Genomic DNA, 142,592 nt, shown 5'->3' on the forward strand with positions numbered 1-142,592 from the left:
ACCAATCAACAAGCATTCATTAAGCACTGATTATTTGCAGGTCACTGTGCTAGGCATTAAAGAGAAGAAGACAAAAATGAAAACACCTACATTCAAGGAACTTACTTTCTATTGGGAGTGACACGTACAAATATAAATATATAGAAAATAAATGCAAGGTAATTTGGAGGGGAAACAGTAGAAGCCAAGAGGCTCAGGAAAGTCTTTATGTAGAAAATGTTGTCTGAGCTGAGTTGAGAAGGGATTGCAAGAGATGGAGGTGAAGAGTAAGTTCATTCCAGGCATGAGGGATAGTGATTGCAAAGGCATGAACATGGGAAATGAAATGTCATGAGTGAGGGGTAACAAGAAGAATATTATGGCTGGACCATAGAGAGCAGGGAGAGGAGGTGAAAAGGTAGGTTGGAGCTTACCATTTGCAAAGGATTTTAAAAGCCAGAGGAGTTCTATAATTCTAGAAGTAATAGTAAGTCATTGGAGGGGAGTCATTGAGTAGGGAAGTCACAAATTAACAGACCTGTCCTTTAGGCAAACCACTTTTGCAGCTGTCCAATGGATGGATGGAAGTGGAAGAAAACTTGAAGCAGAGAGACCAGTTAGAAGGCCAAGGTGAGGGGTGATAAAGGCCAACAGTAGGATGATGGCCATGTGAATGGAGAGAAGGGAAGAGATGAAAGAGAAGCATAGATGGCAAGATTTGGAAACTGATTGGATGGATGGAGAAAGGAAGAATGTGGAATCCAAGATAATGCTAGTGTGGAAAAGTACAGTGACTGGAAGGATGATCATGCCCTTGACAAAAAAAAGGAAAGTTCAGAGGAATGGTGGGTTTGGAGGGAAAGATAATGATTTCTGCTTTGGCAATGTTGAGTTTAAAATACCTTCAAGACATCCAGCTTGAAATGTCCAATAGAAAGTTAGAAGTACACAATTAGTCTTCCCCGCCAAGATAGCGCCAAAGAAAGCAGTTGCCATCCCCAAGACAGAAGCCAAGTGAAGGCTTTGAAGGCTAAGAAAGAAGTATTAAAGGCCACCAAAGAAAGGAAAGAAAAGAAAAGTAAATCCACACATCTTCCACCTTTTGTCTACCCAAGACATTTCAACTTCCCCAAAATTCCAAGTACCCTTAGAAAAGTGCCCCTAGGAGAAATAAGATAGATTACCACGCTATTGAGTTTCCCTTGAGTCTGCCCACCATGAAGAAGATTTGGGAAGCTAGCACCATCGTCTTTATTGTGGATATCAAGGCCAACAAACAGATCAAGTAGTCTGGAAGGAAGCTGTATGACATCCAACGTCAACATACTGATCAGGCTGAAGAGAAGGCCCATGTCCAACATGCCTGCTTGGATGTTGCCAACAAAACTGGAATTGTTCAAAGTGTGTCTAACTAGCTACTCTATATAGAATAACATTTTGCAATATACCTGTAAAAAAAAATGCAGACATGTTTGACTGGAGCTCAAGAGGGAGACTACAGCTAAATATATAGCTCTGGAAGTTGTTTGCATAGAGATGGTAATTGAATCTCAATGGGGCTTTGCATATCTCATCCAATATGGAGAACATCCATATGGGAGATCCCAGGGACCTGATTTCGGAAGAAGATATTATGTGTTGGCCTACCACTTGGTTGGGAACTGCCTCTATCCATTAATTGCATAGCCAAAACTGTGTGCATCTTTAAAAAGTTGACTGAGGAGCAGTCATTCTCTGTTTCCAGTGGCATCTAGGGGTGATGGACTATTCATGTGCTTTTGGTAGGCATACCATACAATAAACTGGGTAGGGAAGGGCTACCTTCTCCTCCTCTTAGGCTCTTTGGCCCCAGGAAATGGCCTTAGGGTTGTGGTCTTGTTTTGTTTGTCCTTTTGAGTTCTAGGTGCATCTAAGACCTATGAACTCAAAGTATGGAAACCTTGGAACCCAAGATTCCAGGCTGGATGTTGTAGCCAGCCCAAGAGGAAATGGGGGTAAAATTGGACTTGGACCTTGGTGGGACTAATGATATGTAGGAACTGAGTAAAATTGTCAACTTAATCCCCCTCCTATCCTAAGGGACTAAGGTGGCATAGGGGGGATTATGCCCCACCAGGTGTTGGGATCAGAGGAATGTTCATTTGTTCTTGCTATCTCTTTGAAGTAAATATCCTTTTATAAAAGCTAATTTGACTGTGAAGTGGGTATGTGGACCCCCTAAAACTGGGGAACACAACTGATAGGGGCTTGAGTCAAAGATAAGAAATTTCTGCAACTCCCAAAGGACACTGAAAAGCCAAAAAAAGAACTGAGGAAATCACCAAGTGAGATAGACTTGACAAAGAAGGGAAGGAAAAGTTGCCTAAGACAGAAGGCAGGCTTTAAATATTGAGAAGAATATAGTTGTGAGCAGAATTGGAAAAAAACAACAGTCACAAACCTAAGAGACTATCTAGAACAGTCCATGCCTAAACAAGAATCTGACAAATGGCCTTTGCTTGAATACCTCTAGTGAGGGGGAAGTTGCCATCCCCCAAAGCCACCATCTCCCAAAGCGGGCCCCCTTCACTTTTGGAGAGTTCTATTTTTTTTTCATATCAACCCTTTATCTCCTTCTTCAGCACTTCCACTAGCCACTCTTAATTCCATTTGAGAAGTCATACATTTATTAGGAGACAGAACCACAGTAATTACCGCTGCAGTTGGCAAACCCAAGGTGAGATCCCAAAAGTGAGCTTCAGAAAGGACTGCAGTCATGACTGGGTTCTTTTTTAGCAAAACCTACTGGTTTGGACAACAACTCCATCAGCAGTATTATCTTTGAACAAGGTAGATTGAGCTACAAATAAATTGATCCTGAAGAACTGCCCAAACAGAATGCTGAGAAACCAAAATAGCGTGGAGAACATTTCTGATGATTAACCTTTGAGATCAGGGACTTGTTCATTGCATCCTGGGCCTATAGCAAGGACATCTAGTTGAATAGCCTCTGAGTGGCTCTAACGTGCCCCTGGGTACTTATTCTTCAATATTTCCAGTCACTCACCTATCTAGGAAAAAATAGAGGGAAAGCTCAGAGCTGGAGTAGCATAAGAAAATGACATCTTCTGTCATACAAATAATAGTGTGTTTTAATATTCCAGATATTTAAGACTTTTCATTTTTAGATGAACCCAAATAACAATTCAAAAAAGCTAGACGCTGCAGAATAATGGGAAAATACAAAAAAGCCAAATAAAAAAATACCTGTATACAAAGCAAGAATGAACATGAAAAATCAATCTACTCCCACAGATTACACAGGAAATTCCCAAGGGGACTGGCAGATTTTGGAAGAGAAAAAGAGATTATATTTTATGGGAGTAGATACAATAACCATTCTCTTCCCATAAAGCAAGTGATGGAAGATTGTCTCTGCTCCATAGACACACACCGCACATTTTCAGGATAATGGTAACAGGAAATCAATAGGATCTTTTATATGTGGAAAGACATTATCTGTATGGACTCCCAGCACTAACAAATAGGGCCACAGAAGACCTTTACTAAAAAGTGCCGCTCACCATTAATCTTGGTGCAAGGACAGCAGGTAGCTTTTATGTCCAAATCTTTGCTTATTTTTGAATTATCATCAATATTTCATTTATTTAAAGAAATAAGCTTGTTCAAATCCCCATTTTCATTAGGGCCAAAGAGCTTCTAGGTAATTTTCCACTAGAAGTGTCACCACATTCAATCAGGCAGTCACCTAGGAACTTTTTCCTTTCTTTCTTTCTTGATTTTTTGGCTAATGTCTATCATCGCTGAGGACCTCAAGACTTATCAGATAGTAATTTAACTATTTAGACAAGCTCAGTGGGATTTATGAAATCTCCTGATTTTTCTGCCCATTGATTTGGAGTAGAAACAAAATTAAGATTAGCCAAAAAAAAAACAAAAACCAGAAGCAAAATGTTTGTGCTATGTAATTTTTGCACAGAGAGCTTTGGTGCCTCATGGCTTCAAAAATTCATTAGACAAAGGTTCTTGGCAGATTTGGGGTCATATCCAGAAGAACAATCACCCTGGTCTTCCAACCCTACTCTGCTTATTTAACAGAAAGAAGGTTGCTGGGTAGAATGAAAAGGAAAAGGAGATGAAGCTCTTTTATTTTGGATACAAATGGGACAGTTTATGGAGCCTATTAGAGTTTTACCATTGAGTATTGTGTTTGTATAGTACTGTAGTGGGAAGTTTGTCATAGACATTGATAGGATTAATAGGAATAGAAGATCTTAGATTTCATGTTGGAAGGGACTCAGAGGTCATCTAGTCCAACCTCCTGTGAATAGAGGGTATAGAGAGTGACTAATACTAAACATAAAGGGAAAAGCTTAGTATAGTTATCACAGAATGTATGTAGTTTTAGGGTCTATCATTAGATGAAGTAAAACTTCCTTAGAAGGGCTCTGAACAGAATCTTAAGAGACTGGATGAACCCACATCTCTATATTTAAAAGCTGAAAAAAATCCTGAAATGAAACCTGATATTGGACGATTCGGCGGCATCTCCGATAAGGTAATAACTCAAAAACAAAATCATAACTCAGACCACTCCCTTCCCAACATGGCATTCTTATCCATAACTGTGCCCTTGAAATTGCCAGGGAACACACTTATCATTTCTAAGCTTACTTTTCACATTGTAATAGGGATGAGAGGGCAGCCTTGGGCCTCTTCTGAACGTGGAGCCTTTCAAGTGAGCTGATAGACTGAGCCAATGATTGGTTCAGACTGATGTGCTCTTTCCCACTGGAAGTTCCTTCCCACCCACAGCCCAACCCCATGGGTGCCATCTGCTTATTTACAGCAAATCTCACCTCACCTGTTGACATTTACAAGCTTATGCCAAAACCAAGAAGCAGCCTGGAGAGTGAGGGAAGTGAAGACCCGAGGTATTTTCAAATCACTCAAACCTTCATTAGCTGAGCACGCAGAAAGGAAGCAGAAAATTGATGGTAGTGTCTTGCACATATGGCATTCTATAAATATTTGTTGAATTGGATGGAAATGAAGTTGGGGAACCATGTGTATACATATGAGTGTAGGTATAACCACCACCATCTGCCCCCCTCCCCCCACTAAAGCCTTCAGTGTAGGCAAAACTCCATGGCAGACTATAGCAATAGTATTCTTTTAATTATAAAGTTTCCATGCATTTTACAAACTGGCACCATAAGAGGCAAGCATCTCATTCCCATGGAAACCTGCTGTGATGCCACAAGGAGAGAATTTTGACCCAGGTGAGGATGGAATAGTTGCTGCAGCCAATGAATATGGAGAGGTGATCTGACTTTCAAGGAAGTTCCTCTAGGGCTAGAGAAGGATGGGAAAAGACAGCAAAGAGAGCTAGCTTTCTCAAAGAGTTATTGCTAGACAGAGGGGTTCTTGGTGAGACCCATGAAAACTCTGGGCTTATAAATCAAGTGAAGTGTGTACTGTTACATGCATGGAAAGAGACAACAGGGTCAGGAACCAACTATGAAGCAGCGGGCGTCTAAGCCCTTGAGAAAACAAGAATTAGTATCATAAGCATTTTGTGGACAACCCTGTGGGTCTGTGGCTTTGGCCAACTTAAGAGGCATGGCATGACCGTTACTATCACTACAAGACTAGGCATAGTGGGGAATCTGGGGCGTTGCCATGGCAATTCCAAACCTTGAAACTTTCATCCTTTTGTATTTTTTGCAAAGAGCCAGTCGCTCTAATAACACAGGAGAAAAATGAGCTCAATAGGTGGGCTGATTAGGGAGAAAGAGGCTGCTCAGAAGTGAGACCATTTCTCTTAATCTCCACTGAAGGAATGGAATGAATGTCATTCTTGGAGGTTTTCTCCACCTGCCTCTACACTAGACACCACTGCTACTTCTACTCTAGTGCCTTCCTGGGCAGTGCATGTGATAGAAGTGGAAGAGGGAAGAACATTTGGAGGGGAAGGAATTCTCTACCATTCTCCTCTTTCTTCTCATACCAACGCTGATCAAGTCTTTGGAGGGAGGGGGAGGAAACTTTCTTGATATTTTTATCATAACTAACTTTCCCCCCATTTACAACATTTTCGCTATACTGAACCAGATAAAAAGCTGGCCAAGGTCTATTTCTCTGGGTGACTAAATAAACTTAGAGGACTTTTTGCTTTTGTTTTCCTTTCCTAAGATCCTTGCATGTGGAAGCTTGTGAAAGTGACTGTTTGTTGTCCAATCTTTCATCCATGTCTGATTCTTCGTGATCCCTTTTGGGGTTTTCTTGGCAAAGATACTAGAGTGGTGTGCCATTTCCTTCCTTCTCCAGCTTATTTTACAGATAAGGAAAGGGAGGCAAACAAAGTTAAGTGACTTGCCCAGGATCATAGAGGTAGCAAGTGTCTGAGGTTAGATTTTTAACTCAGGTCTTCTTAACTCCAAGCCCAGTGTTCTATCCACTGTGCCACCTATAAATCAGAATTTCAGCTTAGGACTAGATTTCACTTTGGATGAAAATTGGATTGATATTTTTCATTCATTGCACAATAAATAGCTATGAAACTTTTCTCTCGTTAATGAGATTAAGCATCATGCTTCTAGATTCAGTATTGGCTCTAAATTCAGTATCATGCCTCATGCAACACATTGAGTCTTTTCATTAGTGCCTGGGCATTCTATATGACTTTATAGTTGCTGCATTAAATGTTTATGTGACACCAAAAATCAATTAAGAAAAGGATTTAAAAGAACACTACTTTCCTATTATATATGATGACAGAGGCCTCCTTCCCCTGATATCACTTATAGATGAGAAGCAGCTTATGGGAAGTGGGGTATAGAAAAGCCAAGCCCACCCAGCATATATTTCCTTTCAACTCGTGCTTCTTTTTATGGAAGGAAACTATCATGCATGTTACCATATGTCAAATAAAGTCAAATTAATTCTACCATCTATAAGGAACCACCTATTGCTGAGTGGCTGAGACAGGAACCATATTTATGAAGCTTTTACACCTATGTACTCTACATCTTGAAGTTTTCTTTGTCCATTTCTTTGTTGGTTGGGACCACATGCCTGCCCTCTGCTGGCTAATGGACAATCTGAGCTTTGTGTTTGCTGTTTATGGGTCTCGAGTATTGTGACCACTTAACCAGCTCACCTCTTCCCTGCGGATGAGGTACTTATCTATTCTCTACCTCATCAAGATTGTTTCATGCTGTGAGAGCTTTTGGTCAGACAGTATAACATTTTGAGCTCCCACAGGCCCCTGAAATTACCTTTGTAAACCACACATCCAAAGGAAGGAGAAACTGGGAATATCATACTCAGATTGTTGGCCTGAAAAACCATCACAGATGTAAGTCCAATATCCCAACATTACAAAGTCTCCGTTATCTCATCAATGGGAGTCCTCCTTCCAATGATTTCAAGTGGTCATCCAATAGAATAATAAAATAAATTGCTGGCTAACTTAAATGCTATCATTTGTCATCATTTTATCTAATGCCTATCATATGTAAGGAAGATACTGTACAAAGCTCTACAAGAACTAATCCCTCTTCCCAAGGAGTTTACAATCCAATGAAGGCTGGGTAAGACACATGAATTGCAATTTTATAAGACCAGTAGCACACGGGACTGTGATGGGGAAAGCAGGTGATAAAGGTGGCCCAGTTTGGAGAAGTGAGTAGGAAAGCTAAGCGAATAGTTGAGGGGTAGATGAATTCTAGAGGGCCATAGGAGTCAGTATTGAAATAGCCAACTATGGGTCTAACAGGGGAGAGGGGAAGGCAAGTGAAGGCCGAAGAAAACTCAGGGCCTTGAAGATTGGTGAAGATCAAAGAATTCAGAGTCAGGGGGAGATCAAAGTACAGTTTCTTGGTGTGAGGGAGAAAATTAGATGGGCAGGAGGTTGTGCTCAGAGAAAGTGCCTCCTAAAACCTTGTTGTTAGAGGAGTTCCGAGTAATGAAAAGACTTGAACCTATACTTGTGGCTGACTGAAATGAAACAAAGATGAAGGTCATAGGAGTTGAAGATGTTGAAGAACTTTGAGTTGGAATTAGTAAACATAAGGAGGAACTGGAGAGATACAATCAGGGTCAATAGAATGAGGGGTGGGGTTATTGTTGTTCAGTTGTTTCAGTCACGTCTGACTCTTCATGACCCTATTTGAGATTTTCTTGGCAAAGAAACTGGAGTGGTTTGCCATTTCCTTTTCCAGCTCATTTTACAGATTAGAAAACTGAAGCCAATAGGGTTAAGTGACTTGCACAGGGTCACATAACTAGTAAGTGGCTGATGCCAGATTTGAACTCAGCTCTTCCTGACTCCAGGCCTAGCTGCCCTGAGGGATAGGGAAGATATTCTATTTGTTTTTTTATCCTCCACAGGTTCCAGCAGAGTTGGTTTATTCCCCATAAGATCAAGAGTGGAACGATCATTGCTATTGTTTGTAAATCAGCATCCCCTAGACAGGAAAGTATGGCTACTCTTAAGAGATCCACCCTAGGCTAGGAGCCATGTACCATGGACAGATCTAGATATGTCAGAAGCCACTTCCGAAGAGTAAGAGCGGCTTTAGCACTCTATGTGACCCCAACTTAAATGGAAGTTCTCCATGAACATGAGGTCACAGAGAATTGCCTCTTCCTCTGAAAAATGAAGCCTTGAGAACCAGTAAATCTTGAGAACTTCTGAAGAAATCATATAAAAAACCCAAGATCTTCCCCAAGGAAATCAAGAATAGAGGCAAAGGTTCCTTATAGTTCAAAGGATTTTTAGCTCTGTGTGTGTGGGTGTGTGTGGGTGTGGGGGTGTGTGTGTGTGTGTGTGTGTGTGTATGTGTGTGTGTACTTGAGAGAAATAGGAAACAGATACCCATTCATGGGGGAATTCCAAAAAAAGAATTCCAGTGAATGGGATAGATTGTTGGGCCACCATGCCACAGCTGCCTCCTTACTGTGGGCCCATTTTTATTACTATTATTATTATTAATTTAGATATTTATTTTTAGTTTTCAACATTCACTTCCACAAAATTTTGAGTTCCAAATTTTCTCCCCATCTCACCACTCCCCCCATCCCAAGACAGCATGCATTCTGAATACCCCTTCCCCTAATCTGCCCTCCCTTCTATCACCCCCCTTTCTCTTATCCCCTTCCCCTTCTATTTTCCTATAGGGCAGGATAGATTTCTATACCCCATTACCTGTATATCTTATTTCCTAGTTGCATGTATAAACAACTTTTAACATTCGTTTTTAAAACTTTGGGTTCCAAATTCTCTCCCTTCCTCCCTCCCTATCCACCCTCATTGAGAAGGCAAGCAACTCCATACAGGTTATACATGTGTAGTCATGCAAAACACTTCCATAGTAGTCATGTTGCGGAAAAACTAACTACATTTTCCCTTCATCCTTTCACTGTGAGCCCATTTTCCCCAGAGCTTCCGTTTTGGGGAAGGGCCCATACCAACCAGATTTAGCCATTATGCCCCCTAGTAAGTACCTCCTCCCACCCCCTTTCAGATCCTCTTTTATATGTTGTCTTCTCCAATTGGAAGGTAAGCTCTTTAAGGGCAGAGACTGTCTTTCTTTTTCTGCTTGTGTTTGTATCTTTATCATTTTACCCAGTGCCTGACCCGTAGAAAAGGCTTCATGATTGCTTTTGGGCTGACTCACTCAAACAATGCGCATGAACAGTACAAAGAAACTTGATGCAAAAAAGAGGTGCTAAGAATCAAGAGAACAGTATGTTTGATGATCACAATTATATAAAGGAAAATAATAGTAGAAGGCATTAGGTCTCACAATGCTCCAATGACCCATTTTGACTTTAGACAACAGATGCTGAATCAGATGCCTCCCCTCCTGGTGGAGAGGCGGTAGATGATGGAGGTAGAATGAAGGACCTGCTGTCAGACATGGTCTGTGTCTCAGTCTGTTTTGCCTGACTCTATTTCTTTGTTACAAGAGAGGGTTCATTCTGTGGAGGCGGAGGGTGGTATTAGGAAATGACAGCAATGTAGATAAAAGCATCAATAAAACATTAAAAAAAAACACTTCAGTCTGAGAAATGCATGGCTGTTTATAAACCACATATATCCTCTGGCTTATTTTCAGTCTGAATCAGCCTTAGATAATGCTGTTGTCATCTGGATTAAACTTGCTAAAGATATGAAGAAAAAAGCCAAGAACAACCCAGAAATCTAAAGGTTCAGATAACTTAAGACAGAATTTAACACCAGGGTACCTATAGCTGAGGATTTCTTTTTCCCCTGAACCTTTCTTTAAAGGGTTATCATAGCTCATGAAGGGATGGAAGGAGACTATGCAGTGAATGGCAAGTGAGTACTAAATCCCATTCTGGACTCGGTGACAAGAGAATAATAAAAAGATTATAGGTAATTTCTGCTCTTGAATTATAGAGGAAGTGCATGGATTCAGTACTGACATAGAAAGGGCCTGCACAGGCTTCTCACCTCTCCTCTCAGTATTGCTGCTATCACTCAGAAGAAGGGAATGAAACGAATGACCTCCAGTGCAGTCACTGAGGGCACTAGAGCTGGACTGAGCCGTCATTAACTGCTGGCAGCTTCCTGAGTCACTGAACACAGTGGCTGTCCTGGGACCCAATGTTGGGGGGTCATTCTGAATATGAACAGTGGAGATAAATTTTGTTATATATACCGTTTAAAGATAAGCAAATTCCATAATAGATTTTTTTTTTTAGATTTAGCTTTACTACTAGGGTACAAATGACTTTTGTGACTTCACCCAATGGGAAGACAGCAAATCCTCAGGGCTGAGTTCTGTCAACACCTTTGCTGTGAGAGGTTTGTTGGGTGTGTGTGTGTATGTGTGTGTGTGTGTGTGTGTGTGTGTGTGTTTAACTTCTGTATTGTATTTCTCTTTTCTTTTCATTATTTCTCCCAATATAGAATAAAGTTCTTAGGAACACAGAACCGAAGAGCAAAGTGCATAAGAAACATATTTTCTATGATGTGTCTGTCATGTTTTCCACTCGCCACAACCATATTCCAAGTAGTCATAATACAAAATATTGTGGGCTCAAGAGAGGACAAATGCATGGAAAACCCTTAAGCTACTATTCACTTTATTCCAGTGACAATAAAAAATAGATCATTCTCAATTAAAGAAATTTAGTCCTAGGCTTACTGAAATAGGTTGTTTTATTAGGCAGTTAATACCTTACATTTGTACAGCACTTTAGTTTAGAAAGTATTTTCACACACATTATTTCATTTGATTCACCCAACACCCCTCCAAGGCAAATGTTACTACTTCTACTTAACTGATGAATAAACCAAGGTTGTAATTTGATCAAGGTCACAAAGTATAGGTGAGACTAGAATCCAAGTCTTTCTGACTCCATTCAGCAATTCCCAGAGTCAGCTTGGTCCAAAAGAGAGAAAGAGATTGTAAAGCATTTCCTTATACAAGCAGGTTGTTGAGTTGTGGCTGACTCTTCATGACCACGTGGACCATAGCACACCAATGGGCTTTCCTTGGCAAAGATAGTGGAGGACTTTGCCATTTCCTTCTCCAGGTGGATTGAGGCAAAGAGAGGTTAAGTGCCTTGCCTGGGGTCACACGGCTAGTAAATGTCTGAGGTCGGATTTGAACTCAGGTCTTCCTGATTGCAGGCCCAGTGCTCTCTCCACTGAGCCATTTAAACTGCCTCTGACTGAACATATGCTATAGGCTAATTAGTATTCTTAAATCCAAGGAAAAAAGGAATCCATTTCAACATTGTGGATTTATTTACATAAAAATTTTTTCATTATAAAAAAGATGCACAAAAAAGTAGAGAATTCCATCATGTAGTTCGGCCCTTTGAATCTAATATCATTTTTGAGGAGGAGAAAAGAGAAAATCACTCTAAGTGACTGGATGGCTGATAGTAGTTATGACAGCTAATGGGGAATGTTGGGGGAGGGGTGCTCTCCTATCTAAAGAAACTAGCATTTAATTCATTAGATTAGAATGGTGGGGGCAGCTAGGTGGCGCAATGGATAGAACACCGGCCCTGGAGTCAGGAGGACCTGAGTTCAAATCCGGCCTCAGACCAAACACTTGACACTTACTAGCTGTGTGACCCTGGGCAAGCCACTTAACCCCAATTGCCTAAAAAAAAAAGATTAGAATGGTGGTCTGTTCAGAATTGACTTAATACTTCTAGACACCCTGTCCCAAATGTACTCAAATGTCTCATGCTAAAGGATCCTAAGAGGGCTGGACTCCTGGAAGGGATGTCACATGGGTCCATATGGTGCACATCTGGACAAAAATTAGGAAGTGAAAGAAATCAACTTCTCAAATCTGTAGGCAGGTGGTTGAAGATCCCCAGGAGGCCTACTTGTGAAGGGCAACTAGGATAGTTGGGAAGTAATGGTTAGTTAGGAACAACAAACATTCTTGCAAAATGATAAGGTGCTAGAACAGGTCAGCATGTACCAAACGGGTGTCAAGAGCAGGGCATCAGGACCTGCCCACCTTTCTCTTGATAATTGTATAATTTCTAAGACACTTAAATCAGATTATTGTAACCAAGACATTTTTAATAATTCACCAAAACGACAGGCAACAGGCTTAAATTAATTAGGCTCCTCAGCCAAATTATGAGGAAGAAATTTACATGAAAATGACTCTTTGGGCTGTAGGTAGGGAAAGGCTGCCAAGGACAATTATGCTGGGGAACCAAATGGGCACCACCTCAGCACGCGGGCAGCAAGATAATGACAAGGTGTTCATAAAATATATGGCAGCAATGAAAAACCAAGGCGAGGAGGTCCTTCCTGCCCATCCATGCCCAAGCCTAGATTAAGGTGCCAAGAGATACAGGGGAAAGGAGAAGCCTGCCAGGCAGGCTGGGGCCAAAGGCTGGAGCATCTCTGGTGGTTTCCAGCAGAGCAGTCAGATGAAAGCAGCAGCCCAGGGAAGTCAGCAGGTGGGGACCACAGAAGCCTCTTGGGGGGGGGGGGGGAAGAGGGGGGGGGTGGATAATTTGGGGCTTCGGATGTGTCCCACAGAAGGTGGGGGCGGCTCTGCCTGTTTGGAATATCTCCCTGCTTCAGAGGTAGGGGAGGGAAGGGGCTCACTTTTCTCCTTCGGGCCGGTATGAATCAGGCAGCTCTGCCCTGGGGGCAAAGCAGGACAGAAAGGGGAGGACCGGCAGAGGATTTGTAAGGGTCCATTCTCCAGGAGGGTCCTGGGGAGTTAAAAATCAGGGCACTGGGTTCAAATTCCTGTTCCCTGTGTGACCTTGGGCCAGTCCTTTTCTCCTCTCTGGGCCTCAATTTCCTCCTCTGTGAATTGAAAGGAGTGGGCTGACCTTGGAAGCCCCTTCCGGCTCTAGAGCTGGGGCCATATGACTTCCTCGATCCTCAGTTTCCTCTCTGTAAAATGGGGGGGCGGGGGCAGAAGGGGGTAGATGACTTTTGCTGTCCCTTCCTTCGTTAGATCTGGGCCTCCGTCTCTTCCACTGTAAAAGGGGGAGGGGACATTGGAAGGCCTTCGAGGCTCCAGACCATCCAGGATGCTCGGACGCTGCCCGGGGCATCTCGGTCCCCGGGGCTGGTAGAAGGACGTCCAATCCTGGGTCTGGAGGTTTTGCTTATTAAGTTCCGGGGTGGGGTGAGGGTAACTGCTGATGGTTAAGAGAGCAAAGACCGTCAGTTCGTGGGTCGCAGGTCATCAGCCCGCCCTCATCCCCGCGGCTCCTCCTCCCTTCCCCACTTCCAGACGCGAGGGCGATGACGCATGCGCGCCTCTGGGTTTGGTTCGGCAGGTGGGGCGGGGTTTGGAAGAGAAGGCCGAGAGGTCCTCGCGCCTGCGCCTGCGCCGCGGCTCCGAGCCGCCAGGGGCCGCTGTGGCTAGTCTCGCGCTGTGCCTCCCTGTGGCCCGGCCCCTCAGGTTCCGGGGCGGGAGGAAGAGGAGGTGTCACGCCTCCCTCTGGTGAGCGGACCTTCCCGTCCGCCGGGGTGAAAGGTCGGGAAGATGGCGACGGCCTTGATAGAGGAGGAGCTGGACAACGAAGACTATTACTCGCTGCTGAACGTGCGCCGGGAGGTGAGGCCCGCGGACCGCCGAGCCTTCCAGGGGGGCGAGCAGGGGGCGCCGCTCCGGCCGAGGCCGCCGCCGCCGCCGGGCGCCTGGGGGCGGCGTGGACGGGGAGGCCGCGTGCGGGGCCCCGCCACCCCACGCCGGCCCTGCCCCGAGACTCAGCGCAGGCTGCCCGTGGTCAAGCGCCCCTGGCCCGGCCGCCCGAGGAGAGCCTTGGGGAGGGGCCTGAGAGCCCCGAATGTCACACCTGGGGAGCGACCTGAGGGCCTTGAATGTCTCACCTGGGGAGGGACCTGAGAACCTTGAATGTCACATCTGGGGATGGGCCTGAGAGCCCCGAATGTCACACCTGGGGAGGGGTCTGAGATCCCCGAATGTCACACCTGGGGAGCGACCTGAGGGCCTTGAATGTCACACTTGGGGAGGGACTTGAGAGCTTTGAATGTCACACCTGGGGCATTGAATGTCTCATCTGTGGAGTGGCATGAAAGCCATTAATGTCTCATCTGGAGAGGTACCTCAGAATATTGAATGGCACATGTGGGGAGGGACTTGAAAGCCATAAGTGTCACACCTGAGGAGGGACGTGACAGCATTGAATGTCACACCTGAGGAGGGACATGACAGCATTGAATGTCACACCTGAGGAGGGACATGGGAGTATTGAATGTCACAGCTGGAGAGGGACCTAAGAGCATTATATATCTCAGACCTGGAAGGGGTCTTAGAACCTTGGCTTCCAGAACTGAGAATATAGAACTGTCAGAACTGAAGGTGCTTTAGAGACCCTCTAGACTAATACTCTTGTTTTTAAAGAGGAGGGACACCAAAAGATATGCACAGGATCACACTAATAGTAAGTGCCAGAGCAGGGACGAGGGAGGAAGTACAAATGTGATTATCCCCATTTTAGAAATGAGAAAATTGATGCTCAAAAATTACTTACCAAGGTCACATAAGGAGTAAATGTTGGAACAGGGAAATTGAACCCTGGTGTTATGACTTTAAGATCAGTGGGTTTCCCCTCCCTTAAAGGCTATTAATAAGCATTTTTAAAAAGGACTAGATTGGGAGTCTGAGGACCTTTGTTTGAATCTGGTTGTCTCTTCCATTTGCTTTACCACCTGTTTGACCTTGGACAAGTCACTTCTCTGGGCCTCAGTTTCCTAATTTGTCATAGGGTCTGGACAAATCTAGAGCCAGAAGGGACCTCAGAGGCCATCTTCTAGTCTGACCCTCTCATTTTTCAGATGAGGAAACTGAGGCCCAGGGAGATGAGTCAACTTGCCCAAGGTCACTCAGGTAGTAGGCATCAGAAGAGGAATCTGAATCCAGGTCTACTGACTTTGGAGCCAGTGTTGTTACCTCTGTCCCCGACTCTTTATAGGATCCTTCCAGATCTGCCTCCACGATCCTATGTCAGTCTTGGTACATTAGGTATCCTTTTGTACTGATCAGGGAAAAGGGCATGAGGGGGAACAAAGGGCTGTGACTTCTTCTCATTTTGTCGTGCATTGCTTAGCCTTGCTTCTGCAGTCATCTTAGTTCTGTACCCCATGTTTTCTGGCAGCGAAACAAAATCTTGCCAGTGTTGGGCAGTATGCACATTGGGTAGTATGACCCTGCTGAACCACAGATTGAAGCTGGTGGCTTATATGTCCTGATTCTGACATTTAAACTCTGACCTTGGGCAAGTCAGTTTCCTCATTTGTGAAGGGAGAGCGCTGGACTAGGCTCTAGTCTTTAAGTTGATAGTGTCTAAGGCTATTTCAGCTGTGACACTCTCTGATTCTCATTTACTGAAAATGTCCTCACCACTAAAACATTTTCTCAGCAACTCTTCATTTTAGTAAGCACGCAACTGGTGAAATAAATGGAATCAGTCAATTACTTCTCACTGGAAAAAAATCTGTACTTGTTCAGGATGAGTAGCTATTTGTAAGGCTGATGATGGCAAAAACAAGTAGCTAAATAGTCATGATTAAATAGTTTACAAATGCACACGTTTAGAGTCTGAAGGAGCCTTAGAGGTCATGTGGTCTCAATCCATCATGGTACAGTTGAGGAAACCGAGGCCTAGAGAGGTACATTCAGACCCAGGCCCTCTGGCTACAAATCCATCACTCTTCTCACTGTACCATCAACAAAGTTATTAGCATTTGGTTAACCTTCCAAGAAGACGTCCTGGTTTCAAAGAAAGCATGTCTGCAGGGTGTTGCCAATGTATTTAAGCTAGCTAAGCTTAAACCTGCACTGAGACTTTCGAGACCCCTCCTCTGTTTTTGCTTTAGCTGAGATTATCTTGTCTTAACATAGGAGAGAAGTTGGGAAGCTAACACTTAGATTTTTGGGGTCCAGATCTTTTCTAGAGGTCATTTCTGAGGTCAGTGAGTAAACATTCATAAAGCACCTACAATGTAGCAGGTACTGTGCTAAGCACTGGAGTTGGTGAGGATCCAGACCTAACACTGGTTAGGTTTAGTGGTTTGGTTGTGATCAGGTTTAGTTTAGAAACCTGGGTTAGTTGACAGAAAAGTAGTATTGACGTCTCTGGCTCTCTGGGCTGTTCAGTCTTGTGTTCTCCAGTCTAATTGGGTAGAACTGTGGGAGAAGGCACTCATTCATATCAATGCTGTTCATTTATATAGTTTCAGAGTTCCAGAGCCAAGTGTGTTCACCAGGTCTTTTTGAAACATGTCATGTGGAAGCAGTTTGAGAGATGAAATGTACAGAAATAACATTTCATTGTAAGCCATTTTTCACATTAAAGATATTATCCCAAGTTTATAGTCCAGTGAATTAAACAGGAGACTAGTCAGACAACCAGCCAAACTGTATTTTGAACATTAGCTGCTTATCCTATAGTCTATAATAAACCTTGGTTTCTTTACCTCTTAGATGAGCATAAGACCCATAGCCTCTGACCCACAGGGTTGTTGTGAGACTCAGATGAGAAAATGTGTGGAAAGCACTTTGTAAATTCTAAAGCGTGACAAGCATGTCCGTTATTATTAACGACTCACTTTCTCTGTGTATCTTAGACTTCCCCTTTTCAGAGTGGAGCCCTCGTCAGCCCATCTCCCACTGGGAATGTGATTTATGACTCCCTGGGCATTTCTCATTGAGTGTGTCAGACACTTAGAGAGAGGTGCTCAAGATCTGACTGATCTCAGGAGGTGATTCTGTGCCTGTAATTTGGCGAAAGAATTCTTTCATAGTGAATCACTATGTTGTTGATCTGTATAGTTTTACAGAAATAAAAATAGATTTCCATCCTAATTCTTTGCTTCTATAAAAATTCGCTAGTATTCTCAATGTCTGAAAATGTCTGAAAGTCATTTAGCATAAACTGGAAAGAACAAACTGGATTTCTTGTTTTATGTCATACTTATATATTACAAATGCTAAATTTTTTGAAAGAAAATTCAGTACATCATAGGAAGTTTGGATTTGCCATTAGTTTATCATGGTTTTGTTCAATGTAATTCTTTTTCTTCTGGGCAAAAAGAAGTTGCCAATCAAAGTGAATGGGTATGATTTCATTTTTCCAAATTAGTACAAGAACAGAGCATATACTAATGACTACAATATAACAGGAAGAATGAATGGATAAAGAATCATGATGAAGATTTAGAGTGATATACATGTAGATATGGCTCTGTTTAGTACTGGAAGGGGCCTCAGGCCAGCTAATTCAGCCCCCTCATTTTACAGATGAGTAAATTCAAGAGCAGAGAAGGGAAGGAACTTGCCCTGGGTTGTGCAGCTAGTAAGTGTTCTGAAACAGGATTAAAAAACTTGGGTCTTCTGACCTCCAGTCCAGCACTCTGTCCACTATGCCATCAAGCTGCCTCTTGTTAAAACACTTCATGGTTGTTGTTGTTTGGTCATTCAATCATGTCTGACTTTTCTCGACCTATGGACCGTAGCATGCCAGGTCCTTCTGTTCTCCACTATCTCCTGAAGTCTGTCCAAGCTCATGTTTGTTGCTTCCATGACACTGTCTATCCATCTCATCCTCTTCCGTCCCCTTTTCCTTTTGCCTTCAGTCTTTCCTACCATCAAAGTCTCCTCCAGAGATTCTCATTATGTGGACAAAATATTTAAGCTTCAGCTTCAGTATCTGACCTTCCACTTAGTAGCTTGAATTAATTTCTTTATTGATTGATTTGATCTCTGTCCAAGGGACTCTCAAAAGTGTTCTCCAGCACCACAGTTCGAAAGCATTGATTCTGTGATGCTCAGCTTTCCTTATAGTCCAACTCTCAAATCCATACATTGCTACTGGAAAAATCGTAGCTTTGACTATATGGATCTTTGTTGGCATAGTGATGTCTCTGTTTTCAGTATGCTGTCCATATTTGCCAGAACTTTCCTTCTAATAAGCAAGCATCTTCTAATTTCATGGCTGCAGTCACCATTTGCAGTGATCTTTGAGCCCAAGAATATAAAATCTGACACTGCTTCCATTTCTTCTCCCTCTTTTCACCAGGAAGTGATGGGACCAATTGCCAAGATCTTAGGTTGTTTGTTTTTTTTATATTAAGCTTCAAGCCAGCTTTCACACTCTCCTTTTTCACCTTCATCAAGAGACTTCTTAATTCTTCTTCACTTTCTGCCATCAGACTGGTATTGTCTGTATATCTGAGATTGTTGATATTCCTCCCAACAACCTTAATTCTGGCTTTTGATTCTTTCAGCTTGGCATTTCACATGATATACTCTGATGTAAGTTAAATAAAGTGACAATATACAGCCCTGTTGTACTCCTTTTCTAATCTTAATCCAATCCATTTTTTCATGTTTGGTTCTAACTGTTGCTTCTTGGCCTATATACAGGTTCCTTAGGAGACAAGTAAAGTGATCTGGTATTCTTATCTCTTTAAGGACTTGCCACGTTTTCTTGTGATCTACACAGTCAGAGGCTTTAGTGTAGTCAATGAAGCAGAAGTAGATATTTTTCTGGAACTCCCTTGCTTTCCCCATATTTGGTCTCTGTTTTCCTCTGCCTCTGGTAATTCTCAGTTCACATATTGCTGAAGCCTCGCTTGCAGAATCTTAAGCATAAATTTGCCTTCCTGTGAAATGAACACAATTTTTTTTGTAATTTAAACATTCTTTGGCATTGCCCTTCTTTTGGATTGGAATATAAACTATTTTTTTCCAATTCAGTGGCCACTGTTGGGTTTTCCAAATTTGCTGGCATATTGAGTGCAGCACTTGAACAGCATCATCTTTTAGGATTTTAAATAGCTCAGCTGGAATTCCCTCATCCCCATTAGCCCTATTGTTAGCAATGCTTCCTAGGACCCACTTGACTTCTTCTCCAGGGACCACACCATCATGGTCATTGGTGATGTGATGTTAAATTCTTCTGTGTGTTCTTGTAACCCCTTCTTAATCTCTTTTGCTTCTGTTAAATCCCTACCATTTTTGTCTTCTATTATGCCCATTTTGGGAGAATGAAACCTTCCTTTGCTATCTCTGATTTTCTTGAAGAGACCTGGTCTTTCCTGTTCTATTGTTTTCTTTATTTCTTTGCATTGTTGATTTAAGAAAACCTTATTACTCCTTGCTATTCTCTAGAATTCTGCATTCAGTAGACTATGTATTTCCCTTTCTCCTTTCCCTTTCCTTTTTTCTTCAGCTATTTGTAAAGCCTCAAAAGACAGCCATTTTGCTTTCTTGCTCTTTTTCTTTGAAACGTTTTTTGTCGCTGCCTCCTGTACAATATTGCAAACCTTTGTCCATTCTTCAGGCACTCTATCTACCAGATCTAATCCCTTAAATCTATTCATCACTTCCGCTTCATATTCATAAGGGATATTATTTAGATCATACCTGTATGGTCTGATGTTTTTCCTTCAATTTAAGTCTGAATTTTGCAATAAGAAGCTCATGATCTGAGCCACAGTCAGCTCCAGGTCTTGTTTTAACTGACTATATAGAACTTCTCCACCTTTGGCTGAAAATTATATAATCAGTCCGATTTCAGTATTGACCATCTGATGATGTTCATGTATAGGGTCACCTTTTGGGTTGTTGAAAAAGAGTGTTTGCTATGACCAACAAATTATTTTGATAAAACTCAATTAATTTCTGCCCTGTTTCATTTTGTACTCCAAAGCCAAACTTGCCTGTTATTTCCAGTTGTGGTGAATATGACATCTTTTTTTGGTGTTATTTCTAGAAGATTTTATAGGTCTTCATAGAACTGACCAATTTTGGCCTCTTGGTTGCCAGTGTTCGAAGGATAAACTTGTATTACTGTGATATTGAACAGTTTGCCTTGGATTCAAACAGATATCATTAGGTCATTTTGGAGATTATACCCCAATACTGCTTTTCTCCCCCTATTGACTATGAGGGCTACGCCATTTCTTCTAAGGGATTCTTGCCCACGATAGTCTATGTAATGAACCCCTGAATTAAATTCACCCATTCCTGTCCACGATATGTTCACTGACATCCAAGATATTGATGTTGAATCTTTCCATCTCCTGTTTGACCATATCCAGCTTACCTTGGTTCCTAGCTCTTACATTCCAGGTTCTATTACAATATTGATCTTTACAGCATTGGACTTTCTTGTTATCATCAGACACATCCATGGCTGAGTTTCCTTTAGACTTTGGCCCAGCTACTTCATTAATACTAGAGCTGTCCTCTGTTCTTCTCCAGTAGTGTGTTGGACATCTTCTGACCTGATGGACCCGTCTTCTGGTGATCTCTTTTATCATTTTAATACTGTCCATGGGATTTTCTTGGAAAATATACCTGGAGTGACTTGCTATTTCCTTCTCCAGTGGATCACTTTTGTCAGAACCCTCTACTATGACTTGTCTGTCTTGGGTAATCTCATGGCGTAGCTCAGAGTTTCATTGAGCTATGCAGTCCCCTCTGCTGTGACAAGGCAGTGATCCAAGAGGGGAATTTTAAACAGTTGCAAAGTAAGTTTAATTGTGTTGATGTTCAGTATTATTTATAATAAATCATTGAGAAAAAAAGGACAGGAAAAGAATCACCCCTCAATAAGCCATGTTTTTGAGTAGAAGCCCAGATTCCTTTATTCCCTAAGTCATAGGTCTCTGCTCTTTTATTTACATAGCATATTATTTAAAAAGCTATTTCTGTCAAGTTATTAAAATCTCCCTCTGCATTCCCCATATTAGAAAACTCTTGAGAGTTCTGCCTTCTAGAATTCTCTGTTACCCATCAGTGTCAGTAGGATAGCCCCCCCCATGCTGCCCATTTATATAAAAGCTAATTTGTATAATTGTTTTATTTTTCTAGCTTTTGAAATAGTTGGTGCTTCTAAAAGGGCCCTCCCAGGCTGAGTCTTTATCCTGCCTCTTCCTGGTGAGGAGTTCCTCAGATTGTTAAGTCACATGTCTTAGCAGGTAGCCCCAGTGGTCTTGAAGATAAAGTGAGTAGACTTGGAGTCAAGAAGACCTGAAATCCTGCCCCCGACACTTGGTATCCATGGGACCCTGGGGAGTCATTTAACTTCTCAGGACCACATCTGTCTAATGAGGGTGTTAGACTCTGTGACCTCGAAGGTCATTTCCAGATCTCACCCTATGATCCTGTGACTTCTAGGGTGGGAAGATGGAGGATTGGAGGTGGAGCTTGTTCATTTTAGTGGTGAAGAAATTGAGACCCAGAGGAGTCAAGTGACTTGGCCAGCATCATTTAAGTCACCCAGCCTGGCCCCAAACCAAGGCCTTTTGGTTTTAAATTCACTTCTCTTCCCATTATCCAACTGTGTTGTCTCCCCTTGTAGGATGGATTCATGTATTGGGGGGTGGAGGAGAGGGGCTGAACTATGGGATTGCTAAGATTTGATACAGTGAAGATTCTATAAGGTTATGAAACCTTCTATAGAGCCTTTGAGAAGATGAGGCAAGGAAGCATCATGCTTGACTTAACCTTAAAGTGTGTCTGGAGGCACAGTAGATAGTGCGCTGGGCCTGGAGTCTGGAAGACTCATGTTCCTGAGTTCAAATCTGGCCTCAGACACTTTCTAGCTGTGGGACCCTGGGCAAGTGACTTCATCCTTTTTTGCCTCTGTTTCCTCATCTGTAAAATAAGCTGGAGAGGGAAATGGCAAACCACTGCAGTATCTCTGCCACAAAAACCCCAAATGGGATCACAGGGAGTCAGACATGATGGAAACAACCGAACAACAAAAGAGTGCAGCTGCTGTTGGATTAGTTCCTATTTCTCAGACAGGGACACCACTCAGTCTCTGTGCACTTGGGGAGTTCACAGCTTGAAACAGGGTCTCTTCTTTTTAAAAGTTTTGTTGATATACTTTGTGTTTTATTTTCTACGATGCCCCCTCCCCCCGTTTAATCCTCCCTCATAACAAAGGAAAACTGTTCAGCAAAAGCGGTCAGCCATCTGACAGGACTTGACCATTCTGCCACTGTCATCTTCCATTTCTCCTTAAAGAGACAAGCGTTGGTTCACCGTCTGTTCTTGGGGCCAGAATTGGTCATTGCAGTTATCTGAGTTCAGCTGAGGAGGATCTTTTCTGATATGACAATATTATCTCTGTTGTTCTTGCTTGACTCATTTGCTGAGTCAAGAAAATTTTTGCATATGAACAGTACATAATGAAATCTCTTTAAGTTCGGAGCACTTCATTAAGAAATGAAATTCCAAGTCAAACAGGGATATATTATAAGAAGGTCAAAAGAGTAACATAAGATTTGGTATGACCAAAATACTCTGCCCTTTCCAGTGTGCCCTCTGAACCCCCAGCCTGTTGTTAATAAACAGCCCTTTAGTTAGACTTTGTCCTCTCATGCACCTTCTTTTTTCCTACTGTCGTAAAAACCTGGCTCCCCATGGCAGACCCTGTATCCCTCACCACCCTCTCTAGTACTGGATGTACCTTCCCTCAATCCTCCCTCTCTCCACACTGGACTAGGAGGGAGGGAAGGCCTGCTTCTTTCTCCTCACTGCCACTTCTAGACTCCCCCTACCATTCTTACTCATCAGCTTCTCTTTTGAAATTCACTCCCTCCAGATGTTACCCTATTTATATCCCAATAGTTATCCTCTCTCAACTCCCCATATAAAGCTTGTTTCTGCACAGGTATTTGATATGATCTCCCCCTTTAGACTGTGCACTAATGTTTTGTTTTTCTTTGTATCCCCAGTGTTTAGCTTGGCTCATAATAGGCGCTTAATAAATGTTTATTGACTGACTGACTGACCTCCCGGGGTCATTCATTCTCCTTCCATTCTCAAGGAGTTCACTGTGTGGATCACACTCTTATTTTCTACTCTAATCTTTTCCTTATCCTCAGGGACATCGATTTGCATGTTAATGTCCTCTTAGAGTCGCTTAATTCTCAGTTCATCAGCCTGCTCAGCTCTCAGGATCTGTACCTTCCCTCCACCTCACCCACACATCTTTGTTGTTCAGTTGCAACTGTTCATGACTCCGTGGACCAGAGCGTGCCAGGCCTTTCAGTTCTCCACTGTCTCTAGAAATCTATCCAAGCTCATGTTGTCATTGTTTCCATGACACTATTTATTCATCTCATCCTCTGCTGTCCCCTTTTCCTTTAGCCTTCAGTTTTTCCCAGCATCAGGGTCTCTTCCATTGAGTCCCATCTTCTCCTTATGTGGCCAAAGTATTTAAGCTTCAGCTTCAGTATTTGACCTTCCAGTTAATAGCCCGAATTAATTTTAAGTATTGATTGATTTGATCTCTGTCCAAGGGACTCTCAAAAGTCTTCTCCAGCACCACAATTCGAAAGCATTGATTTTGTGATGCTCAGTTTTCCTTATAGTCCAACTCTCAGCCATACATTGCTACTGGAAAAACCATAGCTTTGACTATGTGGACCTTTGTTGGCAAGGTGATGTCTCTGCTTTTTAGCATGCTGTCCATATTTGCCAGAACTTCCTTCCAAGGAGCAAGCATCTTCTAATTCCATGGCTGCAGTCGCCATCTGCAGTGATCTCTGAGCCTAACAGTATCAAATCTGACACTGCTTCCATTTCTTCTCCCTCTATTTGCCAGGAAGTGACGGGACCAGTTGCCAAGATCTTAGCTTTTGGATGTTAAGCTTCACGCCAGCTTTTACACTCTCCTTTTTCACCCTCATCAAGAGGCTTCTTAATTCCTCTTCACCTTCTGCCATCAGAGTCATCCCACACACATAGGGATGGTCATCAACCCCCCCCCCCCCCCCGAAATCCCTTTGTCTGACCTCATGTAACCTGTAAGCCTTCCTCCTTTGCTGTGCCTCACACCTCTGAAGCAGTTCTCTAACCTTACTGTAACCTCGAGGCAGACAGCCCTCCCTTGGGCTATCACCTCTGCTCTGCTCTCATTTTTCTTACCTTCAAAATCTGGATCCTTTAGTTAATCCTTTATACTGCCCTCTGCTCTTAAGTCCCATTGTCTTGTTACCACTTACCCCTTTCCAAACCCAAACCCTGGATTCCTGCTGTATATCACTAGAGAAAGTCACACAACCATATTGGCTGGGTTCACTATACATGTGTTATCTGATCTCCATTGGGCCCACCCTGCTGCACTGCAACCCTTTCTTCTTCCCTGATTAACTCTATCACACTCCCACAATAGCTGTTCCATACTCCTTCCCTCTCAGAAAATGACTTGAACAAATATGTCACTCAAAAAATTTGAAGCCATTTGTCCAGGGTTCCCTTTGCTTCCAAATTCCACACTTCAGATCACCTCCGTCCCATGGTCCATTTTATCTCCTTTTGCTATAGTCTCAGAAGATGAATGAGGCGGGCCTTCTCACTAAGGCCAGCCCCTCTTCTTGTGCTTTTGCTCCTGTGGAGCTCATTCCCTCAGTTATCCCCATTCTCTCCCTAATTTTCAGCTTTTCCTTCTCCACTGGCGTCTTTCCTTCTGCCCACAAACTTTCTGTGCTCTTTTTCCTTAGCCTTCACTTGATCCTTCCATCCCGCACAACCTTCAGACCAATTACAAAGCGTGGTTCTGGCCACTTCTCTTTCCAGTGGCTCCTAAATCCCAAGGATAAAATAACTCTCTCCTGCTGGGCATTTAAAGTCCCACACAGACCAGCCCTACAGAACCCAACTTTCCAGTCTGCTTATGTGTTATTTCTTCTCAGGCACCCTTAATTCTAGCCTCACCGGCCCACTTACTGTTCTTGTACATGACCCATCTCCTGCCTCCCTGCATTGTCCAAGGGCCCCAATGCTTGGAACTTTCTCTTTCCTCTCTATCTCTTTGAAACCCTAACTCCCTTTAAGGCTGGACCTAAACGTTGCCACCTCCTATTTATGCCAGTTGTTAGTGCCTTCACCACCACCACCAAAAACAACTTTGTGTTTACTTTGTATACATCTTGTATTTACTTTCTTGTGAACATGTTGTATCCACCCAACAGAATGTAATTTTATTGAAAGGGTTAGATGAGACGGCCCTGAGGTACCTTTCATCTCTACATCATCGATCCAGTGACCCCGCATAGAAATTCCAAATCCTCGTAGGCTTGTTCAGGGAAAACGTTGGCCTCATATGTGCTACTCTAGCCAAAATGTGCTGAAAATCAAAAGGAAGGGTATTGGAACCAAAAGAGGATGAGTTCTCTTCCCCTTATCTCTAGCCTTGGTTTGTTGTCATGGGAAGATAAAGTTTGGCATCCAGGGTCCACCCCCTTTGGTACCTCTGGCCCAGGAGATACCAAAAGGATATGCTTGGGCAGGAAGATAATGATCGGCCTTAAAATTGAGGTTCAGCCCAGCTTCTTCAAATAGTCATCTATAGCCAGCCTCTTCGGAGGCCATTTATGTATCCTTCCTATACCAAAATCATTGGATTTAGAGGTGGAATGGGATCTCTGGTTCCTAGTGCAACTGGAGCCAGATTAAAGTATAATTGGGAAATAGTTAACAAAATAAATAAAAGTGCAATAGAACATAGATAATGTTAATATGTGATTTTCTGTGGTAAGGTCTATTTTAGTTTGACACTACTGATCTAGTCCAACTCTCATTTGACATATGAGGAAATTGAGACTGATAGAGTTGAAATGATTTGCCCACCTCTTGGAGTAAATAAAGAGTTTAACAAGTTTTATTTGTCCTAAGTTTACTGTGCTCTGGTTTCAAAGGATGTCCTTTCGTGTTAGTACTTTGAGATTGTCTTGATTTAGAGCTGTTTCCATCTAGCACACCCCCTTCTTTTTCTAATAAGGAAACTCTGACCCAGAAAAGATAGGACTTGCCTAAGGCTATACAATGGCAAAGCCAAGAATCAAACCTAAGTTTCCTGGTTCAAATCCAGTTGTGTGTATTTGTATGACTCTTCAGCTTTCATCTTTCCTGACAGAAGAGTCTTTAAAAAAAAAAATTTGTCTTTATCCAACAGTCCCCATTTTCTTCCCTTTAGTGGTGTAAACATTGAACTTCTCACCAAATCGCAGAATACTTGAACCATGGGGACATCTGATGAAGCAGATTGTTTTAGGAGAAATACTGTAAAAGGAAGTATTTCTTACAGTGGATAATGCATTTATTGAAGTTGTTCCCTCGTGGTGGTAGAAGACAAAAATACAAATGGGATCTCTTCCTCCAAAGTTCAGCCTTTACTCTTTTGTTCTCATTTCATACTCCTTCCAGTCTCATGGTTTATAGAATCCTAGAGTTTGAAGGGACTGTGCTGTCTTTCCAATTCTTTCTTCTACATAGATCTCTTGGTTCTTTTCCATTTTTTTTCCTCTAGTGCTCTTGATTCATTTGTAAAAACATTTTAAACTCTTGTTCATATCTTCTGGGAATTCTAGTTAAATTCATGCCTATACTTTATTTTTCTTTGAGATTTTGCTTGAAGCTGTTTTGCAGTCATTCCCTTCTGAGTTTATTTCAAATATCCTTGCCACCATGATAGCTTTTCACAATGGGATTCTTTTTTGTTTGCTTATTTTTCCAGACTGCTTCCTGTCTTTGGACTTGATGTTAGGGCTCCACTCTGTGCACTTGTGAGGGAATGTCTGGTTAGTCCCCTTACTGCTTTCTTGTAGTATTGAATGTTATATTATTCCCTGCTCTTAGGGACAGTTTGGGGACCTGCAAGTTTTCAGTGCTCCCAAAGTGGTCTGATCCAAGGTAAAGTTTGATTGCTGCACCCCTAGTCTGAGCTCTGAAAATTCAGGACCTGCATCTGTGTCTGAGCGGGAAAGAGGAAGGAAGAAAAGCATTTATATAATGCCTACTCTGTGCCAGGCACTGTGCTAAGTGCTTTTTACAGATACTATCTCATTTGATCCTCACAACCCTGCAAGTGCAGTTAGGAGGTGGGCAGTAGTTGATTGCTGCTGGACTTGGCCATTGCCGTCAGTGTCTGCTGACCTCTGTTTTCCTTTACTGACCTGGCCGGGTCTCCATCTCATCCAGTCTGCCACATTTTCTATATAGATCTCTTTGGAGGAGTTTGGGTTGAGGGGAACTCTTCCTGCTACTCTGCCACCTCAGTTCTGCCTTCTGTCTAGGCAATCTCATTCATAAATTTCTCCAGACCTTTTAAAAACCCATTTGTATTTCCTATCTGCACCGCCTCTTTGGGTTATATGTTTGATAAATTTCATTTGTCCTATGCTTATGTCAGTCAGATATCAAAAGTTGATCTTCTAGTATTTCACCCAATATGTGAATGAGTTCCCTTTTTAACATCCTTCTCTTTGGCAGGTGTAAGACTGGGAACAAAGTAACTTCTTGTCAAAGAAAGGTTGAGGCCCCCTGAGGTAGGGAAGGACTCATCCATTGGGTCCTTTGGTGTATGCAATCACATCAAAAGCTAGAAAAACATACAAATTGTAAACTCTCTTTAAAAACAGCTTTCCATATTATTGTGCATTAAGAAATAGTGAATATAAAGTAGACAGAAACATGAGAAGATTTGTATGAACTGATGCAGAAATACACAGTATCTGAAGAAAGCTTTACAGAGTAATTAACTACAGCAATGTGAATAAAATGCTACTAAAAGAAAGGCCAATTCTGAATAATCCACCAATACTGTTAGAGAATATGCCCCCAACGTCACAGCAGAAAGGTGGAGGAGTATGTTATATTCCTTGTCAGGAAGGGGTCACTATAGTTCACTATATTGGATTTGGGTTTTGGGTTTTGTTTTTGCTTAATTTTTTTCCTTTGTTCTAAGGGAGGGTTCAGTATGAGAACAGGATTCCCAGAAATGACAGTGATGTAGAGCTACAAGCATTCAGTAAAATATATTTGTAGATATGTAACGTTTTATATTTACAATATAAAAATATTTTACTTATTTGTATCTAAATAAAATAGGGGGGAAATAGTTTTCCATCAGTGAGCTTAGTGTTAGATTGTGTGTCTGTTGTCCTGAGATTTAGGCCAACTAGAAGAAGTTTGTCACTAAGTTGGCCCCACCTACTCTTGAGGAGCCTCTGGAGAGGGCTGTGCTCTGCATTGGTGGAAGGAGTACCACATCAGTGAAATTACAGATCCTGATAACATTGAAGTTTCCATAAATCGGCAAGAGGATGGGCTACAGTGGTATTGATCATTGAGGATTATAGAGGTCAAAATGTCTCTCTCAGATGTGAGTGTTAATAGTAATACAGCTATACAAATGAACTTGGAGCAATATCTCCAGTCCCAGTATCTTGTCTTAGTCCCAGGCCTGTATTTGTAGCAGTCCACTAGCTATCTCTATCTGAATACGTCATTCTTATTTCAAAGTCAACTTATTAGAGACTGAATCCATCACTTACCTCTCAAATCTGGCTCTCTCTTTCAATTTACTTTTCTGTTAACAGATGCCACTCTACTCTCAGTTACTGAGGCTTGAAAACATGGAGACATCTTTGAATCATCCTCAAGCAATTGATAATATTAAGTACCTACTGGGTGACTAGCACTATAGCAGCGCTTTCTCTCACGTCCAGTCAGTCACTGAATCCTGTGGTGCTTTCTTTCAAAATCTGTCTCCTATCTACCCCTTAACATTCCGATCGTTATCCCTTAGAGCAGGCCCTCACAGAATCATAGGATTTTAGAGTTGGGAGGTATCTCAAAGTCCTTCTAGTCCAACCCATACCCAAAAAGAATCCCTGCTAGTGGTCACCCAGCCACTGCTTGAAGATCCTCCCCCCCACGCCCACCATCTAACACTTGGATTACCTGTGTTGCCTCTTTACTAGTCTTTCTAGTAAAAAGGCTCCTCTTTCTCTACATCACTTCAGTCAGTAATCCTAAACAAGATATTCCGATCAAGAACCCCTTTAACTCAAAATCTTTAATGGCTTCTCGTGGCTTATAATATAAAGTTCAGACCTCTTGGCCTAATTTTCAGGGCCCTCTATATTCTGTCCTTATCCCACCCATCTGTTCCTATTCACCACTATTCTCAATATGAATTCATCACTTCACCTGATCTGGTTCCTCTGATCAATGAACAACCACACTTTTAGTTGCTTTTGTGCTTCCTCTGTTTGTGCTGTCACACCCCACCCCCACCCTACATCTGCAGTGAAGACTCCTTTTTCTCCAATTATCCAAGTCCCGTCTCATCCTTCCAGAGCCACCTTAAGGCTCGGCCTCTTCCATGAAGCCTTTTCAGACTCTTCCAGCTGCTGGCTCTGTCACCTGCTGTCATATTGTTAGGTCACTGTTTCATATTCCTGTATATTCCTGTTTCTTCAACAAGATTATACATTTCTCAGTGGCAGACTAGTCCCAACTCTCCCATCGTGTGTTTATGGAACATAATGTTTTAATCCAAGTGTAAGACTTTGCGTTTATCCCTGCTTTTTACTAAGGGATGTTAAAGGTCATCGTTTTGTAAAACAGTTATACTCACTCCCTCATTTATTTGTTGGGTAAATCCAGATCTTCATAGCCATCTTGGGGCCCCAAGATAAATGAAGCGTCTGTATATATAGGCTTGACCCAAAGTTCCGTTTTCCTTGCTAAAAGATGAAAAGAGTAGTTTCTTCATTTCCTAACTTTGTCTTTATTTCTTCATTGCTTATCTACCCTGATACGTCACCAATTCAAAGGAAGAAGGCTTTTTACTTTCTTGTGTGCTAATACCAGTGGTGGTATTAGCAGGAATGAATCTGTTTCTGTTGTATACGCTACAGGATCATGATACCTTGGGTAGCTTTCCTGTGTGTGTGTGTGTGTGTGTGTGTGTGTGTGTGTGTGTGTACACATACAGATATATATATGTGTGTGTGTGTGTGTGTGTGTATATATATATATATACATTTTTTTTTATGAAATACAGCCAGATTTTTATGTTTTCAATATAGGCCACTACTTTTTTGAGGCATTTCTAGCTCGTCCTTGCCAGGGCAGGTATGACAAAATCAAATCCTATATTAGACCCATCACTGCAGCTTCCTCAGCTCATCTCCACCCCACTGTTCTGGTCTGCTGGAAAGTGGGAGACTCAGTACGTTCTGGTGTTTCTTACCATTGGAGATGAGCTGTTTGTGTAAAGTCCTTCCTAGGCTTCCCAAAAGCTGTTCCAAATAATCCGGAGAAAAACTGTGTTGTGTATCAACAAGGAAAAAATGGAGCTAAAGTAATGTGGGAGCCTAGCTACTCTGATGGTGATTGCTGTGGGCTTTTATTCTACTGTGAAATTAGCCCCTGTAGAGAATTCAGTGAGTGGAAGGGTGTTACTGAATCCAGAGTAACTGACTGTTGTAGTAGAATCTGTCTCCACAACTATGTCAGTTACCATGTAATGACCTTTACTCTTCAGAAGTCAATCCTTACTCGACATCAAAAGCAGTAGTGTTGTGATGTTAGCTAGCTATAAAGTCTGCTCCTTTTTCATTAAAACGTGTGAGCCCTGAGCATCACCAAAAAAAAAAAAAAGATTTTTATTAGTTGATGCAGTTTTAAAAATCAGATTAGCGTCGAGCATATGAGCAGTGATGAATCTGCAATGGCAGTCATTAGGCAAACTTCCCAATATTCAATAGAATGTAGTTTGTTGGAGCTTGGTTGCTAAAGTACAATAATGGAGATATAGCTTTAAAGCCTGAGTTTGAAATTGCATGCCTTAAACACATAGCAGTAGAGGCTGTACTGTGCCTATTATGAACTTAATGTTATGATCATATGGTGTACCATATCAAATGCTATTGAGTCTCAGTAGTTCTGAACCAGAGATCACATGGCTCTGACATGGAGATGTCTGCCTCTCCTACATTCTCTTGCACATGTGAACTTTGTATAACAGTTAATGAGGAGAAAAGCCTAGTTGGGCTGTCCACACGTAGGCTTCTCCCTCTCCCATTGATTCTAGAGCAAGGCTGTTTCCTCACCAGACTTAGGGAATCTCAGAATCTTAGAGTTGAAAGAGACTTCAGCATTTGTCTCGTCCAATCCATTCCCATTACAGTCTACCTGACCAGTGGCCGGCCAGCCAGAAGCCTGATGAAGACTCCAGAAGGGGGAATCCCTTCCTCTTCCTGAGGCAGCCCACTTTGGGTTAGTTAGCTCTTATTGTTCAGAAGTTTTGCCGTAAGTCAGGCAGAAACGTACCTCTGTAGTATACCCCCATTGTTGCTGGTTCTTCTCTCTCATACCTCTTTCAAGAGATGACCCTTCAAATACTAGAAGGTAGCTGTCATGTTTCCCCTTCCTTCTTCATGGCGTAAAATCTCAGGGCCCTTCACTTGCTTGCTTGCTTGCCTCTAGAGGTTGTGCAGTTTTGTTGGTGTCCTTCAGTTTTATCTAAGTGGAAAGGTAGCAACTCTGTTGGTTGATTATTTGCTTCAGTGAAGCAAATGAAACAAAACTGCCTTAGCAACTAAACGCAAAATTATCCACTTCTTTACATTGTATCTTGACCATGTTTCTATACTGCTGGATCCAATACCAGGAACCATTCTCTCCACGTTTCTGCAATGGAAATGTCTTTTGGTTTTCTGTAATACCTAACCTAAAAGTTATAGTGGGTTACTAAAACTTTACAATCATGTCACAGAGGACCAATTCTCTGGCAATTTTACAGTGTTTAAAGGCTTAATTTACAATAGATTTATTTTCTAGAGAAAAATGTAACGGAGTGATTGAGGGTGATGGTGAAACTTTTCAATTCTTAAATAGAAAATGATGCACCTCTTAATTTTGTTCCAGAGTTTTAGAAAAAAGAATATAACTTAAAACATCATTATTAGTGACTTATGTATCTCATTACATTTTGAAATGTTGTCGGTATTTTTACGGTAGTAAGAGAGGTTATCATTTATGAAATATTGAACCAATGACCTTAGCTATTCAGTTATGATGAAAGGCCCAATCTAACATTTTATTGAACGTGATACTTATGAAAAATGAAACTTCTCATTTCCATTACTTAATCAATAGCACATTAAGCCATTTATTAATTTGATTAAAGAAGGTCATTGCAGAACTGAGTATCCCACTCCCTTCTTATCTAGTTTAATTTTAATAACCAAGATATAGTAGGGTACTCTTACAGTCACTCCTTGAAGCTATGCAGGTCCAACTAATCTTCTGTTTGCAGTCTGCATGTGAGAAAGTAAACAAAAATCACAATCTGGGAAACAGCAAACCATTTTGAGTAGCTTTTAAGATAGAGTCAAGTTCTTTTTTTGGTTATCAAATTAGTGAGCTGGTGAAGACAACTTGATTAGTATACACATTTGAAACAGTAATTCATAAGAACAAGCAGAATTTACCTGTATTTCAGTAAATATATCAATAATCATATAAACAATTTGCACATTATTACTTAAACCAGTAATTAAAGATGTCAGGAAAATATGGACCCAAGATTAAGAAGGAAAACAGAATGGTTTGAATTTTAGAGAGGAAACTATTAAAACTTACCACCCTGGGGGCAGCTAGGTGGCACAGTGGATAGAGCACCAGCCCTGGAGTCAAGAGGACCTGAGTTCAAATTTGGGCTTAGACTTGACATTAGCTTTGTGACCCTGGGCAAGTCACTTAACCTCAATTGCCTCAAAAAAACAAAAACAAACAAACAAACCAAGGATTGTGTTTAGGGAGCAGCTAGGTGGCACAATGCGTAGAGCTCCAGCCTTGGAGTCAGAAGGACCTGAGTTCAAATTCAGCCTCAGACACTTGACACTTGCTAGCAGTGTGACCCTGGCCAAGTCACTTAACCCCAATTGTCTCACCAAAAAGAGGGGGAAAAAAAACAAAATTCACCACCCTGGCAGGATATACTGTATACAGGAATACCCTGGAGATATTGTGGGTCTGGTTCCAGACTACCACACTAAGGCAAGTCATGAATTTTGAGGTTTCCCAGTGCATATAAAAGTTATGTTTACGCTATACTGTAGTCTATTAAGTGTGCAATAATATTATGTCTTTAAAAAGTATATACCTTAATTAAGAAATACTTTATTGCTAAAAAAAAAAAAAAAGATGCTAACCATCATGTGAATCTTTAGCAAATTATAATCTTTTTGCTGGTGGAGGGTCTTGCCTAGAATTTAGTGCTTCTTAAATTGTGGGAAAAGTTTAAGAAGCCCTGGCCTAGATGTTGATGACTGCTGACTAATCAGGTGGTGGTTGCTGAAGGTGTGGGGGTAGGGGAGCACCTGTTGCAATTTTTTAAAATAAGACAACAATGAAGTTTGCCACATTGACTCATCATCTCACTTGAACAATATTGTTGTGTCTAAGGGAATTAGGGAGACCCTTGGGTAGGGAGAGAGACTGGGGAAGGCTGGTACGTGGAGAAGTCAGAACACACACAACATTAAGTTTGCTTTCTTATGTGGGCACAGTTTGTGGCACCCCAAAACAGTTATAATAGTAACATCTAAGGTCACTGATCACAATCACCATCCCAAATATAATAATAATGAAAGTTTGAAATACTGTGAGAATTACAAAAATGTGACAGACAACATGTGAGCACAGCACATACTGTTGGAAAAGTAGCAAAGATAGACTTACTCGACACAGGGTTGCCGCAAGCCTTCAATTTGTAAAAAACAAAACAAAACAGTGTCTGTGAAGTGCATAATAATAAAGTAAAACACAATAAAACAAGGTATACCTGTATAGAAGGCTGAATGGCAAAAAAGAAATACATAAGAAATTAATGCTTTAAAACATCAGAGAATAAATAACATATAGAAGATTGACCCAGAATAGATAATTCCTAAATTGTAGGTCCAGACCCTATATTCCGTACTTTAGGGCAGCAGAGAAGTGGAATGGTACAGTACATGGAGTGAAGAAGACCTGGGTTCAAATCCCATCTCTGACTCAGACTGGTTTTGTGACTTTCGCCAAGTCACTTAACTTTCAACTGCCCCCCCAAGTGACTTTCTAAAACTAGATTATTGAGAAGCTGCTTGCCTATATGTGTGGAAGATGGAAGGTGCTTCTACACCAAGAGTTCCCCACCCCCAGTTCAACCCCACCCCCAAAAGAAAAATAAAGGTTCAGACTGGGATGAAGCTGGAGGAATATTGTGAAATTAGTACCGGCAGAATTTGAACTAATTCTTGAAGTTAGGAAGATTACCCATGACACTTAATGCTTTTGTTTACTGTACAGGGAAAGATCCTTTGAAGATCATGATTTAACACAGGGCAAGGTCCAGAGAACATTTATGAAGTACCCACTATGTGCTAGGCACTTTGCTCTAGACGCTGGGAATGAGTAGGGAGGTACTGCTGTCAGGGAGCTTACATTCTGCTGTAATACTAGCCAGCCAATAAGGGGAAGACCTCTAACCCAAGGTACCAAGGGAAAGAAAATGGAATCACTTCTGCTCAAGCTGCACCCTGAATCTTCTTGTTAATTTCTGATTTAAGAAAGTCAGTGACCCTGAAAGTGACTCTAACCCCTGTCCTTCCGTGGCCTACTTTGAAATTTTCTATTCAAGGTCCCCACAGAAATCTTAAGATTCTGTAAGATTCCTATTTCTCCATGTTTAAGTAGATTCGCACCTTTGAAAATATTTTAAAAGTTTCATCCTAGAAACTGTTCTCAAAACATATCAAAATTACTTTAAATTTTCTTTTTTGGGGGGAGTGAGGAGCAAGGCATTGTGTCACCGGTGGAAAGGTTGTGGGATTTGGAACAATAATAATTGACTTTATATGGTCCTTTTAAGACTCACAAAGTACTTTACACAGGTTATCTCATTTCAGTCAATCAAAAATTATTAATTGAATTAAAAATGAATTTTTAAAAATCATCTGAATTGAAAGCCCTGGGTTCATCCTGAATTTGCTGCTTACCACCTGTGTCACCTCTTGACAAGTCACTTACCCTCTCTGAGCTCCAGCTTCTGGATCTAAAACAAAGAGAGGGTGGGACATGGAGCCTGGTAGACCTGATTTCAAAATCTACCTTGACACTTGCCAGCTGTGCCTCTCAGGGCAAACCGCCCTCTCTGGAGCTCGGTTTCTTGGTCTGTAGAAAGAGAGGGTTGGACTTGATGACTTCTCAGATCATTTCTGACTCTCAGTCTGTAATCTTAAATTATTGTTGTTGCGTTTTTGTTCAGTCAGATCTGACTCTTTGTGACCCCATTTGAGGTTTTCTTGGCAAAGATATTGGAGCATTTTGCCATTTCCTTCCCCACCTCACTTTACAGTTGAGGAAATTGAGGCAAACAGGGTGAAGTGACTTGCCCAGGGTCACATGGTTAGTAAGTGTCTAAGGCCAGATTTGAACTCAGGAAAATGAGTCTTCATGACTCTAGGCCCAACGCTCTATCTACTGCACCAGCTAGGTGTTCCATGTAATCTTAAATAGGAATGGAAAAATAGTTAGAAATTATGGCTAAATTCATTTTTTTAAGTGGGTAAAGAATTAAGTATAAATTATTTCTTAACTTCCATTGAGAAGTTATTGCTGTTCACTTGTGTTTGACTCTTTGTCTATAGACGATTCGGTCCATGGAGTTTTCTTGGCAAAGATACTGGAGTGGTTTGCTGTTTTCTTCTCCAGTGGATTAAAGCAAACAGAGATTAAGTGATTTGCCCAGGGTCACACAGCTAGTAAATGTCTGAGACCAGATTTGAACTCGGGTCTTATGACTCTAGGCTTAGTGCTCTACCCACTGAGCCACCTAACTGTCTCGCCATTGAGAAGTATAGATATTCAAATGTATAAGTAATTGTATAAGAGAAGAAAATAGTAAAGAACATTCCAGATAAATGAAAAGCCTCCAAGAAATTCTAAAATGAAAATTTCTCTGATCACTTTTCCTTACATTATCTGTTTCCTGAGTTTTGTTTCTTCTTTTAGATCCATTCTCTAGGACCTACTGGCCCTAGGGTACAGGCTGTGCCCAAAATACTAACAGAATGCCAGGTCCATCCCTTTGCCCAGACAGCTGACATTCTGTCTTCTCTGGCATGCTGTCAGGGACCCAGAAATCGGCTTCTGCTGTCACGATTGTCGAGCTGCAGTGCGGGGTGAGACTGCTTCTCACCGTGAAAATGCCCTTTAAAAATGCTGTTATCAGGGCCCAGGCAGCATCACCTATGACAGGTCTGAATGGTCTTAATTATAAGTATTATCACCTAAAGAGAACTGTAAGAAGCCAGATGCTACAAACTTCCCAGGGCCAAAGGTTAGATGGTCCAGGTATGTAGCTTATAAGACTTCTTATCTCAAGACAGGAAAAGGAGAATTGTGCTTCTTACCTTTCCTCCCTTGCATGGTTGCAGACAGCCAACATCCAGCTTGTCCTTTTGGTTATTTAGACTTACTTGACAGTTTGCTCCATTTTTACCTTTGGTTGGGTACATGTTATTTAAAATGTCCACTGCTCCTTTGGAAGTGGGGCTTGGTGAGCAAGGGTTGCTCTTTGCCCATGGTGGTCTTCTGCCTTCTCACCAGGACTGCTTCATGCCACCTCTCGTAGAGACTTAGCTGATAAGAAATCCTTAGCTTCTGTCCTCGAGAGGACTGTGAACAGAAAGGGTCTTGTTTGTGGAATAGAATGAAGGGGGAATCATGCCTGGGGAGTTCTCCTGAGGGGAGACTTAGGAATGGGTGTTAAGTTTTATAATTCCCTTCAAAATTGTAGATGTTTGGGGATTAAAATTCACAGAGGTTCTCAGTGCCAGAACCTTGGATTAAAAGCATGGCATTTTTGCCTGAGGACAGACAGTTTTTAGTTTTGTGTTTTTTTTCCCCCTGACAGTACAGCCCAGTATTGGAGACATAGTGGCTTGCCTTCTTTCATCTAACATAGATACAGAGGAAGCTGATCTCTGCTGTTTTCCTTTCGGGTTCAGAGCAGATTGAACCAATGCAGAGACAGGAATTTCTTTCCTCTCTCCCTGATAACCATGCATGCCATCAAGATGCAGTCACTATTGATGTACATAATTGATCACGTTATTAACCTGTGCAAAAAGCCTTATTACAGTAATAAAGCCTAACTTCATTATACACTGTATTTAGAAGAGCTAAATGTGCTGGGGAGAGGCTGACAGGTTCCCATTTCAGGGCTGATTCTGATGATGATAATGTTTAAATAGCATTGATCGCCGTCTAATTGAATTTCTTTTCTTTCCGTAGGCCTCTTCTGAAGAGCTAAAAGCTGCCTACCGGAGGCTGTGCATGCTTTACCATCCAGACAAGCACCGAGACCCAGAGCTCAAATCACAAGCCGAGCAGCTGTTTAACCTTGTCCACCAGGCTTATGAAGGTCAGTCAGGGTCTGGGTTTTGTGAAAGCTGCCCCAGTAGCACATATTGGATTCTTACAATACTTGCGTTGAAGAGTGTAGAGGACGAGGGTCCTTGGTGGTGTTTAAAGATGGTGGTTAGCTTCGTGCCTTCTACTGACTGACTGACTTTGAAAAAGCAATATTTTGCTTTGGAAATCAATATGTGCCCAATAAGTGGAAAATGAGTGCAGAAGCTGAGCACGAGACCAGGTTTTGAATTGTAGGGGGAATCGGCTGCTTTTCAGTTGTTTACTCCAGTTTTCTTCCAGAGGGAGACCCTCTGGTGCAGGGCCAGGAGGCTTTTCCATCCAGGCTGGCAAATGAGGTGGCTCGAGTTTGTCTCCATCTGAAAGAGAGTCTAAAGCTGAACTCTGGCCTCCTGGGTTCCATGGCCAGTGGGGGAGGAAATGCCTCCCAGAACTTGGGGCACTTGGTCATATTGAGAAAATTCAGTCCCAAGAATGAGAACGAGAGCAAGCAGAGGGTTTTTATCCTTATATATGATTTATGTCACAAAGGGTTTGTTGAGCCGAGTTTTCTTGTGGTGAAGTATTATGCTTGGATTTAGAATTTATCCCAAGCAAATTGGCAATAACTCATGCCAGGAATACATTTAGTGAATTGTGAGAGCCATTCTCCCATAATTAGACGGGCTAAAAATGAGAGGACATGTTAGTCTATGAAATAAAGACTTTTCATTGTACAAATAAAAATATATCTTGTATCTCAGTTTATAATTTTGCCTAAAAATTAGATTTTAATGACCAATGAAAGTCAGGCAGTGGCAAGTGATGTATTTGCGTAGCCAAGACAATGTAATCTTATCAGACTTAGCTCTCCAGTCAGAGGCAGATGTTTCAAATCCATTTATAGGAAGGGCTTGATTGAAACTGCCTTCCTCTGATTACATTCTGTTATCTGTGTGGATGAATTAATTTTACAGTTGTCTGAATTATTGATACAGCTTGTGTGCAGCATTTTGGAAATTTGGGAGGAGTAATTGAAACACGAGAGAGTTAACAGCAAAGCCCGGCTGGCTCTTGTCAAACTGCTGCAGCAGCAAGCCTGGCACCCAGGGGTTTAGCCTAAAGGGAGACAAAAGCAAAATTGTGAATAAATGATTCCTTATTAAATCCGAGAGATTAGCTGAAGACGTTCGGTGCCTGTGTTTTTGAATGGTCAGCATTTCTTTCCTCCATATTAGATTTAAACATGAGCAGAATCATTTGCATCTTCTTCTCTTTTTTTAATTAGGCCTTAAAATGTATGGAACAGTCTGCAAAAAGAAGTCAAGGTCTTCTGTAGAGATTGGCAAGGGCTGGAGTTGGGCCGTGGTGGGGAGGAAGGTCACAGGTGTTGGGTGGTCTTGGTCTGGCTTTATGCAGCTGTGTTCTTCAAGGCATTGCCCAAACCATTCGTAGGATCGTAAATTTAAAACAAGGAAGAACTTGAGACATCATCTTGATCATCTCCCCTCATTTTACAAATGAGGAAACGGAGGCCCAGAAAGAAGAGACTTGCCCAGGTGCCCCTAGTAGTAAGTGGCCAAGGTGGGGTTTGGCCTCAAGCCTTCTGTCTCTGCATCCCAGGCTTGCTGTCCTGACCTCTCCTGACGAGCTCACATCCTTCTGGAGAACAGCCTGTTTTCTCTTGTGTCATTTTACATCACAGACACAACTGGCACTGTTGTGACAAGTGTTTTGCCTGACTGACAAAATTATTTACAAATAAGTGCTAATGCTACAGAAAAACATGGGCTGTTTAAGATGCTCCAAAGGGCTGTTGAAGGAGAAAATTACCATAACAGTTGCAAGTTGGCTCCACTGCCTGGTCCCTCACGGGCTGAGTACCCTCATGGAAGGCCTGCCTCGGAGTCCCACCTGACACTTGGTAGCTTTGTGACCTGGGCAGGTCACCCTAAGCAGCCTCAGGTTCCGCATCTCTAAAAATGGCCATCATTAGAGCCATAGTCCCAGTCTCAGAGTTGCTGTGGCTGTCCAGATTATCAAGGGCTTTGCAGATATTAAAGCTTTTTGGCCAGGCCAGCTATTAGCATTATAATTAGGTTTCTTTAGAAGTTGCATTAACTTTTTTTGTAACTTTGGTATAGCTAAGCAGATATTTGAGAAAAGTAAAACCGTTTTGTCCCGGTGGCTTGAAAGAACTAATGCATCTTTCCCAGGGGAGCTGCCACGCCCAGGAAGCTTCTTCAGCCCTTATGAAGCTGACTCTGTTAGTCAAAAATAACCACTATAAACATGGGGACACGACAGGAGGAAAGGTGTGTGATCCCTGGGAATTCACAGAATAACGTAAATCTTGCACTTTGTAAACATATGCCTTTTAATTTGCAGTTCTCAGTGACCCCCAAACCAGAGCCATCTATGATATATATGGGAAAAGAGGACTGGAAATGGAAGGATGGGAGGTAAGAAAAATTATATGTGTCATATCCCAGCAAAAAAAAAAAGAATTAATGAATGAATAAAATATCCATACAAATACTATCTTAAGGAAAAATACATTCGAGTCAACAAAATTCTAGACCTTTTGCCCTCTATCTTTGTTTAAAATTGAATAGGAGTTTTTAAAAAATAAATGTCCAGCAGCCATCATTAAGTGGCTACCTTCTTTCATTCATAAATGGAGTTTTGGGGTTTGGGAAAGCCTAAGTAGGAGTTAAAAAAAAAAAAATATTCAGAAATATACTGTTAGAGGCACACTTTTTCAACATCATGTAACATTTCACATGATGGTCTTTTGGTATGCGGCTGCTTAATGTATTTTCCCCCCTCCACCACTTTTGGTCTTGGAACCTAAACAGCTACATGTGCCCCATCCTTGGAGACCATGAGAGCCTTTGGCATACATCTTGATTCTGACAAGGGGGGAGAAGAAGAGAGTAAAGTAAAATTGCCTCTTGTCCCCTTCCCACCAGTGCTTAATAGGAATTAGCAATGCCTTAGGCAGGATTACTTTAGTGCGGGTAGGAGTTAAGTCTTAGTCATTTTAACAGAAGATTTCAGCCATAAACTCTTCCCAAATCCCCACATCTCTTTCATCAGCTACTAGGAGGAGGGAGGAGAGAATCTTATCTTCATTAAATTCTTTCTATCTAATATGCCGCTACAAGTACATATCGTATTTTAAAATATAGGTTGACTGCATCTTTTCATACCACTGTTCAGGGCTCTGGGAAGCCAAGGCCCCTGCTTTGTATCTCCAGTTTCATTGTTAGATTTTTAATTCCAAACAACATTGCTCCAAACTTCCAATTAGAGTGATGGGGCTAAGGTTTTCCTGGCAAAATATTTCATGGCTTCCCTGGTGCCAAAACAAAATGATCTCATCATAACAAATGCACCCAGTAATGACTGTAAAAATATTGGAGAAGTCACAGGTGGTGCATGCACCTTTGAATAAGCCTTCAAATAAATATGTATTATGAAATCTCTTTAAGGACAAAGCAGAGAGAGCCAGTCAAGTTCTCATCTATCAGAGTTGGCTTGCTTTATGTTTCATATTGATACTATACCATGGAACAGTGCCTGCACTGCGAGATAGAAATGCCTTCAGCAAAGAGTCCATGAAGATCCCTCCCCAGGTATTAGCTCGGAGATGTATCAGAGCTTAACATACAATAGGTAAATTGAAGCCATTATTTATACTGTAAAGGAAAAGTCTCACTGAACTCCAGCTCATTTTGTGGAGCTGGCATCAACATTTCTTCAAGGAATTCCTACAGCTGGATGAATGTTTAATATGAGGACTGTCCCACTTCAGTAATAGCTTTCACTCCAGGGAGGCAGCTGCATTCCCTTCATGCTGTTGCCGGTATTTTGAACGCTATTAAACTTTTCCGATTGCTGAGGGGTGTTCGTTTACTGCATATTGTTAAGATAAACATATGGATAGTCAGTGAAGGATGAAGGGCTCTGTTAACACCTTAAATGTCTGAAATGCCTTTCATCTGAGGATCTCAAAGCACTTCACAGCTGTGATTTGGAAGTAGCTTCCAGCATCTGATAGATCAGTAATATCATTTCCATGTTATTAAAAGTAAGCTATCTATATTGTGTAGTTTTAGCTTCGCAGGACTATACAGCCACTGGCCCTTGCTCCTCTTGGTAAATTCACGTTCTTTTCTTCTTCTAAGAGAATTCTGATTCTCTGGCAGATTGCCATAATCCTGAGATGTTGCCATTCCCTGTTTGTAAAAACCCCTACTTCTTTCTATCTTGTCATCTTGGATCTGGAATTTAATTAACAGTGTCTTTGTGGGTGCCTGTTCAGAGAATGGAAGCAGTCCTTTTTCCTCAATGACTGAAAACCAGCTTTGAGCTGGCAGGAGAATCAAGAGAGTGGTTTGAAAAGCTCAGTCCTCATCTCCAGCAAACATTGTGCTCAGACTAAAAATTAAATTAACATTGCTATTTTTTTTCCCTTTCTCAGCTCTTGTACAATCTGACTTTCATCCTGAGACCCTGTTCCCAGTCTTTGCCCTTTCCTAGTCTTCTTTCTCACAGTTATCAAAATAATCTTCCTAGAGGAAGGATCCAACCATGTGACTTCCCTCCTCAAGAACCTTCCCTGACTCTTCATTACCCCTAAAATAACATACACACTCCTCACTTTGGCATGGAAAGCCCTTCACAGTCTGGCTCCAGTGAACTTTCTAGACTTGTTTCACATCATCCTTCACATTTTAGCTAAATGGGCCTCCATGCTCTTCCCCAGCATTCCTCCACCTCCCCTCTCTGGCCTCCATGGCTTTGCCAGTGGGTTGGCCCCCATGCTAGTGATGTCTTACCTCCTCATCTCTGTCTCTTGGAATCCCCAGCCTTGGAATTCCTTCAAGGCTCAGATCAGGTTACATTTCCTTGTGGGAAGCCTTTCCTTATCCTCCTAGTTATTAGTGTTCCCTCCCTCTTGAAATTATCTTATATTTATATGTTGTATGCCCCAGTTGAATGTAAGCCCTTTAAAATTAGGGCCTCTTTTTTTTGGGGATCGGGGTTGTCTTTGTATCCCCAGGGTCTAGGAGAATGCCTTGCTAGTTAAATTAATTGAGTTCATCTTATCCATACTTTCTTGCCAGATCTTTGGAAGCTAATGTAGCCCAGTAGTGGGTAGAATAACTTCTCTTAAAGATAGAATAATATAAGAGAACATATCCCTTCCCCCATTCCTTCAATCCCTCCCCCCCTCCACAGGCTTTCCTGGGGAGTTTATATTAACAACTATTAAGTTAATGTTCAGCTGCTCCCCAGCATTTACAATGACCAGTTGCTGTGGATTTCCCTATCTCCATGTATCTATTAGAATCTAGTACTTGGAGATCTAGAATTGGTTCATATGAAAAAGCCCATTGAGGTTTTCTCTTGAGTTGGACGTTCTTTTAGAGGATGTAAACGGGCAGAGTCTCTGCATTTCAGAGCTTCCTAGGACCAGATGGAGCATTCTGGATGCAGTGGCCAGGCCAGCCCCTTTCACCTTGCAATGAGCCTGGCACAGGGACTAGGTTTTTGTAGCTTGTGTTAGATAGGATGACCAGACTCAGAGAAAATGACACTGTTAGAACGTTTTCCTCTTCAAGCCTGTCACAGAGTGTGTCAGAGGAAAAGTAACTTAGAGCCATTAATTCAAGCCTGCAAGCAGCCCAAGTGCTTGACAGCGAATCTTGCCCTTCTCTGGCCGCTTGGAGCCTGGCACTTGCCAGACCCTGGGTTTTCTGACAGGATTCAGATAAGAAACTTTGAGCCCCAGAGTCTTCTTGGAATCTTCTGAGGGCCGGTGTTGCTGGCCTGTGCCGGAGCTGGAACTGACTGGGAAGCTTTTTTCCCTCTGCATTTTTCCTAGCATTCTGTAGAGCAGGCAATTAGACTTTTAAACTTTTTTTTGCTAGGGAAAAATAGCCTGACAGCCGTAAACCTTACAGAGGTAAAACAAAGCAGTTGGCCTCATGGGCCTCCAAAGGCTTCTGCAGCTGTAGATCCTAAGATACTGGGAAATATGTGTTCTCCATGCCTGCAGTTCTCTTACCTCCCTGCCTTTGGCCAGGAATCCAGATCAGGTCATGGAGAGCAGTCCAGGTGAAGAGGGGCTGCCCTGATTCACAAGCCCAGGAGGTTTACAGGGTACTCACAAGAAATTATTTGGGGGTAGTTTTGCTTGCCTTCCAAGAGAACGAGCAGTTTAGTTTTTGTTTCAGCTTCTTTTCCATTTTATTTTATTTTTTTCCTTTGGAGATCATAGGATTATAAGGTCATTTAATCCATTCACCTCCTTTTGCCAAGAAGGAAACTATCAAGTCACAAGCTCATATTAAACATCTGCTAAGTGCCAGACACTCTGCTAAGCTCTGGGGGTACAGAGAAAAGCAAAACCAACCCTTGTTTTCAGGGAACTCATGAGCCCATGGCAGAGACAGTAGTGCACATAGCTGCGTGCGAACCCCATGCAGAATAAATGGGAAATCGTCTCCGAAGAAAGGCATTAGTGTGAGGTGCAGTGGGGAAGGGCTTCTGGCAGACATGTGGTGTGAGCTGTGACTTCCAGGAAGCCAAAGGAGCTGAGAGGGGGAGCCAAGGAGGGAGAGGACTGCAAGCGTGGTGGATGGCCAGGGAGCATGCCTGACGGTCTGCAGAGGACTGGGAGGGGCTTGAGGAGCCTATCAGAAGATTGTGTATTTGATCCTGGAGGTAATAGGGAACCACTATGGGTGGGGGAGGGGAGGTCAGTGACCTGGTCGAACTTGCTCTTCTGGCCAGTCAGTTTGACAGATGAATGGAGGGTGGTGAGGGTAGACTTGAGGCAGGCAGACCCTCCAGCAGCTGGTACAGTAGTCCAGGCATGAGCTGATGAGGGTCAGCACTAGGTAGAATGGCAGTGTCAGAGAAGAGAGAGTATACAAGAGATGTTATGAAGTTAGATACAGTAGGACTTGGCAACTAGTTGGATAGAAAGGGTGAGAGAGGTGAGTGAACTGCCCAAGGTCACACAGATAGCAAAGTGACAGAGTCACGATTAGAACCCAGAGCCTCCAACTCCAAACCAACGCTTTTGCCCCTGCCCTACAGAGAGGGAAATAGAAAAGGGATTGAGAAGATAATGGTCACTCTGAAAAATGGTACCTGGTTCACCTTCAGTCCAAGATCAGGCTACTCTGAGAAAGTGAAACGGCTATAAATAGGAACACATGTCCTTGGTGTTCCCAGAGCTGAGCAGGCTGCAGGATGAGGGTTGCTTGCGACATCAGTTAAATATAATCTAAATAGTGTGTTTTGTGAGGTCACAAGACTGTCAAGACAATCACAGAGGTTCATTTTGCCATTTAAAATTTGTTCTCTATGTAACAATTGAAGTAACCCTGTCCTCTCTACCTACGTCCATCTGTCTTTCTATTAACATAGATATGCTTCAGTACTTCAGTGAGGATTTGTGGTTTTTAAAATAGATTTTCATCAACATCTTTTTTTTTTTTGCATTACCATAGTTTCCCCCAGTATCCCTCCTGCTTCCCCAGAAGCCATTCTATAAAATGGTTTTTTTTTTAAAGACAAAGGGAAGATGGGGGGGTTAGTATAATTGATCAATACATGGAAAGAGGCTGAAAAAATGTGCTATAGGCAACACTGTGGGCCTCCTCCTTGAGAGAGGCTGGGGCTGAGGTGGGAGTGTCTGTCTTCACATCTCCTTTGAGCCATGCTTATTCCCTATCATTTTCAAAGAGCATTTGTTAACTCTCTGCTATGTGTGTGGCACTGTGCTAGGCACTGGGGATACAAAAGGAAAAAAAAAAAGCAGTCCCTGCCCTTTGGGACTTACAGTCTGCTGGGGGTAGGAAGCATGTACACAAACAAGTAAACATGAAGCCTGCACAATAGTGATTAAAGCCGAGGGAGTTGGGAACACCAGAACTGGGGAAGGTCCATTTCTTTTTTGTGATTCGATCAAATGCCCACCTTTGGGCACCTCTCACTTCTTTTCTTTTTTCTTTTTTTTTAAGTTGTGTGACCAGGGAGAAGTCATTTGATTTATTTAACATTCTTTTTTTTTTTTTAAATTTTGAATTCCAAATTCTCTTCCTCCAGTCCTTCCCTACCCGTTGAGAAGGCGAGCAATGTGATACCCATTATCCATGTGAAGCCTCGCTTCTTTTCCTGAAAAAAGTATTTGTGCTGAGTAGGCCAGAGATAGTCCACAAGCCTTTGACCTCTTTTGGTTTTTATCCCAAACCATATTTTCTAATGATTTTGCTGGCCTTGCCTACGACCACATTTGCACTGAAATTTCTGGGTATCAGAAAATAGGTTAATTTAATTTCACAGGCACACAGAATGTTAGAGCAGGAAAGCACCTTGGTGGCCATCCATGCCTGAAGAACAGTCCCTCTCGCGGTGGACCAGAGAAGTGGTCCTTCAGCCTCTGCTGAACATCTCCATAGAGACGGGACTGCTCTAACCTGAGCCAGCCCTCAGGGGTCTTACTAAGCTGCCTGTGCTGGAGTGCCTCATGGCAATGAGCCTTGTCTTCCTGCCTGTCGTTTTTGATAGCTCTGAGATATGCTTCATCTTAAAATACTGAGGTAACTTAGCCATTCCCCTGGTGTGGGAACCTAACTTCTTTAAAGCTGCCTCACAGGTAGCCATCACTACCTTTATCCAGAGGAAATGTCAACATAGAGGGGGTCAGTTACTAATCAAGGGTGTCACTTTCAGGATTTTCACAGAGCGTTTATGGTGGTGGTGGTGGTGGTGGGTGGGAGGGAGGGGAAAAGCTGCTACCTCTGGGGGTAGCCCAGTCAGTTTTTATATATTTTTGTAGACCTGCTCCGCCTCTTTTGTACCCCTCCCAATAAAAAAGGGGGTCAATTTTTGGTTTCCTAATCTACTGAGAAACAAATCAGATATTTGTGTGAAGAAGGCAATGTGCATCTAAAAAGACCGAACCTGTTTTTAAAAGTTGTTAGCTGAGCTGTTGTTCCCACTCTAGGTAAAAATTCACCATCCAGTTGGGGTCAGCCTTGGTTTTTGTCACTTGGTATGAGAAAAGAAATTTGCAAGCTATTCTGTCATATAATTTTTTCAAACTTGGGCTCTGAAGATAGGCCTTCCTTATACCACCTGCCCTCATGATTCTTTTTAGAGATCCTTTTTCATTCTGCTGAGCATAAAGACTCTCTCCACTGGGACTTTTTTGTCTTTTCTCTAGGCTTTGACGACCACCGATATCCAGTTGACCACTTTTCTACTTCCCATTATATCTCCTTTCCAGTCTCCTCTTCTCTTCCACTGTTTTTGAAATCTTCACTAAGAGATCTCCCTTTCAACTACCCCAGGTTCACATCTCTCTTCAGTCACTTGTTACCTATGTCTCTATGAATAAGTGGTTTGATTGGACCCCAGTGTAGTATAGACTTCATATACAGGGTTGTTCGAAGATTTAGAAAAAATGTCCGTAAGATACTTCGCCATCTTTGAGGGTCAGATGTTAGAATTTTATGTCTATTTGAATGTAAACATCCATTTTCCCCCCAGGCTCTTCTCTGGTTATCCTGAATTCTTAGATTAACCTAAAACTGATGGGACTCAAAGAGACACTCGTCTTGTTGTGGGAAAAAGAGTCCATTGATTTGAGATTCCAACCTGGCGCCAACGTTCCCTTCAAAGCCCAAGTAAAATTCACCTGTCAATCTCATCATTGCCCCTAGCATTCCAGGGAGGGACTGGCCGAGTTCTTGGACTTGCTTCAGATTTTTAATATTTGTTGTCTGGGGTTCATTAGGAAATTTTAAACGTGATTAGATTTGCTTTAAATCCTTGTGATTTTAGGTGGAAGAGTCTCACAACATAAGAGAGAAGCTAATACAATGAAACCAAGGAAAGAAATTCATTCTGAACTCTCTAGAGGGAGAGGGGAAAATCATTGCCTTGGGAATATTTGATGTCCTATGAAGTGGCAGCATAGTTGAGTGTATAGAACCCCAGACCGAGGTCAGGACCCCTGAGTTCATACTTTCCCTTCGTCTGAATTTCATTTCTGAACTCTAAAATGATTGAGTTGGTAGATTTTTAACATCTGTTTCGCTAAAACTTCCTTGGGATGGTGGTGAAAAAGAAGATGCAATCCTTGGTAAGGGCAGGCCCACTCGGGCTTCTTGGAGAAGAGACAGGCTGTTCCTGCTGCTCCAGGGGTCACCTTTAATGTCTGGTCTTTAACAGCCTCCTTCCCTCTTCTCTGCCCACAGATTGTGGAGAGGAGGCGAACACCTGCTGAAATCAGGGAAGAGTTTGAGCGGCTGCAGAGAGAACGAGAGGAAAGGAGGCTTCAGCAGCGTACCAACCCCAAGGTAAACCGTGCGTCAGTCATCACAGACCAGCAGAATACGGAGAACTCCGTCATCAGCGGGTGGGTCTCCAGTGAGTGAGTGAGGGGTGGGAATCTTATCCAAGATGTGCGGATGGAGCGGGACAGAGTTCAGCTTGTGTTGTCTTTAAAGCAGTCCCACAGTAGCTGGCACTGAACCTCTGACGGGGACACCGAGAGAAGGGTCTTTGAGTCACTCGGAGGAGAGATGGACCTTGGCTTTCAAAATGCCCAGGGTCCAGTCAGTACTGAAGCCCTTCTGGTTCCCTGCTAGTTCCGGTCTTTCCTCCTGACTGCCGCCAGCCACCTTGCCATGTGACGCTCCGTCACACTGGTCCCAGAGGTCCTTTGATGTGGGACGAGCAGTCTGAGCTTTCTATCCATCATCGCTTATTTTTTTATTCCGAACTTAAACACGAGAAAGAGCATTTCCATACACAGCAGAACCCAAAAGGAGGTTTCTTTTGGAACCCTAAGTATGCATTTCATGCCACTTGCTTTTTTAAAGAAGTAGATAAATTCTGCATGTTGCTCTCAGAACTGATCTTTTTGTCTGTGCTTCCGGCACAGCTCTTCCTTCTGTTCAGTTCTGTCCATTTTAAAAATATTTCAGTGATCTTCTTTTTGAGGGGCAACTGGTATAACTTCTTTCCCTTTCCCCAGTCTCCTCTGCCTAATTAACAGGAAGGAAGGGGGAGGAAGGAAAGGACCCTTGTGACAAATAAGCCTAGTTAGGCAGAAAGATTCACACAGTGGCCATGTCCAAAATGTCTTCAGTCTACCTTGCATCCATCCTCTCTCTGCCAGGAGGTGGGCAGCATGCTTCATCATAGGGCCTCTACTGTGGACCACATGGTTGGTCCTTGCCTTGACCAGAGTTGTTTGTATTTACAATGTCGTTGTCCTTGTATAAATTGATCCCCTGGTTCTGCCTGCTTCACTCCTTGCTGATTGGCAGCTGCCCTTTGAATCATCTTGGATCCTTTCTTACAGCACAGTAACATTCCAGGATATTTGTCTAGCACATTTGTAGTTTACCACAGCTGATTCAGTCATTCCCCAGTTTTCCAGGAAGCCCCATAATACACCCCCTTCAATTTTAGTTCTTTTCTTCTCTCCCCCACCCCCTTTTCAGTACCCTCTTCAGGACCACAAAGTTTGTTTTGCTTTATTCCTTCCCTGACGTTATCCTCCCTCCTGACCCCCCTCACACAGCCTCACCCCACTATTGCCACTGGTTTCCCTGTTGAGGTGGATGTATTTCTACACCAAACTATCTGTACGTGTGTGTTCCACCCTCCTTTGTCCACTTCAAGTAAAAACGAGGTTCATCTGGTTCTCACCCCCTTCTTCCTTGTTCCTATTTCCCATGCACCCCAAGAATGAGAAATGTCAAGCTCTTCCCTCCTGATCTCCTTTTGCTCTCTCTTTTTCTTCCCCTTCTTAAAATGCTCAGAACAGAATCAGAGCACCCCCCCTTAGTATACTAGTGTACTTAGATACTAACTCTCTTCCAATCCTTTGAGGACATTAAGCTTCTAAAAGGACTCTTGTTCCTTCTCTTCTTGTTAGAATCTTAGCCTTTCGTCTCAGTCCGATCTCAGCCCCTTCCAGTTGCACAGATAAGTGTCTACCTTTCTGGGTTTCTCTGGACTCTAATGTTTGTATTTCAAAGCATCTACTCAGCTCTGGTCTTTACAACAGAAATGCTCAAAAGTCTTCAGTACCATTAAAATGCAATTTTTCCCTCTAGGATTTTCCTCCGCTTTGCAGAAAAAGTTATTTTTGGTTGTAAGCCTGTCTCCTTTGCCTTCTGGAATATTGTATTCCAAGATCTCATTTTTTTAGTTAAAGCAGCAACATCCTGGGTGAGCCGGACTGTGGGCCCCTTCTACTCTTTTTATTTTTATTTTTATTTTTTTTTTATTTTTTTAACATGTGTTTTTAAAACTTTGGGTTACAAATTTTCTCCCTTCCTCCCTCCCCACCCACCCTCATTGAAAAGGCAAGCAACTCGATACAGGTTATAGATGTATAGTCACGGAAAGCACTTCCATAGTAGTCATGTTGTGAAAAACTAACTCTATTTCCCTTCATCCTACCCTACCCCCCATTTATTCTATTCTCTCTTTTGACCCTGTCCCTCCACAGAAGTGTTTGCTTCTGATTATCCCTTCCCCCAATCTGCCCTCCCCTCTATCTTCCCCCTGCTTTCTTGTCCCCTTCCCCCTTATTTTCCTGTAGGGTAAGATAGATTTCCACACCCAATTGAGTGTGTATGTTATTCCCTCCTTAAGCCAAATCCTGTGAGAATAAGATTCACTCATTCCTTCTCACCTTCCCCCATTTCCCTCCACTGTTAGAGCCTTTTCTATCTGTTTCATGTGAGGTGATTTACCCCATTCTACCTCTCCCTTTCTCCTTCTCCCACTATAATCCTCTCTCACCCCTTAATTTTATTCTCCAGATATCACCCCTTCATCTTCAACTCACCCTGTGTCCTCTATCTATCTATACATACATACATGTATATGTGTGTGTGTGTGTGTGTGTGTGTGTGTGTGTGTACATACGTATAATTTTTTTACCTCCCACTACCCTAATACTGACAAAGGACTCATGAGTTATAAATATCATCTTTCCATGCAGGAATGTAGTCTCTTATGATTTCTCTTTCCTGTTTACCTCTTCATGTTTCACTTGTCTTATATTTAAAAGTCAAATTTTCTATTCAGCTGTGGTTTTTTCATCAAGAATGCTTGAAAGTCCCCTATTTCACTGAATGACTATTTTTTACCCTGAAGGATTGTACTCAGTTTTGCTGGGTAGGTGATTCGTGGTTGTAATCCTGTCTCCTTTGTCCTTCGGAATATTATATTCCATGCCTTCCAGTCCCTTAATGTAGAAGCTGCTAAATCTTGTGTTATCCTGATTGTGTTTCCACAATACTTGAATTGTTTCTTTCTGGCTGCTTGCAATATTTTCTCCTTGACCTGGGAATTCTGGAATTTGGCTGGAATTCTGGAGTTTTCCTTTGGGAATCTCTTTAAGGAGGTGATTGGTGGATTCTTTCAATTTCTATTTTGCTATTTTTTAAGGTGTTATTTTCTTCAGTATTTTTTTGGGTCTCCTTTAGCAAGCCGTTGACTTGTTTTTCATGATTTTCTTGCATCACTCTCAATTTTTCTTCTGCTTCTCTTACTTGCTTCTCAAAATCCTTTTTGAGCTCTTTCATGGCCTGGGACCAATTCATAGTTTTCTTGGAGGCTTTGGATGTAGGAGCTTTGGCTTTGTTGTCCTCTTTTGGTTGTATGTTTTGATCTTCTTTGTCACCAAAGTAAGATAATATAGTCTGACTCTTTTTGGGCTGCTTGCTCGTGATCCCAGCCGATTACTTGAGTTATAAACTCTTTGTTAAGATAGGGGTCTGTTTCCAGTTTGGAGAATGTACTGTCCCAAGCTTCGGGGGTGGTTGGGGGGGGGGGGGTTGTGCAGCTGTTTTCAGAGATACTTCTAGGGACCTGTCAATTTTCAGTTCTTCCAGGGTGCTGTGATCAAGGGCGAGGTGCTTACTCCTTTCCTGACCTGTACTCTGGTCTATGAGTGACCACAAGCACTCTTTTCTGTCTTGGAACTGTGAGGAGGATTTCTTTTCTACTGCCACTACAAGTTCCACCATGCCAGTGCTCCTCACCCCAGGACCGCCACCCAGAACTGTGACCCAGGCAAAGCAAGAGAATACTGCATCCCTTTCATTAGCCACTCCCGAATCTTAGAAAGCAGCCGCTGCCCCAGGGCCGTGCTCGGGGAATGGGGCTGGGACCTTGCCCTTCTCTCTCACCACTGCAGAAACAGACTTTTCCCACTGACCTAAGTTGTCTTTGGCGTTTGTGGGTTGAGAAGTCTGGAAACTGCCACAGCTGCCCACGATTCAGTCCTGTGAGTCCTGCTCTAGGTTCTCTGAGGCCTGCCTTACCTGCGCGCCCAAGCCGAACTTCATTCCTCTCCCAGCCTGGCGAGATATGCCTTTCAGATCAACCATCCAGGTTGTCTTGGGCTGGAAATTTGTTTCACTTTTTCTTTTTGTGGGTTCTGCTGCTTTAGAATTTGTTTAGAGCCATTTTTTATAGGTATTTGGAGGGGTTTGGGGGAGAGCTCAAGCAAGTCACTACTTTTACTCTGCTATCTTGGCTCCGCCCCCCTAGACCTCCTTCATACTTTTTAAAACGGCTTCTTTCTGGACTTGTGCAGTAATTTTGGATTTTGCCTGTGACATTCCTGGAACTTTTCCTTTTGGGGTGCCTTTCAAGAGGTCATCAGTGTATTTTTGTCTTCAGTTTGTCCTCTGGTTTTAGTAGATCTGGACTATTTTCATTTATGATTTCTGAAAATAGTGCCCAGTCTTTTTTTTTTTTTAATCATGGTTTTCAAGGCCAAAATTAGAGTCAGAGTCAGTAAACATTTACTAGGCTCCTACTCTGTGTTAGTCAGTATACTGAGTGCAAGGATGACAGACAGGCATAGTGATTCTGAAATTCTCTCTCTTTCGCTTGTTTTCCTGTCAGTTGTTTTTACTATCAGATTGCTTGCATTTTCTTCTATTTTTTCAATTTTTTGATTTTAGTATGTCTTGTCCTTTCAAGGAATCAGTGGTTTCTTTCTCGTCTGTTCTAGTTTGCAAGGAGCCTGTTACTTGGGTAAGATTTACCACTTTCTCTTCTAAGCGGCTTATTCTGCTTCTCATTCTTTCCTCAAAAGCCTTTATTTCGTTTTTTATCTCTTGCTTCATTTCTTCTAGGTGTTCATGTAGCCCTTGTAGAAAATCCATTTTTTTTTGCCTTTGAGTCTCTCTTTGCAGTTGTTATGGAGTTAGATTTACGATAAATTTTGATACTGGTTGGTGTTTTTTTTTTATTTACTCATCTCTCCAGCTTTGGTTCCTGAGTTGGGGCTTTGTGCCAGCCAGCGTCTGCTCCCTGCTATATTTCTGGGTGGGGTAATTGATCCTGTGGGTCTTGCTCTGGGTCCCATGGGTCTTGTGCTGATATTTGTCTCCCGTTTAGGGTTGTTTCTGAAATCTCGGGATAGAGTGGCAGAGACCTCAGTGCCCCTGAGGATCTGAGTGTGCTGCTGCTTGCCGCTTACTGGGGCTTCCCAAGGCCAGGGCTCTCTGACTGCCTGGGACTTTCTCAGGAGAGCCCTCTGTTCTTGCTGCCTCTGGACACAGTCTTGTCCCATCTGTGGTCACTCTGGTACTCACTTTTCTTGAGGGGAAACCTCCTTTCCTGTTGCCCCTAGGCTTCTGGCTGACTTTCTGTGCAGCTCTGGGGTGGAAGATGCCACTTCCTGTGGTTTCTCACTGGGTTTTGTGATTATCATTTGGTCTGGTATGAACTTAAGGGTTTTGTTAGCCTGGGGGTGGGGGGTGGGGGAGTGGACTGAGCAGCCTAACTTCCATTCAGGAAGCTGTCTTGGCAGGAAGTCCCAAACTTCATTTCTGTAGTCCATTTAAAGAAAGATTCCCATCGTTGGGACGGCTGGCTTTAGGGGCACAAGTTCCAAAATGTTTTCATTTGTCGTCAACTAGAGCCCACCCCCTTCATTCACCCAAGTCACTAGTGAAGCAGAAGTTATTTAAATACAGTGAATAATACCAAGCAAGCTCAGGATTCTATTTTTTGACACCACATTTGGTCTTAGTATTTCTCTTGCTGTTTTGGAAAGGATATATGAAGTTTCTTTTCCAACATGATGATGAGTAATTCCCAATGTTTTGGGAGTGCCAGTAGTACTTCAAGGCTAATTCAAATTGCCCAATTCAGTATCCAGCTTTGGTCAGTAAGAGGAGCACTAGAAATAGCCAGCCAAGGCCTTATCAGTGCTTCCAGGCCTGCATGGCAGGTAACCCATATTGTTATATTGAGGAGACTTCACTGCCAGAGGCAGCTGGTGGCACAATGGATAGAGTGCTGGGCCTGGACTCAGGAGAACCTGAGTTTAAATCTGGCCTCAGACACTTAATAACTGTGTGACCCTGGGCAAGTCACTTAACAACCTCTGTTTGCCTCAGTTTTCTCAACTGTAAAATGGAGATAATAATAGCATGTGCTTCACAGGGTTGTTGTAAGGATTAAATGAGATATTATTTACAAAAAGCACTTAGAACAACGCCTGACACATAGTAGGTACTATATAAATACTTATTCTCTTATTTGCTTCCCTTCCTCCATTCCATTCTCCTCCTTGGCTTTGGAGTCTCACTGAAGGCTTTCATGATCAGTGTTGATTCAGCAATATGAGCTCCTTGGAAAAAAAACCACTGTGTTTTATCTAAAATCCAGGCAGGTCCTTGATTAATGTTTATTGATTTGAATTAGAAGGAAAGTTTTCAGCCACTTTTGAAGGAAACAAGACTTCTCATTAAATCTCACAAAGCAAACAAGATGGTGCCCTTGATGATGGCCAGCATTAAAGTCTGATCTTTTGATCATATAACTTCGAGAAAACTGATTTTGTTTTAGACCTTAAGGCTCCACAAAGGACTATCTATCTAGCTATCTGTTAGGAGCTCTCTTATCGGTTTGTAGATGACATTTCCTAGCATGTTTGCAACAGCAACACCTTCCTTTATGCCCTTTAGCTAACTTTACCAGTCGGTGTTCAATGTAGATCCAAGTTTTCCTTTTGGGCAGGTGAAAGAAGGAGAATTTTAGCATTTGAGGGAAATTGATGGGCTCTTTAGGGATTGATTGGAGACATCTGGTCCGGTCACAGACCCTTGACTGAGTAACTCTGGGTTTCACCCTGAATTCCCTCCAGTGGTTTCCCTGTCCTGCTTCCAGGTCAGTGCATGTACAGGAAAACCAGTTTGAATGATCTCTATTCAAAATGTGCTTATTGGAGAGAGAGAAACAGAACAGGGACAGAGGAAGAGAGGAGCTGGGAAGAGGCCTGCTTCCTGGCTGTAGGATTTTTGCCATTTAGTCTGGAAGCTTTGTTTTTTCAGTTGGAGCAATGAAAGGGAACGAGCTGCATTGTAATCCTGAGCCTCTGTGTCCTGTGATAAAATTAGCCATCTGGGTGTTTACAGCAATTGCTTATTGGAATTCTATGGAAATGTATCTCCAGGCCATGTTCCTGTGGAATGAGGGAGCACAGCTGTGATCATTTCATACAAGAACGCAAGTTATTTTAAAATTTCCAACATTTTACTACTTCCATAAACTGCTTCCAAATAAATAAAACATTTTCTAACCAGCAATGTTGAGTGATAACCAGATGTCAGCTATGAGGCACTTTTTTTTTTATCTGGATCTCTTATTCTGTTTTAGAGTTTTGTTTAGATTTTCAAGATGTGCTGAAGGGTTTGGAAAGTTTTGGGCTTATGGAGAAAGGAATTAACTTTATGTTATGGGTGGGGGCCAGAGAGAAATATGCCCCTAGCCTCTGCCTGCCATGGGGATTGTCACTGTGTGGTTGCCTGAACCCTGGCCTGTGTCCTACCCCATATACCCAGGCAAACAGACCTGGGTATATGTGCTGTTGAAAGTTGAAGCTCTGATGTGATGGTCTTTGCCTCTATCCCTGATCAGGAGGCCTGTCATCAGTCAGCCAACAAGCATTTGTTAAGCACCTATGATGTTCCAGATGTTGTACTAAGTGCTAGGGATACAAAGAAACGTCAAAGATAGTCATTGCCCTCAAGGAGCTTACAGTCTAACAACATGCAAACAACTATGTGCAAAAAAGATCTAGAAGGAATAGATGAGCTAATCCACAGAGGGACGACCACTGGCATTAGCGAGGATTGGTAAAGGCCTCGTAGAAAAGGTGAGGCTTTATCTGTGACTTGAAGGAAGCCAGAGAAGCTGGAGGGTAGAGGGGAGTTCCAGACATATGGGACAGCCAGTGAAAATGTCCAGAGTCAGAAGATAGAATTTATAATTCAAGAAAAAGGAAGGAGGCTGGTATCACTGGATCACAGAGTGTGTGAAAGGGTGTGGGTGGGTCTGTGCATGTCTGGGGATGAAAGGTATAAAAAGGCTGGAAAGGTAGGAAAGAACCAGGTTAAGGAGGGCTTTAAAAGCTGAACAGAGAATTTTCTGTTTGATCCTGGAGGCAATAGGGAGTACCTGGAGTTGACCGGACGGGAGTGAGAGTGACACAGTCAGACTTGTGCGTCAAGATCAGTTTGACTACTGAGTGGAAGACAGACTGGAGTAGAGAGAGATCTACTGGAGTCAGGGAGAGGAAGCGGCAGGCCCTCGTGCTCGCCCAGGTGTAGAGGGACCCGAGGGACTGCAGCAGGGTGGGGACAGTGGCAGGAGGCAGGGGATCATCTATGAGAGACGTCATGGAGGTAGAAGCAACAGGACTTGGTGACTCGTTGGCTGTGAAGAATGAGAATGAGAAGTTGAAGATGACCTAAGTTTTGAGCCTGGGGGACTTGGGAGGGTGTGGTGCCCCCCACAGCCATACAGAAGTTTGGGTGGGAAGATAGTGAATTCATTTTTTTGTACACGAGTTTAAGATGTATACAAGACTTCCAGTTTGAAATGTCCCGCAACCAGTTGGAGGTGTGACACTGGAGATAAGGAGAGGTTAGAGACAAATACAGCTGAGAATCATCTGTAGAAATGATAGTTGAATCTATGGTTAGTTGAATGAGCGCACCAAAGTGAAATAGTATGGAGGGAAAAGAGAAGGCCCAGGACAGAGCCTCGGGGGATGCCCACTGTCAACAGCTGTGACCTGGAGGAGAATCCAACAAAGGAGACTCAGGAGGATGTGTCCGAGAGGTGAGAAGAGAGCCAAAAACCTAAAGAGAAGAGGGTGTGGGAGAGATGAGAGGAGGAATCCCAGAGGAGATACTAAATAAAGGTGCTTTCAGAAAGCTCAGAGCACATGTACAAATGCCAAGTCTCATTATTATTAAAGCATGCCTGGACACTTAATCGCCCTTTGCTTAATCACTCAAGGAAAGGATCCCCCAGTGCTTGCAGATGCTTCTTTTACCCCAGTAGGGCCTGTCTACGATCAGAATTTTAGCCTTTGTCCTTCACCTCTTCAGCGTCTTCTTTAGTTTGAACAGCCAGATCCCAGCTCCCTGCTAGCAACACCGTCAGCAGATGTTGGTCTGAGTGACCGTCATGCAGATCCTGTGTATTCAGCACTTCAGCCATCACTGCGAGGTCAAGAAAGAAGGGTCGTGTTAGAGGAGGAATGACCGCCAAAGAGCTGCAACAGAGACAACTAAATGTGTTTAATGAAGATGACAGGAGAAGTCAGTGACAGGCAACTGAAGGGTAAAGGAAGGTGGACTTTTCAGTTTAAAATGGATGTTTTCCCATGGGATGGGTTCCCTCATTTCTCACCCACCTAATGTGATGGCTGTCTAGGTGCTCACCACCCATCTAAGAGTTCTGTGAACATTCAGATGGATTTTGAAATTAACAAACACACACCCACACACCATGGTAGGTGTTGAGGACCATCAGCCAAATGTTGATGAACAGTGCCTTTGTGACCCTGATTTAATCAACTCAGCTAAACATGCTTTCTTAATAAACTGTCAGATAAAGAAGAGCCTGTTCTGCACCTCCCTTGGTTCTAAGATCACTAGCATCCAGGAGCCTCTTCTCCATCCTGCTAAAAGAAAGATGGAAGGCCAAAGGAAAGTCTTTTTTTTTTTTTTCCAAACTGGATTGAGGTTTGCCTAACGCAGCTGTGTGAGGCAGGATGTAATTACTTTAATCTTCAAACATCAGGTTTCTAAACATTGATCCATTGATTGCTTCTGTTGTCTCTCTTTGTTGAGTCATATGGGAATAAAACCCTAACTCTGAATTTCTTGCTAGAGGGAGCCTAGCTCAAGCTTCTAAAGAGTAAAAACAACAGGGTTGTCTTCCATTCTTTAGCTGGGGTTTGGGGGGAGGAAATTTACAGCTAGATATGCAGTGTGATTCATTGAGGTAAGATATAAAGACTTGAGCCCAATTTGACAAATATGGCCATTCCTCTTGACCTCAAAATACAGAAATAAGATCTATGTTTAATTTGCATAATCCATGAGCATTTCTTGCTTTTTTGAGATTAAGATCATGCCACAGGGTTGTTTTGCAATATTTTCATTTCATATTGATCATTTTCACTCATTTCTTTTGTTAATACCCATAAATCTCACCTCCCTAAAGACAATAGCCACTTAACAATTCCATAGAACATGTCAAGGTCCAAGGAGCCTTATATAGAATAGAACAGAATATTCATCTCTGAGGGTACCAACTGTTTTATTTTGCTGATCCCATGACATGATGCCTTGTTCCTAGACATTGATATCCTGGGTTATTTTTTTTTTTTTCTGCTGCTCTCCAAATGTTAGTGCATAAATTGTATTTACTTCTCTGCTGCTTTCTCCTTTTAAAATGGGTACATTTCTAGTGTGTATTCTATGACTTCCTTTTAAAAAATCCAATTTCTTTGAAATGCTTTTCAAAATAATATATCTAGGCACATGTTCCATGTAAATGCTAAATAATCACAAAAAGTTTACATGAGGATTTATAATTTTTTTATTCAGTCATCTGAAGGATTCGAGTATTTGTGTGGGGCAGGGTGGGGTGGGGTGAGTAGTAATTTTGCTGTCGTGGCTAATTGGTGCACCTCTCATAGGGAGTTGGTGTTGATGACTTCAGTCTGGTTCTGTGGGAATGATTCTGAGGTCATAAAACTGCCTTTGCGAGTTGGCTGACAGGATAATTTTGCAAAAGAAGAAAAGCCATTTAAGCCCATATGTTTGGCAGTTCTCAAAGGCAGCAAGGGGCAATTTACCGTATGCAGAAATAGAAGTCTATTGGAATTGGAGAAACTAGAAAGTTTTCATATAAGTGAGAAGGGAGAAAAATGTGGTTAATCAAATGTCTGGGAAATTGCTACTACAGAGAGCCGATTCTGAGGAAAATGGAAAGAAGGAGATCTCCTTTACTCACAAAATACCAAGGGCCAAAAATAGAGAGTTAGTTTGCCCTTAAAGGGTTATTCATTGAAGACCTATCCTTGACCACCACATCAGCTTCACTGTACTGGATTTAAACACATGTGATTTTCAGCTCCCATGCCCTGCCCTGTACTTGGCTACCATGAAGGTTGGGAGGAGATCATACCCAAAATTTCATCATCACCCTTTTTTTTTTTCTGTGAGGCAATTGGGGTTAAGTGACTTGCCCAGAGTCACACACCTAGTGAGTGTTATATGTCTGAGTCCGGATTTGAACTCAGGTCCCCCTGATTCCAGGGCTGGTGCTCTATCCACTGTGCCACCTAGCTGCCCCATCATCAGCCATTATTGTGATAACTCCATGACTCCAACCCTGACATTCCCTCTCTGATCATAATCCCACTGTCTTATGTCTCTCCATCTCATTTCTCCTAAATTTTTATCTTCACTGAGACCTTTGGTCTCCTACCACCCCTGCTGTGGCCTTTCTGTCTTTAGAGTCTTGAATCTGTCGTTAACAAGTTCAGGTATACCTGTCTCTGACTTGGAATCCCTTTCCCCCTTGTCTTAGCACCATTCCAGCCCTACTAGTCCTTAATCTTGAGTCACTCCTATGCCATCTACTTTCTCTACCCTATTCTCTTGCTGCTAAATAAAGTCGTGGTACTATGCAGCTGCGTCTCACCTGGGCCCTCACTGCTGCACAGTGATCATTTTATTCTTCCTTGATTTTATTCTGACAGTTACAATTGCCCACAAATGGAATGGGCTACATTAAAGTCAAGAGCTTTCCCATGCTGGAAGTAGCTGTGGGCAGGTTGGGTGACCACCTGGTCGAAATAGGCAGAGTCTCCAACTTTAGGTGAGAAGTTGAACAAAGTGAATTCTGAAGGCCTTCCCAACTTTAAGATTTCTTTGGCCTGATTAAATTTTTGTTCATTTTCCAGAGTCCTTTGAATAGACTTATTTTCTGCAAATAGAGATAATTTTGCCTTCATTGTCTCTGCTTATTCCTTAATTTCTTTTTTGTTTTATTGCTTGTTGAGAGACATCACAGCACAGTGGGTTGAGTACGGGACCTGGAATCAGGAAGACAGTTAAGGCCAACTTCTGTTCTCTATTAGCCCCCTGATCCTGGACAAATCCCTTGACCTCTTAGTGCCTCAGTCAACTTCGCAGGCCTTACCTGCAAGGTCACAGCTGAGTGAAGGGAGTTCCCGAGGTGGTGCAGCCTTCATTTTCATGTCTGCTGGTGTTTCTAATACTGCTGGAGAGAGCGGTCATCCTCACTTCACCCTGATCTTACTGGAAACCTATCTAGCATTTCTCAGTTAATAGGACGTTCACACTTAGTTTCAGATAGATGGTTTTAATCATGTCCTTGTGACTTTTAGCATTTTTAACATAAATGACCATTTTTTATGGAAGGCTTTTTCTGTGTCTGTTGTTATACATGTCGTTGATAAGAGTTTATTGTATTTTTTATTGACATGATTGTGTTCATAATCATCCTAATGTTGGACCATCCATACAGTGCTGGTATAAATCCAACCTGGTCATAATGAATAGATCTTTAGCATATTTTTGCTGTAATCAGTTCTTCCATAACACACATTTCAAAAACGCAGATTTGTTCCAATGAGAACATTTTGAGTATAGCATGAATTTCAAGTTTGCTTCTGTATGATTTCTTCCTTGAGAAACAGGAGACAGCTCAGAAAACTGCACCACTTCGCAGTAACACCCAAGCTACCACCTTCCTGATGCCCACTGCCACAAGCACACTGCAGGTGTGCTTGTCTTCTGGGGCAGAGAAGGGTCGGTCTCTACCATCTCTGTCCCCTCCCCTCCCCTCCCTTTCTCTGTAGCCTCTGCCCCAATACTCAGAGTGCATCACCCCGCCCACTCAGAGGCAGCTACTGATTGAATGGTTCTGATTTCTTAACCATGTAGTGCTTTAAAAAAACAAAACTGCTGCCATTTTTATTAGACTCTTATCTTTTTATGTGTCACTGACAACTTTTGAGGGTTGTATCTCTAGCCTCATTTTCCCCATAATTTCCATGGTTTTTAATTGTGTGATTTTGCAGTTGTCCAGTGCTTTTGGATAACACATCTGTCGCATTATAGCAGAACTGAATATATTTTATTTAATACTCTGCATCAGCATGCATTCATGTTGAGGAACAGAGTAGTTTGGTGCCTAGAAGAGGGCTTCTTAAACTTTTTCCACTCTTGTTCCCTTTTCCACATTCTTGGAATTGAGTGGCCTGAGGGTATGCTCAGTGCAAAGTGTTCATGCTTTGTATTCAGAACCAAGTTGTGCAATGCAGCCTGGGCAAGCCTGCCAGAAACACCTCGGATTCATTACCCATTTGATTTTTAATTAATTTAATTAATTTTTGGTCATTGCACATTCAGAAACCTTTTACCGTTGCAAATTTTTCCTCTGTCCCATATGGGGTCGCAACCCACGGTTTAAGAAGCAGTGGCCTAGAAGACCAGCCTTGGAATTAGGGAGATCTCTTAAGTCCTGTATCCGTCACATGTGTGCTGTTTGACCAAGAACAAGCTACGTAATTGCTCAGTGTTCTGAGGAACTCCCAAAGTTAGAGATGAGTTGAGGGAGTTTCTGTGCCAGCAGTTTCCCATGCCAATAAAATCTAGAGGTCCTGATCCTCACCCCACTCAAAAAAATTGTTACTGTATTGGTCTGTAGTTTTATTTCTCTGTTTTAACTCTTCCTTCAAATCCTTGTCAAGATTATTTTTATCTCATAGAAAGAGTTTTGTAAGATGTCCTTTTTCTCTATTTTAGCAATAGTTTATGTAGCAGAGGAATGATTTGTTCTTTAAGAGTTTGACGTAGTTCACTTTGGACAAGGAGTGGGTTTTTTTTCTCTAATTATAACTTTTTAACTTCTCTTTCTGCAGTTGAGTTGTTTATATTCTTTACAGTTTTGTTAATTTGAGTATTTTATATTTTTGTAAAGTTTAGCCATTTCATATGTTACCAACAAAACTTATAAAGAGATAGGGAAAAAATTCCATTTTAAATAAAATGGATAAATATCTGAGGCTTAACCTACCGTGATACACTCAGGATTTACAAACATATGTATATAACTACAAAATATTTTCATAGAATAAAAATACCTAAATATTTTGAAAGATATTCAGTATTCATGGCTGGGCCTATGCCAGTGCGGTAAAAATGACACTACCACCTAAATTCTCTCTACAGAATTAGCAGTCAGTAAGTATTTCTTATGCACTTTCTATGTTCCAGACACCATGCTGTATGCTGGGGATACAAAGACAAAATCAAAACAGTCCCTGCCCTCAAGAAACTTGCCATCCTAATAGAGGAGAAAACATGGACGCATAGGCATGTAGACTAGACCCACTCAAAGCAGACATAAGGTAACCCTGAATGCAAAGGAACTGATAGTCGGGGGGACCAGGAAAGGCCTCCTGAAGGCATGATAATTTATAGAATTGGATAAAACAATAACAAAATACACTTGGAGGAATGAAAGGTTCAGAATATCCAAGAACATCATGGGGAAAATGTATCTAGGGGCTGGCACTCCCAGACCTTACACTGTGTTATAAAACTATCTGGTACTGGAGAAAAAAATAAAGACCATCAGTGGAAGGAGCTAGGAAGCAGGACTAAAAAACAAACATGCAGAGCAGACAGGTGTTCAGTAATTAGTGGGGGTTGATTCATTAATTGATACCATAATAAATTCCAAATGGATAAGCAGTATAGATGCAAAAAGTCATAGCATTTTTTTAATTAGAGGATGAAAAGTTATACCTTGCACAAATATGAATAGGAAAAAAATTTATGGCCGGACCCTAAATGAGAGAGATCCAAAGGGATTATCTTAATAACATAAAATTAGAAACTTTCGCAAAATCGTAATAACTAACGTTTATATAACAATTTAAGGTTTGTGAAGGGATTTGCTCATATTATCTCATTTGATCTCAAATGAAAATCAAAGCAGCTATAACCAGAAGCAACGATATTACAGGAAATCTTTTGATTAACTATCTCCGATAAAAATCTGACATCCAGAGTTGGACTTGACACAGAATTGACCCGGCTGTATGGATAGCCATTCTAATGTTGTAGACAAATGGTCAGTCATATAATAGCAACAATTTTCAAAAGAAGAAATATAAACTATCGATAACAACATGAAAATTTGTTTAAAATCACTGATAAACAGGGAAATACATATTGAAACAACCCAAGGGTATCTACCTCACCCACATCAAGTTTGCAAAAATGGTAAAAGATGACAGAACTCATTAATTGTACTAATTCACTGCGGCTAGAGCTGTGAATTGATTCACCCATTCTGGAAAACAGTTTGAAATTATGTAAGAAAAGTTACTAAATTGAACCAGAGATTCCATTAATGGCAGTATATGTCCAAGGAGATTATTGACAATAAGCAAAATGTACCTGATTTACTGCAGAGTGGAGAAATTAGAGCTAAAAGAACAATATATGTGTCTACAACAATGTAAATAAAGTCAGCACCGAGAGGCAACAGAAACATAGTGGTTATTGTTAGTACTTACTATCAGCGTTAAAGGACCCATACCCTACTCAGGTCAGCCTGTGAACTTGGACTAGCTTCTAAGTGTCCTTCCCAGATTGTGGTGCCCTGAATGAAACGTGGAGTATAGATGTAGCCCCAGCAAGGTAGAGACAGCAGGCCTGTCACCTCTCCAGTCCGGGCCAGTAGTCGTCTCTTAATACAGCCTAAGATTGTGTTCAATTTTTTGGGCAGCCAACATCACGACGTTGACTTATTGAGCTTATAGTGCACCAAAAGGCCCGGATCTTTTTCGAATGAACTGCTGCCTAACTCCTTCTCCCCATCAAAGTTCTTGGGAAGTTGACTTTTTCAACCCAAGTATAGGTGTTTAAATTATTCCTTACTTAATAACTTCTTCACTGAAACCCATTGTTCTAGCCTGTCCATCTTTTCTTGATTCTAGTCATCTCCAGAGTGTTGCCTGTCCCTGTCCACTTTGGGTCATCAGCAGATTTGGTAGGCTTACTCTCTGTGCATTTATTCAAGTCTTTGATAAAAATTTTTGAGCGTCACAGGGCCAAACACAAGTTCCTGTGGCTGTATATTAGAGAGATCTTCCAAGATAAACTCAAACCCATAAAGGGCCCCATTCTGAATTCACCTAATAGCACCATTGTTTAACTCATATTTCTTTGTCTTTTCCACAAAGCTAGCATGACAGACTTTGTCAGATGGTTCTGCTAAGATCTAGGCGAAGTGTATCTACAACATCCCCCAATCTATCAGGGTCTAGTAACCCTGTCCAATTATATCCAAGTTGTTCAAAACAATTTGTTATCTTTCCTCTCCAAATCTTCCCCTCTTTCAAATTTCCTGTTATCTTCCCAATCACCACCATTCCTGCAGTTACCCAGGATCACAACCTCAGTGTCGTCCTCAGCGCCTCACTCTCATTCATTCCCCATATCCCAGTCTCCTGTCAGGTCTTGGCATTTCTACCTTCAGCATCTCTTAAGATATGCTCTCTTCTCTTCACTCGACCACTGCCCTGGTGCAGGCTCTCATCACCTCATGCCTGGACTACTGCAGTAGCCTTCTGCTTGATCTCCCTGCCTCCAGTCTCTTCCCACCCTAGACCATCCTCCACTCAAGCTGTCAAAGTGGTTTTCCTAAAGAGCGGCCAGAGAAGATAACACGATCCATCTTAAGCTGCTTTGATAGAAACAAGATAGCTGGAATGAGGAAGCCCACGGTTCTGCTGTCATCTGCCTGACTGGCTCAGGACAGGTGTGGAATAATGTGTTCCAGGCCCAGCTCCCACTCTGCCAAGTAAATCCAGAAGAAAGTCACAGGATCTCAGGAACCTTGGAGACCATCTAGTTCAACCTGTGGGTCTTGTCAGTGATCAACATGATGAGAGGACTAGAGACTGACCTGTATGGTGATCATTTGAAGGAACTGTAGATGTTTAGCTGAGATACAAGAAGACTTAGGAGGAACGTGATGGTTTTATTCGAGTGTCTTAATGGCTTACAGATGAAAGATTTGTTCTGCTTGACCCCAGGGAGCAGAACAAGTAACCGTAAGCTTAATGTAAGGGGGGACACCCTAACAGGAATGGGCTGCTTAGGGAGATCCTGGGTTCTCTATAATTGGAGATCTTCCAATGAAAGCTGGATAACCTCGTCAGGATTTTATAGAAGGTATTACTGTTCAGGTACAAGAAGACTTAGATGACCTATGAGATTTTTCATTCTTTCTCCTGGGTTTTTATTTTAGTGTATCTTGCAGTGTGCTCACTTTAAGGGTGGAGAGTTAATTGGTGGCTTCACAAGGTTTACTGCAATTTTAAGTCTTGCCCTCTCTACCCACCAGAAACTAGTTTGGACTCAAGAAATCAACAACATGAGAGGCCGCCAAATAATGGAGGGTGACATGTTTTAAAACATAGCTCGAATTCTTTGGATGCTGCCGTGTGGAACTTGGAAGTCAGTATAGCTACCTGAATTCATCCTCTGGAAACTTGAAGAAGGGACAAAGAGCCCTTATCTCATTGTGACTTGGTAGAAAATGTGGCCCTACACCCCACTCTCATCATGAACTGTATATAAAGAGGAATTTCCTGAGTCTCTCAGATTTTCACCAGCAGCAGGTGGAAGTATAATTCAATTGATTCTCATAGCTCGGCTGACATGGAAAGTCTCAGGTAGAGGACTCCCGCAGAGCCGATTGAAAATCAAGTACCTGGCTCAACAGCTAGAGCTTCCAGGCTTTGGACTCCAGTTCTTTTAAGTAAGAAATGTCTAGTACTTCGGAGGACCTGAGACTTCTGGCCAGGAGGGAGTTATCTTTCAGGGTCTCTAGGGCCTGGTTGTAGATTAATCTAGAGACTGTAAGTGATAACAGAAATATCCTATATGAGACTTTCAGACAAAAAGAAATCTATTAATTTTAAAAACTTTTTTTAACCTGTAAATGAAATAGACCTTTTGAGGTGATTGTGTAGCAATAGTGGCTTAACGGGGAGCTCTTCTTGGTAGAGAAAATCATTTTGTGCTGATCTTGAAGGCTCATTGTCTTCAAATGCACAATGGAGAGCTTCCAAACTGCTAGGTTAACAAGGAAATAATCAGCAGCAAATAGCATTCCTCTTTCCCTGTGGTTTCTAAACCTGTTTCATAAAGATAACAGAATCTCAGAGTTAGGAAGGACCTTAGAGATACCTGAGTCATATGTTAGTTGGACATGCGACTATGAACAGGTCACTTTGCATGTCTAACCCTGAGTTTCCTCATTCATAAAAATGGGAGAATAATGCTTATGCTTCTTACAGGGCTGTTGTGTGGAGAAAGCCCTTGGAAACCTTCAAGCCATGTGTAAATGTGAGTTGGTGATGTTGCTATGTGATCTTACCCACATCTGAATAGTAGTGCTTTCTATAGCATACCTGACAAGTGGTCGTCTGTTCTGATTGGGAAACTGCAGGGAGGGCAAACTCACCGCTTCCCGAAGCACCTCGTTCCTTCCACTTTTGGACAGCTCTGATTATAAGGAAAGTCTTCCGTATGTCAAACCTAAATCAGCGGTTTTCCTGAACTGGTCCTGGTTCTGCCCTCTGCCATCAAGAACTTTGTGTCTCAAAGTCTCCTTTGACCATAGTCTTCCCGTTTTGCTGCCTTTGTCTTCTCCTCCTCCTGCTCCTCCTCTTCTTCTTCCTCCTCTTCCACCCCGTCTGTCCTGGTGGCCTCAAGGTTCTAGCTTGACCTGCCTTCCAATCCCATCCCATTGGTTCTGTCTTCTTTCTTTTCTTCACAGTTTTGACTCTAGTTTACCAGGTGAGCCTTTACCCCTCCACCTTTGAATACCTTGTATCTTGTTCTTCCACCATTTATGCCCTTCCATTCCTCAACCCCAGATGGCGTTATCATCTGCCTTCTCGTCTTCTGAGCTCCTTAATAATGCTGGGAAGTCAAGGCGCTGAGTAGACTAGCCTGCTGCATTCATGTTTTCTAATCTCAACTGTGCCTTACTGCTGCACTTCTGTACTTTTATTAATCTCATATTGATTCCTCTATCACATGCACCACAGTGGCTCTTCCAAACTTTCTCTGTTCTTGAAGCCCTGATGCCAACCCAACCCCACTCTCTCTCAGAGAATGACTTTGCCTTCTTTGCTTTGCTGATAAAATCAAGGCTCTCTATAGTGAGTTCCATCGTCATTATCATCATCATATCACACACACGCACACACACACACACACACACACACACTCATACACTCATACTCCATACAGTGTATGGAGTATGCTACAGCATCACCTCTGAAGAGATGGTGGTTCCACAGATGTGGAATATTGCATATATGGTCAGATTTTCTGTATGTGTTGGTTGGTTTTATTCATATTTTTTTCCTTGTCCTTTTTCTTTAAAAAAAATTGTTATACGGGATAGCCTTCTGGGAAGATAACAATAAAAATACATTTTTTAAAAAATATGTATTCCATGCACACCTTCTTGGGCTGGGGAGAGGGGTGAGATGGGGAGAAAATTTGGAACTCAAAATCTTGTGGAAATGAGTATTGAAAACTAAATATATATCTATATCTACATCTGTATCTATATATCTATATATCTATATCTATATCTATATCTATATATATATTCCAGAATTTGGCAGGAAGCAGTCAAGTTCACTGGCCTATAGCTTGCAGAGTGAAATCTGTTTCCTTTTTTGAAAATAAGGACATTTGCCTTTTTCCAGTCCTATAGTAACTATCCCATTTTCCAGGATCTTTCAGAGATCAGCCAGAGGCTCAGTAAACATACCAATTAAGTAAACAACAGACACATATATCTGCTCCTTCTTTTAGACCCTTAGGATGTAATTCATCCAGGCCTGGTGATTTCTTACTCTCTCATCATTTGTCTTGAGTATCAGCTCCTGCCCTTTCTAGTTCAAGGGTCATACTCCTTGCTCTAGGCCTCTGGAGACTGAAGTGGGTTTTCTACTTGACAGGACTAACCTTTCTTTTTGTCCTTGATCCATTCCTACCTATCTCCGTCAGGAAACTTTCTCCGTCATCTTCAATCTGTTTCAAGCTGCTGGCTCTTTTCCCAATGCCTACACACATCTAGAACTCTGCAATCCTTAAAAAATTGCTCAATCCAATGAACCTTTCCATGTCCTCATCCTTCTATACTTTTCTTAAAGCTTTTAACGCTGTTGACTGCTCTCTCCTCCCTTGCCTTCCATGACACTGGCTTGCCTGGTTTTTCACCTCCCCATCCAAGTGCCTGGCAGAACGCCCTCTGCATTGCTGCCTGCCATGCTGGCTTCCCTCCAGGCTCAGCTTAGGAGCCTCACTGATGATAGTGTTGTCTTTATCCAACTCTCCTTTGCCCCCATTACTCCCCATCTTCTATTAATCTTGTTGCTCCTAGCCTCACTCTCAGTGGTAGAATATAAACGCCAGGGCAAAGACCTGTTTTGTCATTGTAGTACCTTGCATGTGGTATTTACTTAATAAATGTTTGTGTTAGTTGAATTAAATTTATCAAAAACATCTATTATGTCACTTCCTAATCCTTCTCTTTTTCAGGCTAATTTTCCTACTTTCTTCAGCTGTTTTCCTGTACCTAATCTCTGGTCTTCGTGCCATTTGGGGTCCCCATGCTTTCTACATTCTCCCATTTGTCAGTGGGACGGTCCAAACAGGTGCTCCTTCCTTTAGATGTTTTACCTCTCCAGGCAACCTCAAGTTGCCTCAGCAGCTTTTATTTTTGGCTCCCATCTCACCCGTTGACTCATCAAGTTTTCAGGGCTCTGAGACTCTGGAGCTCTTCCTTAGAAACTGCTGTCTAGCCCATGCCCAACCTCCCCATCCTGTACCCCTCATCTGATTTTTTAAGCTCAGTATAGCATTTGACATGACTCCCTATGCAGTTAAGACAACCCTGCTGCTCCCTAGTCCTTTGCAGAAATGTGAAATGGTGTATATGACATCTTTTTTTTTCTATTTGTCAGTTTTGCTAAAATTTTTTCTCTACTTCCTCTTTTCCTTCCCTTAATTTTGTTATAATTGTTATGAGAGAAATTTATAGAAATAAAGATAAAAGATATCAATAAAAATATATTTTTAAAAAATTTCATTTGGTTAGTTTTGATCCATCATTCCAGCATTTCAGTATCTTCGGCTTGTGACCATGTTATACATTAGCTATACTCCCCCTCTTCCCCCCCAACCATGTGTCATCTACAGATTCTGAAACATCCCATCTGGATCTTCATTTAAGTCATTGATACATATAAGGACAGAGTCCTGGAGCAATCCCTGAGAAGACCCTCTACCCCCTTCATGCTGACATCATTTCTGGTCACTTCCCTTTGAGCACAGTCATTCAGAATGGACCCTCCTTTATGTCAGGGATTGCTTTGTTTTTTACCTTGTATCCCTAAGCACCTAGTAGGTGCTTAATAAATGCTGATTCTTAATGGTCACCACTGAGTTTCAGTTTCAAATCCACCTGATCATTTAGGCCAAATTTTTTCCATCTCTTCCACAAAGATAGCATGAGACTGTCAAATGCTTTACTGAAATCCAGGTATATTTTGGTTAAGGAATTCCCCTAATGTATCAATCTAGTAACTCCATCAAGAAAAGGAAATGAGTTAGGTCTACCATGACTTGTTTTTGGTGAAGTCATGTTAAATGTTTCTGTTTGTCATTTTGCCCTTCACAACATGGCTTCGGTCAACCTTTCAACTCTTCACACATTCTACAGTTTGGCCAAATTGGCCTTCTTACTGTTTCTTATATACAGCATTCCATCTCCCACCTCCGTGCCTTTGCACTAGCTGTACCCTATTCCTTTGATGCCCTCCCTCTTCATCTTTGCCTCTTAGAATCATTGGTATGCTTCAACTTTCAGCTTATGTGCCAGCTTCTATATGAAGTATATCCTGGTTGGTCATTCTCCCCTCCCCCCCCATTTTTATTGGCTTCCCCTCCCCCATCCCACATTATCTTTTTTATCACATTATGTTTTTTTTTATTTTTGTATCCTAGCACCTAGCACAGTACTTGGTACATAGTACGCCAAGTAGTATATTGAAGGGAGAGTCGATTGATGTTGGCTCTTAGTAGTCACCACTTCACTTTCTAAAAGCTCTCAAGCCATCTCTTTAATAACATACTGTAGAATTTTACCAGAAATTAAAGTTAGGATCAGTGAACCTTAGGGTTTTTTTTATTAAATTTTATTTTATTTTCAGATCTGCATTTTCATTCTCCCACCCCCAGATGAGAAAGCAAGAAAAACAAAACCCCTATTACGAACATGTAGTCAAGCAAACCAAATTCCCTTAATTGGCCATGTTGGAAAAAAACATATATAAAAAACAGACTTTTAGTTTGAAGATGACATCCTCTGCTGCTTTTTGAAATTAGGCCATTTTTCCCATCTTTGGTGTTGAAGCCATTTCCCCCTTCTCTACACTTTTTTAGAGATTACAGATAGTAGTTCAGCAATCATACCTGCCAGTTATTTAAGAGCTTTCTTATGAACTTAGTGACTTGAATTCACCGAGGGCACCAGGTACTCCCTCTCCATTTCTTTACTGTTTGAGAGTGGGAAGGTATCTCAGTAGCCTTGGTAGCCATCTGGTCCAACCCGTACCCAAAAGGAAACCCGACAGTAAGTGGTTCTCTGTCCAAAGACCTCCTGTTGACAGAGAACCCACCACCTCTGGAGCCCACCCTTTCCACTTTCGGACAGCTCTCCTTGGTAGGAAGATTTCCCCATATCCAGCCTAATTTGGCCTCTTTACAATGTTCCCCCACTGTTCCTGGCTCTGCCTTCTGGCACCAGGTGGAGAGAATCCAGTCTGTCCTCTAAATGATAGCTCTTCAAGTGGAAAAGTTTCATGTTCTTCCTGAGCTTTCTCAGCTTTTCTCTTAGCTTATTCTAACATGAACTATTTTCATTCTGTCATTTCTAAGCCAAAGATCATTTCTTTTGGACAAAGAAAACAGACATAAAACAAGATTTGAGTGGTTCTGCTTTCCTCCTGTTATCATGGTCCCCGTCTACTCCAAGCCACAGTCCTGTCCTTTTTTTGGTCTTCCTCTTCACCCCAACACGGATTGTAAGGCTTTTTTATTGTCATTGCATTCAAAAAGTCATTTTTTTGTTGTTGCAGTCCTTTGCATTCATCAACAGTTTCAGCTCATTTTGACTTTTAACATGAAGTCTAAGTGGGTCAGCGATCTCTCTACATCCACCTTGTTTCTTTAGCTACCTCTCCCTTTTCTTCCTCACCAGAATTGTTTCTCTTGGTGTTTTCAGAATGTCATTCTTGAGAGTATTCTGCCCCTCGCAGAGTGATTTCCCTGATAGAATTTTAGACTGTGGGATCTTGTCTGTCCTTTCTCTGAACTCCAAATAATGCGTTTTCTCAATTAAAGATAATGATATTTTAAAATGACCATGAAAAGTACAAAACTGTTTACCTTCCATTTTTTTTTTTTGCCTTAATCATTAAGGGAAAAAGTGACCGAAGAATAGAATAGGTGAGTTCTTGATAACTGCCTTTTTCCTTCATTAAGGGTCCTGCTTCACATCTCCTGTGGGATATAGGGGAGGATAAAGTATAGACTGAAGAATATCTCTTTTGTGTAATGATTTTTCTTTAATGACCCAAGAAGAAGGTGGGACACAAAGTAGACTAAGAGTAATCTAGAAACGAGGTGCACTCGTTAAAAGTGCTTTGTAAGGTCAACATATTTTTTGAAGGCTTACTCCACACAAGGTACAGAAAAGTTAGATTTGGCCTTTTCCTTTTCTTTTTCCCCTATCCTATCCCCTTGGACATAGCTTTAAAAAATGCTTTGTGAATACTGGGGCATTATGAACACCCCTCTCCATCCTTCTTCCCTCCCCCCACCAGCGAGCTATCCCTAGAGTGGCTCAGCCAAACCTACCACATCCCCAGCTGGGAGAGAATGCCCCTGCCCCATCTTTGCAGAGTTAGCGCAGTTCTGGGTTTGTACGGTGGAGGAAAAACTAAAAAAGTTGCGGCGCTTGTGTGAAAAGCACCATGCCGGTGTCATAAGAAACAGTGACTTTGTAGAATTCAGAGAAGCGGGGGCAGCTAGGTGGCGCAGTGGATAGAGCTCTGGCCTCGGAGTCAGGAGCACCTGAGTTCACATCCAGCCTCAGACACTTGACACAGTAGCTGGGTGACCCTGGGCAAGTCACTTAACCCCAGATTGCCTTACCAAAAAAACAAACAGCAACAACAAAAAGAATTCAGAGAAGCACCAGAATACTTCAGTGAACCATTTCAGAGCAGAATAAGCAGAATCATGTAAACAGAAGCAACCCTGTGCAATTAGAATAACCAAGCCTGGCCTAAGAGCAGGCCGGAGCATGGTTCTTGAACCACTCTTCTTTCTTTGCAGAGGTGGGTGTGGCTGGTGCTGCGCAGATACTGCCAGATGTGGTCAAAGTGTGCGTCAGTTTTGATAAGTGGCGTTTAGGTTTTTTGTTTCTTGGTTTTTTTGTTTGGTTGGTTGGTTTTTTGGTTTGTTTGTTTTTTTTCTACAAGAGGGCATGAGTGAGGTACATATTTGGAAATGAATTAGATGGAAAGCCAAAGGCATCAATTTTTAAAATTGCTTGTCCTGAGAGGCAGCTGGGGCGCAGTGGATAGAGCACCAATCCTGGTGTCAGGAGGACCTGAGTTCAAATCTGGCCTCAGACACTTCACACTTAATAGCTGTGTGACTCTGGGCAAGTCACTTAACCCCAATTGCCTCACCAAAAAAAAAAAAAAAAAAAAAAAAGAATAAAATTACTTGTCCTTTGAGTAGCTTTTTCATAGCTTCATCCCACTACCACTGACTTCAGGAATTAGAGGATCTTTTTGGATTCCCAGTCCTTGTGATGAAGCGCACTGCAGTCCCCCTGTCATTCAGGAACTGTTTTTGACATCACTCGAAAGCCAGCATGGTAGTCTAGGCTGTCCAGACTTAGCTAGGTCAGTCCTCAGACAGCAGAGAGTTCATTCTTGGGTTGGTAACTTGTTAGGGCTGCCCAGACCTTGAGCTCCGCTGTCCTAAGCCTTTGAGACCCCAGAGTTGCTGCCTCCCACACCCACCCCTCCGGCCACAGGGAGGCATCACAGTTTTACTGGAATGGAACAGGTTAATTATGTGGGTATGAAAAAAGGAGTGCCTGTTTTCATTATTACCATGATTGCATGCCAGTAGCCAAAACTATGGCTGTCAGCAAGGACGTTCCCAGGGGGAAGGTGTCAGGAGGAGGTAACCAATGTTTTGTATCTTTCCTGCTTTGGGCTTGCCAAACGTGCCAGTGTGCCGTCGTATTTGGAAAAAGAAAAGCGTTTGTCTTACAAACTCTTTCTTCTTGAAAAATGATTTCTGAGAGGTTTCAGAAAAGACTAGTGTAAGGCTTTCGTGACCACAGCCAGAATTTGAGCTGAATATCAGGAGATGGAAGCAAGTGTGATCCAGAGGGTAAAAACCCACTTGGAGGCCAGCATTTGTTTACAAAAGTCCTTGGTCTCCTGCTTGTGATCTCATCAGAACTCATATCTGATGCTTCTTACCAGACTTTTGGCCACGTGTTATCTGGGAGGTAATAACTCAAACTCTCTTTGGGAGGGGGAAGAGAAGGGAATGAGCATGTATTAAGTACTTGCTGCATGGCAGACACGGTGCTAAGCACTTTATCATTATTATCTCATTTTATCCTCACCCCAGCCCTGAGAAAGAGATTCTGTAAAAATGCCCATTTTACAGTCGAGGAAACAGAGACAGCTAGAGGTGAAGTGACTTGCCCAGGGTCACACAACTAGCAAACATGAGGTAGTATTTGAAATCAGATGCTCCTGACTCCAGGCCCAGCGTGATGCTCGCTGCCCCTGGAGTCCAAATTCATCAAGTTCTGTTACTGTGGTCTGTTCAGTTTCAAAAGATGATTTCCTTGGGCTAGATGCAGAGTAGCCAACAGACATCAGATGTTCCCCAGATCATGAAAAGAAATGTTCTTGTACACTCAGTCACATTTTCTTAAGTAGATTTATTTGAGTTTCATTTTATTTGAATTTCAGCATACTTGGCCCTTGAGTCTTAAAACTCTTCTTGGCTTCCCCCAGTGTTTCTGTTTCGATTATTTTCCATAGACTTGGAGCAGCATCAGAGCATTGCAGATTCTCTGAAGCCACTGGCGCCACTGATGGAGTTTTCACAGTTATTTTGGCCTGGGTTTTAGGAGTGAGACTTGAGAAATGGTTTTAAAGTCTTGAAAGCTAATGGGCCTTGTGGTGACTTGGGCGATGGTCAGTGCAAGGTCAGTGTAAATTTGTGTCCTGAACACAATTTAGAGGCTGATGTCTCTGGCCTGTGGAAAAGGAGAAAAAAGGAAAGGAAAGAAAGCCCAATTTAATGCCGAGTCCTTCAGCTTATTTTTGTCTCCTAAATTATTTGCCCATAAAGTAAAATCAAACCATTTGGGCTGAAATTACATGAAAATTTCACTTCATGATCATGTTTAAAGTCCTGAACTGAGGAGAAAAAAGAAGTAGACAGTTCATTCAACAGGCCTTTCTTGCGTACCTACTGTGTGCCAGGCACTGTGCTGGATCCCACGGAAAGGGGGAAGGGAACAAGCATTTATATAGCACCTGCTACGTTCCAGGCTCTGGATAAGTGCTTTATAAATACATCTCACTTGATCCTCACAACAACCCTGGGAGCCAAGTACTGTTATGATCCCCATTTTACAGTTGAGGAAACTGAGGTAGACAGAAGAATTGCTTAGGGTCACATAGCTAGTAAATGTCTGAGGCCACATTTGAACACAGATCTTCCCGACCCCATGCCCAGGGCTCTGTGCACTGTGGTGTGCCTTAGCTGCCTCAGAGACAAAAATAAAACAGTCTCTGCTCTCTGTTAGGGGAAAACAATAACATGTACATTGATAAGGAAATTCGTTGGTTTGTTCGCAAAGAGGACCAAAATGACATCACTATATTGGAGTTAAGTTACAGTGTGTCCGACTGTGGCTGATCAGACACAGTCCATGTGCACATTTGGGGTGGAGATGGCTCTAAATTTGCGCATCTCAGATTGCTTTTGAGCTACTGCAATTCTGCTCTGTTTATAGAGCATAGTGCCTTCTTTGACATGGGCACACCATGTTGGGCACTCTTGTGCCAATGTCTCCCATGTTACACAATCAATTCCAAAGTTGATAAGGAAATACAAAACATAAATACTATATGTATGTGTAGATATATAGAGACATGTAAAATAAATGCAAAGTGATTTGAAGAGTCACTAAACTGGGAAGATCAGAAAAGGCCTCAAGTGAGAAGGTGGTGTTGGAGTTGAGCCTTGATGATAGCCAGGGATTCTGAGAGGTGGGAGGTAGGAGCAGTGCATGCCAGACATGGGTGACCAAGACACAGGGGCATGTGTGTCCAGGGAGCAACACTAGGCCAGTGAAGAATAGCCAGTGGAGTTACTTTCCCAGCAGGCTAGACCAGCTGTATGAAGACAGAAATTATGCTCGATTATGCACAAGAACATTCATGACAGTAAAAAGTTGACTTGAAAAATTTTGAACAAATTTATAATATGTGAGGGTTTAGTAACATTTTGTTTTTAATTATTTTTATTTCATTAAATGTTTCCCAATCTCATATAAAAAAAATTTTTAACAATTTTTTTTTAAAAATTTGAGTTTCAAATTCACTCCCTCCCTCCCACCCCTCCCCTCTCCCTGAGACGGCAAGCAATTTCATTTTGATTATACATGTGAGGTCATGCAAAACGTATTTCCATATTAGTTGTGTTGCAAAACAAAACACAAACAAAATAAAACAATAAAAATAAAGTTTTAAAAAGTGTGCTTTAATCTGCATTCAGACTCCACTCTCTCTGGAGATGAATAGTATTTTTCACTTACAGGTCTTTTGGAATTGTTTTGGATCACTGTCTTGATTAGACACTGCCTTTCACAGTTGATCATCCCTACAATATGGCTGTTACTGTGCACAAAGGTCCGGGTCTGCTCACTTCACCCCGCATCAGTTCATATAAGTCTTCCCAGGTTTTTCTGAAGCCATCCTGCTTGTTTATTTTATGGTTTTGTGATCTGCAAACAGGAATGTTCTTTTTAAAACCACGGCATCTGTTTCCCTAAGTTACCCACTTTCCCAATCCTGCCAGAATTCAAATTTCATCTATGAGTATGTTTTATTTCTTTGGACAGTTGTACTATCTTTGAAAATAGAATAGTGAATTTTGGAATTCTTGGGAACTTTGGTCAACCACAAGGACCAACCACAATTCCAGAGGACTTGAGATTAAATGTTTTACCCACCTCCAAGGGGAGGAAACATTATGGCTCAGAAGGCACATTGAGGCATGGGTTTTATTTTCTTTTGGACAAAGGTAGTTTAAGAATTTGTTTTAACTTTTTTTTAATTATATAGATATAGGTTTTTATAATAACTATACTTGTTTATAATGAGTTTTGTTTTTATTGCTTTTTCAATGAGAGGTATGGGAGTGTGGGCCTGAAAATAGAATAAGATTTTAATTTTATTTTTAAAATAAGCTATCATGTTGGAATGGAAAGAACCCAGGCCTTAGAGTTAGCCCTGGCTTTGAATCAGTCTCTGATGTTGACCCTTGTGTGGGCAAAGTCTCTTCACCTTCCTGAGCCTTAGCTTCCTCATCTTGGAGATGGGAGTGATGAGACTTAAGGTTGTTTTGAAGAAAACCCTCTGTGAAAACCTTCAAGCTCTAACTGTGACGTATTCTCGAGTTACCCACCATGTTCCTCATCTGTGAAATAAGATAGTTGATCTTACGCTTCTGGATCTGGAGTAGGAAGGAACCTGCAAGTCATCTGGGCCAACGCTTCCATTTTACAGATGCGGAAAGGGAGGCCAAGAGTGTCGCATAGGTGATAAGTCAGTCCATTCTCAGGCTATGGTTCAGACTCAAGTCCTCTGGCTCCAGGCCAGCTTCTCTTCCCTGCATCATTTCAGCTCTGATATCCATGATTCTCGATGGCAGCCATGCTCATGACAAGCTGAGGTGATGGACAGAATGGAGCACAGAATGGCTCCCTGAGTAATTGTGGAATGTTGTGGAATGCTGAGAGAGCTGTTGTTTCCTGGCTGTACACACCAGACATATTTGTCTTATCTCACCGCTTGTCTTTCCCATCTCCAGGGAACCATCAGCATTGGAATAGATGCCACTGACCTCTTTGACCGCTATGATGAGGATTATGAAGATGGCCCAGGGCGCGGCTTTCCTCGGATTGAAATTAACAAAATGCACATTTCCCAGTCCATCGAGGTAAGGTCTAGCATCACCAGAGCCAGTGCAGGGAAGGCCCCTGGCACCGAGCAGCTGGAGGCGGGGGCGGGGGAGCTGTCTCATCTTTGTTGAGGAAGATTAGGAAGAACGAGCTGTGCTTATCAACCTTAATAATGATGGGGAGGTTGATAGCTGACATTTATGTAATACCTACTGTGTGCCAAGCACTGTGCTGAGTGCCTGTTACAAATATTTTCTCATTTGATCCTCACAACAGCCCTAGGAAGTGGGTGCTATTATTATCCCCATTTTAACTTGAGGAAACTAAGGCAGACAGAAATTAAGGGACTGGCCCAAGGTCATATAACTAGTAAGTGTCTTAGGCCAGATTTGAATCTGTGAAGCTGAGTCTTCTTGACTCCAGGCCCAGTGCTCTATCCACTTTATGTAGCTGTATATTATTTTTATGCCTAAATGTTTAAAGATTACATATTAAGTATTTATAATTTTATACTTAAAATGTATAAAAAACAAAAACCCTCTGGTTACAGCTAAACCTTGTTTGTGATAGTGTTTCAGACATTTTAGTAGGTACAAATATTTGGACTAATTCCTTCAACAAAGACCTACTGTGTGCTGAACACTGTGCTGGGTGCCCAGGATACAAAGACAAGAATACATCCCATTCTTCTGAGGAAAAATACCATGTTTGTTCATGATAAGCCAGTACAAACATATGCTAAGTAAAGGGGCAAAAGGCCTTGAGACTGCATGGTCAGATGTCTGTGGTTGTGGCTACTTGCTGGGCTTGGTCCTATTGATGGTCAGCCTGAAAACTGTAAGGACCTTCCTTTTCCAGGGCAGACAGCGAGGCCAGAAGGGCCAAGTGACCAATCCCTATCACACAGGTGGGAGTGACAGGGCCAGGGCTTCAGTCCGGGTGCTTTGTACCCCATTGCCTCTCATTCTATAAGTCTGAGTCCACGGTGGATGCCTAAATGCCCCACGTGACCATGAGAGGTGATTTTAAATGCAGTCTGGTGTCCCTTGGATATCCACCAGCCCCCTCTGTTTCTCTCTACACTGACTTCTGTACTGAGGTCACTATATTTCAGTCCCCTAGGCTCTAAGTTGTCTAAGTGAAGAGACAGCAGAAAGACCAGGGTTCAGGTCTTACTTCCCATCCATACTGGCTATGTAATTGGCAAGTCACTGAACCCCTCTCAGTGCCCCAGGCAGCTCTCTAAAACTGTCGGGCGCACACAAGCTGCTGATCTGCCATACTGTAAGAGATTTCGATGCTGGGAATCTCCTCTCCGCCCTCAGCAAAATCACAGAACTGGACTTAGAAAAACAAGTGGAATCACCATTCTGCAGGATGCCCATCCAGAAGACAGCGGGCCATCGGGCATGGCTCCTCCAGATACCCTGGTGCTGATTCTAGGAAGCTCATGGTCCTCCTAGAGCTGTCCAGAAGCCCTGAGGGAGGCCAGATGTTGGGCAGTCAGGACGGGCTGGGGGAGTCATAGATAGTACCCCCAGGGCAGTAAAATGAAAATGTCGCTGCAGTTTGGCACAGTAAGATCCCAGTTCTTACTGTAGGCTTCCCATGGCCTTGTGAAGTTGGGCTATAAAAGTACTCAGAACGTGTTAACTCGGGTCCCAGGCAGTCCACTTAGCCAAGTGCTACACCTGAGAAACGAAGAAAGCAGTTTAGGTGATCACACACTGCCACAGGCTGCTGATCGGGGAGTCATCTGCAGATTTGACTGCGTCCTTATAACATATTCATTAGGCGGCTGTAATCAGAACTGCTTATAGCTTTGGTTCATCCAGCAAATGTTGTTTCCCAGGCACCCTTGACAGCAACAGACACAGCCATCCTCTCTGGAAGCCTTTCGACACAGAATGGGAATGGAGGAGGTTCCATTAACTTTGCCCTCCGGCGAGTGACCTCTGCAAAGGGATGGGGAGAGGTAAGAGTGGTTTATTGACCAGGCCTCCTTTCTGCCCATCACAGACTGTTTGCTGGGTGTTGCCCAAACTGTTCGGTGGAGACCGTTTTGTGCAGTAAAAGCTAACCCCTAGGTGGTCTGAGGAGAGCCAGATCAGGGCATACGGCAGAGTCTAAGCTCCAGGCAAAGGCCACAAGTAAGCTCAGGCCTAGTGGCCATGCCACACTGATTTCTTAATTCTAGAGGGATTTTCTGTACTGCGCTAAGACAGGCAGGGCAGGCAGCGGCTTCTCTGTCTCAGAAGGAAGGCTGCCTCCTTGTCTTGGCTTGTTCTCTCTCAGGCTTCGAAGCCTGCCATCTTGATTGAGTCCCTAGATTAGAACCTGGGCGAGGAAGGGGGGGGGGGGCGGTGTCTAATGGCTGTGAGGGGTGAAGCCCCTCTGGCGGGGGTCATCCATATGAGACCTTGGTAGCAGCTGCGAGATGAAAACATCTCTAACTTTTCTTCTTTCTGTCTAAACAGTTTGAATTTGGAGCCGGAGACCTTCAGGGCCCCTCATTTGGCCTAAAGCTGTTTCGTAACCTTACACCAAGATGGTAAATTTAATATAATGCAATCATCTGTTTTGTTGCTCTTTGTAGATTTAGAATTGATTGTGACTTCTGATTCCTCTTGCCTCACATGATGCCAGGCATGTAGTAGCTGCAGTAGACATTTGTTGAATTGAATTGAATTGATTGCAGTAAATAGAGCCCTGTGTTTGATTTGAGATGATTGTGGTAACCAGGAGACTGTGATTCTCAAATTTTTTGGCCTAAGAAAAGATTGTTCCATAGTAGGGGAACTTTGTGATTTTTCTAGCCATGCTTAGTGGTCAGCTATATTTACACCAAGGCCTTAATAGAGAGACAGCGTCAGGCCATAGAAGAAGTGATGATGGTCTTGGAATCAGAAGACCTGCATTTGAATCCTCCCTCCTTGTCCCCTCTCGGGAGTCAGGCTGGCCCTCTGAGGTCCCTTCCAGCTTTACAGTCTATGATCCTCTGAACTGCCTACCAAGCCCACCTTCTTCGTCCTCGCTCTTTGTTACCATTGTCACCTCCAGAACCACAGTTGTGAGGTCCTAAGTTTCCCCGTTTTGAAGGTACCCATGCAAACTCAGTTTGAAGAACAAAGTAGAAAACAATACAAAATCCCTGCACTTTGTACAGACATAATAGAGAGGAAAACTGGCATGGTTTCAGGTATGAATGTGTTATTTTTATTTATTCCGAAAGAAAATTCCTTAGATATAGTATTCTTGTTCCTTTTTTCAAATGGGAGACTTTGAAAGCTTGGGGAGTGGGGAGAGAGGAAAAGAAAAGAGGAAAGAGGGGACAGAGACAAAGAGAGGGGGGAGAAGAGAAAGGGGGGAGGGGGAAGAAAGGGAAGGAAGAGGGAGGAAAGAGGGAGACAAAAGAAGAGAGGCATGCAGAGAAAGAGATGGACAAAGGGAGAGAGGGAAAAAAGAGGCCTACCGAGAGAGAAAGAAGGAGAGGGAGAATGTTGAGAGAAAAGAGAGATAAAATAGAGTAAGTTTACAAGCTTCGTGTGCCCATTTTAATGGCATGAAATACCCCTCTGTAGCCAGAAGATGGCACCAGCTTCCACTTTTAAAAATCTAACTCACAAAGAAATGTTAAAAGAAATCATAGACTTGACTGGGGATTCATATTGGAAATTGGAGTGGTATACGTCACATGAATGGGTGCCCCTTGTCAGTGTCCAGTCAGTGCAGCCTGAGGCAGTGCCCACCAGGCCTGGAGTCTGGACTGTGTCGCTGCAGACCAGCAGGATGATTGACTGAGAACTCCCCATCAGGCACTGCCTCGTTCCACCCCTGGGGGGCCTGTGACGAATGAAGTGCTGGTCAGTTCTGGAATCACTGGGAAGAGAGGGCGGATGATAGATATTGTGGCTGATCTCCTGCTGTCACTTCTTCTCCAGCTTTATTACGACCAATTGTGCTCTGCAGTTTTCATCCCGGGGAATCCGGCCCGGCCTGACCACTGTGTTGGCGAGGAACCTAGATAAGAACACCATGGGCTATTTGCAGTGGCGATGGGGCATCCAGTCTGCCATGAACACAAGCATCGTCCGGGACACGAAGACCAGTCACTTCACCGTGGCCTTTCAGGTAAGCTGCAGCGGAGGGCTTACCATGCAAGGAACAAAGTAACTACAGAAGCACCTCATCCCAGGCTTCAGGGTAAGGCCGTGGTGTGGTCACTGTTCCCTGTCTCGTCCCCTCTTTTCCTTTTTTAAGCCTGGCTGCTGTGCCTCATGGGGAGGATGTGACGTGGCTGGGCAGGTTCTGTCTGGCCAGCAGAGGTCACGTATACTTGTAGAACAGCTCGTTTGGAGGCTTTGAGGTCGTCCTCGATTTCTAATGTGAATGGAATAATAGTCCCCTCCCCCCAAGAGGAATGCTACTTAATGCCCTGGAAAAGCCCATATTCTGGTAGAAAAATGTATGGATTGCAAAGCTTGGAGGGCTTTTCAGCAGCCCAGAGTTAGGGGTACAGGCCAGACTGGCAGCACTTTGCTGAGAGGCCCAGAGCAGCTCCCAGGAGCTCATCATTCCCAGAATAACAGGACTGCCAGGCCAGTGAGAGGGAGCATAAGTATTATCTCCATTTTACAGATGAGGAAGTTAAGGCTCAGAGAAGGAAGGTGATTTGCCCGTGGTCAAATACCTTGTGAGTGCTGGAGGTCTCCTGTCTCCACTTCCAGAGCTCATTTTCCTAGAGTGCATTGCTAGAATTTTTATCCTCAATTCATTAGTCCTGACAGCTGTCACAGCTCCAGTATCCTGGGGACCCCAGAACACTTGGATTCAACACATTGTGAACTGCCCATTGTGTACAAAGGCCCACAAAGATAGGCCAGAGCTTGTGTCACCTGTGGGGCTCACAGTCTAGTAAGGGGTTCAAACACCAATAAGATTAACATCATATTTACGGTATTATAGGACAGATACACCAGATGAGGTTCAGAGGCACTATGATGTCTAATAGGAAAGGTCATTCATCGCCATTTGTCAGGGCTGGCTTCATGGGGGAGGTGATGTATGAGTTGGGTTTGATCCACAGAAATTAAGTGGGAAAAGAGGGGAAGGGAAAAACCTTTTAGGCATGGGATCAGTGTGAGCAAAGGTCTGGAGCACATGTGTGTGGGGTGGACAGTGGTCCAGTTTGGTTGGAGCATAGCGTGCCTGGGGTAGGGGGTGGGGGGTTATGAGGTAAGGCTAGAGTGATGAAGTCGTGCCACACACCTGGTTTTGCCAAGAAACAGTACTTAACCCATGTCCTTTCCCACTCTCTCTTTTCAAAGCTTGGAATCCCCCACTCCTTTGCATCGATCAGCTATCAATATAAATTCCAAGATGATGATCAGACACGTGTGAAGGGTTCTGTCAAGTAAGTCCCAGCCAGGTCATCATTGCCTCCAACAAAGAAGTATGTTGGTTTAGCAAGGTGTTTTCTGATCAGGTTGGGGGGCAGTTGGTATGAGGTACGTTGCTACATGATTTGGCCGATGGTGCCAGCTGCAGTTGGCTCTGATGATTAAGTAAAGTGGGAAAACGTCCGTTATAACTATACCTGTGGGTAGGAGGGATGTGTCATTGAGAGGGGAGGTCAGTCATTGTCTCCCTTCCCTAAAGAGAACACTGAAACATCTCTCTTGGTCTTACCCTCTCTCGTTTGGTCTTTCTAGGGCAGGTTTCTTTGGGATGGTGGTAGAATATGGAGCAGAGAGGAAGATTTCTAGGCACAGTGTTTTAGGAGCTACTGTCAGCGTTGGAGTCCCACAGGGTGTCTCTCTCAAAATCAAGTAAGTTGAGTCCTGGACGTTGGCTAGACATCTCACCCAAGTGGGAGCAGTCCCTGTGGGCTAGCCTTTGGTGGGCGGCTTCATCTCTGATGTGGAGTTAGTGCCAAGGAGACAAGCAGTTGTGGCCTCCAGTTGTTGGGGTCTGAAAGGAGAGCAGCTGCGAAAGAACAGATCCGTTGAAGTCCCAAGGCCCTGAGCTGGAGCCATTCAGACTGGCTTCACATCCACAAAACAGCCCTTCCATGCCGCGAAAGAAGCCTTTCTCATGCCTAGAACTAGTTGCATCACATGGTGTTGTCGGCGTGTAAAGAGTTTCTCTGCTGTTCACACACTGCAGAAATCTTTCCGATAAATTGTCTTTAGCTAATTGGCCATCCCTGTCCCGAGCTCTGAGTGCCACGCTCGTATTCGTCCAGAAGGTGGCACCAGAGCCCCAAAAGTGGACTCTACTCCTTGTCTACCTTTCCAGTTCTTGACAAACCGAGATTAAAACCTCATCACTCCTCGAGTACTCTCCCTTCTGTACGTTGTAAATGACACCGATTGAACAGAATTTCTGTTTCTTAGAACAGAATCCATACCCCACTTCCAAGCCTGGCCTGCAACGGTTCTTGCCATCCCATAGAGAACAGACTCAGTGCTTTACCCTTGAAACCAGCTGGTGCTGACGTCCTTATGGCCGTCATGTGTCTCCTACATGCGTTCCCACACTTGTGGAGTAGGAGGCTTGACGAAGGGTCAGTCAGAAGAGAGTTTGGCCCCAGAGCAAACTTATCCCGTGTGACTGAGTTACACTGTTTATCTGGACCCCACCCTGGGAAACTGAGTCGTCTTCTTCTTATTTTGTAGGCTGAATAGGGCCAGCCAGACTTATTTCTTCCCTATTCACTTGACGGATCAGCTCCTTCCCAGCGCTGTATTCTATGCCACCGTGGGACCTCTGGTTGTTTACTTTGCCATGCACCGACTAGTCATCAAACCATACCTCAGGGCTCAGAAAGAGAAGTGAGTTTGTCCTTTCTCCCTGGGACTGCTTTTGCCCAAGAATGTGCTGCGTCTATGGGATTGTGTGTCCTGAGCTCCCTGAAGGCCTGAGAAATGTGATGAAGAATGGAGAATGGGAGTCATTTGGTCGGAATCACTCTGACCTAAAGTCACTGCAAAAGTACTAGAATGCCACCAGATTTCATGGGATGAAGGGGTTCCCCAAGAGGGAGGGGGCAGTAGTGAAGATAAGGAGTGACTTTGCTATAAGAAAATTACAAGAGTAAGTTCAAGTGACCTTTAACAAAAACTACACAGTCCTGGGAGCTTTCACAGTGAGTTGAATTGTATCATATGATTCTCCTCCTTTACTGGGATTTAGTCTTTCTGCACTGGTGAGGTTTTGCTAGGGAGGGTCTGCTTTCAGAAGAGTCAGGTGTCCCCCATATTCCATTGGAGCAGTTGGGTGAGAGCATCATGAGGTCACATGAATGGGCTGTCCAGCTCTGCCTCACAGTGGGCATGATGCCACCTTGACAAGCCTAGCAGAAGCCCCAGAGCTCGTCATACCATCTGCTAGAGGGTGTGACAGGGAGGCCAACTCTTTGCACTCCTGTGGAATACTGCGTGGCTTATGTGTGGCTTGTGTTTTCTTTTGTAAGAGAACTGGAAAAGCAGAGAGAGAGCACAGCCACCGACATCCTGCAGAAGAAACAGGAGGCAGAATCTGCTGTGAGTGACCAAGGGCTGGGCCATCGGGCAGTGTGCGCTCGGTCCCAGGAGAGCACTTCCCATGTCTTTTGTCACCGTGGGCAGTAGGGAATGCCGGGGGCCCTGCACATGACTGCCAAGGGTGACTCGGACCCTTCATATGATTGTTTTTAATGCGTTGATAATTAGCTTTTCTGCCCTCTCACCCCCTCCCCATTGCCAGTGACCCCTTCTGACCCCTTCCTTATGACAGAGTTAACACTTGTCTGCCCTGGTGACTGCATCTGGCTGCAGCCCAGCCTTCCCCTCTCTTAAGGAGGAAGATGTGCGCTTCTTTTCAGGGACCGAGACTGACCTTTGCAATTAGTCCGTTTGGTTGACTTTTAGTACCATGTTCATGTACTGTATTGTAGTCACTGTGTACGTTTTCTTGGCTCTGCTTTCTTCATCCTGCATCAGTCCATGTGTCTCCTCAGGCTTCTCCGAATTCTTCACGCTTGTCATGTCTTCTCAGTGCCCTTTTATGTTAGGAATACCACTGTCGTGTAGCTGATGAGCCCATCTAGAGTTTATGGCGGCAGGGCTCGTGATTTTTTTTTTCTTTTTAGTGAGGCATTCGGGGTCAAGGGACTTGCCCAGGGTCACCCAGCTAGTAACTGTCAAGTGTCTGAGTTTGGTTTGAACTCTAGTCCTCCTGACTCCAAGGCCGGAGCTCTATCCACTGCACCACCTGGCTGCCCCAGGGATGATTTTTAAAAGCTGGGCACACCTTTCCTCCTTCCCCTGAGCAGCTCGGTGTAATTCTTTCATTAAAGACAGCCCTCTCCAGGCATTCTCAGCTTCTCCCCCAGCCCTCAGGAGCTCCGTGGGAGGTCACTTTACTTTCCCCTCGCCTAAGCCTGAGTTAACCCTGAGGTTGCCATGTAGTCAGGAAGCTCTCCCTGTCAGGGCAGTCCCATTCCTGGAGCTGAAGCCTGACGTTCCCAGCTTGGGCTTGTTTCTGGCTGGCTCTCTGCCTTCCCCACCTCCACCTGTTTTCATTGCTCCGTATTTTGGTTTCCTCTCCATGGTGGGATCCAGTGAAAGCTGACTTCCGCCATCTTGGTCCACTGGCAGGTTCGGTTGATGCAGGAATCCGTACGAAGAATAATCGAGGCAGAAGAGTCCAGAATGGGTAAAAGCACTGTCAGCTTCCTTGGGTCGGGGGGCTCTGGGTGCTGGAGGGGAGCAAAGCAGGCGGCACGGGCACCTTCTCTGGGCTACAACTCGGTGTGCTCCTCAGGACTGATCATCCTGAACGCCTGGTATGGCAAGTTCGTCAATGACAAGAGCAGGAAGAACGAGAAGGTGAAGGTGATTGATGTGACCGTCCCCCTGCAGTGCTTGGTAAAGGACTCCAAGCTCATCCTCACCGAAGCCTCCAAGGTACTGGCGCCGCCGTGCCCACAGAGTGGGGGAGGCAAGCCTGACTGATTGGACGTGGTTAAATTCCCTCCCAGAGCCCAAGCCAGGATTCCTCCGTGCCCTTTGGTCACAGAATCTACACAGGGCTGAGCATACAGTAAACAAATACATAAATAGGTTGATACCAACCTCCCAGAACTCAGAGCTTCCTTAAGGAAGGGCTGGAGTCTCTGGTTTTTTGTTTCATTTTTCCACTTGGCAGAGATGCTGCTGTGAAGACGCAGGCTTGTAGGATGAGAAGGGGAGGACCTGTGTTGGGACTAGAAGCCTGGGACTGAAGAGGGAACTTTCAGACCCAGCGGTTGTGTTTTCCGGAGGCCTTCTAGGCACAGATTTTGATGTCGATGCTGCGTCCTGTTATGGCTACCCTGGTCAGCTTGCAGGCCGAACCTTAGGGGGATTTGCGGGGCTGACTCATGGTATCTCTGTGTCTCTCATCACAGGCCGGGCTTCCTGGGTTTTATGACCCATGTGTGGGAGAAGAGAAGAGCCTAAAGGTGCTTTACCAGTTTCGAGGCGTGCTGCACCAAGTGATGGCATCGGACAAAGAAGCCCTTCGGATACCAAAGCAGTGTAAGTCATCCTGCCCTGTCCTGCCCACCCGTCCTCCGGGGTGCCTGCTGTGGGACACAGTCTGTCCTCGAGGAACCCACACATAAGAGTTAGCAAACCGTGTTCTTGCCTTCGGATGACAGCTGGGCTGAACCCATCATCTGGCAGCAAGAGGCTGAGAATCCCCCCTCGTACTGGCCCCGTGGGCTCCAGACAGGCCCTCCCTGTTATGCCACTGCTCTGCGTGTAACAGGAATACAATCACTTGCCCCCCAGCCCTGAGCCTGTCTTTCCTCCCGCAGCTCACAGGATCGATACTGATGGATAAACCTCGTGGGAAAACAAGGGGTCAGGACCTGCGTCAAGAAGATGCTGCAAAACCGCTTTTCCTGGGAGTCTGAAAGTTTGGAAGCACATGAAACAGAAACCTACAGATGTTTTTATTTTGTATCATTCCTGTAGAAGGTCATTTACCAATTATGTGAAGGGACACATGACCACCCCAGCATTCATGGGTACTGTAGTACTAAGGCAATCCTGCCCTTGGCTAGAGCCACAAAGCTGACAGATGCCCGTTTCCTAGAGGAACCTGTGGGCACAGAACCGTGGGTCAAGTCCTCGGGCATCTAAATGACAGTGGCCCTTCAACCCCAAGTTTCAGGGCTCTTTCATGAGGTGTCTACGCAAACCGAAAGGAAAACACAGGCCACGGTGTGGTCCCGATGATGAAGTGAGCGAGCGTCCATACAAGCTTCCTCCCGACAATCTCCACGCCTTGTTGTGATTACCAAAAAGGGGATTTGGAGACAGTTCTGAATTTACTGAATGCTTGTTACCTGAGAACACCCAACGTGTCCGGAAGACATCTTTGCCTTTCCCACTGCATTTGTCTTTATAATTACCACTAAAGCTGTGATCCCTAGGCCCAGGACTCAGCTTTCTCCCAGTGTAACTGGGATTACCTGTCTCTCCTACACATTGCATGGAAAACCATGGATCCTTCCCATGTTTTCAGCCAATCTGGCTGAGAACTGGGACCACTGCCCACTTACTGGATGAGGAGAAGGCCATGGGGAGACAAGGAAGAAATATTAACCTGATTGGGACGAAACTGGCCAATGTTGTAGAGAGGTGCCAATTGGAGTGAGCTGGTAAAAGCACTCCAAGGCTTCCTGGAGGACTGGGCAGGCAGGGCTCCCTCCCTCTAGCAGGTGGCCCTGGGGATAGCCAGCGGGCACATCCTCCCCACTTAAGGGACAAGTGGGGTGGTTCCCTCTAGAAGGTCCTCTTTCTTGACCTGCCTGTTGTGTGGAGACAAGAGATGTTAGGAACCCAGGATACACTTGAATAGTCTTCCAGGTTACCTGTAGTAATCAGTCCAGTGAGCAAACAGGCCTGTGGTCTTGGTTGTGGAATGGCCTTGTTCCTGTGCACCTCCCAGCGTTGTGTGGCTCTGTTCTAAGTGTAGTCACGTGAGCAGGAGTTGGATTTGCAGGGGCCCAGCCTTCTGTCCCCCCACAGCTACTAGAATCAAGCTCTCCATGCCTGGGCTTTGGTATCAGGGTGATCAGTCATGATCCTTCCCCCAAATTTTTAAAAAACAAACAGTTCAGGTTGTCTAATTCTGTGACATTCATGCCCATTTTTACAATGTTTCCTAGACCTGAAGCTAATACAAATTGTGCAATAAACTTTGCCGAATGACTCTGACTTAACGCGGCCCGTTGTCCCCTTTGCTGCGACGATTCTCGCGGGTACCAATTTTCTTCATTTTGTTTGAAGCTGGTTGTACAGAAGGCACTGTATTGTCAATAATAAACCCTTTCTGAAAGCTGGAGCTAGGACTCGTTTTTCAAAATCACGACCATGGAAGGAGGCAGTGGTTTCATTGAAGGCTCCTTCCAGATTTATTTCACCCCTTCTCTAACTGAACCACGGTGTCTCACACATGCTTTGTAAGCACAAATCTCTGCCTCCTCCAGCCTCCCACAAGGCCATATTGCACATAGGGCACTAATGTTTACACAAAGCACAGCATGCACGGACAGAAGGAAGAGGCTGTCACGGTGCCGTACGTCACACTGGTCCGAGGAACTTGAAGTCCCGGGGTGGGGGTGGGGGGCAATCAACTGTGCTGGGGGGGTTTTGATAAGCAAAATGTTTTTGTCAAAGGTATGTGCCCTGTCCCCTGCTTTACAAGGTCTAAAGTGAAACCGTTTCTGAGACTTTTTCCATGTCCACAGTAGCCTGGATGGAGCAAGGAGGGAAACTCAAAACTACCGATTCCTATTTAGCAAAGGATGGAAACCTGCAAAGTCCTCGTGGAAGGCACAGGCACACCTCCCGGACTAGGAATACGAGTGCAGTCTACACCACTTTACAGTGGGATACCGGCAAACCCCACGCCAGGCGGAGCTCTGCGTGCCTGCTTGGGCGGGAGTGACTCCACAGAGGACGAGACTCATGCACTGCCTCAGAAAATCCTTTTCTCCAGATCTTTCCATTCTTTCCAAAAGAAACCTGCCTGGTTCTCTCTCCCACCCTCACGTCTAGCTCATCCCCTTGACTTAAAGCATCCTTCTTGCAGCCTAGGTCACACTGGTAGCTCCTTCTACGTTCATCAGTCTCATGTTGAAAATGCAGTGGTAGCAAGAAAACAAACGCTGGAATGGAATCATACTCAGATATGTTTGAGGCTCTTCCCCTTTCTGACCCAACATGGCAGGGAGCGAGTTTTTTTCCCTCCGCTTACTTTACTGACACTCCTTTCCTCTGCCACACCACGGGTGCTAGTCTTTCCAAAGTGCCAGCAGCAGTGGGGCCGAGCCGCTGCTGCTGCCACGGAGCAGGGCCCTGGAAGAGGCAACGGGCCACCGTCCATCTTCCCAAAGAGGGAGCTCCGCCGGCTCAGGCTACCGGACGTTGCTCGTCCCTCTGCAGGGCTTTCTTTCTCCTCTTCTCCTCCTGGAGAGCCTGAAGGCGGCTGGACATCCTTCTCATGGCCACCCTCTGCATCTTTAGTCTCCTGCGGAGCCGTTCGTTTTCCTTCAGTGTGAGCACGAGTTTTCTTTTTAAAGCATCTAAGTCCAGGAGGGCATAGCTGTGATCTGATGCCGGGAGGGGAAGTGAACCTCTCTGCCCTGGGGGACTGGTGGGCAGGAGGCGGGACGAGACTTCCTCTGTCTTGTAAGACGAGACCTAGGAGCAAAGGCAGACGAAGGAGGAGGTATAAAGGGGGAATTCCCATCCCTGCTTCCCTGGCACAAATCTGCCCTTTTCTTGGTTTTAGGGAGTGGGTGTTGCTTGTGGGATCCCCTGGCAGGTGTTTGGCATCCTCACAAACTCAGCTGAGAGTGCCTAGAAATTAACTGCATCTGCTATTTATGCTGAAAATAATAAACATAGTATAGTCATGGGTAAACCCATTCAAATCTTGGCTCTCCCAGAGAGGGCATTTTGGGGAGACGTGCGCGCTGTTCTTTCTGGCTTCTATGTTGGTAAGAAACATTTCTTTCACGACATTTTAAAAATATAGAGAATAAACAGCTAAGTATTTCCTTTCGGTTTTCAACCAGAGGACCCACAACCTAACACCCTACCTCTTTTTCAGAAGCCTCAGCATCTGGGGATAACTGGTGCTTGTCAAGTGGAATTTCCATCTTTCTTCCTGGGGTATATTCCCCAGCCCCTGCATCTGAGAAGTCCTAAAAAGCAGCAATGGAGAATTAGCATTGAGGCCCTTCTGGGTCCCCCGTTAGGTGGCACCTTACAGCCCATACACCTTTGTACCATCCCCAAAGTAACCCTTTCATACTGGTCTTTTGCGGGGGGGGGGGGTATGAAAATCAATTGGGTAGCCCACCACATTTTTATACCATGGCTTGAACAACCAACACTTTCCACACAAAATAGAAATACACATGTTAGAAGCAAATAAAACTTGTAACCAGTTAAGAATGTCGGACAAGAAGTGAAAAGATGGGACCGTGACTTCAGAGGGCTTGTGGTAAAGCAAACCACCCCATCCTGGCAGAGGGGTGGCAGGACCACAGGTACAGAATGGGGAATCCACCTGTTAAAGGGGCCAATTGTTGGCTGGTTTTGCTTTCCTTTTGTTGCAAGGGACAGATCTCTCATTGTGAGGGAGAAGGACATATCAGTGGAAAGTGATAATTGTAAAAAAAAAATGGCATCAATGAAATATTTTTTTAAAAGAAAAAGGTATGAAAAACCTATGTCTTCTGCTCTCCTTTATGATTTCTTTAAATTAGTCATTTGAAAGTTGTTACTTCATCAAAGTAGCCCTTTCCTTAAGGAGATTTTCAGGGCTACAGACAGGCTGCCCGGCCCACCCTCCTACCACCTCAGGAGCCAGCGAGCATTCATTACCCAGTGCCAGGCAGGGGGGTACAAAGAAGGAGAAAATGAATCACTACCCTCAAAGAGAATATGCTACCTTCACAATGCAACAAGCAAATAAGTAAGCATACACGAGATATATGCAGAGGAGGCAGAAGGTCACCACAGAGGGAAGAGTCTCCTTCACAAGGTGAGATTTGATCTAAGTCTTGCAGGAGGCCAGGAAATCTAAGAGGTGGGAGGCGGAGGAGGGAAGGGCATTCTGGCATGGGGGACAGCCAAGTGCAGAAGCAGCGGGTTGGGAGATGGAGACTCTTGGAGAAACAGCCAGGTGGTCAGTATTGGTGATTAGGTCTGCTCAGACATCACATAACAAACCACACTCTGCACAGCTTTGAGATTTACCTTCCCCGGCTGTGCCTGTACATCGCTTCTCTGGCCAGCAGGGTCTGTGTTCTTCCTAACCAGCTGCAGGGAGACAAAAACACAAGACAGCGGTTTTAACAGGACATGCTTTTCACTCTGGGCACAGTGCGCCTCGAAAAATCCAAGGAGGGAAAGACTTGGCCTCTCCCCTGGTCCCAGAGGGAGCTTCCCTATCCAGTGAGATGTTCCTAAACTAACCCACCAGTGACCGGTGGTTGTCCTCAAACGGTATGCACACCGAGTTTGGTGGAAGAGATGGCGGCAGCTACGTTACATGACACCATCTTCAAAAATAGAAGGGTATTCAGACACAACATCCATGTCCCTCCCACAGCACAGCAGCTAAAATTTACTTGGTTTGTATTAATAATTTTATCCGCCAAAGATGAAGCAACGAGAGGAAATAATATTTTGGATCCGAGCATCACCAACACAGGGAACCTGTTACTAACATAGAAATGACGGGAGCCGTGATGGGCTTGCAGAGGATTGGTGGGGAGGGGAGGTAAATGACCACTCCAGCATTTGAATTTGTGACAAAGAAGAGGAAATGCAAGGGGGGCGTGCACAGTGTCGAACTGAGAATCCAAGCACCTATATTCTAACCTTTGCTCCACTGCTCACTATCTATGTCACTGGGAAAGTCACCTCCATGGGCCTCGGTCTCCTCATCTGTAAAATGAGAGGGTTGAACTGTTCTCTGAGGTTCCTTTCATATATCTATGATATAATCTGACAGATTAGATTTGGGGAGAGCAGATTTCAACAAAAGTAGAGATAAAACCCAGTAGGCTCCAATGTGATGGGATAAGTCAAGTCAAAAAGAGATGGGAAATGCTTAGAAATGAAATTCTAGAAACAAAGAAATACAATTCCAATGATCCATCTGTGAATTTATGGGAAAACTTCTTGAGGCAGTTAGTGTTTTTGGAACGGAAAGCTACTGGGGTAACAAATTCTACATGTCTAATACGTACGTGGTGTGCTGGAAAATACAATAAAAATCTTAGCAATCTGAACTCCACTCATTTGAAACTGACAAAGATTTGGAGATGCTGGGCTGGAGTGTGCCTTTACATCACCCGTAGAAAACGGGTGTCTTTGGTGTGAAGTGAATTATTTAGCCTACTTGCGATAGAAGCTCACATTTAATAACATCAGCTCATGTCTGCAGACAATTTTAAAGTTCATAATGGTTAAGGAACAGTTCAAGTGGGGTCCAATTGCAAATAATTCTAATATCCTTGTTTAGAAAAGACTTTAAAATCCGACTTACAACCTGGTGCCGTATTTCCCATCAGCAGTGTTACTGTATACACCAGCAGGCGATAAAACTGCCTTTCTCTAAAAAATACTTCACAGCCTTTTTTCCCCTGTGATCTTGCCCTTTCCACCGCCATCTCTCCACACAAACACCCCCACCCCAACTGCTCTATGAAGGTATATTAATGAAGTTTTATCATGTTCTCTTGATTAATAATAGATAGCATTTGCATAGCACTTTAAGATTAGCAAAGCGCTTTATGAATATGATCTCATTTGAGCCTCACAACAACTCCTGGGAGGTAGGTGCTATTATTGTGCCCACTCTACAGATGAAGAAATTGAGGCAGAGAAAGGGGAGGTGACCTGCCCAGGGTGTCTGAGGCCAGATTTGAACCGAGGTTTTCCTGACTCCAGGCCCAGTGCTCTGCCCACTGCACCACCTGGCTAGCCGCCTCTAAGTTCATTACAACTCTCTCTTTCAACCTTCAGGGAGCTAGTAATATTCTGGGATTCCACGATCAAGGCTGCACCCACCCTATCTCTTCTCTTTCATTCAGTGATGGGTCTCAATAATTCCCCTTCAAAGCCTTCCTGTCTTTAGGCGGACAACTCCTCCTTGGTCATTTGGGTGGCTTTTCCCTGGGCGAGGGGGCCACAGCCACAGCAGGGGGGAGTAGCCAGGGGCTGGCCTTGGGGTCAGGAAGCCTTGGAATCCAGTACCACCTCTCACACTCTCTGTGTGGCCCTGCACACATGCCCTCATCACCAGGCACCTTCATGGGACTCCTCGGTCTTTCTGAGACCGGAGTGGGCACAGTCGGTCCCAGTCGTCCGTCCCTCTCAGTAAAGAAGGCCCGAGGCCAGACTCTGCAGAGTGTGGTGCTTGTCCCGCAGGTCAGAGGGCAAGGCCCAGAGACCAGGGAGAAGATGGGCCTCCTAGTCATTCCCTGCAGAGTCTCTCTGATAACATCTTATTGCAAAGTATCCATTTCTTCTGAAGTGACCCCTAAGTCTAGGTTCTTATCAAGCAAAGGTCCTTCATTCACTCCATGGCCGAGCTGCATCTGGCCCTGCATCGGGGCTGCAAGGCATGGCCCCTACCTGTGCCGTCTCCCGGAAAGCAAACACCGTGGGCACCGCGTTCTGCTTCAGGTTCTTGCGGTTGCCAAAGGCGCTGAAGCAGTCCGGCTGGAAGTGCTCCGAGCAGATGACCGTGTGCTGCTTGGGCTTGAAGTTGCCTCGGCCAATGTTCAGCACCCATTCCTTCAGCAGCTCGGGGCGGCTGAAAGGGAACCTAAGCAAGGCAAGAAAATCCTGGCCTGAGAAAAGGGAGATGCAGCATCCTCTGTTTACTTGAGAGGTTTGAAAGCCTAAGCCACATCCAATTTTTTCAAGCCAACATTCTCATAAATAATGAACCCAAAACACCAGGAGCAGCCTAAGAACCCCGGCGAACAGGGTTTCTGAATCTGTGTTGTAAAAGTCTCCAAGAAAGCCTGGAAGACACATTCCCCAAATCTCCAACCGTCCATTGCACTTCTCAAACTAATTTTGCCATCAATACTTGACATATACTGAGAGAATCTCTGAACCCAGGGGAGGACCAGGGAGGCCTGAGGGCATCCTTGGACCACAGGATCACAGATATATAGCTGGAAGGGCCCCTGGACATTATCTAACCCAACCCCCTCATCTTACAGATGACAATAATTCAGAGCAAAACAGATGCACGGCAGTTTTTTCACAAGTAACAAATTCAATTCATCAACAAACATATTAAGAGTCTGTTATAAGGGGATGCCCATCAATTGGGGAATGGCTGAACAAGTTGTGGTAAATGATTGTAATGGAATACTATTGTGCTATAAGAAATGATGAGCAAGCGGACTTCAGAAAAACCTGGAAAGACTTGTATGGACTGATGCAGAACCAGGTGAATGTTGTACACAGTAACAGCCACATTGTGCGATGACTAACTTTCATAGACTTGGCTCTTCTCAGCAATGCAAGGATATAGGACAACTCCAAAAGACTCATGATGGAAAATGCTATCTACATCTAGAGAAAGAACTATGGGGGCAGCTAGGTGGAGCAGTGGATAGAGCACCAGCCCTGGAGTCAGGAGGACCTGAGTTCAAATCCAGCCTCAGACACCTAACACTTACTGTGTGACTTTGGGCAAGTCACTTAACCCCAAATGCCTCAAAAAGGAAAAAAAAAAAAAAGAACGAACTATGTAGTCTCAATGCAGATTGAAGCATACTATCTGCTCTTTTATTTTCTTCTGTTTTGTTTTCTCTTTCTTGTGGTTCCTTCTACTGGTTCTAATTCTTCCTTACAACATGACTAGTGTGGGGAAAAAAAAAAAGCCTATTATGAATAAGAAACACATGGCTTGATGCCAGACATTCAGAGACAAAAATTGAACAGCCCCTCCCTGCCCTCAAGAGTTTACAATCTACTCAAAGGATGCAACTTGTACATAAGAAAGTAAATACAAAGTCTACAGAATCATTTCAGGAGAGGGCTGAGAGAGGTTGGGAAGGGTCTCAGGTAGGTAGAGGCACCTGAGCTGCTGGGAGGCAGAGGAGAGATGGGAGGGCCTTCTAGACCACCTGTGAATTTGGGTGGAGGCCAGAGATGGAACAACAGACTCAGAGAACACAGGCAGTCCAGTCTGACTGTAACGAATCCTGCATCAAAGGGAGTAACAGGAAATAAACCCGGAAAAGTAAGACAGAGTCAGATTTTGGGGAGCCTTAGATAGATACCAGGTTGAGGACTCTTTATGTTCTGCTAGAAGGCACAGAAAGCCACCAAGATTTTCTTTTTTTAGCGGGGAAAGTGACATGGTCAAATCTGTTTGGGGAATGTTAATTTAGATGGAGGATGGATCAGAGAGAGGAGAAACTGTACGCAGAGACAAGAAATAACAATTTAACAACAATTAATAACAATTTAATAACAATTTAATAACAAGGGCCTGATGTATGGCAGAGGCTGCGTGAGTGGGAAAACGGGGAGATATAAGAAATGTTGGCAATTGGATGTGGGGCATGGCTGAGGATGACTTTAAGGTCTGAGTGTGTTGGAAGGAAGGTGCTTCTGGCAAACAGAAACAGAGAAGTCTAGAGGAGGGATGGTTTGGGGGACAAATAAAATGTTTTCCAATTTGGACACACCGAGTTTGAGATACCCACAGGTCATCCAGATGGAAATGCCCAGTAAGCTGGTGTTAATGATAGACTAGAGCTCAAGAGAGGACTGGATAGATCATTCAGGGAATCCCTGCATAGAGATGATCCTTCAACTTATAGAACTGTGGCTATTGTGAAGGAAGAGAATACAGAGAATGAATGAGAAAAGGGCCCTGGCCAGAGCCTGGAACCATACCCCTACAGTGGGAGGGAGGAGTATAATGATCCAGGCCAGAGAATGGACACCCACCAGTAGAAGAACTCAGAGGAAGCGATCACAGAAGCCAAGAAAGGAGAGTCTTCAAGAGGATGGTCAGTGGGGTCAAAAGTTACAGAGAGGTCAAGAAGAATGAAGACTGAGGAAGGGTCATTGGCTTTAGCAGTCAAGACATCATCTATCCCCCTACTCCTTTGCAGAAGTAGGAGGTGGACAAGAAGGGCACATTGCATATATTACGAGGCATTTTCATCATACTGATCAGTTTTATTATTTTTTTTCCTCTTCCTTTTTTTCTTTTAAAAAATATACTTTCTGATAAAGGATAGCTCTTGGGCAGCAGAAAGGGCAACGACACAGGGGGCAATTTATTAAATATAAAAACAAAAGATATCAACAAAAATTTATCTTAAAAACTGATCATTGGTAACCTGAGAGTTGTTTCAGTCAAGTGATGGGGTTGGGAGCCAGGATACAAGGGGCTAAGAAACGAGAAGTCAGGAAGTGAAGGGAGTGACAGCGGATGGCTTTTTCCAGGATTTCTGCTGTGAAAGGGGCGGGGGGAGTAGATGATTGCTTAAGAGGTTGGCAGGGTCAAGTGAAGGTTTTTTAAGGATGAGAGAGATCTGGGTATATTTGTAAGCAGCAGCAAAGAAGACAGTGGATAAGGAGAGAGGGAAGGTGAGAGAAAAGGCAGAGATAGGGGAGGCAAGCCCCTGGAGGGGCCCAGGATGGGACCAAAGAGAATAAATGGCGGAATTAGCTTTGGCAAGAAGGCCCATCTTTTCATCAGAGAATGGAACAAAAAAAAAAGAGAAAATGAGGAATAATGAATGGGAGTTTTGAAGCGGGGAGTAAGGGAGAAGAAAGAGTCAGCTCACAAGGGAAGCCTTCTGTTTTCTTAGTAAAGTCTGCTGAGAGCCAAGAGGAGGAGGTGGTATAGCAGGTCTGAGAAGAGAGGTCTGGAATAATCACTGTGGATTGGGATAGAGTCAACCAGGAACAAATAAAAAGATTGCTACACACTTTAGCATGCCCAGCTGACGCAGCAGATAAGAGTTGGGCCTGCAGTCAGGAAGACCTGAGTTGAAATCCAACCTCACACACTTACCAGCTGTGTGACTCTGGGCAAGTCACTTCACCCGGTTTGCCCCCCCCCCCCCCAAAAAAAAGTAGAATAGACTGTGAAAGGAATGGGAATGAAAAGGGATGACAGTACAGGAAGAGTTAAGAGAGGAGTTTTGCCTCAGAAGTGTTTTTTATATACATATAATTTCAAGTTTAATATTTTCAAGAGGAAACTATGTTCTCAGAAAACCTATCATTCACATGGCATGGCATATGGAAAGAAATCTGGGAAATGCTTCATTATGCTGCTCTCTCACCATCCCCCATCCAATCCTGGCCAACTGGACTCCCTGGGCACTCCAGGCTTTTCTCATATTAACAACAGCACCCGGAATGCCCACCAACAAAAACTTGACTCCATCCTCCATGTTCCTAAGTGACCGCTTCTCCCATGAAGTCGAGAGATTTCATGATTTTCAGGATCTCCCTGATTTTCAGGATCTAGCCACACAAGCCATTCTGGGCATCTCTAAGCTGAAATATACTATTTGCAAACACAGAAAAACAAAAATGGAGGTATAGACTCTGACAGAGCACACATTTTTCCAAGAGGCAACAAAGTCTAGTGGAAAGAACATGGGGCTTGCAATAAGAAGCCAAAGGGTTCCTAGTGTTGGGCCCAAGCAGCTGGACTAGATAAGTTCCAAGATTCTCTCCAGACCCAAAGTCTACGAGCCAAGGAGTCTTAACCCTTTTTTGGATCGCTGACCCCTCTGACAGTCTGGTGAAACCAAAATAATGTTTTCTCAGAATATTTTGATTCTCCTTTAAATGCACAGTTAAAGAAAACGCTAAATTTCAGTTGGAGGTTAGTAAAAATAAGGGTGCATTTTTTTTCTCCTTCCTCCAAGTTCTCAGATTCTCTGTCCTCTAAGTTAAGAACTCCTGGTCTAACCATAATTCTGGAGGACTCATGACAAAACATGCTATCCACCTCCACATTGACAGTTGATGGCTCAAAGGGCAGACTGAGGCAATTTTATATATGTGTGTGTGTACATATATGTGTATATACATGTGTGTATATGTTGCATGTATACATACATACACACATATATGTGTGTACTTTTTTAAAGATAATTTTTGACAGGGCCTATATGGGAATTTGTTCTGCTTGACTATACAAGTTTGTAACAGGTTTTATTTTTCTTGCTTTCTCAATAGGGTTCTGGCATGCTAGGTAGGAGGAAGAGAATGTGGAGTTGAATATTAAAAAAATAAACTGAATTTTTAAAAAAGATCTAGTCTAATCTCTCTGTGTAGGAATAGAATTTACAGAGCCTGAAACCACATGACCTGGCACTTAATTATATTCCTGTGGTGTTATTATTCTCTAATTATTTTAATACATACTATGTGTGATGCCCCTCTTATCTCCTCAGCCAGCCTGTAAACCCCTAGAAGGCACCAGCCAACTTCTTTCACAGCCCTAATAAGACTTAGCTGGGCACACTGCCCAAACTGGCTCCAAATAAATAATTATGGGATTTAGGGCTGGGTCATCATCTGGTCCAATCCCCTCATTTTACAAGTGAGGAAAATGCATCTCAGAGAAATGAAGGGCTTTATCCAAGTGGACAGAGACAGTAAGTGGCAAGAATTCAAACCTGGGTCTTCCAAAGCACCCCAGCTCTGTACCCTTGTTGGCTGACTGAAGACAATCAATCTTCTCCATTTTGTGCGCGTATGATTTCATGTGGGCTAATTAGCACTGTCCGGGACAGAGATCTCCGTTGTAGGCCAATGGACAGTGTGTCTGTACAGACATACCAGCCCGGGCCAGGTGTGGCACATTAAGAGACCTTGCTATGTCATACAGATGGCATGTGCGCAAACACAGACAGAGAACCAAAAACAGAAAAATACAGAGGAAAAGACACTCAGGTATAACTAGAGACCCAGGCAAAGAGCGAAAGACGGACGGAAAGCAAGAGAGAGAGGCAGACAGAGAAGAGACAGATGCCAAGGCAGAGACATAGAAAACGACAGACACATGGAGGGATGGGTAGACTTACATACATACCCAGAGAGACAGGGACGCTTCTACACGGCCAGGGGAGGGGAGAAGCAAGTCTACAGTTACAAGGAGGTAAGAAATCATTCTTAAGCTTCTACTATGTGCCAGGCAATCAGACAGTCCTTGCCCTCAGGAAGGTTACAATCTGGTGGGGGAAACAACCTGGACACGTATAAGTAGATACACAGTAAATACACAATGTAGTATCTACAAAAGCTAACAGGGATTTGGGGGCATGAAAAGAAACAGCAGGAGCAGCTAGGTAGCAAAGTGGATACAGAACCAGCCCTGGAGGCAGGAAGACCTGAGTTCAAAAGTGGCCTCAGACACTTGACACTTACTAGCTGTGTGACCCTGGGCAAGTCACTGGAACCTAAATGCCTCAAAAAAAAAGAAAAAAAAGAAAACAAAAAATAGCAACTGAGGTCTCCTATTCTGGGGACAGTGGTTGAGCTAAAGAGGATTAGGGATTCTAAAGGGAAGGGGGACATCCTATGAAAAGACATAAAGACATGAGATGTAATATCCTGTGTGAAGGAAGGCAAGAAAGGCAGTTTGGTCAGATTATAAAGGGCATAAATGAGAGTAATCCAAAATAAGTCTCAAAAGGTAGGCTGCAGCTATATTATAAATGAACATGCCCACCTTAATGTATCTGCTTCCCAAATATGTTAGGATCTGTGTTTGATTCTAAGAGGAATGGGGAGCCACTGGAAAAACATGGTCAAACCTATGCTTTAGAAATATCACTTTAGGGGCAGCTAGGTGGTGCAGTGGATAGAGCACCTGCCCTGGAGTCAGGAGGGCTTGAGTTCAAATCCAGCCTTAGACACATAACACTTACTAGCTGTGTGTGATTTTGGGCAAGTCACTTCACCCTAATTGCCTTGCCATTAAAAAAAAAAAAAAGGAATATCACTTTGACAGCTGGGTAAATTAATGAATTAAAGAGGGAAGAGACTAGAATCAGAAGGCCCATTTGGGAGACTCCTGAAACAGCACCAGCAAGAGGTGAAGAGGGACTGAACAAAGATGGTGGCCCTGTGAGTAGAAATAAGGGGATGGATGCAAACCCCAAATTCTTGGTTGAGTTGGGGGCTGGTACAACCAATTAGTAGAAAGTAATTTGGAATTACAATGTCCATACCCTTTAACCCAGAGATTCAATCCACACACACCAAAATATTTATAGCGGCCCTTTTAGTGGTAGCAAAGAATTGGAAATAAGGTAGATGCCCAACAACTAGGAAATAGCTAAATACACTGAGGCATATGGATGTAATGGAATATAACTGTGCTGTAAGAAGTGATGAATGTCTGGAACATAGAGAAGCACCCAAAGACTTATGGGTACATAAGCACAGGCAAGAAAACAGTATACACAAAGACTAGGCCATTGATAAATGTCCAGAACCACCACCAGGAAACAATCAAAAGTGAATATTATGAAATTACAAAGAATTCTCCCTCCTTTGCAGAGGTCAGGTCTACAGGTCTGGAACACTGGTATAATAGCAGAATTTTTTTTTTTTTATCAATCAATTTTGCTGAATTTTTTCCTCTTCCTTTTAAAAACAAATTCTCGGTTACAGTGGTTTTCTAGGAGAAGGAAAAGATACAGAGGGAAAAGCTGGTTTCGTAAAAAAAGATTAAAAATTATTTTAAAAAAAGATGTTATGGAGGTAAAATCCACAAGATTTGGCAGCTGAGTGAATATGAGGGGAGGGAGAAAAAAGACTTTGAGAATATCTGCGGGGTCGTGAGCCTGGATGACTGCAAGGAACAGAAGCGGGGCAACTGACGGACAGACCCAGAGAGACAGAGACAAAGAGACAGCGCAGAGAGACAGACCAGACACAGCCAGCCCGCCCCGGCCCCGCCCCCGGCCCCGCTTGGTGGGCGGGGCCTCAGGCCAGGGAGGAGCCGCCCGGGCACGCGCCCCCGGGAGGCAGCAAGTTCAAACACGCGCATGCGTGTATGTGGCCGGATGCCTCCGTGTATGTGTGCTGCTCTGGGTGTATGTGTGTGTGTATCTGTGTGTGCGCGTGCGTCTGCCAGGTCGGCCCGGCCCGGCTCTCGAAAAGGGTCTGTCTGGGGGCTGTCCAAGGCCCCCACCCCCTCCCCCGCAGCCCGCCCCTCCCCCACCTCACCGGTGGAAGGTGAGCTGCTTCCTGCGGCTGCTGTAGCGGTTGCAGCACTGCCGGGCCGCGCACGACTTGGGCATCTCCTGCCGCCGCAGCCTCTTTCCTCCCGCGGCTGCCGGCTGCCCTCAACAAAGATGGCGACGGCGGGGACGGTGGGGGGCGGGGAGCGCGCGACCTTAGTGGGGGAGGGGGAAGGAGCGGAGAGCGTGCAGCCTCTGGGGGAGGGGGAGCCCTGGGGCGATCGCAGCCGGCGCTCTAGCTGGGGGCGGGGCGGCGGCGGACCCTGCCCTGGCCGGGCTGCCTTCCTGGGCATGCGCTGCCCTCCTCGGCCTCCCTGCACTGACCCAGAGCACCGCACCTGAGGGGAGTGCCCCGAGTTCGGGAAAGGTCTGGGCCACGGTCCCCCTTTGCTTGGCCTTCAGTGTCCCTCCTTTCCTGTTCCTAGTCACTTTTTGTGGGGAAATCAGCCTCCCCCTCCTCATTTTCCTCCTCTCCTCCTTCACTTCCTCCTCCTCTCATTCCTCTCCCCTCGTCCTTCCTCTCCTTCCCTCTCTTCCTCCTCCTGCTTCCCCCACTTTCCTCATCCTTCTCTCCCTTCTCCCTCCTTTTCTTACTCTTCCTCCCCCTCTCTTCTCACCTACCCCTTCTCCGGATCTGTTTAAGCAAATGCTAATTACCGCCCTCAGACCTACCTGAATGCAAACTCTCCTGTTTGCAAGCACCTAATGCTTTTTTAGTATTTGCAAACCAATAGCACTTGCATCCAGTAACGTTGTCATTGTGGTTCCCTAGAAGGAACCCTGGATTCGAGTCTGAAGTCCTGAGTTCAAGCCCCATCTCAGCAGCTTATGACCTGGGAGATGCTTTGAGCAAGGGGTTTCTCTCTGGGCCCAGGTTTCCTCCGCCTGTAAATGAGAAAATTGGGTTCTGGGGTCTCCAAGGCCCCTTCCAGCTCTGAATCTGTGACCCTAGGAGTTCGACTCCACAAGCTTTCACAATAAGCAGCTGTCATGAAAGGTGGTAGGATGTGCTTAGAGCTGCGTAAAAGTAGTAAAGGCTAGGGGATAGAGGCAGAAGAGATGGAGAGGAGCTGGGGTAGCAGCGAAGGCTGAAAAAGGAGAAATGGGGACTAGACTACTTAGCCTTGAACAGAGGAAGAGGAGTCAGACTCAGGACCTGCCTGGCCTTTTCTTTTCAGCAGTAAGATGCATTGGAAATAGTGACCAAATCCAGTGACCTTCTGTCCTCATTCTGCTTGAACTCCTTGCAGCCTTTAGCATTCTCCTTGATACTTAACTCTCTTCTCTCCAGGTTTGCAGGACATCCTTCTCTCCTCTATCTGCCTGCTCCTTCTCTGTCTCTTTTGGTGTGCCCCATCTCCAGATCATGTCCTCTAAGGCCCACAGGGCTCTGTCCTGGGCCCTCTTTTCTTCTCCCTCTATACTTCTTCACTTGGTGATCTCATCAGCTCCAGTGAATTTAATTACCATCTCCATGTGGATGATTCTCAGCTCTACCTTTCCTATCCCAGTCTTTCTGCTGGCCTCCAATCTTGCATCTCCAATCCAGGCATCTTGAACTGGATGTCCAGTGGACGTCTTAAATTCATAGCCTCCAAAGCAGAACTCATTAGCTTTCCTCCTCAACCCTCCCTACTCCTCCTCACTTCTCTGTTCCTGAAGAGGGCATCGCATCTTCCCAGTCCCTCAGGCTCCCAACCTGAGAGTCAGCATGGATTCCTCACTATCTCTCGCCCCCCAACATCTCCCCTCACTTTCACCTTTGCTGCATCCTTCTCTCCTGACGCCTCCACTATCCTGGTACGGACCCTGGTCACCTCACATCTGTATTATTGCAATCGCTGCAGCTGGTGGTTTTCCTGCCTCAAGTCTCATGAGGCCACTAAAATGTGGATCCCAACCGTGTCATTCCCCTACTCAACTCTAATGGCTCCCTATCACCTCCAGGAGCAAAAAGAAAATGCTCTTTTTGGCATTCAAAGCCATTCATAACCCGTCCTACTTTTCCAGCCTTCTTACACCTTACCCCCCACAAGAGGTATTCTTTGATCCAGTGACGCTGGCCCCCTGGCAGTTCCACAGACAAAACACTCCATCTCTTGACTGCAGGCATTTTCTCCAGCTGTCCCCAACTCCTGGAATCCTCACCCTCCTCATCTCGACTATTGGCTTCCCAGACTTCCTTTCAATCCTAACTAAAATCTCATCCTCAACCCTTCTGAATTCTAGTGTCTTCCCCTGCTGATTTTTTCTGGCATATCCTGCGTAGTGCTTGCCTGTACGTAGGTGTTTGCTTGTTGTCGCCTCCATTAGGCTGTGAGCTCCTAGAGGACAGGGTCTGTCTTTTGCTTCCTTTTGTATCTCCAGTGATTAGCACCTAGTAGGTACTTAACAAATGTTTAACAGTTGATTGATTGATAGTACTAGATTTGGAATCCCAGGACCCAGAGTCAGACCCTGACTCTGTGTGACCTCGGGCTAGTGACTTAACCTCTGCTGGCCTCAGTTTTCTCCCTCCTAATGAGAGACCATCTTAGATTTAAAGCTGGAAGGGACCTCCAAGGCCATCTAATCCAAATCCCTCATTTTACAGGTAAAGGAACAAAACAAGCATTTGTTACATACCTTCTATGCCTCGGGCACTGTGCTTAGCTTTTTGCAAATATTATCTCCTTTGATTGTCACAACAACATCGTGAGATAGGTGCCATTGTCCCCATTTTACAGTTGAGGAAACTGAGGCAGAGGTTAAGTGACTTGTCCAAGGTCACACAGCTAGTGTCGGTGGCTGGATTTGGAGTCTTCCGGATCTAGAGCTCTATCCACTGTGTCTCCTAGCTGCCTCATAAGTTTACAGAGGAGTAAGCTGGGGCCCGAAGAGACTAAGGTGCCTCTCAGCTCTGATCCTCAGAAGTTAACCAACTCCTTCTTGTTCTCAATTATAAAATTAGGGGCTTTGATCCGATTTCTGGGGGAAGAAGGGAACGTGATGCCACCTGTTCAATGAGATTTTTAATTCAAATACAAGAGAGTGTCAAAGCTGCCTCAATCCCTTGGCTAAAGGAATTTGGAAGCTTCTTAGTTGGACAAAGTTTGGGGCCACAATCATAATAAATCCAAGGATCATTTATTAAATACCTAAGGTGAGTAAAACATTATGATAGATCCTGGAGATACAAAAACAAACAAAAAGTCCTAAAATCAGTCCCTGCCCTCAAGGAGCTTGCACTCTCTTCCCTCTGTTTTTCTGATCTTTAGTGTCCATCCCAAGGAAAGGAAATACTTCCCTCCAGGCTCCTGGACTAGTGAACTAGGGCTGGCTTTGACAGGTAATGAGTGACTTTTAAAAGTATTAATTAAATTTAAAAGTATTAGTCCCGTTACTAGATTCCCCCCGGGGCCATTGTCAACATCCACCTTCCTGGTGAAGCCTTTCCCCATCACCCTGACTGCTGGGGCTTTGCCCCCCACCCACCCAATTACCTGGATATATTTTGTAAATATTTACATACGTCTCCCATAATGAATGTAAGCTCCTTGAGGGCAGGGAATGTTTCTTTTTATCTTTGTATATCGCCTTGCACTGTGCAATAGGCCCTTTATAAATGCTGGTTGATTGATTGACAGTAGGTACTTAGTAACTCTTTGCGGAATTGCATAGCTGAACTTGATTGACCGCCTAGTATGGGGGTGGGGAAGGTCAGCCAGCTAAGGCTCTTGGCCTCGGGCAGCAGCTGTACCATTCTTCCCCCGGGAGAGCGCATTCCTGTCCCCACTAGGATGGGCTCAATTCCTAGCACACCCCTCAGCCACACAGCCCTTCTTTTGTTGGTCTGGGGAAGCTTTTAAAATGCCAGGGTGGTCTGCCAGTTCAGATGGGGAGAAATCCTCCAGCCCAAGCCTCCAGTCCATGGTAGGGGGACAGCTGGGCACTTCATTGAAATAGTCCCCAAAAAGCTAATCCTTACTGACATCCTTTGCCTTCCGCACCAGTGCTTCCCATCAAGATCCCCACCTCCCCCTCCACAAGCCTGGCCTGGCCTACAGGCCTCTCACCTGCACCCCCTTTCCAGCCGCACACATACCGAGTCCTGCGGACACTGGTAACTTCCCTAAACTTGTTCCTCAATAATTAACATACTTCCACCCCATCCCAGTAATTCTGAGCCCCCCAATTACCATGGTTCAAACCCCATCCTCTGTCCCCTGCTGACTGCCCCCTTATTCCTATCCCCCTAAACCCAACCACCCCTCCCCTTCAAATCCCACTCTAAGCTACCCACCCGTTTCTCTGGGCTCTCTTAATGCCTGTTCCCTTAGTAACAAACTTGTTTTCTGCCTAGGTGCCTCTCTACCTTCCTCACCCCCTTGATCCCTCCCTCCTGAGGACACAGCTTCCCAGACCACCCTTTCCAGTGCTAGCTACCCGTTCGCTCTTTCCCCCAACTCACTGCTCATGGTAGGGCAGTTGGATTATACCTTGTTCCCCATGGTCACTTTGAGGCACTCCCTCTCCCACCATGCCTCAAGTAACCTCTCCTCCTTTGAGCATCACTCAATTCCTATCAACCCTCCCCTCCCCCATGAAGATTCTAGAAGCTGTTGTCTGCAGACCTCCAGGACACTCTCCTTCCTTCCTCAGTAAGGTCAGTGACTAGTTCACTATCATTTCCCTCTTGTCTTCATGCTAGGGTATCTCATCATATCTGTTGATATTCCTCTCTCCCTAACCTGCCAATTCCTATGTACTCATTTACCCACTTCTCTACCCTACCATAGCTACAGAGTGAAGGGCATAGTTTTGATCTTGCCACCACCCACAAATGTTCACCAGCTTGGAAATTTCTTTATCTGATCAATCTGTTGTGAGTCCACCTCTCCATCTGCAGGGCAACCCACCATGACCCCCCACCCCTCAGTTCTTTCCCAGGCCATCACACCTGTACTGGCTACACTGCCTTTCCCTGCCCAGTCTTGACCCCTTGGTGAGCCAGTTCAACTCTACCCTGCCCTCCTCTCAAATCCCTTGCCCCTTTCCCCTTTAATCGCCAATCTTGCCCTTCCAAACCCCAGCCCTGGATTACTCTCACAATCCACTGCCATTAGCTTCTACTCACACTTTACAGGTCAAAACTAGAAAAAAATTCTTGAAACCATGTTGAATGGGTCTGCATCAAGTTTACATTCTATAAACTGAATTGGGCCCTCACTGTGGCACGGCAATCCTTTTACACGTCCCTCGATGATTCACCATCAGTGGCTTTTCCACATCTTTCCATCCCTCCTCAAAACTCCTGCAGTTCCCCCTGCCCAACACTCTCAGCTGAGAGTTTGGAGCCTCATCATTCACTGAAAAAAAACCAGGGGCCATCTACAGAGCTCCCACCTTCTGTTCTTCATCTCATGCTGCTCGGAGGCATCCTCCTTCACCTGTCTCACATGAAGAGGCCAAAATCTCTCCCCTTCCCAGTACTGACCTCGGACTCATCAATACAGGAGCCAAACAGAACTTTGTAATCTTTGTATTTCTCTTGTCTTGTGGGTCACCAAGTGGACCAGTCTGGAGATGATGATGATGATGATGGTGGTGGTGGTAGTGCTTAGCTTTTCTATACTTGTCAAGGGTGGTCCTCATAAAGCAGTATGTTGCCAGAACCTTAATCAAAGCCCTTCCAGTGTGGCAGGGGTGGGGAACACTAAGTCCCTCAAGTTTGGATTCAGTCAAAGGGCTACACTTGAAGACCTAGAGGGCCACATGTGGCCTCGAGGCCACGGGTTCCCCATCCTTGGCTTATGGTCTTTGCGCAAATGCCTCCAAGAATCCAGGGTCATCTCCACACAGTTACCAGAGACAGACTTTAGGACGGCTGAATTGACTAGAGTGAGATTTTTACCATAACAGGAAAGAAAAACACCTGAAAACCATTTACTTCTCTTGGGGTTTGTTTCTAGGAATTTAATTGCAGGAGTGCCATGGGCACTTTGCATCCTACCTAAAATGAAGCCAGGGTTCAATTTCTCATTAAATAGTGGGGATTTAAATGTTTACTATGTCCCAGGCACTGTGCTACAAAGCTTAGTCTACTGGAGGAAATTTGTACACAAATGATTATGTTCTAGATCAGAAGTTCTTAACCTTTTTAGTATGTTAGGGACCTCTCTGGCGGTCTCGTAGAATCTGATCAGAATAAGGTTTTAAAATAATTTAAAGAAATGTTAAATTTCATTTAGTAGTTAGTGAAAATGAAGATGTGATTGTTTTCCTATACCAGTTCACGGACCCCATGAGTTCTAGGACAGAGTGAAGCCCTTGGGGTTAGGAAGACCAGTTTTGTGACTGTGGCCAAGTCATTTCACCTCTTTCCATACCTGTAAATTGAGATAGCTGAGCTTGGATGTGTTCTAACATTCCTTTCCAGCTAAAATAAATACAAACTTTTTTGGGGAAGGAGGAAGCACTAGGGTCAGGTCAATAAAGCCATCCCAGAGGATGCAGCACCCACACTGGGCCCTGAAGAGGAGGGCTGGGGACAGGCTGCACAAAGGCACAGCTATAGAAGACAGAACAGCAAGAACGGGGGGTAGTTCTTTGTCCTAAAATCATGAATCCAAGTGCAAACTTTTTCTTCTGTAGGAAACACACCTGAGACATAATTTGAACTTCAAAGTATCAATATATTTATTTACAAAATATACAGTTTCACAGAAACAGCTTCTCTATACACATAAACTTTATAATTACACAGAACCATGTAAACGATGTTAAGTGTCTGGCCTGGCCAAAGCCCAAGAGGGACCCCTACCTTCTGGAGACATCCTTCTCCTTCCCCTTCCCAACTCCATCAGCCACCTGCCAGGAGCCCCTGGATGGGACATACCTAATTTGCATAAAATAAGCCGATTGCAGCTGCCCCAGCTCAATCTAACACAGAAACATACTCGCCTGGCTTTTCAGACACCACCCACTGGGACAGGTCTGTCAAGGGAACAGACTGGGAACCCACTTGACAAAAATCAGGAGATGAACATTGCAGGCCTTCCCAAGAGATACTTCCATACAAGAACCCCCATGAAGCCCAGTCCCCGCACCGCCGACGGCCGTGGCTCTCTAACCATGTGCGTGGATCTCTGACTGGGGACCCTAACTTCAGCTGCCCGAGGTTTGCTTTCGAGCACTCCTTAACACTTTGTGGAATAAAAATGTCAAACACACAAACAAAAAGAGGATTTTGAAACTTTGGTTATTTCTCTTGTTGCAGAAACTAGACAGGTGGTTGAAGGGGGCAGATCTTTGGCGAATGCCTCTTGAGTGTATGGTAGATGCTGTGCCTTCATGGAAGCTGGGCGGTTTCAAAATGCACTTTTAAAATTCTGTAACCTATGATTTAACTTCGCCCTTGGGATTCTTCACGTTGGACCAGGTTTCAGAAACTCAATTTCTTTTTTCTGCTCAAATAGTAAATGAGCTTTAAAAAAAAAAAAAGCCAGCTAGGCAAGGGTGTGAAAGACACCAGACCTAAAAAGGGGCTTGTATTCAACAAAATAGGATAGCTCTTCACTGAGAGAGCTCATGCCCCTACTGTTTAAAAAAAAAAAAAAAGCCACTATGTAAAGCCCATAAGCACCTCTGTGGGGGAGGTTGGCTGAGCCCTTTTTTTTGGGGGGGGGGGAAAATAAAACTTCTAACTGCAATCCCACTTATCCTTCAAACACTTTCTGAAGAACAACATTCATTCATTTACAAGGGACGGGGTTTTTTGTTTTTGTTTTTTTTATTTTATTTTTTTAAAACAAGGCCTTGAACAGCGGCTACATACAGTTATTTGTCACTTAGTCATTAAGGAGAAAAAAGCTCAGGTCCTTCTCTTGTTAACCAAGTAACAGAATCAGCCAGTGGTTCTGCAGTGGGGATGGCCCTGGAGCAGAGACTCAACTGGGGTCACACACACCTCAAAATCCCCTAGACTTCCCATAGCCAAACACAATCAGGATCTTCCTGCTGTGGACCACATCAGGAGTTTCAAAGCTATAGAGGCTGGGGATCGGTTAACAGGACCTTGCACAAATGCCACGAAACACCCGAGTGCCAGTATTCAGACAACACTCACCAAGTAAAGAAAGCAAGGGCTTTTAAATTCTAACCTTGCTCTGGGGATGCCTCAACCTGCCTTGGGAAAACAGGGATCCCTGGCTTTGCTCAGGACATTTCTTATTTAAATAAGACCACTACTAATCTCCAGTGATAACTGCCTCTATCATGGTACAGGGTCGGTACTCTTTGGGGGAAGAAATGAGGAAGGAACCAGCCTGCTGCCACTCACTCTGAAGAGAGCACCTCCACTCTGCATCCCAACATGTCCCCGAGACAAAGGGGACACCAGGCAGGAAATCTGCCAGACTCAGTTTGGCTGGATCGTGCAAAAAGAAAAAAAAAAAAAAAGAAAATAGAGGGAAGAAGGGAAAAGAAAATTCTACATCATGCAAAATGGGAACTTGTATCAAGGACTCAAGCCCCCTTCATCTAAGAGACCATCCTGGCTCTGCCCCAACAGAAGCAGCCCTGCGCGATTCCTCTAAATACACCAGGAGAGCACTGGAAGGAGAAATCACTGGCCCAGACTCTCCCCATAGCAAGACCGGAGGAAGCCACTTGCACGTGACGTAGGATGCCCCCCTCTCAGGCAGAGGCAGCAGGCTAGGGAGCTGTTTGCTAAGAAAAGAGCAATGTTAGGCTACCTATACAGACACTTATGGTAAAGACTTATACTCGGGAAGCTTAACACATATGGCTGTTCACTTGTTGAATCCTTGGAAACCAGAGATGTGGTCCTCCCTCTGGGGAGGACTGTCCCCGTCCCCACCCTCACCCTCACCCCCAGCCCCACCCCAGCAGTCCAAAGTGGGGGAAAAGACTCACAACCATCACATACCCTCATTTGGAGCTCAACACCAGGGTGCCGAGTCTGCTCTGGCTGCGGAGCACAGGGCCCCAGCAGCAGCTTTGGCCAACAAAGATTCTACGTCGTCACCAACTATGTACAGTTTTTATGTACCTTGGACAACCTGTCCTTCTGCTTAGGCACCTCGATGTCAGAAGGGCAAGGATGGCGCACCTCGCGCTAACAGTTCTGTGCTCAGATTCGGAAAAAGTGACCCCAAAGAACACCCACCGGCCCTTCTATTCCTTCCTTTGAAGTCATGCCCCACCCCAGTCAGTCCAGAAAGAGCTTCCGGGAACCCATTCGGGAACGGTTGGAGCGGCGGATGTCAAACTTGGAGTCCCGGCACTTTTGGCAAACAAACACTTCGGGAACATTGGATTTCCGGATTTTTGCACAGGACAGGTGGATCCAGGTGTGGCACTCATTACATTCAATCATCGGTCGCCCAGCAAAAGGTTTCATGCAGAAACAGGTGACGAGGTCCCAGGAATCGTCATCTAAGTAAAACAGAAATTGGTAAGTAAGGATGTGGAGGCAGAGAGAATGAAAACCTTCCTGCTTCCTTTGCTAACAGATCTGAAATCGGCCCCTTCAAGGGGCCCAGACAACCTCCCTCAGCTTAGACAGGGCACAGCAGGACGTGACACCATCCTGGCTGTTCGGAAATCTGAGGTTCATTTTGTTTTTCCCATTAGCTGCATTTTGTTTTTAATATTTCAGATGAAAGCTCTTCAATTCTCACTTACCAAGTCCTGCCTCTGGCTTGGTTCATTCTCTTTCCTAAAGGGTCTTTACTCACCTTATTTAAATGGTATTTTAAGGTTAAGGTTCACCACAAATTTTACTATGTTCTCTCATTTTATCCTACAACAACCCTGGAGAGTTGTACCATTATGGTAGGGTATGAGGGGTGGGGCTCTTATGGGCCCCCACTTTACACATGAGGAAACTGAAGCTCCCCCAGGGTCCCACAGCTCGTATGAGCGTCTGAGGAAGGATCTGAACTGGGGTCTTTCTGACACAAGGCCTGGTGCTCTTTGCCCTCTCAGCCTGGCCAGTCGGGAGGGGCACCTACCAGAGTCCACCATGATGTCCTCATCGTTCCCAGTGCTGTCTTCGTCCCGGAACACCACCTGTTTGCCCTGCCGTATGACAGTCCGTTTGCCTTCTGTCTGAATCTCCTTGACCTCCTCGGGGGTGGCCGCCGCACAGGAGCCGCTAGAGCGGGTGTCAGAATCCCAGCCCGAGCACGGGTCACTGCTGGCCGTGGGCACGTCCTGCAGGTCAGGGCTGGCGGTCCTCTGGGCAAAAGCGTCGGCCGGCTCCAGCTTCAGCAGGCCCCCCATGTACTCCTCTTCCATGGGCACGTCTGCATCCCTCCGCTTACGCTTCTTCTTCTTCTTCAGCTTATCCGTCTTCTTTCTGTCCATGAGGAAGTTGCTGGGCTTGGCTCGCTGCAGAAGGGAGGGCTGCAAGTGGCCAAAGCACCGGTCTGCAACAGGCAGGGACACAGACGAGGGCAGGTCGGCAAAGCTGGCATCCCAGCTGTCACTGTCGATGGTCCCGGCTGTGCTGTTGGCAGGGCTGGGGCTGCTCCTCAAAGGCGGCTCCTGAAAGAAAAGAAATAAGGCCTGGCTGAGCAGGGCGAACACCCTGGCAGGTCCTGCGCCCCCCGGTGCATGGCCATTGAAATGGGGGACTCATTTCTCTTCCGAGTCAGGAAACGCCTCCGAATTTCTGAACCAACTAAACCATCCCACACCTCCCTGAGTGCATCAGAGTCATGACCCTTAGTTATCTCAGACATAGAAGGGCCCTCGGCAGCTCTCTGGTCCAACCCAATCACAAGCAGGATTCTTCTCTACAACACGTTCGACAAGTGGCCCTGCGGCCTTGGCCTTAAAGTCTCTGGGGAGGGGACCCATCCCCGAGGCAGGTCATGCCACATCTACGTAGCTACTACGGGACATCAGAGCTCATCAAAGTTTTCTGTCTTAAAATGGATTCCCCGAAGACCTACTGTTTGACTTTTAAGGCACCCAGCTCTCCTTATCTTGTTTTCATCTGATATAGATATTAAGCCATTTTTGAATTAAAGATAATTTTAATTAATTCTGTTTTGAGACTTTCCTGACAGCCCCTGAGAGAATTGGAGACATCCTGAAATCTGTCAGAACCAGAGCTATTTACATTGACTGACACACTAGGTGACAGAGTGGATACAGCACTCACATGTCTGGGCCTCAGAAATTTCCACCTCTGTTAAATGAGGCTGGACTAGATAACCCACAAGGTGCCTCCTGGCTCTAAATGTACAATACTGTGATTAACTTTGCCATATTTAAAAGTTCCTAGAAACATAAAGTATTACATGTGTATGTACATGCAAATGTACAGCTTAAACATTATCACTGTGTCCTAAAATCCTTTCAAGTCTTACTTTATAAAAGAGCTTCTTCAGGTATTTGGGTCCAGGGTGCTTGAACTTCAACTCTTTAAAGGCTAGGATGCCTCATGAGGCACTTAAAACAGAAAAACTTGAAACTTTTCTCAAATGGCTCAAAAGCGTAACTGAAGTTTTATGAAGACTTTTGCTATAAAAGAAAGTGCTGGGGATTACCTCCGTTGGATAAGGGATGTAACCAGCATATGCCAAGACAAAGGTACAAAACTTGTTGAAATCCTCCACAGTTCGCCGCCTCTTGTAACTGGGGGAGTATTCCTGTTAAGATAAGAAGGAAGCACATTTAGAAACTGAAAACTTGAATTTAGAATAGCAGCAACCAACCCCTCCAATCAGCAGAGAGTTGGAGAAAAGCCTTGATTTCCAAGCAGGCAATCTTTTACTATTTTGTCAATTAACCCTTCTGCCTCTGACTCCTCATCTACAAAACGGGAATAATAATCAGCACTTAGATCACAATGCTTAGTGGAGTGGAAAGGAAGCTACCTGGATTCAAGCCCTGTCTCTGACACACATGAACTATATGACCCTGGACAGGTCACTCCATCTCTCCACACCCTCTAAGACACTGATATGCTGAGCAGATGCTGTCCTGGATTGGTAGAGGACTTTCCTCACCTGAGAGTTCCCTAACCTGAAGAAATTAATCTTTACTAAGCACCTACTCTAGGCCAGGCACTGTATTAAGTGCTATTTGGTCCCTATTCCTAGCCTATATTGAATTGTAAAGATCAAATGATAATATAAAGTACACTGCACACCTTAGAGATATTATATATAGAGAGATAATCAAATACACATATATGAACATAAAGATATCACTTTATACACAGACACAGGACAGCTACTGTTTTATTCTGAAATTCTTCAGAGTCAGGAAAAAACCAAGTCTAGGACTAGAGAAAACAGTGTTTTCAGATAAAAAGATCCAATCGAAAGGAGCCCAGCTTCTCCAATATACCAGGAAACTAGTCAAGATATATTATAGCACTTGCTGTTTGCAAGGCTACTTAGAGCATTTAAAATTGGGTTTACACTCCTGATTTGGCCATTTTCCACCTTAAACCCTTTCTCTCCCTGCTACAGCAGCTAATACACAGTTCTTTAGGGCCTAAAAAATGGCAATTTTCTTATTCTCTTGGTTTGGGGACACTTCCCAGAGTTATCCCAACTTCTCCTAGTCTCCTTGCACATTTTAAGCCAGTGTAGGAGACATGTGAACATGAAACAGTCACCCCTCAAAGATTTCAGTGTTGGCCCAACCTTCTCCCACCTTGGAAAAGGAGCTTATTTTGTACCAGGCAAAACCTGCATGAAGAAGGGCTCATTCAGGCTATAAAGTGCCCTGAACGGTATGCCCTAGCCATCCTTCTCACATCGCTGATTCTGGAAGGGGTCAGTTGCTCTTCCAGTGCAAAAAGCCAGAGCAGCCAGTAGCTCCTCAAGGGCAATTGATTGTGGGGGGAAATGCAGCTGCTTCAGCTACTGGGCCCATCTCTTATCCTGCATGAAGTCTCTATCATATTCTCCTCCCCAGGACACAAAGCTACCAGTGAAAGCAGCAGGAACACAGTAGCATGGCATTCGGGAGATTTCCCTACAAGCCTCAAAATTTATGTTATGTATTGCTTCTTTCGGAACTACTACCTTCCAATCCTTCAGTTTTCAGGCATTTCTAACCATTGGGGCAGCCCAGCCCATCACCTTTAGAGGGATTGAGGGTGGCTGCACCGACCACCCCCAAGCCTCTAGAAAAATTACCCTGGGCCCTGCCCTCAGAACTTTAAGGCAATGCAAAAACACAGTCAGGGTAAAATGTAAGTAAGTGGGTCAATAACCAAGGAAAAGTGAGAAGTGCAGAGCCCAAAGAACTCAGGCAAAGGTTAAGCTGAATCCCTGCTCTGCCTGCTCTGTCCAGTCATTAGTCTGGGGCTCCAGCCTGGCCTGAGCAGAAGGGGGCTCCCCCAAAGAAATTGGCTGGAGAAGAGTCCTCTGGTCCAGGCCAGGCTTTCCTGCATCTGCTTAAGGTCTCCAGTCTGAGCTGGCTGAAGTCGCCCCTCCGCAGGATTTCCCCAGTCTACCTGACTCTGTCTGCTTCCCCCAAAGATGCAATAACCGCCTCCTCCCTACGCTCCCCAACCTTGACCTGGGCAAATTTCTCTCCTTTTCGCAACCCCTCCCCCCCCATCCCCCGCAAGCCAAAGCTTGGTAAAAGAAAGGGGGGAGGGGGGGGAGCCAGGAGAAGGAGGAAAAGAACCTCCAGGCTGGGCTGACTGACTCTGGGCAGCTCTGCTTTTCAACCACCAGCTAGGGTAAGCGCAGGGGGTAAAGGAGCTTCTTTGCGGGAGAAGGGGCCACTGAAGCGGTGCACCAAGCAGCCCAAAAGGGGCGATCCCAGTTCGGCCTCGTTCCCCTCCCCCACCACCCCGGCTGGCCCAGGGATCCCGGGACCCGCCCCCGGGGACAGAGGGGCGGAGAGCTGGGGGAGGGGGTATAGCGACTATGGGGTGGGGGGGAGAGGGATTCCCGGGACTGGGAAGGGGGTTGGGAAAGAGGGGAGTTTCGAGGGGCCAAACCCGCTGAAGGTGGGGGAGGCTAGACGCTGGAGGGATCCGAGAACCCAGCGGGCGGGAGAGAAAAGGGATCGAGGCCGGGGAGGGGAGGAAAGGAGGAGATGGAGGCCGGAGGCAAGAGGGTGCTGAGGCTGGGGGAGGGGGTTGGGGGGGGGAGACGGGGACGGGGACGCAGGTGGTCGAACCTCCCGAATAGGGGGAGGGGAGTCGAGAGGCAAAAAGAGATCCAATACCACGAGTGGAGGGGAGGGCCTGAGAGTAGCGGGAGGGGATCGAGGCCCCCTCCCTCCTTCGGGAAAGGGCCACGAAAGGCAAGAGGGAATGGGGGGGGCGAGTCGCCACGAGAGGCAGGAGGGGATCGAGCGAAGGAAGGGGGCCACGAGAGGCAAGACGGGAGGGGGGGGGCGCAGAGGGGACCACGTCGGGGAGGGAAGGGGCTACGAGAAGCAGGAGGGGATCGAACCAGGGAGAGGGGAACGCCACGAGAAGCAGGAGGGGATCGAGCGGAGAGGGGGGCGGCTCGAGAAGCTAGAAGGGATCGAGCCCCCCAAGGTGGGGGGCTCGAGAGGAAGGAGGGGATCGAATCCTAGGAATGGGTGGGGGGCCCGCCAGTGGAAGGCGGCGCAGGAGCCTCCGGAGTGCGGGGCGGGGACGCAATGGAAGGAGGCGATCGACTGGGGGGGGGGGGGAGGGGGGGGGATCCAGACTCCAAGGGGAGCCCGCGGGGGGGGACCGGCGGGGGGGGCGGGGGGGGGGGGGATTGGGGGAGACAGGAATGGTAGATGACCGATACCCCCCAGGAAAGATGCCAAGCCCCCAAAGGGGGCGGAGGGCACCGAGGAGGGGAAGAAAAGAGGAAGGGGGTGGGGACGCGGAGGGCCGAGCTGAGGAAGGGGACCGCAGGGACGCCCCCTGGGGCGGGGGCGCGGGTCAAGGGGGGCCAAGCTGAGGGGAAAGGCCGAAGGAAGGGGACGCGGCCCCGAGGGGGCACCGGGCGGGAGGGCCGGGGGCCCATTGCACCCGGCGGCCGCTGCACTCACCTCAGGGTGGAAGGCGGAGGCGCACGAGTCGGCGTCCATGTTCCTCGGGGGCCGGGGGCGGCGAAGGTCCTCGGCGCGGCGGCGGTGGCGGGGGGCTCTGGGGTAGGGCTGGGGGGGGATCGGGGGTCCCGCCCTCGGCTGCCGGCGCCCGGCACCGCTGGGTGGGTTTTTGGGGCCAGCGAGGGGGGCGATGCAGCCCCAGCCGAGGCTCAGGTTCGGCGCGGCTCGGCGGGCAGGGGCGCTACGGGAGGGAGGCGGCGGCGGCGGCGGCGGCGGGGAGCGGGGAGCGGGGAGCGGGGAGCGGGAACCGGACCGGCTCCCGACCTGACGCCCAGTTCGGCTCGTGTCTCGGGAGGGCGGGCGGGAGCACCGCTAGATCTGTCGGGAAATGTAGTCTCGGGGGCGGTGGAGCGGCCGGGGACGGGGGGAGGGGGTGAAAAAGAAGCCGCGAAGGCCTCTGGGAAGCGTAGTTCCGGGTCTCGCGGAATCGGCGCACAAAGGCCCGCCAAGAGACTCCAGCCCCCATGAAGCTGTGCGGCGGCCGGCAGCGGCGGAGGTGGAGGCGGAGGGTCTTGACGAAGGCAGGCGTCTGCAGCTGGGGGAGGGGCACTCGGGAGCGGGGGAGGGGCGGGAGCTCGCGCCGCCGACTCTGCCTATGGGGGAGGGGTGGCGCGCCGCGAGACCCCTCCTCAGAAGCGGGAGTCGGGGCGCACTTTCCCCCCCGAGCTGCTGCCGGGCGTGAGGCTCCCAGCCTGGGCCTCGGAGGCCAGGATGGAGGCGGGGTCTATCTTTCCTTTTTTGGGGCGGAGGTCCCTCTCAGTGGTGGGGGAACGGGGTTGCCGAAGGGGGTGTGGTGGGGGGACGGGGTTGTTTGTTCTGCACCTTCGATTTGGAGGTGGGGGGAGCTTTTTGAGGGGGACCTCCTCCCCTCCTGCAGACCTGCTCCCCGCCACACACCCCCTTTTAAAGAAGAAAAAGAGGCGGGTCACCCCCTCCTCCTCTCCCCCTTCCTCGTTTTCTTTCACCCATCCCCCTTTTTTTGAGGGGCACAGAAGCAGTTCTCCCGCTGTATTCCCCCCCCCGCCGCCCCGGGGGGGGGGGGGGGTTCCGGGGCCCCTCCCCTCGGGGGGGGGGGGGGGGGTGCTGGGTGCTGAGCTCCCTGTGGCCTCGCCCTGCATTTGGTCTTACTCCTCTGGTGTGTGCAGTCTGCAGGTTGCCTTCGGTCTATCCCCGCATTTCCTGGTGAAGTTGTCTTGTTGTTCATTCCTTTGATTGGCTCTGCTCCTCCTCCTTCTCCTCCTCCCTTCTCCTCCTCTTCTATCTCTCTGTCTCGGTCCCTCTGTCCCATCCCCCCCTTCTCTCCCCATCTCTCCCTCCCTCCCCTCTCTTTCTCCTTTTTCTTGCTCACTCTTTCCTTTTCTCCCTCTCCCTCCGTCACTCCCTTCTTTCACGTCTCTCTCTACTCTTCCTCTCTTTTCTTTATTCTCTTTTTCCTTTCCTCCCTTCTCTCCCTCTCCCATTACTTCCTTTTCACTTTCCTCTCTCCTCTCTTCTCTTTCTCCCTCTCTTCCCTTTTCTCTCCCTCCTCTCCTTTTTTTCCCTTTTCTCCTGTCCTCTTTTATCTATTTTTCTTTTTAACTCTTTCCTACTCGCTACCTCTGTCACTGTCTTCTATCTCCCTCCTCTCCCCTTCCTCTCCTTCCTTTTCTTTTTTTCTCTCTCCTCCCTCCCCTCCCCTCCCCCCGGTTTTTTAAAGGCTACACTTCAACGTGATAGTATTAGAACAACATTAAGAGCACTTTCTTCTTTCTTTCCTTTCCTTTTTACACAAACGTAACCAGCAGTCACTTCAGGTGAAATGCTTATTATGTGTTTTTGGTTTTCAGTCCTTTTCCAGGAATAGTTTTACCCAGTTTATATGTGGGGCTTTCTTCACGTATTTCATTATTTTAAACTTGAGCTTTGCCTGTTCTCCTTGCTGATGGAATGGTTTTCGGAAAATGTTTAAAAATTGCAAAAATTAAGGGTTGAAACAGTATGTTGTGCTTATTGTTTTGGTGGGTTTTACTTGGATTTTGTTCCCTCTGGTTGGATTCCAGTGTGTACTGTGGAGTATCTCAGGACAATTTAAAACTACTAGTCCTGGGCCATAGGCTTCAGAGCTGAAAAGAACCTTAAGAATGGAGGCTCAGAAAAATGGAACTTGCCTACAGGATGTAAGCAAGTAGGCCTATCCTCTTAATATTTTAGTGACCATTTGATAGAAGAAATAGAGAACCTGTTTACAGATGGCATATATGTTTAAATGACTTCCTAACCTCCTGCTGTGAAGAAATAATGTAAAAGAAGCCAGAAGGATCAGTGTAAATGAAATCTATGTTAACAAGAAGGGCCTAGAACAAGACATTAAATTCAGCTCACAAAGCAGCCTTTTGGAAATAAATCATTAAAAAAAAAACTAACTGAAGGGTGCAAATGTTTTGAAATGGGAGAGTGGTCCTAGATCTGCAATGTGAGACAATAATAGAAAAGTTATTTTGGGGGTGATCAGTGTTATTTTGGGGGTGATAGTGCTCTCTCTGAAGCCTGCTACCTTCCTTTTATGGACAGTGCCTGGAGCTTAGTAGGCGATTATTAAACTCTGGTGGACTTAGACTCACAGAGGATAGTGAAAAGTGGACAGCCTCTCACCCTTCTCCAGCCCCAGAGCCATTATGGGGGAAGGAGGCCATGGGCCATGCTCATGCTCAGTACATGAAGTGAACAAACTTGGCCTCCCTGATTTGTTCATTTCAGCTGTTGAAGCAATGTGTCCAGAACACTGATGTTTCCCCTTTGCCTACAGGCTACATCACACCTTCTGTGGTTGGGTTCACCAGCCACAATGGTGGGAAGTAAGGGGCTGAAGTAAGCCAGAGCTAAGAGGCATGGATAAGATTGGGTTCTGCCAGTGTCTGGAAAGGGTAAACAGTTTATTGGGCCTTAGTTCCGTCATCTGTCACTTCTAAGGTTCCTTACGGCTGATGGGGTGAGTTGCTTGGCTTTATTTCTCTCACAGGGTCATTATGAGCAAAGAAACTTTAAATGGAACTGTTAAGCATCTATACGTTGCCAGATTGTGCTAAATGCTGGCCCTCAAACACAAAGTCTCTGACATCAAGCATCATTTGCATTTTGCTAGGGAAGATGCAGCATGTTCACTCGAGTAAATACAGGATGTATAAAAATAATTAAAGTTATTGAGGAGGGGGAGACTAAGGCCTCTAGAAGGAGGTGGCCCCAAGGGGACCCTGGAAGGTACGTAGGAATTCCAAGAGGTTGGGAAAGCTTTCCAGGCATGGGAGGACAAGAAGGAGGAGAGGAGACATGAAGTCTGGGGAAAGAACCAGTAGACCTCTTTGGCCAGAGCAGGGGATTACAGAAATACTAGACCCTCCAATATTCTAATGGAAAGGTCCTTTTTTTTTTTTTGGTTCATAGATCCTTCTCAGAATAATTTTATAAATACATAAAATGCATATGATTGTCAAGGAAAAGTTATATTGAAATGGTGCAGTTATGAAATTTTTTTAAAAATGAGTTTCTAGACCCCCGCTAAGACCTCCTGCTGCACTGTGATCCTCTGGAGGAAAGGGATATGGATCCTGACCTATTTATGCCAGCACAGAGCATCACAGTTTTAGATCTGGAAGGGATCTCTCCCTTCATTTTAGGTATTAAACTGAACTTAAAAGTGTTACCCCAAATCACACAAGTGCTAAATAGAGAAGCTGTGATTTGAACCCAGGGCCTCTGACTTTCACCATCTTATTCAGTTCTCATTCTTGTCTTCTGTAAATGTACCCTTGGGAGTCACAGAATCCCAGAATCAGAGCTGGCAATCCAAGCCCACATCCTCATTTTAAAGATAAAGAAACTGAGGCTTAGCTTAAATTTTGAAATCAAATCCTCAGATTCTAAATCTGGTGGTGTTCTCAGCACTCCTTTAGAATCTCACAGGTTAGTTATGGGTTAGACAAATAAATACAGGTTAGAAAACCTCACCAGAATGAGTAGGGAATTATTTTTATATCAGAATCATCATGGTTCACATTTTTATGATCTTAGCATTTTCTTCACAATATCCCTGTCAAGTAAGTAGTGCATGTATTTTAGGTTCCATTTTTCAAATTAGGAAACCACTGTTTACAGATAATTAGTATAGGCATATTCTACAATCATAAAATCTCAGCTTTGGAAAGGCCCTCAGACTCATGACAAATGGAATGATGACCTCTGAGGGCAGATTGTGATGTATTTTGTCTGGACACATAGTCGTTGAGGGAATTTGTTTTGCTTGACTATACATTTTTGTAATAAGTTTGGTTTTTTTCCCCTTTCACAACTGGGGGGAGGGGAGAGTTGGCTTCTCATTTGAAAAAAAATTAATTTTTAAGTTAAAAATCAACCTGTGAGCAATTCAGAATTGCAATTGAACATCTAATCTCTCTCCTACCATTCTCCCCTCCCACAAACAAAGGATCCCAGACCAAGTCTACTCATACCTGAATAGATATTCTCTCTACAATATACCTGATATCCAGCCTCTGCCTGAAGAGCTCCAATGATGGGGAACTCTTCCCCATTCTAGAATGCCGCTCATCACCAAAAGCACCTCCCCTCAGTTGAAGCTTAAATCTGTTTCCCGCCAATCCTAGCAGGATTCAAATCCAAGTGGCTGACTCCCAGCCTGCTCTGTGTGTGTGTCCTTTCCCCTTGTTAAATTGTGAGCCCCTTGAGAGCAGAGAATGCCTGTTTTTTCTACTTCTATCCCCAGTGCTTTGCACATAGCAAGCATCCAATGAATGCTTTATCCTTTATTTCACTCTCCACAACAAAGGGCTGCTACTGCTTTTTGTTCGTTCAGTATTCTAGTGCAAATTTTACAAATTAAGAAACTGACACCCTGGAGGTAATGTCTGGGGCATGATAAGAGACTGCCCAATTTCTTCCAGTGTTTATTATTTAAAGTAAAAGCAGAAATAATAGTTGGCATTTCATGAAGCACTTTATTAACAGACCACTGTCCTCCCAAGAATCTGTGAAGTAGGTAATGCCACTGTTATTTCCATTTAAAGATCAAGATGCAGTAGATATTGGGCCTTCAGCATCTCCTGACTCCAAGCCTGGGAGCTGCTTCTAGAACAGCAAAAGGTTTGGACTGCTCATAGCTGTTAGGGGAAATGAAAAGTCTGAACCTGGTTCCTACTCTCCTGACAACTTATTTTAACAATGTTTATTACTGGAGGCTAGAATCTTGAGGTTTTTAAAATAGATGAGACCAGGTAGTAGAGGCTTTGGTTTTTTTGTTTTGTTTTGTTTTAAATCTTCCTGTCTCTCCCCACCCCCAATTCCTCTTTCTGCCAGCAAAATAATTGATACATTGGGACTTTGGTCTTTCGTTTTTGTGATCTCCCTCTGAAATTCAATACTTCTGTAGAGGTTTAGGACTTCTGAATGAACCAAACCATCTTTGCACAGACACCAAGAATTTTAAAATTAAAATTCAAGGTGTCCTTGGACTCTTTCATTTATCTTTTTCATCACAGCCTGGTTTATATATACTTTTTTTTCTGTTCTACAGACAATTTCTCTGATTTTTTTTTCAAGTGTAGCACAGTGCCTCTAGACACAAGGGATGAGTGAGCCAACCATGATTCTGTCCTTAACTGAATAGCTTCTGCCATATCTCCAGATACCATTTTTTGGAGTTTGTTTCTTTGCTGTTTTTTTGTTTGTTTGTTTTTCTTTTTTAATTTCTTTTAATTTTTTTGCACTTAATAATATTTTTTTCCAATTACATGTAAATATAGTTTTCAAATTCATTTTTGTAAGATTTTCCAAATTTTCCTCCCTCTGCCCCATCAATACCCCCTTCCCCAAGACAGTAAGCAATCTGATATAGGTTATACATGTACAATCATGTTAAACATGAAAACCTTAAATACTCTCCTTCAATTCTAATTCTCTTACAAACTTGTATGGTAATGTGCCGCTGGTAGGGGAATAATTGTTGTTTAGTAGTATCAGTCATGTTCTACTCTTTGTGACCCCATTTGGGGTTTTCTTGGCAGAGATACTGGAGTAGTTGCCATTTCCTTCTCCAGATGATTTTACAGAAATTGAGGCAAACAGGGTGAAGTGACTTGCCCAGGGTCACACAGCTAGTTAGTGTCTGAAGCCACATTCGAACTCAGGTCTTCCTGATTCCAGACCCTCACCCTATCTACTGTGACACCTAGCTGCCAGGGGAAATGAAAAATTCAAGGAAATGTGTTGTGACTGTAAAAGTATCATGAATACCACAGCTTTGTAACTATACAAGTTAAGAAAGTAGTTGTTTAAATTTGATTATGTATCAAATAATTTAATATTCCCAGATCTTCACTGTCTCAGTATAATCTCATTGGAAAATTCAGCTCCATTCAGTTCAGTTCATTAAAATGCTTGTTAAGGGCCTCCTTTGTTCTTGGCACTGGACCTGCCCTCTAGAAGCTTCCAATTTAGTGATATAAGGGAGTGACTCCTGTACAAATAAGTATCAAACCAGGCCCAATTTGATAGGGCAAAAAGATAGGTATGTGCAAAGAGTTCTAAGAAAATGAAAGGAGGGAGAGGATAGTTTCACCTGAAAGAAACTGGCAGGCATCACAAAGAAGGGGACAAAAAGCTGGGCTGGGGATAAACAGAAAGAAGACGAGGTTCCCTAAATGGAGGAGGGTGTGAATACAAGAAGAGAGATTGGTGCTGGCATAGGGAATTCAGGGAACCTGGAGGAATCCAATTTGGCTGGAACATATAGAGGAAATAACATGAAACAAGGCTGGGAAGACAGGCTGGGGACACACACACACACACACACTAAGGTCTGAAGGGGACAAAGGACAGTTTTGTTCCTACCTTGTTAAAAGTAATGTACATTTTTTAAACCATCTTACAGAAGTTCACTTTTTCATATACAATTCTCCCCTCTTTTGTTCTTCCTTGCAAATGGAAATGTTTGGGTTAATTGTTCATTATTGTCAAGTTCTTAATCAAAAATAAAATTTAAAATAGTTTGGCAGGCTTCAAATACCAGGCAAGGGGTTTTTATAGAAATAATAGAGAGTCATGGACAGTTGTTGAGCAGAGGAGTGACATGGTGACGGCATGTGAGTGACAGGCTAAAGTCTACATCAGTAGATCTGGCAACCACTTGGATATGGAGGGCAGAGGAGAGGAAAGAATTGAAGGTGACTTCCAGGTTTTCAGCCTGGGTAACAGAAAGTGAGTGGAAGGCATTAGTAATTATTTCCTTAAGACAATTTAAAAATCATTCATAAACTGGTTTTAACTGTAGGTGATAATGGTATCGGGAGGCAACAGAATTCCCAAGTAGATAAGAGCTGCCCCTGTATTCAAGTTGAGACTCTGACACAGCAGCACTTAGCACAGCATTTCCCTGGCTTGGCACACTGCTCCTAGCCTACCTCACCTGCCTGGCTGTATGACTTTGGGTAAGTCACCTAACCTGTAGTGCTGTAGGCAACTCTACAATGATCAGCTTCAGAGAAGGGACTAATTCAAATGGCAGAGGGAGGTTCCTATGCCAATGAAATCCTAGATCTGATCTGGTAAACCCCCGGGGGGACACTAGCCTAAGAATACACAGGTGTTATTACAGTAACAAGGTGGTCAGAGTTATAGAGCATGTTATGTAATTCCTGAGACAAATCAAAACTTCGAATTTAGAAAACTTGGAGCCATACCGTGGGTATGCTTAAACAGGGAAAAATCCCCAGCCCCTGTGGGTTGTGGGAGAGAACCCTAGACCTGGAGTCAGGAAGAGCTGAGTTCAAATCCAGCCTCTTACATACTCTTACTAGCTGTGTGACTCCAGGCAAGTCACTTTACCACTCTTTGCCTCAGTTTCCTTATCTGAAAAAACAGGTATCATAATAGCATCAGCCTTCCAGGGTAGTTGTGAGGATCAGATGAGATCCTAATTGTTAAAGCACTTTGGAAACCTTAAAACACTACATAAATGCTATTATTGTTATTGTTGCTACTAGTACTACTAATATTTATTTATGAAGCATTGATGCTGATATACTCAACTCTGTTTTTAAAGTAATGGCCTGATTTTGCCATCGTATTCTGTTGTCTTCTCTGTCTAGAATTAAGGTCAACGCACAATGGAACCACCGTACACATTTATCATACTTATCATTCTTCCAGGCATATTATTGTAAACAAGTTAGTCATTCCCTTTTTTAAAAAATTCCTTTAGGGGAGGTGAATTTTTTTTTTTTTATCACTTTGTTTTGTTTCTTAGCTGAATTACTTTCCCCAAATCTAAACATCTTGCCCATAAATAATCAGCAAGTTGGCAGGGTATGCTTCTGTAACTTAACCCCTTTCTCACCAGAGTGAATGTAATCGTCAGCACTCTGAGTCAGGGCAAGGGACAGGATACTTACTATTCAAGAAGTTTTCCAGGTTTAAGGGAAGGAAGAATTCCCCCTCTCCCTCATAACTGTGAGAATAGTGCCGGTGACATCCAAGAGATGTCAATAGTCTGCATTTTTTCTAAAAGGAATTTATTCATTTTTGTTAGTTTTCTTATTATTTAAATTTTCTTACTGCCATATCAATTGTGTGTGGCGACTGGAGTACCTTAAATCCCTTTACCTAGATTATATTTACTAGATGTGCGGATCACTTAGTAACTGGAGTGCTAGGATATCTGGAAGGAGAAAGAGTTGACTAGCACTCCCGTTCTGTGCTTATCAAATGGACAGGCAGAAGAGATAGCATTCACATGAGTTGCCATAGCGTGCATGAATTGTCCTACGTATTTGAAATTCCAGACACAGCTGATAGGGTGAAGGGGTTAGAGTCAGACCTGTATGCTCTTAGCTACCCTGATTAATGTGTTTTGGTTCCAGTGCCCAGTCTGTTAATGATGTGGACTGTTAGTCATTCAGATTACACAAGGAAGGTGAGCTGTCATCCCACACAGTTCTAATCTAGCATGACTGTAGTGCTTTCCCCCTAAAAATATCCTACTTCCTGGCTTTCCCTAACTGCCGTTGCAAGTTCTTGGACAGCTCTGCCCTAAGCTGCTGCTGTGAATAGCTTTGTGAGTAGTCCATCTATGGGCAACCGCAGATGGCCTTACAATGTACCTGGCTGAATTCTTTGTGGTTGTGCTCAGGCAGAATTCAAACAGGACCTAAATAGCTTGTTAGGTAAAATGAGGCCCATGGTGCCACTCATTTTTATCAGCAATTGATGGCCACAACCCTTTTCTCCAAATGCCGGTTACAGTTCAGAAGGAGCTGAGAAATGACAAAATCTTGAATGTGCCAGGTCTATCCCACATTTATAAAATGATATTAGAATGTAAGCTTCTCCATGGCAGGGACTATTTATTTTTGTCTCTCTTGTCACTAGTGCCTAGGCCAACTGGGTACCTAGCTAGGAAGCACTTCAAAAATGTTTATTGACTGACAAATGACAGAGACCATAAAAATCAAGGGATTGGATTGTGATTTCTGAAGGTTCAGAGAAAGGGTTTCCTTTTTTTTTTCCCATTATATCCCCAGTTCCTGTCACAGTGGCCAGCATGCAGTAGGCACTTAATAAATGCTTGTGGATTAACTATCTAAAAGTAGAGCAGTATAAAAATAAAAGGAAATTGTGTTGTTTTCAAGTAGATGAATTGTTATTTGTATATATGGACGATAGGACAGTGTAGGCCCCCTGAGAAAAGGTAGATCAGCCAAGTACATATAGCTTTCTCCTGGCGGAGTGTGAAAAGGTCAGTCAGCCATGTAGCCCCTTTAGGTGTCCTGATTTACCTCTGTAAAATGGGGGTGCTAAATTATTTCACAGTAGCAAAGTAAGGAACTACTTTATCTCAGAGAGGTCAGGTCTGAGTACTAAGTTTGGGAATATGGCAACTCTGGTGTTTGAGGGGGAGCTAAAACCCTAGAACTCTATTTCTAGTTTGATCTTACAGCAAGAGACCAATGGGGCAGTTCAGCTTGGGACACTTAAGTGGGGGGGAGTTTGACTTGAGACACTTTAAAAAAAATTTTTTAATTGATTTATTTTGAATTATCAACAATCACTTCCATAAGCTTTTGAGTTTTAAATTTTTCTCCACCTCCCTCCCTAAGATGGTTCACAATCTGATATAGGCTATACATATACATTCCTATTAAACATATTTTCACATTAGTGATATTGTAGGTAAGAATTAGAACCAATAGGAGGAACCACCAGAAAGAGGAAACAAAACACAACAGAAGAAAAAAAATAGCAAATAGTGTGCTTCGATCTGCATTCAAAACTCCATAGTTCTTTCTTTGGATATGGATAGCATTTTCCATCATGAGGCCTTTGGAGATTTGAGACACTTTCTTAATGCCTGTATGTACGTATAATGAAGTGAGATGTCCTGAGTTCAGATATCACCTCAGATATTACCTGTGTGACCTTAACTGAACTGACCCGCAGTTTCTTCATCTGTAAAATGGGGGGGATTGTACTAGATGGACAACACAGTCCCTTCCAGCTGTAGATTTATGATCCTAGGTATAAGCAGGGATGGGGAGGCATGGGGATGTCCTTTCATCCATATAGGGAACTCCCAGAACCATCATAGCTGGTCTGAGCTTTTTTGTATCTTAGTGTTACAGTTGTTGAGAGGATCAATTGAGGTAATATTTCCAAAGTGTTTAGAGAAGCACACAGTAGGCGCTATGTACTTCCTTTTCCTCCCCAACTCTGGTGGCCCAGGGTCACGTAGTCAGTAGCGCGAGTTGATTCTAAGGTGTGTACGGTTTACAAGAGCTCTCCCTCCCACATGCATTACCTCCCCAAATAGCATACACCAGGTAGCGCAGGGAAGGGGGAAGGAATGCCCTGCTCTGATTGGCTCCCAGAAGAGACGGCCTGCCGTAAGGTACTGGGCCGGAAGCCAGAGGACCCAGTTCTAAACCCGGCTGTTCCTCCGCCTCTCACTTGGAAAACTGGGCCTCACTGTCTCTGTGAAGTGTGGGGGCTTGTGGTGGGAGATCTCAGACACTCCTCTTCTGGCTCTACCTAGAATCCTGTGACTAAAGATATTCAGTCACCCAAGTCGAAAGTTACTGACTCTCCAGGAAGTTGAGTCGCTCAGGACGGCCCCTAAGATTCCATCTGACAAATGCTTGTGGCCTGACACTGGGGAAGCCGCGCCCAGCCCAGGTCTGTCCAGGTGCTTAGCACTTGATTGTTTGTGTTTACGGAGGAGTGTTGGACCTGGCAGGGGGGCTTAGGCGGCGGGGGGGAGGGGGGGAGGCCTCCCTGCCGAGGCTGGCAAATGAGGCATTTAATTCCCCATCGCGTTTGCCCAGGCTTGTGGTTCACCGAGCTTTGCTCCCCGCGACACAGTTTATTCCCTCTTCCCTGTGGGCGGTTAATTTATCGGGGGATGGACCACTGCCCCTGGCACTGTCAGCCCAAGTAGGGGTGGAGGGTGGGGAGGCGTGGGGCTGCCTAAGGGAGGAGTCAGCGGATGAGCCAGCCGAGGGAGGGCCGGTGACTCAGGCCGCTCGGAGAGCCAGCCTGGGACAGGCCAGCCCTGCTGCACAGTATTCCTGTCTCCTCCGTAAGCCCGGGAGGAAAGGGAAGGTTGCATCATGCGTCTCGGGTTACAGCGCGGGACCGGGAGAGGGGGGCGTCTCGCGTCCAGCCCGGGAAGGCAGCGGGAGCCTCCCGAAGCGATCGCGGCCCGGCGGGCAGAGGGTTAAGTGGGCGGGGGCCGCGGGTTGGGAGAGTGACTCTCCGCGGGGCCCTGACGGCCACGTGGGCTGGGCAGCTCAGCCGGGGGAGGGAAAGGAAGCAGGGAAGGTATTTATAGAGGAGGCGGCGGCGGCGGCGGCGGCGCCGGGGCCGAGCTAAAGTAAGCTAAGCTGAGCGTCTCTTCCACAGGCACGGGCAACGGCAGTGGCACGGGCCAGCGGACTATTCCCCACCGAGGTATGGAGAGGCCGGCGCCCCTGGCCGTGCTGCCCTTCTCGGACCCGGCGCACGCCCTGAGCCTGCTCCGGGGGCTGAGCCAGCTGCGCGCCGAGCGCAAGTTCCTGGACGTGACCCTGGAGGCGGCGGGAGGGCGCGACTTCCCCGCGCACCGGGCGGTGCTGGCGGCGGCCAGCCCCTACTTCCGCGCCATGTTCGCGGGCCAGCTGCGGGAGAGCCGCGCCGAGCGAGTGCGGCTCCACGGCGTGCCTCCCGACATGCTGCAGCTGCTGCTGGACTTCAGCTACACGGGCCGGGTGGCGGTGAGCGGCGACAACGCCGAGCCGCTGCTGCGCGCCGCCGACCTGCTGCAGTTCCCAGCCGTGAAGGAGGCGTGCGGGGCCTTCCTGCAGCAGCAGCTCGACCTCACCAACTGTCTGGACATGCAGGACTTCGCCGAGGCCTTCAGCTGCGCGGGGCTGGCGGGCGCGGCGCAGCGCTTCATCCTGCGCCACGTGGGCGAGCTGGGCGCCGAGCAGCTGGAGCGCCTGCCCCTGGCGCGCCTGCTGCGCTACCTGCGCGACGACGGGCTCTGTGTGCCCAAGGAGGAGGCCGCCTACCAGCTGGCGCTGCGCTGGGTGCGGGCGGACCTGCCGCGCCGCGCCGCGCACTGGCCGCAGCTGTTGGAGGCCGTGCGCCTGCCCTTCGTGCGCCGCTTCTACCTGCTGGCGCACGTGGAGGCCGAGCCGCTCGTGGCGCGCTGCCCGCCCTGCCTGCGCCTGCTGCGCGAGGCCCGCGACTTCCAGGCTGCGCGCTACGACCGCCACGACCGCGGGCCCTGCCCCCGCATGCGCCCGCGCCCCTCCACCGGCCTCGCCGAGATCCTCGTGCTCGTGGGCGGCTGCGACCAGGACTGCGACGAGCTGGTCACCGTGGACTGCTACAATCCGCAGACCGGCCAGTGGCGCTACTTGGCCGAGTTCCCCGACCACCTGGGCGGGGGCTATAGCATCGTGGCGCTGGGCAACGACATTTACGTCACGGGTGAGGATCCCGGGGGAGGGGGAAGGGCGAAGCAGAGGGCCACTTCCCAGCCCGGTCTAGCGCCCTTCAGCCGGACTATAAATGGCAGACGCACAGAATCACAGCTAGCAGGGTCCCTTAAAGACTTGATGCAAATCCCTTATTTTGGCAAAGATGAAACAGACCAGATTTATGCCCAGTCTTTGGTCTTGTTTAGGGAATGTGGGGGTGGCCATTTGACCCAGGAGCGACTGAGGCTCGTGCACGCCCCCAACGTCCCCTGATAGGGAAAGAAGTCTGTTACCAAAGTCAAAACCACCCTGGATTTGTCCCGGGGGTGGGTGTTCGGGGTGCAGTAGGAACGTCATCCTTCCTCCTCGGAGTTTTTTCTAGTACCTGTCTGGGCCTTGTTTCACCGAATTTGGCTGTCTGATCAGAGTCTAAATTCCTCCCTCTGAGGATAGTTCCCCCAAGGCCCAGTCTCTAATTAAGTTGGACAGACACAACTGGGCCATTCTCTGTTCTCTCTCCTCCCACGCCCTGGAAGAACCTCTGTTGTTTCCCTAATTAACTTAATAGCTAGACTGAGTTTGACACCCAGTGGGACTCTCGCCACTGGCTCGCCCTGCCCAGCCTGGCCTCTCCTGTTTTTGGGACTGACTACTGCCTGATACAGCTTCTCTCCTCTGGGGCTCTCAGCAGGAAATATTTTTTCGAGTGGGTTTGAGTCAGTCACCTTTTATGCATTTGATATATGCTTCCAGTCACATGGTGTTTAGGCTGAAATACCCCTGTGATTGTAAACATAGTCACATGATAATTGATTTTCTTCCAGTGCACTTGGCTGAGAACCCAAGGCAATGCCGAGTCACTCTGGGTGGGTCCTGGCCAGCCTAGGTCTCTTGGTTCCGTTTCTTTGTCTTAATAAATCCTGGTTTTTAAAAGGTACACAGAGCCCCTCCATTTTATGAGGCCTGTTCTCTGGGTAGCTTTATTAGGCAGAGATAGGATGGGTTGAGTTTGTTGGGGTTTTTTTTTCCCCAAGTCCCAAGTCAAAAAGATCTCTTTCCCAGTAACATAGTTAAAAATTGAATCTTCAGCCTACATACTTGGCATCTTGGGGAACCAGATTATCAAGGTAAAGTAATTGGACTTCCAAACCTGTAGTATCTAGAGGACCTGGGTTTAACTTGGAAATGAGGGACTATGGGAAATTTTCCAGAACCTTGATCTCTGGATCTTGATTTATCAGTTTGATGCCTTTAATTTTTCAAAATGCAGTTTACTTACTGAAAGTCTATAATTCCCTTTCTGCTAACCATGCCTTTTGACCTGGTAGGTTGTTGATGCAACAGTGGGAGGCTCCGTCTTGTCTATGAGAACTTAGCACAGTACCTCTTGTTTAGTAGGTGCCTGGTAACTCTTGATCTATTGAGACTCCTTAGTGAAAAGGTGAAATCATTTTCACTTGTAAAGAGTAGACACTGTGGTAGAGAAGAGACTGTATGTACCCAGCTTCTGTTCCGGGCTTTGCCACTCACTTGACTGTGTGACTTGGAAAACCCTCTCTTGTTTTTTCCTCTGTTTAAAAAAAAATTGAGGAGGGAGGGGGTTGAATCAGAAAGTGTCTTGGATTCCTTCCTGTTCTGACAGTCTGTGCATTTTCTAAGGTTGGTTTGAGAGCTCTAGGAAAAGAACTTGGTGCTCTAATTCTAAGCAAGGCGTTCATGTATACTGGTGGGACATGTGTGGGTTGCAGCTGCACTCCAAGGCTGTAGAGATGAATGTAGTTGACCCTTGCACATACAGGTCACGTGCAAGGCCAGCCACCCTGTTGACCTTAGGTATTACCCCTTCAGTCTGTCCTGGGCTGAAAGTTTGGGGGCAGAGAAATCTCTTCGCAGAGAGATCCAAACAGACCCCATTCCTCCCGACTCTTTCCCTAATATAACAGCTGAGCCAGCTAATCCTCTTTGTTTAGACAACTGGCCCCAGCCTCTCTTAAGTACAGCTGCCTGCCGGGGATTCCGGGGAGGAAGAATGCGGACTTCCAGAATGCCTTTTGGAAACCATTCCCATTAGGAGAACACTGGGAGAGTGTGTGAAGGCTTAACAACTGTTCAGACTTGGGGTGGGAGACCGGCAGCCAGCAGCATTCCGTAGAAAGATGAGGGGTGCCCCACTGGATCGACCTCTGGGGCCTCTTTCTCTGACCCTGTTGCCTGAGTGACCTGGGTTGGGGGAGGATAGTTTGAATATCAGGTGAGCAGCTTGTCTCCTCAGCCGTTAGGGACAGTTGCCTGTAAATAGATCATTGAGACTTTGTCGTTGGTGAATCTTTCTAGTCCTATTTTTAAAAGTTCTTTTCAGTCTATGCTGCCTCTTAAGGTAACAGGATTTTAGAAGCATGCTTCCTGCCCATCCCACATGGGACTGTCTGGCCTGCCTCCTGGATGTGGCTCTTTAAGCTTTGAGAGGGAGGGATCCCCCAGAAGAATCCCCAGCATTTCTGTAGAACTTGGGAAATGTTGTATGTGTATTTCTCGCACCTGATTCCCACAATAACCGCATGAGCTGGGTGCTACAGGTACCAGGGAAGAGATCAGACCCATGATTTTATTGGTCTAGAGGGAGAACTCCTAGTGAGGACCTGCCCCTTCTGGCCAGTGCAGCCCTTAGTGTTAATTATTAATTAGCCGGGCCACAGGGGTAGGTGACTTGCCCGGGTGCCACAAGCCAAGGTACCCCAAGTCTTAACAACTCTACTCTCTAGCACTATTTAGTACTATTCACTCTCAATACAGGTATTTGTCTGCATTTTACAGGTAAGGAAACAGTCTGTGAGAGGTTAGGTTACTCATACTCTGTACTTACCAGCCGCTAAGTTTTGGAGAGGAGAATTGACCCCTAGGTTGTCTTTTAAGCCTCACTTCCCGTTATACTGCATTGCCTTGAGCATCCCAGGTTTTGGTGAACATGATGATTTTCGATGTCTCTGGGGGCATTAGCCTCGGCTCCTTACTAGGAGACAAAGCAGATGGTATCTGGAGATGTGAAGGGGGTTGGCTTCCTGCCCCAAAGCTTTGAATTGTTAGGAAGGAGAGACTGGATTAATAGCAGAGAGAAGTTGTTTTCTTGGTATGCAGACTTTCGTTATTTGTCCAGTTAGGATGGAGGCCTGGCTTGAAGGCCAAGGAGGCTTCCCTTATTTAGGAAGACAGGTTCAGTCTCTGTTTTCTGAGTATGGTTTTCTCAGGAAAATCCTGTTGTAGAATCTGGCCCCTGAGAGCTGCTGGGAAATCCCTCCCTCCAAGGCCTGTGCCCTTCAGGAAGAGCAGGTGTAGTGGACAGAGTATTGTACTTTGAGTCTGGAGGGGCAGAGTTCAAACCCTGCCTCATCCACTTACTTTGTTCTCGGAGCCTTACGTTTCCTCATCTGTCAAATGGAGGGTCAGGGTTCGGGGACCTCTAAGTGACTGACTTTCTAGCTTTGAATCTAGGAGCCAACAAAGGGAAATGTCCTTCTGGCCCCTTCCCCAGGGCCCACAGCTGTCACTGCACCGTGCTTTCTGCTCATAGAAGCCCCTCATTCCTGACACCCCAGCCTCAGGGTGTGGGCCAGCAGAAAGGGCACAGGATTTGGAATTGGGTGACGAGTTCAAATCCAGGTACTGCCCCTGCCACCTGAGCAACCTTGGGCAATTTGTTTCACTCTGTGTGCCTTGGATCCACCCCACTTGTAAAATTAAGGCCCTGGGCTAAATGGCCTTTGGGATCCTCCCTGCTAGTATCTAGACCCTAGGTCTGGGGTCTTACGACTTGCCTGGGATTTGCTTGTCCCTCCAGTCAGTGAATGAATATTTATTATGCACCAACTGTGTGTCAGGCGCTGTGCTGTGGATTTAGGGTCCCGAGTTCTTCCCTAGTAGATCAGTGAATGGAGAAGTGGGGAGAGCTCTGGGTTTTGGATCAGGGGTCTTGGATTTTTATTCTCAGCTCTGCCCCTCGCTCATTGTGACTGTAGGCAAGGTCCTTTGCCTTATTGGCCATCAGATGATTTCTGAGGTCCCTAACGTACGTAGAATTGTAGCGGTAGAGGGCACCTTGGCCCAACCCCCCTCATTGTACAGGTGAGGAAACTAAGGCCCAGAGTACCATCCCCCAATGTCAAACAGCCAGGAATTGTGTGATGCTGGGTGTGTGTTTGTGACGCCACCTCCTTGGTCCTGGCCTGTTTGGGGAGGGGAATCAGTCCCCTCATTCTTGGCATGAAGGGAATTGAGGCTGGAAAATCTTAGAGAATGAAGACTCCACTCAGGTTTTGACTCTGTAAGGTCAAAATAGATTCCCAAGCCGAGAGGCCCCCGGGCAGTGAGGGCTGGCTGGAATCCTCCTCTCTTCTCCCCAGCGTGGGCTGGTCTCACTGGCTCCTTTGTTCTCCCTCCTAGGCGGCTCTGACGGCTCCCGGCTCTACGACTGCGTCTGGAGGTACAACTCGAGCGTGAACGAGTGGACGGAGGTGTCGCCCATGCTGAAGGCCCGAGAGTACCACAGCTCCACGGTCCTGGACGGGCTGCTGTACGTCGTCGCCTCGGACAGCACGGAGCGCTACGACCACACCACCGACACCTGGGAGGCCCTGCAGCCCATGCCCTACCCCATGGACAACTGCTCCACCACGGCCTGCCGTGGCAAGCTCTTCGCCATCGGCTCGCTGGCGGGCAAGGAGACCATGGTGATTCAGTGCTACGACCCAGACACCGATCTGTGGTCCCTGGTCAACTGTGGCCAGCTGCCGCCCTGGTCTTTTGCACCCAAGACAGTGACCCTGAATGGGCTCATGTACTTTGTGAGGTGAGTCATGCCTGAAGCCACCCCAGGCCATTTGGGAGAAGGTCCAGGGTTGTGCTCCCTGTCTGCTCTCTGGTTCCTCGAGGGAGGTCTCCAGCCCAGCCGGTCTACTCTTCTGTGGAGCATTTGTTGGGGTTGGATAGGGTTCAGGTCCTGACTTTGCCCCTAGCTCTCTGTGTGGCCTCGGGGACGGCATTCCCCTGAGACCAGCTTGTTCTATAGGGAGTTGGTGCTCTGGGTTTGAGTTTAGTACTGTTTCCCTCACAACCCACGTTACATCTGAGTGCATGATAGGGGTGTTTTAATCTTGTACTGATCTGAACCTAGGCTGCTTTCTCCCGACACTTGGTATAAAAGCCAATCGATATCGCTTGTGACACTGGAAACCACAAGTCTTTCTTTAAAAAAAAAAAAAAAGTTACATTTTTGTTTTTACATCAACTTAATTTCATTACCCAGTGAACCATCCCTCGACTTAGTCAGGATGGTGGAGCGGAAGAAGACCACATGGATAAACAAGCATAAATTAAGCGCCTGCTGTGTGCCAGGCACTGTGTTGAGTGCTTTTACAAATATTATTTCCTTTGATCTTCATCACAACCCTAAGAAAGGGGAGCTATTACAATCCCCAGTTTATAGTTGAGGAAACCAAGGCAGACGGTGGGTGAGCATCTGAGGCCAGATTTGAACATTGACTCCGGAGTCAGAGGGTCTGGGGTTCGAATTCCATCTCTGCTACTTAGTGCGTGGGTAACCTCGAACAAGTCTCTGTGGGCCTCGGTTTCCTTATCCGTAAAATGAGGCAGTTAGAGGAGATGGCCTCTAGTGTCTCTTCCAGCTCTGGATATAGTCACTGTGCAGGCATTTATTAAGCACTTACTGTGTTTGAGGCACGGTGCTAAGCACTTGGGATAAAACCTGAGATCAAGGAACCTGGTTCGAATGGGGAAGATGATGAGTTGGCAAATGTGTACAAACAGGTGAGATACAGGATGAATAAGAAGGGAACCAGAAGTGGGAGAAGGGCAGAAAGGGGGAAAAGCTGCTTTGGGAGCAAAGGGTAAAAAAAGAGGAAAAGAGGGGAGCCAGGCAAACCAGCTGCCGGTTGGATGTTGCCCAAGCCTAAGAGGAGATGCGGTATGCTGTGCCCAAAGGACATTTTATTCTGCTCTTCCCTGGGGCCAATCTCAATTATAGCCACAAAGCATTCCTTTTGGGCCTCTATTAAGTACCTACTGTCTACGAGATGAGAGGCAGCATTGTGTAATAGCTAGAGAACTGTTCAGAGAGTCAGGAGTGTCCTCTGACAGTGCCTTGGTCACTCAGTGTCCCCAAGGCATCTCTCAAGACAAGCTGTTGGCCTTCAGCCAGCCGTATCGGCCTGTTCACAGCTCACACTGTGTCCTGGAGCTGTTGGCCACCAACATCGGTGGAGGGCGTTTCCTTGCCCAAAATATCCCATACCAGAGAAATCATAGGTCAGGAGAACAAGGAGATGCCCATCCTCCTGCCTTCGATGGAGGTTGTGTGTGGTTTTTTTTGACTTCCCAGGGGACCCGTTTCAGGTTGTTGCTTTTGAGTTTTACAAATAACTGATGGAGGAACAAACCTTGAGGGGAAGAAGAGGTTGGGGGTCCTGGGGTTTGCGGCTAGCCTAGAGTAAAGAGAAGGGAAAGTGTAGGCTGGGAGCCCTGGGGCCAGGAGCGAGCTCTGGGCCCGGGGCATTGAGGAGTCCTAGCGAGCTCTGGGCCCGGGGCATTGAGGAGTCCTAGCCCGTCCAGGTCCATTCCTCCTAGTCTGTGTAAAGCAGGCACCGTGGAGTTGGGAGCTTTTATTCCAACCTTTTTCTAGCAGATCCCAGTTTTAGGCTCCTAGGTAGATTCCATGCCCAGGACGGGATAGCCAGGCAGTGTCTGTCTGGCTTGTCTTCCACTTAAATTTCCAGTCCTGTGACCCCAGTCCAGGTCAGAGGGTTCCCCGCAGGGTGACTGGTGATCAGTCCCTCCAGCCTCCAAAGCCAGCTGCCACAGTGGGCATCCCCAGAGAGGAGGGCAGTGTATTGGGGCATCCTCCCCTCTCCACATATCTTCTACCTAAGTGTGCTTCCTGTGCGTGGAAATGGTATCCCTTCCTCTTGTGATATCATGGTGGCTCGGTGGATAGAGAGCTGGGCTTGGAACTGGGGACACCCGAGTTTGAATCCTGACTCAATCATCTACTAGCTGTGTGACCGGGATATGCCTCTTACAATCTCAGTTTCCTCATCTGTAAAGTGGGGATAATAATAGGCCCTACCTGGAAGTATTGTTGTGAAGCTCTGACACGATGCCATGGGAAATAGTTTGCAAATCTTACAGCACTATATAAATGCTAGCTATTATTATTCCTAGTTATTTCTTGTTAATAATCAGCAAGTGTGTATTGAGCCTCTGCTCTATATGCCAGGCACTGTTCTAGGTGTTGGGCAATCTGAGACAAAAAATAAGCTCATCCAGGCCTTCAAGGAGTGATATAATAAAGCTGGCATTTTTATAGTACTTCAGGATTTGAAAAATGGTTTACAAAGGTCTGTTTTATCGTCACAGCATTCCTGAGAGGTAGGTGCCATTAGGATTCCCATTTTATAGTTGAGGAAACAGGTAAACAAGTTTCGTGACTTACCCAGGGTCACACAGCTAGTGAGTGTCTGAGGCTGGATTTGAACTCTGGTCTTCCTGACTCCAGGCCCAGAGCTCTCTCTACTGTACCACCAGCTGCCTCTGAAATATGACAGACATGTAGAGTGAATTCCAGGTACTATGTGGAGGAGGTAGAGAGTCCTAGAAATGGATGAGCAGGAAAGGTCCAGCGTAGGAGGAAGTGCCTGAAATGGGGTTTGAAGAAAGCTAGGGAAAGTATTCCAGGCATCGGAAACAGCCTGTGCAAAGACCTGGAGGCAGGAGATGAGCATCAGGTTTGGGAAACCTTGGCTGAAGTACAGAATGCATGAGGGAGGAGTGACATACACTCATTATTCGGGGGAGAGTTTGGAGCACGGGTTCTGGGAGGGCGCCATGTCCAGCTTTGCAGACGGGGGTTTGGAGCTGCCAGTCTGGCAGTCTGGGCCCCCCCCCCCCCCCGCTCCAAATGGTGAGCCCGGAAGAGGAAGGTGTGGGAATGCCAGGAGAAGGAGATGATAGGCCCTGTGAGCCCTTTCGGAGGGGCCAAAGGAAAAAAAAAATATTGTTGCCTTTCTGGTTTTTACACATTATTTCCCCTTCACCCCACTCCTCATTGAACACTTCCTTGTAACAAAACATTGTGACACAAAGCCCGCGCTGGAACAGCTGCTTGTGACAGGCTCTGTGGAGAGGGGAGGGAAGCTGGCCTCCTCATCGGTTCTCCCAGGCTGATTACAGTTTCTCTTTCCTTTTCTTCCTTTTTTTATCAGTTGAAGGTTGGATTTTTTGTTTGTTTTGGTTTTTTGGGGAGGGGGTCAGAGTCAGGTTATCGACCACTTCTTTGGTCTCCTTTCGCCCCTCCCCCTTTGTATTTGGCTACATGGAGCCCAGAACATGGGGTGCCTGTGTCCTTGCCCAAGGTCACTCTGTACCTTTCTTGCCACTGCAATGCCTCCTCTGCCTCGGTGCCACCCCTAGACCATCTGAGGAATGCCCTAGGCCTTCCCCCGCCAGCCCTTCCCACCCTGTTCTTCTCAGAAAATACTGGGGTGAAACTTTCCCAGCCCCCTCCCCTCTCCCCTAAGCCCAGCTTCAGGTCTCTTCAAATAGAAAGCCAGAGGAGCTATAAATAGGGCTTCTCAGAAAGTCCCGACTTTAGTTACATCCCTTTTCTTGCTTGGAGCGGGGCGCCGAGACGGCCACCTGCGAGAATGTTCTGTCCTTTCCTGTCGACCTGAGGGCGAGGAATCTTCCAGGGGCCGAGCTCCAGCTCAGGACTGCAAACATCGAGTCTCCACTTGCCCGGCCCGGAAGCCTGTGCCAGCCGGCCTACCCAGGGCACTCTCAGAGAAGCCCCTTACTCCCCCACTCCCACACCGGTGTTTGCTGACCACATAGCTTTCCTAAACAAGCTGGCGACCAGAACGGCCTCTCGCCCCTCCGAAGGGAAGTGATGCCCGAGACCAGGGGCGGGTTTCTTTTTTTCTGATAATCCATGTTTCCATCCAGCTCTAATAAGGAGTGAGAATAGTTTTTACGCTTGTGGTATAGATGGGATACATCTGGAAGACCTAGATTTTAATCCTGCCTTGGGAGCTTCCAGCCCCTGTGATCTGCGGCAAGACACCTAACCCCTCCAAGCCTCAGTTTCCTCATCTGTCCAGTTGGGGGTAATAAACAGCACTTGGCAAACCTTAAATAAAGTGCTGTGTAAACTGACCTGCAAGACGTCTGCCTCAGTTTCCCCATCTGTAAAATAGTGTTAATAATCACACCTCCCTCCCAGGGTTATTGTGAGGATCAAATGAGATGATATTTGTAAAGTGCTTTGAAAACCTAAAAGCACTATGTAAATGTTAGCTATTCTGTCTGTCCATCTGTCTCCATGTCTCCAAATTTATATTCTTTGAGCTGGAGGAGAGAAAAGTCTGGTCTAAAGGAAAGGAAATTTTATTTTGTATTCATAATAAGAGTAAAAGAGAGGGAAAAATCAACTGACTTCTTAGAGTTGGCCTTCCCCCCTCTCTTTCCGTACAGAGGGACCACCTCAGATATGAGAAGAGAAAGGAAGTGGGTTCCACAACAGGTGCTGTGCTTTTTATTGACCTCGGTTTTGGGGGTTTGTTTTTTTTTTTTTCCTCAAGCTCCTGTCTGAATATTCCAGGCCCACTTACTTTCTCTCCCAAGTTTCTCCATCTGCATGTAAAAATAGTAGGGTTTGGCTCGGTGACCTCTTCTTTTTTTTCTTTAGGCAATTAGGGTTAAGTGACTTGCCCAGGGTCCACACAGCTAGCAGCTAGTAAGTGTAAAAAGTGTTTGGTCTGAGGCCGGATTTGAACTTGGGTCCTCCTGACTTGAGGGCCGGTGCTCTATCCACTGCGCTACCTAGCTGGCTGCAAGTTGACCTCTTGAAAAATGTGTGTGCGCGTGCATTTATATGTGCGTGTATGTCTGTACACACATATGTGCACATAAACACGTTTTTATTATATATTTAGTAGTAGTAGTAGTAATTGAGCACAAACAGGGACATTTTGTGAACAAAGAACAGAAAAGAAGGTTGCATGTGTCCCCATGAATTTCTGTGACATTAGAAGTTAAATATTAAATTTAGTGGGGGGAAAATGAAGGAAAGAAGCGCTGTCCCCTTGGCTCTCTCCTTCCTGTGTCCCTAATGGGGTGGGAGCAAGGTCTCCTGTCCTTGTGGGAGAGTGGCAGCAAATGCCACCTGCTCCCCTCACCTGTCATCCTCATGACTGGAAGGAAGGAAGGAAGGCATGTGCTGTGGGCAGAGGGCCGGCCTGCCTGTTGATCCATCTCACTGAGCTGCTGGCTCCTCCCACCCAGATGAAACCCAGCCCTTTCAGGAGGGCTCCCGAAGGCCCCTGAGAAGGAATTCGTGAATGAAGCCAGATGGGCCGCCTCCTGGTCAGGCCTCTGGCTTCTCGGTCAGTTGGAATAGTGTAGGATAAAGCTTTATTGTCTTTCAGTCCTGTCTGACTCTCTGTGACCCCGTTTGGGGTTTTCTTGGCAAAGATACTGGAGTGGTTTGCCATTTCCTTTTCTGGCTCATTTTGCAGATGAGGAAACTGAGGCAGACAGGGTTAAGTGACTTGTCTCAGACCACATTTGAATTCAGGAAGCTTCCTGATTCCAAGCCCAGTGTTCTCTATTCACTGCCCTGCCTATCTGCCCCAGGACAGAATTTAGTTTAGTTTTGGGTTGTTTTTTTTGTTTGTTTTTTGTTTTTTTTTAGGCAATTGGGGTTAAGTGACTTGCCCAGGGTCACACAGGTAGCAAGTGTCAAGTGTCTGGTCTGAGACCAGTTTTAAACTCGGGTCCTCCTAACTTGAGGGCTGCTCCTTTATCCACCGTTTCACCTACCTGCCCCTGGAGTTTAGTTTTGGACAAAGAGAATAATATAATGAGCTGAAAGAGGGCAGGGGAAGAGCAAACATTTATTTAGCTCCTACTGTGTGCCAGGTGCAAATATTTTCCCCTTTGAAAGGAGCCTCCAAAGTGTGGTCCAGCCTGAACAGACAGCCCCTTTATAATATCCCTGGCAAGTGGTTGTCTTTCTTCAGCCCCCACTTGAAGACCCCCACAGGGTCGTAGATTTAAGCTGGAAGGACCTTGGAGGTCATCTAATACAACCCACTCATTTTACAGATGAGGACCTTGAGGTTCAGGGATGGGGGGAGGCTTGCCCAGAATCACCCAGGGAATACATGACAGGTTGGATTTGCATTCAGGTCTGCTGACTTCCAAGTCCAGTATTCTTTCTACTGTGCCATGTTACTTCTCAAGAAGAGCCACTGTTTGTGGACAGTTTGAGTCATGGGAGCTTTTCCTCCATGCAAGTAAAATCTGCCTCCCTGGAGCCTCAGTTCCCTCCTTTGAAAAATGAAGGGCTTGAACTGAGATCTATTCAAGCATTAGATAGAGGCTTTTCTCGGGCTCAGTTTTCCCTTCTGTAAAATAAGAGATAATAGCATTCCCCACACAAGTTGTAGTCACCAATCGAATGAGAGAACATATGTGTGGCCCTTTGCAAATCTTAAAGAACTGCGTAAATACTAGCTGCTAACATTGTTATAGATCTATGATGCTTTCCTTCTCCTACGTTGTTTTCATTGATGTTTTGTTTTCTTTTACACTGTTATCTCTTCCAAATACCCACCTGCCTTATAACAAAGAGAAACAGTTGAAGCAAAACAGAAACTGACTTGGGCTTCTTGGGTACTGAGAGGAAGGAGAGAAATCTTCTTTCTTCCTGTCATCTGGTGTGATTTAGTCACAGACCTCCTTGAGGGGGGGAGGGTTGTTTCCTTTGTGTTTCTTTCTCTCCAGCATTTAGCAATGGGTCTTGATTCATAATAGGTACTTACGTGCTGAACTGATTGATGAATGCATGAATAAAGCATTTACTATGTGCCAAGCAGTGTCCTTTTGGACAGTTGTGGTCACTAGGATCTGTATCCTCCATGAAAATGAATTCTGCCCCCTGGAAACCTCAGTTTTCTCATCTGTAAAATGAAGGGGTTGTCCTAGGGGACCTCTGAGAATCTCTTTTGGCTCTGGAGACAAGAAAAATCTGAATTCTAGTATTTTTGTGTTTACATTAACATTATTGTGTTCGTTATGTATAGTTCAGCTTCCTTGCCTTTGCCTCAAGTTCAGACAGGTCTTCCTCTCTTTCTTTAAATTCTTCATATGTTATATCTCATAGCACCATATTCCACCCCACATTCATATATTGAACCATATATTGGTTTATTTAGCCTTTCTCCAGTTAATGGTACCTCTTTTGCTTTTAGCTTTTTGCTACCACAGAAGGTACCTGCTGTGAATATTTTAGGAGCAGCTAGGTAGTATAGTGGGTACAGTGCCAGCCCTGGTGTCAGGAAGACCTGAGTTCAAATCTGGCCTCAGACACTGACTAGCTGTGTGACCTTGGGCAAGTCACTTAAGCCTGTTTGCCTCAGTTCTTCATCTGTAGAATGACTAGAGAAGGAAATGGCAAACCATTCCAGTATCTTCCAAGAAAACCCCAGATGGGGTCACAGAGAGTCAGGATGTGACTGAACAACAATAAATATTTTGTTATATGTAGAATCTTTTCCCTGTCTT

The 142,592-nt window shown here is 45.0% G+C and overlaps 4 protein-coding genes across 5 annotated transcripts in view; 2 read left to right on the forward strand and 2 right to left on the reverse strand.

The window, feature by feature from the left end:
- Positions 1–13,946: 13,946 nt before the first annotated feature.
- On the forward strand, positions 13,947–88,946 carry DNAJC11 (DnaJ heat shock protein family (Hsp40) member C11). Its single transcript, XM_027843840.1, has 16 exons — positions 13,947–14,072; positions 37,638–37,767; positions 40,143–40,216; positions 48,038–48,139; positions 77,480–77,608; positions 79,423–79,545; positions 80,048–80,121; positions 81,512–81,701; positions 82,898–82,983; positions 83,282–83,398; positions 84,248–84,403; positions 85,045–85,114; positions 86,210–86,267; positions 86,376–86,518; positions 87,001–87,130; positions 87,412–88,946. Exons 1-16 carry the CDS (start codon positions 14,001–14,003, stop codon positions 87,435–87,437), a joined length of 1,680 nt encoding a protein of 559 aa, XP_027699641.1. The 5' UTR covers positions 13,947–14,000; the 3' UTR covers positions 87,438–88,946.
- On the reverse strand, positions 87,528–101,975 carry THAP3 (THAP domain containing 3). Its single transcript, XM_027843841.1, has 5 exons — positions 101,870–101,975; positions 94,262–94,454; positions 91,874–91,936; positions 90,709–90,813; positions 87,528–90,307 (listed from the first exon to the last, which is right to left on the reverse strand). The coding sequence occupies exons 1-5, from the start codon at positions 101,941–101,943 to the stop codon at positions 90,017–90,019; spliced, it is 726 nt and encodes a 241-aa protein (XP_027699642.1). The 5' UTR covers positions 101,944–101,975; the 3' UTR covers positions 87,528–90,016.
- A 7,555-nt stretch (positions 101,976–109,530) lies between these two features.
- Positions 109,531–116,981, reverse strand: PHF13 (PHD finger protein 13). 2 transcript variants are annotated; one of them, XM_027843920.1, is made up of 4 exons: positions 116,902–116,981; positions 113,445–113,546; positions 111,900–112,434; positions 109,531–111,321 (listed from the first exon to the last, which is right to left on the reverse strand). In XM_027843920.1, the coding sequence occupies exons 1-4, from the start codon at positions 116,938–116,940 to the stop codon at positions 111,095–111,097; spliced, it is 903 nt and encodes a 300-aa protein (XP_027699721.1). In that variant the 5' UTR covers positions 116,941–116,981; the 3' UTR covers positions 109,531–111,094. The 2 variants fall into 2 exon arrangements, with proteins under 2 accessions (XP_027699721.1, XP_027699722.1); XM_027843921.1 differs by lacking the exon at positions 116,902–116,981 and adding an exon at positions 114,587–114,648.
- Positions 116,982–127,304: 10,323 nt separating this feature from the next.
- The window catches only part of KLHL21 (kelch like family member 21), a 17,698-nt gene continuing 2,410 nt past the window's right edge, over positions 127,305–142,592 (forward strand). Inside the window, exons 1-3 of the mRNA XM_027843918.1 lie at positions 127,305–128,175; positions 128,902–129,972; positions 134,400–134,805. Coding sequence (XP_027699719.1) covers positions 128,952–129,972; positions 134,400–134,805 — 1,427 coding nt within the window. The 5' untranslated portion in view covers positions 127,305–128,175; positions 128,902–128,951. The remainder of the gene's footprint in view (positions 128,176–128,901; positions 129,973–134,399; positions 134,806–142,592) is intronic.

The sequence above is a fragment of the Vombatus ursinus genome, unplaced genomic scaffold, assembly GCF_900497805.2.
Source record: "Vombatus ursinus unplaced genomic scaffold, bare-nosed wombat genome assembly UNPS02014932.1, whole genome shotgun sequence".
NCBI lineage: Eukaryota > Metazoa > Chordata > Mammalia > Diprotodontia > Vombatidae > Vombatus > Vombatus ursinus.

Bases quoted from the DNA above. Each gene is read 5' to 3' on its own strand.
- DNAJC11 (XM_027843840.1), top strand. From the start codon at position 14,001: ATGGCGACGGCCTTGATAGAGGAGGAGCTGGACAACGAAGACTATTAC. The intron at 83,399-84,247 runs GTAAGTTGAGTC...CTTATTTTGTAG, and splicing joins GGTGTCTCTCTCAAAATCAA to GCTGAATAGGGCCAGCCAGA. The intron at 86,268-86,375 runs GTAAAAGCACTG...TGTGCTCCTCAG, and splicing joins GGCAGAAGAGTCCAGAATGG to GACTGATCATCCTGAACGCC.
- THAP3 (XM_027843841.1), bottom strand. From the start codon at position 101,943: ATGCCCAAGTCGTGCGCGGCCCGGCAGTGCTGCAACCGCTACAGCAGC. The intron at 91,937-94,261 runs GTAGGGGCCATG...GTCTCCCTGCAG, and splicing joins CTTTCCGGGAGACGGCACAG to CTGGTTAGGAAGAACACAGA. The intron at 90,814-91,873 runs GTAAATCTCAAA...GCTGCTTTTTAG, and splicing joins TACAGGCACAGCCGGGGAAG to GACTTCTCAGATGCAGGGGC.
- PHF13 (XM_027843920.1), bottom strand. From the start codon at position 116,940: ATGGACGCCGACTCGTGCGCCTCCGCCTTCCACCCTGAG. The intron at 112,435-113,444 runs GTAATCCCCAGC...CTTTTCTTTCAG, and splicing joins ACATCCCTTATCCAACGGAG to GAGCCGCCTTTGAGGAGCAG. The intron at 111,322-111,899 runs GTAGGTGCCCCT...TGTTTTACTTAG, and splicing joins GGACATCATGGTGGACTCTG to ATGACGATTCCTGGGACCTC.